This window comes from Lynx canadensis, chromosome F2, assembly GCF_007474595.2.
Source record: "Lynx canadensis isolate LIC74 chromosome F2, mLynCan4.pri.v2, whole genome shotgun sequence".
Lineage (NCBI taxonomy): Eukaryota > Metazoa > Chordata > Mammalia > Carnivora > Felidae > Lynx > Lynx canadensis.
The window spans coordinates 22,306,479-22,450,657 of NC_044320.2; the positions used below are offsets into that span (position 1 = coordinate 22,306,479).

General features: G+C 38.1%; 2 protein-coding genes across 2 annotated transcripts; one reads left to right on the top strand and one right to left on the bottom strand.

Moving 5' to 3' along the window:
- Nucleotides 1–2,944: 2,944 nt before the first annotated feature.
- On the bottom strand, nucleotides 2,945–8,481 carry UTP23 (UTP23 small subunit processome component). The gene is made up of 3 exons (XM_030304270.1): nucleotides 8,216–8,481; nucleotides 4,299–4,473; nucleotides 2,945–3,386 (listed from the first exon to the last, which is right to left on the bottom strand). Exons 1-3 carry the CDS (start codon nucleotides 8,401–8,403, stop codon nucleotides 3,006–3,008), a joined length of 744 nt encoding a protein of 247 aa, XP_030160130.1. The 5' UTR covers nucleotides 8,404–8,481; the 3' UTR covers nucleotides 2,945–3,005.
- An 11,051-nt stretch (nucleotides 8,482–19,532) lies between these two features.
- On the top strand, nucleotides 19,533–118,370 carry EIF3H (eukaryotic translation initiation factor 3 subunit H). Its single transcript, XM_030303927.1, has 8 exons — nucleotides 19,533–19,703; nucleotides 42,128–42,284; nucleotides 103,324–103,491; nucleotides 105,056–105,155; nucleotides 106,379–106,528; nucleotides 114,247–114,367; nucleotides 116,615–116,747; nucleotides 118,151–118,370. The coding sequence occupies exons 1-8, from the start codon at nucleotides 19,572–19,574 to the stop codon at nucleotides 118,246–118,248; spliced, it is 1,059 nt and encodes a 352-aa protein (XP_030159787.1). The 5' UTR covers nucleotides 19,533–19,571; the 3' UTR covers nucleotides 118,249–118,370.
- The last annotated feature ends 25,809 nt before the right edge of the window (nucleotides 118,371–144,179 follow it).

Genomic DNA, 144,179 nt, shown 5'->3' on the forward strand with positions numbered 1-144,179 from the left:
GTTTATTAACCCGGAAGCTCTCCAAACCCTGTCCTTGTGGGGTTTTATTAGAGGCTTTATTACATGAGCACGATTGATAGAATCAGCCGCCATTCTCCTCTCTCTCCCCTCCCCAAAGGTTGGGGGTGGGGTGGAGACTTAAAGTTCCAACCTTCCCATCACAGGATTGGCTCCAAAGGTAACGAGATGCCATTCTTAGATGTTTTCCAAAACCATCTCATTAACATAAAAGACACCTTTAAGCTCTCATTACTTAGGAAGTTCCAACGGTTTTTGGGAGCTGTGAGTCCGGAACCGTGAATAAAAAAACAAATATATATGTACTTATTATTAATAACAATATCACATTAAGCTTTGTTAAAAAGAGAAATACCTAATAGTTATGCATTTTAGCATATTGAAAATATCATCATTTCACCTGCTTTATCACTTTGCCTACATTTGACCCAGTAATCCTATCATTGTTGACGAATTTTTTTCTTCTTCACAGGAACTATACAGCTATATTCACTTTTTCCCAGTATCTTTGCCTTCTTTTTAAAAAATGTTCCTGTTAAGAAAAAACAGAAACATGAAAGGACAACCCAAGCACTAAGCTGGCTTGCCTACCCCCGTGTGTTGTTCCTACTGTAGTTAAGGCTAGAACTTCACTGTCGATCCAGAAAAGCATCTCTGAATTCAACTGAGAATAGTATTTCTGTAGAAAAATTTAAATGGTCTCATATTCAAGAGCAGGTATTTTAGTCATTAACAAGAATTTATTCATGATGTACTTCATACCTGATCATGACACTCTAACGATACAGATTAAGAACCGCTACTCAGAGGTGTCACAGGCAGCACAAAGACGGGCTAATGGGCGGATCCCACCTTTTCCATATTATACTTCAAGATCTCGGCACAGAAACACTGTAATTTTGGTCTGATGGATGATTAAAACACTTGAGAAAAGGACTGAAAAAGATGACTTGGTTATTCAATTCCTAATAGAATCGGCCCTTAAAACATTTTATAAACAAAATATAAAATGTATTTACTACATAATCTGTTATTTTAAATTCTGGTGACCCTTTAGACACCTTTTTAAAAAAAAATGTTTAATGTGTACTTTTGAGAGAGAGACAGAGTGTGAGTGGGGGAGGAACAGAGGGAGAGGGAGACAGAATCTGAAGCAGCCTCCAGGCTCTGAGCTGTCAGCACAGAGCCCGATGCGGGGCTCGAACTCACAAAATGTAAGATCATGACCTACGCTGAAGTCGGATGCTTAGCGACTGAGCCACCCAGGCACCCCTAGACACGTTTTAAAGAAGATATTCATAGTCCATCTTAAAGAGAGTGTTATTTTGGATTTTTTACTCTTGAATTTAATATTTGCTTTAAAAGAAAATCACCCTCCCTGTTGGACAAATGAAACTCAAATCTGTTTGCTTGCCCTAGGGCCTTATAAACAATTAAGAGACTCCAGGGGAATTAAGTGAAATGATCTTCAATCAAGAATTATCTTACTAGGGTGCCTGGCCGGCTCAGCTGGAAGAGCACACAACTCTTAATCTTGGGGTCATCAGTTGGAGCCCCCACGTTGGCTTAAAAAAATTTAAATTCTTTTTTTTTTTTCAACGTTTATTTATTTTCGGGACAGAGAGAGACAGAGCATGAACAGGGGAGGGGCAGAGAGAGAGGGAGACACAGAATCGGAAACAGGCTCCAGGCTCTGAGCCATCAGGCTCTGAGCCATCAGCCCAGAGCCCGACGCGGGGCTCGAACTCGCGGACGGCGAGATCGTGACCTGGCTGAAGTCGGACTCTTAACCGACTGCGCCACCCAGGCGCCCCTTAAAAAAATTTAAAGGAAGAATTATATTGCTAGATTAACACAACAAATATGAGGGTAAACACCTGTGGAGCCTCACAAACTGTACTTCCCACACACTCCATGCTTCACTACAGAAAAAAGAAAACTGAGAGGAAAATAAAGAATCTAAGAAACAAATAACAAAGTAAATTTCTGGATAAAGGCAAGAAATGTCTGGATGACAGCTGAGAAACATACTTTGAAAACTTTTCCACATTGGAGGACAGAGGGCTGTAGAATTATCTCCAGGGGTGAGGAATTACCTGGTATTATATAGAAAATTGTAAGTTCTGAGGCACCTGGGTTAAGCATCCAACCTTGGCTCAGGTCATGATTCGAGCAACGTGTCATGCTCTGTGCTGACAGCTCAGAGCCTGGAACCTGCTTCAGATTCTGTGTCTCCCTCTCTCTCTGCCCCTCCCCCACTCATGCGCACATGCTCTCTCTCTCTCAAAAATAAATAAACATTAAAAAAAGAAGAAAATTCTAAGTTCCTTTAACACAGTTATTAGAGAATGTGGCAAGACCCAGTCAGATGCTAAAAGAAAATGAGGACATTATAAACTTTGGAATAACAACATAGTGTAAGAAATTCAATCATAGCATGCTACTTGGGTCAGTGGTGAACAAAGTTTATAGTCATAATAAAAAATACTTTGAGATGTATAAAGATTGAAATATTAATATATTAGAAAAATGAAGGAGTAATACAAGTAAGCAAAATTTCCACTTTCTAGTAGAAAGTCAAATAATGGATGGACCAAAAGACAGTACCATATTCATACTATTTGAGAATATAAATTCTACAACCACGACATGAATGAGGAATGTTCCACTGTAAATGTGAAAAGGGACGCCCACTTTGTCACAAGCCTTTTGTACGATTTGACTTTTTTACATGATTTGCATATCCTGGGGGTACGGGGCCAATGGTGAGATAGAAAAAAGACAAGATTTTTACATTGAAGAACAATCTCCAAAATGCCTAAACCCATCCACTCTGAGTTGTTGTTTTTCCGAATAATTTTAGGCAAAGGTCTATGAGTCAATATTTATTCACAAAAATAATAGTCTTTTATTGTAAGTACTTCCACAGTTTTAAAAAGAAATTTATTTTTCACATTTAAATGTCTTTAAAAGTATTCAAAGGATTATCATTCTGCATTCTGCTTTTCAGAAAGTACTTTTGAGGCAGATCTATTCCGGATTCTTTTTCTTTTTCTCTTCTTTTCAGAGGCAGATGATTTTGTATCCTGTGCTCTTTTCTTTTTCTTCAAACAGCTAAGAGGATTGGGGCCACTTACTTTCTTGTGTTTTTTCTTTCTCCTCTGTTCAGGGTTTTTCACTAAACCCTTTTCTTCTTTGAGTTGCTTGATACTTTGTTTCTCGTGCACTGAGACAAGCTGACCTGACTCTACTGCTTTAACAAAAGCAATTGTTTTGGGAGAAGGTTTGTCCAAGACAATAGTGTTCTGAATAATAAACATGAGAGGGACTCCGGGCTTTTTCTTCACTTTCATAGACAAATTCTGATCCTATTAAAAAGAAAAATAGCACTATTCAGTTCAAATATGTCAATTAAATAAGATGCCTTAAGTGGAAAAAATAGAAGAGATCACAAGTTTTACTTTTCAAATTGGTATGTTTCACTAATAGAGTAAATTTTATGATTAAAAAAAAGGAAGATAAACAAGAAATCTGAGCACAAAGAGATAAGTGGCAACAATGTGACACTGGATCTATCAAGATTCTACCACCAGGAATTACAAACTGTCACAAAGGTAAGAATGTTAGGCAATGCCTAACTTTCTACTCTAAGATATGCTTCAAAAAGGGTCAAGAATGTTCAGAGGTTGAAGGGATAGAAATAAAATAAGAATTCATGGACTCAGATTCTAGATTCAGCTCTGCATCTAATTTAGTGATTTTATAATTCTAAAAGAATACGTAACCAAATCTGTATGTATGTGAACTTCTTCATTAATATCAACCCTGAAAGTCTCTCCTTCCCCTTCTGGTCTTTAAAAGCCAGAAACAGTTCTATACTGGTGGTACAATTTCAAATAATGTAAAACACGACTTTTTGAGAACTAGTATAAAATACAGGAACATGCAAAAACACTGATGAACACAGAATGTAAAATATTTGTTCCACTTCTCTTCAAGAATGCTGACGCATATCATCACATCTTTTTGTCAATAACTATTAAAAAAATACTTCAGTAATTAAGAAGAAAAATCAATATGCTTAAGGTTCTCTCCTCAAATTCTCTAATGGCATGACAACTGCTTTTATTGACTGCAAATCAACTTAAAAGCCTGTATTTTAAAAAGTTGAAACATTCTATCAAACCACTTCCATCTAATTTTTTCTGATTATAAGCAGCTCCATATGAAATAGAAACAGAAATGATTAAAATTGACTCTAATTTTAAAAGCAGTATCACCTGTGTTGCCACAAAATAATGATGAGGATTTCCCTCTTCAACCATGGAGAGCAGACATTCTGATCCACTCACTGGATTCTTGAAATGGGGACAATTTCGGACTTGGCATTTTTGTGCAATCAGTTTTGCCCCATATAAGTCTTTTCCCAATGTTTCTAACTCTTTTAACACACACCTGAAAAAAAAATGTTATTAGCAGCTCACAATTACAACATACATTTCAGTGTTCACATAAGTATAGAAAAAGTCAAGTTTTTACGAAATTTAAACTATACCATCACGATCTGAATGTGTTATGTGTTGGCCCCAAACATATGGTAGCCGTATCACTCTTTAAAAACCTGGAAAATATGTGGGGCACCTGGGTGGCTCAGTTGGTTAAGTGTCTGACTCTTGATTTTGGCTCAGGTCATGATCTCACAGTATATCCGGGGTGTGGGCGTAGGAGTGGGGTGACAGCGCGCGGGGCCTGCTTGGGATTCTCTCTCTCTCTCTATACCTCTCCCCCCACTCTTTCTCAAAATAAATCAACATTTAAAAAATAAATAAAAACCTGGAAAACACAAAGACCAAGTTGAAGGAAAAACAGTTAAATCTACTGAGCATTTATTATGTGTCAGGCAGCATGCTAATTGCTCTTTACATAAATTCTTGCTTCAATCTCAAAACAGCCCTATCAGGCACCTAATTTGAAAGTTATCCTTATTTTAGAGTACCTCACTCTGAGAGATTCCAAGTAACATGCTGAAACACAGCTCATAAGTGGTAGAGTCGAAATGTGAATCCAAGTAGTTGACAACACATACCTTGCCCCAACCTTAGCGCTAGATGCTTCTACTTCAAGTACAAATTGGTACACCTTTAAATGATTCTCAGTACAGAGAAGTAAAAATTTAAGTCATCGGTTTAATAACAATCACAACTTCCTTTTTCTCTCTGCGTTTTCATATTAATATAAGCCAATGTTTTTTAAAATGTCAGCTATAAACTACCCATATCAAAATGACACAGTGATAACAAATTCTATTAATTTCTACTCCTTTTCACATCCCCATTTCTGCACCTCTTGAGGAGTCAAATGTCAGCATTTTAATAAGCTCTCCAGGCATTTCTTCTATCACACTAAAGAAAAAATAAAATAAAAAATTATGAAAACTACTTAGTCAAAGATTTCTGAAACTCCAGGCAGCCCTTGCCACTCTACCTTGCTTCACTCCCTTTATCATCCATTTAGTTTTGTTTAAGACAAGAGATTTTGCTTTCTATTCATCAGTTTTGAACTTTTTGGAGTCTCAGGCCCAAACTCCCATGTATTTACTGGATATTTCCTACGGATGTACACCATCTTTTCAAATTCGTGTCTAAAATCATGAAGATTTAGATCACAAAGCTCCTGGGTGTAAGTCAGAAATCCTAACTGACCTTTTCTTCCTCACCCATAACCCTACCCCATCGGCTGTTGGTATCTGTCTCAGGAATGCCTCTTTGTAGAGCCCTTGGGCTCCAGCCTTTCTTCTCTGAAGTTTAGGCTCCCATTATTTCTCGATTGGACAACCACAAAACGAGTCTGCCGGTCTTCACCCTCTTGCTTCTCCAACTCAGCCCTCACACTGTTACAATCAGCTTCTCTAAAAGACAGTTATCAGGTCTGATAGCATTTATCTCTTCATGATGCACACCAAGAACCGACACAATACTATGCTTTAAAATAAGCATAGTAGGGGCGCCGGGGTGGCTCAGTTGGTTAAGCGGCTGACTTCGGCTCAGGTCATGATCTCGCGGTCCGTGAGTTCGAGCCCCGCGTCAGGCTCTATGCTCACCGCTCAGAGCCTGGAGCCTGTTTCGGATTCTGTGCCTCCCTCTCTCTCTGACGCTCCCCCGTTCATGCTCTCTCTCTCTCTGTCTCAAAAATAAATAAACGTTAAAAAAAATTTTTTTAAATAAAATAAGCATAGTATATATGTATATATATTATATATAGTATATATATCTTATATATTATATATAGTATCTTTTATATAGTATATAATATATATATAGCATATATATATATATATAAAATAAGGTGGGAGGGTGGCTAAGGGAAACAAGATTGGCCATTTCAAGAATTCCCAGAGCTGGGTGACACACAATTATACTAGTCTACTGTTGTGTATGAATAAAATATTCTGGAAGTTAAAATAAATTCTTTAGGGAAAAAATGCTACAGAACATAATTCCATATAGTACTTGCCAGACTTTTTTGTTACAGCACCATGTTAAAAATGTTGGCATTTCTATGGCACAGGGATTAAGGGACAGGTGGTATGTAGCCAGGAGGGATGAACTCAGGGGCACAAGCTAACTAAGGACTTGTCTGGCAGTGCTGAAGGCTAGGGGTAACAAATTGTGGGGTACCTACAACCATTGTGAGGCACTACTTGACTATGGAAAGCAGTTCATGGAGCGGTATTATGTGCGAAAAGCAAGCCAGTAATATTGTATTCCCAGTAGAGCCCATTCCTTTGTGTGCATGTGCAGGTCTAAAGAACTGGATGGATGGTACAGCACGTTAACAGTGGTCACGGGGTGGTATTACGGGTCATTTACATTTTCTTATTTTACTCTGTTTTAAAATATAATTTATTGCCAAGTTGGTTTCCACACAACACCCAGTGCTTATCCCAACCAGTGCCCTCCCCCATGCCCATCTCCCACTCTTTTTTTTTTTACTTTTTTAAAGTAAATAATCTACAACGGAACAACAAAACCCTTAAGTTTTTTTTTTTTTATTTTTTTTAACGTTTTATTTATTTTTGAGACAGAGAGAGACAGAGCATGAACGGGGAAGGGGCAGAGAGAGAGAGGAAGACACAGAATCGGAAGCAGGCTCCAGGCTCTGAGCCATCAGCCCAGAGCCCGACGCGGGGCTGGAACTCACGGACCGCGAGATCGTGACCCGAGCTGAAGTCGGACGCTTAACCGAAAGAGCCACCCAGGCGCCCCAAAACCCTTAAGTTTCTTAATAGTTCCTGTCGTAGGTTCGATTTCCCTTCCTCCCAGCGTCATTTCCAATTACACCCTGTGCTCTCATCTCTTTTTCGGGCATTTTACAACTCCATTTCTTCATTTAGGAGGTCTTTATCTCTTGTCCGTCACCCAAACTAGTCCTTCCCCTCAGAACTGAAAGGTGTCTGGGCTCAAAAGTGACCTCCTCTATGAAACCTTCCATGATTCCATCTCCCCACCCCCACCCCCGGGAGGTTCCCAGGCTGAGGAAGTCACAACACACACGAGTCAAAACGCGCCCGGAAGGTTGGCCGTTTGTCCTGTTCACCAAGTTATCCTCAGTGGCTACAGCCGGGCCTGGCATGGGGCTGGTACTTAATAAAGACAGTTCAATAAATAAATGACCATGGGCAAGGCTCTTAGCCTCGAGCTGTGAATTATCTTTCTGGGATTCGGAGATGTTAGCTAGCAGGGCAGCTGTGACGCTTGAAAATTTTTCATTTCCACTAGAAACAGCTATGCGAATAAGAGCAACCACTTGAAGCGGGTAGATTTTGGATACCAGCAAGTGCTCTCCACACGTCTGATCCTTAAAGCAACCTTATTAGTTCACGGTCTTTTCCTTACAGATGAGAAATCCCAGGCTCGCAGAGATTAACTTGCCGGAAGCCACAAAGCTGGCAGGACTGGGACCAAGACTCGAAGCCAGATCGCACTACATAAAGCACGGGTCTCATTCGCCGGGCCAACCACACCAAGATTCGCAGTGCACTGTAGTTTCTACCTACGTGGTAGACACTCGCCTGACCTCCTCAGTGCCTCCACTTCACTGTCAACTCCTCGTGGGTGGAGCGTTTTGCACGTCGTGGCCTCGTCTCTACCACACCCGCAGGATCCCCAGTCCTCCTCCCCGGACCCGCCGGGCCCACCTGGTGGTGCACAGCTGCGTCTCCCCCATGAGGTAGCGGGGCAGCTGCTCCCGCAGCTGGATCCGGCCGCGCAGCGCCGCCTGACAGAAGGTACCGTCCAGCAGGATCTGGTACGGCTCGCGGACGCCGAAGTTATTGCGGAAGAAGCCGAGATGCTTCTTGGCGTGTTTCTGCCTCGTGATCTTCATGCCTGGCTTACCGGGACCGAGACCAGGGCACCAGAAGCCCGTAGGAAACGCTTACCCTACAGCCCGCTCCTCCCGGAAATAATGCACCCTTTGCCCCCGGAAGTAAACGCCCCCACTTCTTGGGCACGCCCACTGGTTGCGCCTCGCTCAGACGAGCGCGCGCTTCGCTCCTGGTGCCCGCGCTTTAAGATGCGCGCCCTCCCGGCAATGCGTAAGCTTACTGCGTTATCGTGCGTGCAGTCAGCCTCTCAGAGATAGGCAGTGTGATGATAATCAACGATAATGTTGAAGCTTACTATGCTGCAGGCAGTATTCTAAGTAATTTACCATATATTATGCCCTTTAATGTTGATAATTTTCAAGTGGGGAAAGGAAAGGGATTGGAGTATACTGGACAACTATGGGCAGGTTTGTACTAGTTGCCCTCCCTCAAAGAAGTTAGGCACGTTTGCTAAGGGCACGTGGTTCTATAGTGTTAGAACTGTCACTGGAAGCCAGGACTGAAGTTAAAAGCCGCCTGTAGTTCAAATGATCTTGCTACCCACCAGTACCCATCCATCTCCGCCCCACCCCCCCAAGGAACTACTGTCACTGAGAGCCAACTTATGAAAGAAGATAGCCTAACCCTTAGTTAATCAAGAGTTAATCAGAAAATTTTGTTCCCTAGCAGCTAATCGCCAAGCATCCACTTCAATTCAGAGCAAGCTAATCAGAGAATGGGGAGAATAGAATTTTGCATTTTTGTCCCAGGTCCTCGAATCTGTCCCAGATCTAGTTCTGGCTAACTATCGAGAGAAAGAAACAACACAGAAAATTGATGTACAAAGTGATGTAGATGTATTATTTGCATTGGGGTTTTTATTTGAAGATATAAGTTTATGGAATTGGAACTAAGAATTTCTATAATGTGTGCCCTGTCCTGATTCCCAGCACATCACTTAGATGGCTGCTTTTATTTCACTGAAAATTAATTTAGGAATTGGAAGCTATAAAATGTTATTATGGGATTGGATGCATGGTTCTTAAGTATAATTGCTCACTGCTTTCCAGGTTGATTCCTCTTTATCTCTGTATGCCAACTCCTTACCCCAGCTATACTCCCACCACAGAAATTATACCACCCCAGCCTTGCAAAAACAATTAAAATATTTTTAAAAAATAGATTGACAGATTTATCTACCACCACCATTCCATTGGATCATATTTCACTTATGATAATTAATAAAGGGAAACCTCACTATAATGGAGATGGGAGCTGGGTAGAGGGAGCTCTCACACCCCACTACTCTTATTCAATAACAGACCCCACAAAGAAGAGACAGACCTTGTAGATGGATACCACTTTACTACCCCAGCAGTAGGAAAGAAGACTTTTCTTATCCAATCCCACCAACAGCCCAGCCAATGAGATACAGTCACAACTTAGCCAATGAGAAGCCACTATACTTCAGGTTTTCAGTTTACTCCAGTGGACGTTTTGTTTATATCAGCCTTCCCAACCTCTAGATTACATCTATAAAAGAGCAGTACCTCTTCTTTGTTCCCCAGACTTGCCTATGGTTTTGGTGTATCTCACTTGTCTGGTACTGTAATTGTTTGCTATTGCTGAATAAAACCATGCTTTTTTCTTGGTGAAATAACGGGCTTAAAGTAACTGGTTTGATTTTTAAGGTTAACTAATGAGAAAAATGTGGTGCAGGACTAGGGCTTTGAGTCCGAGTTGTTTTTTGTGTTTTTTTTTTATTTTTTCAATTTTTTTTTAACTTACTAAACTATAGCCTAATTATTTTTCAAACTCTATGTGTATGACAGTGCCATTTGCATACTGGATCCTTATTTCACAAACATGAAGACGGTTTACAATGGTGATTAGCAAGTTTAAAACAGAGTTTTCTACTATAGCAGTGTTTCTCAAAACATAATCCTGGGATATGCAGAAAAGGCTCTTAGGATGCTTGTTTGAAATGCCCATTTCTGATTCTGAACAAGTATTGAAGGATAGGGATACTATTCAAAAAGGAATTGCCTTTAATTACAATCTTTCCAAGTCATTATTATGCATATTAATGTTCCTGAAGGTTGGTTTGCAGTAGAGCATCACTGTTCATCCAATAGGACATTTTCAGTAGGTCGTTCACCGAACACTTTCTGGTCTGAGGGTCAATGACCTAATATTAGAACATCAATATTTGGGCATAACCTAGGCACAAGACAAATATTGCCGTTATTTGTTGAACTAGTAAAGATTCTTAAATTATCTTATATCATCTTAAATTATTCTTATAATATCTTTGCTAAAAATTTTAATAGCCATTGAAAATAATTTTGACCTTATGGTGCTGGAACAATAACGTCTCAGCATTGCTGGCTGCTAGCTCTTTTCTTAGGTCACTTTACTGGACATTTTCCATGCCAAATAGCCATTCAGCTCAGGTAGGGAATTAATTTGTTTTTCTTTATTTATTTCATGCTCTTCATATTCTTTATTATGTCTGGATCAAATATAATTTATAGTGCGATTTGTTGTACATGATTTTGAAGCTTTTTCTTCATGAAATTTTGATGAAGCCAAGTTGACAGAATGATTTATTTTTGCAAGGTGTGACTAATTCCCAAACAAGACTTTTTCATGAAAGATTCATGGCCTAAATGGAATTAAATAGGTAAACATTAAATACAATTCATAAAGGTTATTTTGTTTAATTTCATAAATGTTAGTATTCCAGATAATTCACAGAGATTTCTATTGTGAAATTATTCTGCCTTACAATCATATTTAAATATTTATAAACATTTGTTAACACCCACTAGTTCAAAAAGAATACAATATTCTAACATTATGTAGCTAACGTGTGCTCTAAATAGGTAATTTCCCTAAATAAATCATTTAAAACAACTTAGGTAAACTGGTTTGTATTGAGGGCCTACTAAGTCCTTCAGTAGGATCCCCTATGATAGACTCCATCCTGGACTTGCTTACTGTGAATTTTCATACATGGCAGGCAGGCAGGCAGTGTTTTGAAGGTTGGATCCAGAGGCCTCTCCTCCTTTTAAAACATTTTTTATGTTTTTCAAAGTACAAAAATGCCTTTTATAACAAGTGCAACAATGGAACAACACAAAGATATTCATCCCTTCTCTCCTTGCTCAGATAACGCACTAACAACCTGCTGTCCTTCAGCCATTTCCCATATTCATATACTTTATACATCATTTGCATACATACATGGAGAGATTTTTGCTACTTATGTTATTCAAAAATGGCATCACATTTTGTCACTTCTATACATTTTGCGTTTCTCACCCAACAATCCTTGTGGAAATTCTTCCTGCCTCTACACCCCAAGTCAATTGGCATAGTTCTCATTTATTATTTTTAATGGCTGACTGACATTCCCCACAAAATCATCACATATAACATGATGTGGCACAGACTGTGAATCGTCACTCAATATCTCTTCTCTCTCTCTCTCTCTCTCTCTCTCTCTCTTTTTTTAGTAATAGAAATTTGATTTTATTCTGGACATTAATGTGCCCATGGAAAAGAATCTATTTCCCAGCCTTCTGTGTAGCTAAGTATAGTCATATGGTTAAGTTCTAGCCAAGGCTACATAAGTATAAATGTTACAAAGACCTTCTGGGAAGGCTGTTTAAAAGACACCAACTTGGCTCAGCAATTGGCACTTTTGTTTTTTTCCACTTTCTTCCTTCCTACTCTCTGGAATTTGGATGTGATGAATGGAACACTAGACGCCTATTTTAGTCCATGAGGTAACCTGGAGGATGGAGGCTATGTGCTAAGCTGGAAAGCAGATAAAGGAAGGAATCTGTGTCATTTCCAAATCTAGACTTTCTATGTCTGGACTTGTTTTACATGAGAAGAAAAACAAACTTTTACCTTGGTTTAAAAAATATTATTTTAAGTTTTTTCCCCACTTTTGAGACTTTATTTATTTTAAAGCAGCAGTAGGATTACAACAAAATTAAAAAGAAGATACAGAGATTCCCCATATACCTCCAGCCTCTACACATATACAGCCTCCCTCATTACCAACACCACTCACCAGAATGTTTTTGTTGTTGTTGTTGTTTGGTTGGTTGGTTGGTTTTTTTACCTGAGGGTGAACCTACAATGGCACATTCAGTTTCTTTTATATGCAGCCGAACCCACTCCTAACTGATAGAGTTAAAACTACTTGCCAGAATTTTCTTTTGACAGATGTCTTTGATGAAACTTTGATGTTGCTTGGTGTTTGCCAATACAATTACCCTTTCTTTGAACAGGTTCAAAACCTCAGTTTCATATTTTTTGTAAAAGGTAGACTCTTTTTCCAAAGTAAAATAAATTAAATCCTTTCTACTTGCTATAAAAGCTATCTTGACATTTGTTTCTTTTGAAAGTATAAACAATTTGATTTGAACTGGATATGTCAGTGGGATGAATCTCCTGTTGAATAAAATTAGTTAAATATGAAGAACCCCAACTGCTTGGGCAAGAAATACCAAGGAAATGTTAATGTCAACGTACTTGTCAATGAAAGCAAGCAAGCAGGATTTCTGTCTGTTGGCCCAGCTAGTACCAGTGAGCTCTCCCTCCAGGGTAAATGACAATAAAGAAACTGTCTCTTAGGAAAAAGTTTCAAGGGATTTCTGTTTGTCAAGGATATTTTTAAACCAGACAGTAATCAGGAAGTATCCACCATTGGTTATCAGATAGCCATAAAATTAGACTAGCAAATTTGCTTGCTATAATAAATAGTCTCTTTGAATGAAATCATACAGAGAACACATATTGCCATGTGAATTAAATTGAAAGGAATTTTCAACTTTTAACCGTTAACAGATCTGAATAGTGCTCTACATTGGGATGTTACTATAAAATGTTTAATGATTGTAATGAAAGTGGTAAAACCAAAAACTGGTAGAGAGGAGGAAAAGTTAAAAAGTGGCAGCAATGTGCAAACTGTTTTACTTTGATGCATAACAAACTGCCATTTGAAATTTAATTAAATCATAACTGAAAGTGGTAGAGAAGTTTGTATCGTACAGGGTCTTTCATTTTAACTTATCAAAGCATTTTAGATTAATGAATCCTTGTAAAATTACTCTAGGTAAACAAATATTATTACTGTTACTTAAAGGAGTTTAAAGATCAAAAATTACGTCAGATTATGGCATTAAAAGGATTTTCTAGGGGCGCCTGGGTGGCGCAGTCGGTTGAGCGTCCGACTTCAGCCAGGTCACGATCTCGCGGTCCGTGAGTTCGAGCCCCGCGTCGGGCTCTGGGCTGATGGCTCAGAGCCTGGAGCCTGTTTCACATTCTGTGTCTCCCTCTCTCTCTGTTCATGCTCTGTCTCTCTCTGTCCCAAAATAAATAATAAACGTTCATGCTCCCCCGTTCATGCTCTGTCTCTCTCTGTCCCAAAATAAATAATAAACGTTGAAAAAAAAAATTAAAAAAAAATAAATAAATAAAAGGATTTTCTAAAAACACGATTTATTTACATTAAACAAAATGCTGAAGACAACCATTTTGCTCATGCTTTGGTATATATTTTTAAGCAGCAGGAGGACTTCACAGCAGAAATTGAACTACTGGTGGCAAGAAATTAAACAGACTTTCAATAATGCAGTAGAATATTATTTCAAAGTCTCATATTTATAATTAAATCACATCAATACAAGGTATTAATTACATGATATTATACAAAGTAAAAGTCACTCTTAGAATCCGTGCAAATGTTTTCAATACTAGATCACTTTGTTTTAATATTAGTTGGTAATTCATAAATCAAAATACTGAGATGAGAAAGTCAAATGTTGTTTCTAAAATTATTATTCTAGCAAACATACAGAAAATGCCCACATGCTGGGTCTTATGTATAAATGAATATTATTTTCTTTTTATTGGCTCTCTCTTTACCCTTTCTATTGTTCCTTTCATAGTACTGAACAAATCACTTAGCTCTTCAAACAATAGGCTCACAGTTTCATTCCACATGTACACAGAAGGAAGCATATGATTTAAATTGATTCCAATAAGACTAAAGAGAAAGACCTTTTTTGGGGGGCGCCTGGTTGCCTCAGTCAGTTGAGTGTCCAACTTCGGCTCAGGTCATGCTCTCAGGGTTGGTGAGTTTGAGCCCCGCGTCAGGCTCTGTGCTAATAGCTCAGGGTGTAGAGCCTGTTTTGGATTCTGTGTCTCCCTCTCTCTCTGCTCCTCCCCTGCTCGTGCTCTGTCTCTCTCTCCCCAAAATATAAACATTAAAAAGAGAGAGAGAGAGAGAGAGAGAAATTTCTACCCCCTTGGTTGGGGAGAGGTTTTCTTTTTCTTGCAATAAACATTAAAAAAAATGAAGTGCATTGTGTCCATTGCTACTGGCAGCAGTTTTGAGTTTATAGGTAGCCAGTCTGTGGACACAACTAAAACATGTCAGAAGCCAGAGTCAAGAGAATCATAATGACATGGAACTGGAGACTCTATGCTACTTTATTTGGAATATGTACTCCCAGCCTAGACATTTACTTACATGATAAAGTACATTTCCTTCTTGTTTAAAATAATTAAATTGTTTTTTGGTGTGTACTTGTTTTTTGTTACCTGCAGCCCCAAGTGACCTAACTGAGGTTTATTTGTTAAATCCAGGCCCCCCAAAAATGTATTTTAAAAGAAAAATGACACGGGCACCTGACTGGCTCAGTCGGTGGAGCATGTGACTCTTGGTCTCAGAGTTGTGAATTTGAGCCCCATGTAGGGTGTAGAGCTTACTTTAAAAAATAAATAAATAAAAGGAAAAATGATAGCATTACCTGTATAATACCTTGCTTTAAAGAAATTTAAGATGTTCTGCATATGTTCTTATTTTATCCTGGACAACACCATGAAGAGGCTGGGATGTGGAAGTACCTGTTGCTATTAGCTGCTTTCAACATCTCCCAAAGGCATCTTCTCCACTCTAGTTAAATATTAAGCAAAGTGTTTTGTGTTTTAAGCCCGATGATTTTCTCTGGCCTAATGAATATTTGTGGACTTCTAAACAGTATACTAGCTTAATCCAGAACTTTAGTTTTTCCCTATTTATTTATAATATTTATATGTTGTTTTTTATATAATATATGATATAAATATATTTTTATATTATATACTTTATATAATATATAATACAAATATATTATCATGTTTATATTATAATATAAATATTGTAATATTTATATGTTGTCTTTTCTGGCTTTGCTTACATCTAATTTTTGTATTGTAGACCTGGCTTGTTAATTATAATGGCACCATATAGTCTCTTGTGGAGGGGTAGAAACTTCCCTTTCCTCCCATTTCTGTAGAATAGGGAGTTTCTGATCCCTTCCTCATGAGTGTCGTTGGAGGGTAGGCCCCTCTGTTTCTCTCCATTCTGTTACTTGTGACTCCTGAAAGAAGGAAGGGCTAATGTGATATTTTTGGAGATCTCATAACCATCACATGATCACATCTTCTTCCCAAGGGAAAAAAGATCTCTGTGCTTCTTTCCTAGAAAATAATGTATACAGAAGAGGTAAGAACATACATTCTTTACAGAATTCTTGGCTGAAAGCTTTGCCTGAAATTTTCCTTGCTTCTTTGTTTCTAATGGACACTAGAAGAGGACAACCCCTGAGCTGTGCATCATGAATATACAGTTACTTCTGAGAGGGGCAGTAAATAGAAAGATCAGATTACTTTCTACCCTCTTCCTTCACACCAAAGCTAGAACAAAAGCTAGGTTGGTCCTATAGAGGTTATCTGTGAGCCCCGAGCTGGCGCAGACACAGAGCCCGCTCTCTGCCTATCTACTCCGTGACCAAGGGCACTGCTCAACTCAGAACCCAAGACTTGTCAGATGATCAAAGGAAGCTTCTTTCCATAGAGGTCTGGAAGCAGGCACCAACTGAATAGGAATATATTTACATTTTAAAAAATGTTTTGGCTCCTCTGTATACCAAATAGGAATAAAGTGTCATTTAAAAAAATCCTTTGACTCATCTTTGGTGTCTTGACTGTCATTTCACACATTGAAAGGGATTTAAGAAAGCCTTTGCCAAGTGAGGGAAAGCAGCTCCAACACTGGCTGGTTCTGAGGCACGGACTGGTCACAGTCTGACATTCACTGGGCTGTGTTTTCCTAGTGGGTAGAGTTACTATGCCACAAAGGCAGAACCAGTCAGACTGTTTATTTTTTCATTTTTTCATTCAGGTATGACAGGCTATTCTTTGCTTCCTGTCCCTAGGTGGTAGTCACCCATGGGCACAGTCCACAGCTTGCTTTGGAAGGCCCTCACCATCCTCTCTCTTTTTGCTTCTGACTAAATTTGAAATATTTCCAGCAAATATAGAAGTATGCTAAAAACTTTAGTTCCTTTGACAGAAAGAATGAAGAACGTATTGCTAGGGATGCAGGGTAAATTTATTTTCTCTGGTAAATGAATAGCCACAATAACTTAATACTCACAATATCAAACTGCTTTTGGCAAGGTGTGGGCAGAAACACAACTTAATGATTGCGACCAACCTTCTTTGGGTGATCAGTACAGAATATCCTGTGTTCTGCTGCAATCTGTTATTTAATATTTTCTTCAGGCTTTAGGTTTATTTTGCTCTTATTTTTCTAGTATCTTGAGGAGGGAGCTTTCGTTATCGATTTGAGATATTTCCTCTTTCAGAATGTATGCATTTAGCTATAAACTTTTCTCTGAGCACTGATGTAGCTGTGTCTCACAGATTTTGACATTTTACATTTTCGTATTCATTCAGTTCAATGTGTGTGTGTTTTTAAAGTTCCCTCAAGACTTCCTCTTTGATCCATGGGTTATTAGAAGCGTGTTGTTTAGTTTCCAAGTACTGTATTTGGAAAATTTTCTGTTACCTTTTTGTTTTGACTTCTAGTTTGAATCCATTGTGGTTGGAAAACATACTCTGTGTGATTTCAATTCTTTTAAATTTTTCAAGTTTTGTTCATGGTTCAGGATATGGTTTATATGTTCCATGGGCATTTGGAAAGAACAAAATGAATGTGTATTCTGTTGTTGGGTGGAATGTTTTATAAATGTCGATTAGATCCTGTTGATGGTATTGCTGAGTTCCTTTATATTCTAGCTAGTTTTCTCTAGTTTTTCCATCAATTGTTGAGAGAGGGGACTTGATGTCTCTAAGTATGAGTGTGTATTTGTCTATTTGTCCTTTGAGTTCTAGGAATTTTTTTCTTTATGTAACCTCAGCTTTGTTGCTAGGGAATACACAATTAGAATTGCTATGTGTTATTGGTGATTGGCCATTTTATCATTATATGTCTCCTTCTGTCTCTGGTTATTTTCTTTGCTCCAAATTCTCCTTTATTTGATTTTAATATAGTCACTCCTGTTTTCTTTTGCTTAATGTTTGAGTGATATATTTTTTCCATCATTTTACTTTCAATATGCCTATATCATTATATTTGAAATGAGTTTCTTTTAGACAGTCTATAGTTGGGTGGACTGTGGTGGGTTTGTACTATATCAACTTAGCTAAGCTGGAATCATACTTTTTAGAATTCCCTTTTCTGTATAGTTCTGAGCTAGGGTTGGCTGTAGGGGTGTGAGGGAAACAGAGAAGTCAGAGATGACTCCAAGGCTTTTGGTCTAATCAACTGGAAGAATCGAGCTGTCGTTAAATCAGATGGGGAAGACCAAGGAGGGGAGGCAGTGTTTGGAGCTGTGGGTAAGTTAAGTTGCAGGTGCATGTTGAACATATAGTGGAGGTGTTGCATAGGCAGATGTGCATGCTGGTGTTGACTTCAGTTGAGAGATCTAGGGAAAAAAATTTTGGGAATCATCAGTTCTGCATAGACATCTATGGAATGAGTAAACATTTGAAAAATAAGCAATAGGCAAAGTTTGAAGCATAGAATGTCTTAAATTCCTTATATAAAATGATTTTTGACAGCTGTCTATTGTTTTAAAGACTTGAGTTCTATATTTCAGAGAACTATGTTATAGGTCAACATGATTTTTAAAAAAATTTTTTTTAACGTTTTTATTTATTTTTGAGACAGGGAGAGACAGAGCATGAACAGGGGAGGGTCAAAGAGAGGGAGACACAGAATCTGAAACAGGCTCCAGGCTCTGAGCGGTTAGCACAGAGCCCGACACGGGGCTCAAACTCACGGACTGCGAGATCATGACCTGAGCTGAAGTCGGCCGCTTAACCGACTAAGCCACCCTGGCGCCCCTAGGTCAACATGATTTTTAAGGAGTATGTTCTACATCATCCTGGAACACTGTACATAAAAATAACTTATTTGTACATTACTCATGTAAATCCTGTATGATTTACATAGCAGCAAAGGGCTATCAGTTCTGATAATTCTGATCAAAGTTCCCATGTTTTAATTAATTTCTGCATAATCTAAGTGGTTAGAGACTGCTATCTAAAATTACATAAGACAAATAGCAATACCAGCTTGCCACTAATTAACAGAATGACGTTGGACAAATCATGTCTCAGCTTCCAAGCACGCGTGATGGGACTTAGTACAGCTCTTCATAGTTTTCAAGATCGGGAGTGGGGATTAATAAAAATGAAAAGTGAGGGGCGCCTGGGTGGCTCAGTCGGTTAGGCGTCCGACTTCAGCTCAGGTAATGATCTCGCGGTCTGTGAGTTCCAGCCCCGCATCGGGCTTTGTGCTGACAGCTCAGAGCCTGGAGCCTGTTTCAGATTCTGTGTCTCCCTCGCTCTCTGCCCCTCACCTGCTCATGCTCTGTCTCTCTCTGTCTCAAAAATAAATAAAAACATTAAAAAAAAAAAAAAAGAAAAATGATTAGGCGAGACGCTACATAAAATGTGAAATAAAATGCTGTTATGATCAACTTACTTGACTAATGGACACTGACTAAACATAAGGTGCAAAATATTCTAAAAAGTCTACTTCTGTCTTACAGCATTCAAAGAGAAAGAAAAAGCCTCAAACACATAGCGCACATGCGCACAGGATTACTTCGGCGAAGGAGGTGAGGCTGGAAAAGGAAAAGGGAGGCGGAGCCCCACTCCAGTTTTTCCTCTCAGCTCCGCCCCTCGAGCCCCGGACTGTGCATGACGTCACGTAAAGCTCGTACTTCCGCTTCCGGTCACTCACGTTTCTCTTTTTTCCTGTCTGTCTGGAAAGATGGCGTCCCGCAAGGAAGGCACCGGCTCCGCCGCCGCTTCTTCCAGCTCCACCACCGGCCCGGCGGGGAAAGGCAAAAGCAAAGGCGGGTCCGGAGATTCGGCCGTGAAACAAGTGCAGATAGATGGCTTGGTGAGTGGGGTTCCGTTTCCCCAGGCCCACGTGGGCAGCTCAGTTCTTAGTCCAGTCCTGCCCGACGTGCTGCTTGGCAGCCTCGCCACTGGGCCTGGTGAGAGTGGGACAAGGTTTTCCCCTTGGACCTTTCTCTTTCGTCTTTACATTTTGTTGGGAGGCGCGACAGCTTTCTCTGCCATCCATCGGGGGAGTTGAGGTCTGAGGTAGGGAATAGAAACTAGGGGTGAGTGTGACAGATCTTTGAGGTCTTGAGATGCTTGGATTTGGAGAAGGACTCTTCGGGGAGACAAATAGGTGAAGGAGGTGTCCAGAAGGATCTAGGGCTAGATCCTTCTGGATCTAAGTCCAGAAGGGCTTTTGGAAGATAAAGTAAACTCCATTGCTTCCCTGCTGGGACCTGACATCTGTAACTTGCTAAGTGGAGATTTACTTTGTAGACACTTCTGAGTTTGTGGCTCAGCGTTTACCTGAAACCATGCAGTGGGAATGAACATCTTTTGTGTTGGCGTCTCCTTTCTTTATCTGTGAATGTTGGAGTTCCTCAGGATTTGGGTTGAGGCATCATTCTATCAGGTCTATGCCTGAGATAGTGTAACAAAGTAGGTAATAGCACACTGCTGGAGCCAGACTGCTTGGGTTTGAGTCTTACCTCCAAAATTAGCTGAATAATATTGGCCAAGTTAACCTCTTTATACTTATTTTCCTCATTTTAGTTGTTTTGAGGATTAAAATTGGCCGAAAAATGTGTCAATAACTAGAACAGTCTCTGGGACATTGTAAGTTACCATTTCATCGTAGTTGCTTAATTATTACCTGTGTTACAAAAAGTTACAGAAGTAGACACTCCTTAAGTTCCTTTCTTGTGGCTTTAAATATTACTTGTATTCTGATTTATAATTTTTGCCAGACTTGGTTTTTGAATGCCACGCTTGAATACCTTACTGCCTGCTTGACATCGCTATTTGGCTATTTTATAGGCATCTCAAATTTAACTTGTCCAAAATAAGATTATTGCTATCTCCCGTTCCTTACCCTCTCCCCCTCCTTGGTCTTACCTCAGTCTCTCCCATATTAGTAAATGGGATTACCATCTACCCATTTGAACAAATCGGAAAACTTCGGCATTAACCTATATTTGTTCTCCCCCCAACCGCCAGCATTCAGTCTCAGCACGTCCTGTTGGTTCCATCTCCAAAATATATCAAATTCATTTGCTTCTCATCTATATGCCATCAACCACATTCACCTGCAATAAAATACAGACTTCTTACCACATCCTTCAAGGTCCTGCTATTCTTGTGTCTTTCTCCAAGCTCCCCTCATTCTTTTTTCTAGGCTGCATTCACAGTGACATTTTAGTTCATTGTTTTCTCTTCCTGAAATACTTCAAGTATTTCTTCCTACTTGGTGGCTTCTTTTGTTCCTTTAGGTTGTTGACTTAAATGCCCCTTTTTAAGAAAGGTCTTACCTACCAACCCTGTCAAATGTTCCCTCCGCATCATCCTCCATCACACCACTCTGTTTCATAGCATTTTCCACTGCCTGTAACTGTCTTGTTTGCTTTCTTGTCTCCCCCACAGAAATGTAAGCTACTGAGGGCAGGCTAGGGACTGTGTTTATGTGGTATATTCTCAATACAGAACCTTTTAACCAACATAGACAGGATGAATGAATGAATGAATACAATATTTCATTTTATTCTTATACTATTCCTAGTTCATGTTCTGATACCTTTTACAGATTATTTTAGTGGTATCTCGAGTTGTTCTCCTAGTCCTCTTCAGTCCATCTTTCGTACTTTCATTAAAACATTCACTTAATGTGAAAGTTTAGATCTTGTTAGCTTCCTTCCTGAAATGTTTTCAGTGATGTTGCCCTTGCTTTGTGTTCAGGTTAATTTTCCAAGCCTCTTAGTAAGTGTACATTCCAGCCACACAGGACTATGATTGACCTCATGTTTAATCACATTTGTTCTTGGCATTTTGTTAATGGACAAGACCAATTTTTCTTCTTGTATTGAACCCTTCCTTCCCTTCCTTTGCTCCTGTTTCATCAAATCTTCTGTATCTTTAATATTACCTTCCCCTTAACATGTAAATGTTGTCAGGACTCTCCTGTATTAAAATGCTCAGTTCTGTCTCTTTTTCATTTAACAGTCTGGGCTCCATTCTTAGTCCCCACTTTTTTCCCTCTTGAAGTCAATGGTTAAAGAATTGTCTATAGTTGTATTTTTCCATTTTTGCTTCAACTCACTGTTGTTAGAATCTCTATTACTACTAATTCCCTGATTCAGTTTTCAGAAAAATCATTGATAGCATTAGCAAAGAACTATAAAAAATATCAAAATATATCATACGTGAAAAATAGTGCTTATAATACACAATTTAAATAATCACAAAATAAACATCCAGTTACCTGCCATTCAATGTGAGAAATAGGACATTACGAAAATCCTTGAAGCCTATTCCCTTATTTCATCCTTTCCTCCCATCCCTTCTTTGCATCCTGTAATCACTATTGTGAACTTTGTTTCAGTGATTGTGTTTTCTTTATAGCTTCACCATAGAGTATTCCTAAATAATCTGTTTAGTTTTGCCTGTGTATATTAATAAAATGAATGAAATATGAATTAAATCATAGTACATGTTCTCCCATGTCCTGAGTCATATATATGTATATCTCACATTGTTTTTGAGATTAGTCCATTCTAGACTAAGTGACAGTAATTCATTTCCATTACTATAGAACATCTCATTGTATGAATGTGATGTAATTGTCCTCATCTGACTGATAATGGACAGTTATAGATGGCTTATCTTCCTTGTGTGAAATGATATCTCTCAAGAATCTTTTAATCATCCGTTCCATTAGACTTGTCAATTTGACTTTTACTGTACCCTGCACAGAGTTGGTGCTAAGTGAATCCTCCGGGAATGGAAGAGTGGATTTTTATTGCAGTCAGGTGATCTCATTGTTCCTAGAAAAGATCAAACTAATTGTTCCTGTTGAACTTTTCCTGTAAAAGCTACCTTGTTCCCCCAGACCAGTTTGAATCTTTCCATGGGCCAGCAAGACCAGTGGAATTGGGCTTACCTGGTACCTTGTTAGAAATGCAGAAATACAGTATTTCAGAATCTCAGGGCCCCTTCTTGATCTACTGTATAGAATCTTAATGTTTGAAAAGTATTGTTCTGGTTCACATTGATCTCTTCCTTTATCTGAACTTTTTATGACAGTTTGTATCTCTCATCCTGGCACGTGAGCATAGACTGTTAATTGATAGTTTATTGTTTATTTTTCCTTTCTCACTGAGATGATCATTTGAAGGTAAAATTGTAAAATACTTGTACTTTTCATAGTTCTGGTGCGTAAAAGTGATTACCACTGAAATTTACTTCCTTCCAAATTTTGTTTTTCTGTTTTATGCAAAAAGTTACCTTATTTAAAGTTGTTGGCTACCTCATTTCTCTTTTATTGGAAGTAAGGTAGAGGATGTTACTAGTAAATGAAAAAGTAAGAGTTCTGTATCCTTTGTCATTCAGTTGTCAGCTCAGATATTACCTCACAGGTACTTTCTGACTACTCTAAAGAGGCTACATCAGTTCATTGACCCTTTTATTTGACTTTTAGGCCCTTGTTACTGTTGAAAGTCTCTTATTTATTTGTTGCTTGTTTGTCTTCTCACACTAAAAAAATACACTAAAATACCAGCTTCTGGAGAGCAGGACCAATGTCAGGCTTATTCACTGCAATATTTACAAGTGTCTAGAACAGTGACCGACCCATAGAAAGCACTCAGATATTGTGAGTGGATTAATACAGTTCTGTGGTATAAGAAATTTTCTTGAAAATGAATCATGAGGAAACTGGGTCAGTAAATACTTTGTAGAGATTAATGGTGTGTTGGTGAGAAACACGGGAGTGAGACCAGTGAACTTTATAAACTTGCCCATATTTCTTCCTCTTTTTAAGCATCAGTGTCTTACCTATAAGAAAAATCTCTAATGTTTTTTGAGCACCTGCTATTTACAAGACCCTGTGAAGGAAGGTTTGGTGAGACTATGTCTGATTCTCACAACAGCTTTAAGGGTTGATGTTGTCTGCCTTACTTACCTGGTGGTGATTCAGATCTAATGAGAAAATGTTGGTGGAAGTGCTATGTGAACTGAAATGAATAATTCAAATTTGTAAAGGGCTTGTACTGTGCTATGACATGTATGTCTGTATGTTGTGTGTGTGTGTGTGTGGGAGACTACATGAAGTTATAAAGACTAGATAACAGTTTGTTAAACTATGAAATGGAAGCTCTTGTCTAAAGTCCATGGCTCAAGTAAAACATAGTTTGACCCCCCAAAAATTGTGTGGCTCTTGGCTTCTTCTTTCAGTTTTCTGACTTCAGTAAAGAATAAATAAGTTGCTTTTTATGTATATATTTCAGCCAGATAACTTGAAAGTCTTTCAAGCACCAAAACGTTTACATTTTAGACATTTTAATTATAAATCTTTTTGCAGTGTATTACATAAATTTCTGACTCTTTAGTCAGAATAGTGAATGTGGCTTGTATCACTTAGCCATGTTTTGATGACTTAGTAGTATCATTAAAAACATAATTTATTGCCCCATACTGGACAGTAGTCCTCCAGAATCCCTATGGGTATTCACATGTGTTTATTTCTGTGATGTCCCCTGTTTTTGAATTTTAGGTGCCTTGAGTAATTTATCTTTCTAATTGGCTGCATTTTTTTTTTTTTTTTGGTTTTGTTTTTGTTGTTAAACTTGTATGGCTTTTACCCTTTTTATTTCCAGCTTCTCATTTGCTATGATGGAAAACCAGATAAGCAGTCTTGTTAGCATTATTTAAAAAAAAATTGTTTTTTTAACGTTTATTCATTTTTGAGAGACAGAGAGAAACAGAGCATGAGCGCGAAAGAGGCAGAGAAAGGGAGACACAGAATCTGAAACAGGCTCCAGGCTCTGAGCTGTCAGCACAGAGCCCGATGCGGGGCTCGAACTCACGAACTGTGAGATCCTGACTTGAGCTGAAGTTAGACGCTTAACTGACTGAGCCACCCAGGCGCCCCAGCATTATTTTTAAAGTGAGACCAAACACACACTCTGAATGAGATTAAATTAAGTGTGCAGTCTGACATTTTGACCACTTAGTTGTATTTTTGCTTTGGCAAGTAAGGTGTTCCTAATAGAAAGCAATAGCTTTTTATAGTAGATAAAAAATTTGACATACATTATTATATTTTAGGAACTCCAGGAGCTGATAGAACCAGGATTAGCTGGATTATACATATGATTTAGTCACTCATAGAAACTGAGTGGCTTTTCAAGAGCATACAGTGAATTTATTCTACAGCTTGGACCCATATCACAAATTGGCATCTTTGATGCATTTTGCTTTCCATTAGTACAACTACTTCATACGTTGTAAGGACTCAGTAGATGTTTGCTCTTATGTGCCAGGTACTATTTAAAGTACTTTAGGGGCGCCTGGGTGGCGCAGTCGGTTAAGCGTCCAACTTCAGCCAGGTCACGATCTCGCGGTCCGTGAGTTCGAGCCCCGCGTCGGGCTCTGGGCTGATGGCTCAGAGCCTGGAGCCTGTTTCCGACTCTGTTGTCTCCCTCTCTCTCTGCCCCTCCCCCGTTCATGCTCTGTCTCTCTCTGTCCCAAAAATAAATAAACGTTGAAAAAAAATTTTTTTTTAAAGTACTTTATATTACAGCATTGAAGCCCTGTAACAACTCTGATTTGGGAACCATTATTATCCCTGTTTTACAAATGAGGAAGCTCATATACATATAGATTATGTGACTTGATGAATGTCAGGATAAGGGGAAATAGAAATACAGTGTTCACAATATAATGAATCTAGTGTTCCTGCTCAAGCATCAGGAAGTGTATTTTCTAAAACTTGGGTCTCTTACAGACTTAAAACTTTAAAATGCACAAGAAAGCTAATATATTGGAATCTTTAGATTTAATAATCTGTCATATATATATATATATATATATATATACATTTTTAATGTTTACTTTTGAGATAAAGAGAGACAGAGCATGAGCAGGGGAGGGGCAGAGAGAGAAGGAGACACACAATCTAAAGCAGGCTCCAGGCTCTGAGCTGTCAGCGCAGAGCCCGACATGGGGCTCGAACCAACAAACCGTGAGATCATGACCTGAGCGGAAGTCCAAACGCTTAACCGGCTGAGCCACTCAGGCGCCCCAATAATCTGTCATATTTGAGGAGATAATTTGTAGCTAAAAGAAGTCACCTTAGTAAATATTCTTGTTTGGAAAAAGGCAGTCTTTAGCCAACCAGTCACACAGACTTAAGACGTTGGGGAATCAACACTGAAGAAAACAGGAGGAATGTTAAAGAGAATTGAGAGGAGTGTTGGTAGGTATTCCTAAGTAAGGTAGTTTACTTTCCTTAGGGTAGGCAGATCTAAGCCTGACTTCTCAGGATGCTTTTAAGATTTAGATAATCTTGCAGACATCCTGGACTTTTGTTCCTTTCCCTTCAGGTCCCAGGGCTTATTGAAATCCATGTTCTTTTTGAAAAAACTTTCTGACCATGATTTCTTAGCTTATGGCGTATACATTGGTGATAACAAGCTGTATTAATGTTGTTTCTTGTAGCTGCCTTGGGATAGTTTAAGGAGCCCAGCTTACATGGTATTTCTCATGGAGGTGATCCATGAGATCGCCTGATTTAATAACTGATTTAATAAATGAGCATCTGTGGGCCTTAATTTCTTCTTTAATATGAGGATAACACATGGCCTTCTTACTGTAATAAATAGCAGCTTAATATATATAATTTCCTATTGATGTTTAATTATTGCTAGTGACAGTTTTTGTAGTTGGTATTGATTTAAATAGTTGGTATTAGTTACAGTGGGATTCCAAACTCCATGTGTTACCAAGTAATGGAAGATAACAAAAGATTTTAACTTCAGTTGTAGCATATCTGGCCCAGATGAGATGGCATATGTTAACTCTTCAAATGCCTGTTTTGACATTAAAAGGCTGTGGGTGCACAATATTTACTGGTTTTTCATCTTTTGTTTTCTTGTCACCTTTGCTCCAGCTAGCCCCTATATAATTATAAATTCTGATCTTCAGCTTAATATCCGAGATTTCAAGAGCTTTGCTGAGCAACACCAGGTATTTTAAGTCTCGGCAACATTTTTCTGGGCTTTTAGCTCAGTCCTAGTCTTCATACTGGGGAGACAAGCCTCTACCAAGCATTAGGCTTTGGTGAGGGTCTTTGCCACTCTTATTTTGTGGTCAGATATTCTCACCTGTACTTTACCAAGTCTACCTTAGTTTCTTAAGATGAAAGCTTCTGACTTCAGCACTTAACATGAAAACTTGGTGGTATTTGTTTTTCTCTTGGACATTAGTTCATAAATGTTTTTTGTAAAATATCATTTAAATTATGGTACTTGGATATTATTTCCTTGGGCAAGATATAAGAACATATACTTAAGAGAAAATAGCCCTAGTTGTTCCCATAAAGGACTGTTATACTGTAAAATGGTTATATCCCGTAAAGATTAGATTTAATAGGAAAAGTACAGTGTAATGTACATCTCCATCTACATGGTGACAAACTGTATTTGTTTCAATAAAACTGAAAGGGCTGAAATGGAGACTGGCTTATGCCAGAGTGTAGTACCCTGTATTTTTGTTAACGTTGGTACCAAGCCCAAAAATAGAAGAGAAAAAATTGATTCAGTAAAATAGTGGTAATTCAGTGTTAACTTAGTCAAAATATAAAACTTTTACTGTTTGAGTCTGAATAGCCACTGTATTTTGGCATACAATTTTATTTTTTACCCCAAATAGTACCTAAACATCACAGGTATTCATTGTGTCCTGATGATAAATAAGAAATTTTTTTTCTCAGTACCTTCTATACTTCTATCCTTGTCCCCAACTAGCTTCATTTGATGTAAGTAGAAAATGTTTATCTATGGGACAATAGTAATGTGCTAAACTATGATTATTTTAACCAAAAACTGTATATATTCGTTGTAAGGGAAGTTTGGAGAAATTACACACAAAGAAAACCCAGAAAGAAAATTACTCAGTTTATAAGCTCATAATATGAGTATAGGTAGCACTGTTAGGATTTTGGGGTTTACTTTTCTAGTGTTTTTCCTGTGCTTTAATAAATACCTGGAGCTGAAGTTAATGGCTTGAAGGTTATGCATGATTTTAAAGCATGTTGCCAAATTATTCCAGAATAGTTGTATAGTACAGTTTCTTTTCCCATGTACAGAGTATTGGAGTGCTGCTTCTTGGCACTGTTACTAATGGAAAGTTAAGAGTTTTAAGATTTTAGTCTTTATTTTTAAAATTAAGTGTGCAAATTAAGTGTGCATGTTAGTATGCTAACATACTTGTTACTATGATTCAAGTCAATAAAATACTTCCTGTTGTCTGTTAGTGCCATCACCATCTGCCCAAGTCACCCAGGCTTCTGGTATCATCTTTGATTGCTCTGTAGGCTTTCCCTCGGATTCTCTTAAGATCACTCACTTACATAGTGAGTCTGTAACTGTGTTGTCTGCACTATTCATTTCTCACTTTCCTTTCTGAATTACTGCAAAACTCTCATGTGACAGGTCTTACAGAATCTATTTTGTACTTGGCCATCACACACAATGGTGCTGAGTAGGTAAAGGATAGTAATGCAAAAACCCTTTGGAAAATCCCCATTACAAAATAAAATCCAAGTTGATAGCCTGACTATTAAGATCTTCTTTACCTTTTGTTGTTAGCCTCCAAATGAGGGCTTGTAGTACTGTTTTCAAATTTGGTTTAAGAGTAGCCTTTAAAACAGTTAAAACCAAAATCTTTTCTTTTTGGATAGAAGAAAACCCCTGTTTTATATTTTGTGCAGAAATGCATAATCTTCAGTTCTGAGAGACCTCTTGAGAAAGAAGGTGAATAATCACCTTCTCCTGGTATCACTGTGGTGTATTTTTTATACTGGAAAACTGAAGTCCTTTTAATATATTAAGCATATTTAATTAAACAGCCATTTGGGTGCATATGGTATACAAATTAAAAGACAAAAAGAGTATGTAGTAAAAGAAGCTCTCACTTTTCATTCCTGTCTTCAACCACCCTCTTCGCAGAGGCAGTCACAGTTACTCTTTTTAGTGTTTCCTTCTCAACTTATTTTAGCCAGCACTGCCACCTGTTAAGGAAGCAGAAATAAACAGTAATCCAGGTGCCCCTAGATCACTTAAAGGCCTTCTAATTAAACTGTGGTTCCTGCTCCCCAGGATAACAAACGTAAATGTGTTAGGAAGTAGAGAACAGTTTTGAAATTTTTTGGTTTGTTTTGTATGTGAGAGGACATAAATTTATTCCAGCTTAGCTTTTTTATCACTCATTTTACTTTGGAAAAACTCCTTTCCAGCTACACGTGGGAAAATTTGCAGATCGGTTATGTATATTGAGTTGGTAAAGTATAAACTTAATGTTAAAAATAAAACCTCATCATTTAACATTTAATTGCGATTATACTTTTGTATGTTTGATTACATCATTGTACTTTTCTCATGAGTAATTTTTGTGAGGAGAGCAGTGTTACTCTGCTAAAATTCTTGAGACTGCTTTGCCCTTCTCCCCCTTTTCCCAAGTTATTAGATGATTTAACTTCAAAACTGTGGACCATCGATGAACATTAGATCCAAGAGAATAATAATGAAGTATGCTCTTTCAACTGAAATATTATAGAGCTGATATTGATTAAGTGTTTTGGAGCATTGCAACTAATCCCATATATATCAGGAGCAAAAAAAAAAAATTTTTTTTTTTTTTTTGCTATTGAAGTTACTTAAATTTCTTTCACATCAAAACTGAACAGCAGTGATTTAAATCCTATTTATTATTTGACTCAGCCAGTTATGAAATGGAACCCCTATCCCACTTGAGCCATAAAATGTGTTAAATTTAAGACTAATGCTGCTTTCTGCTTTTTGAATTTACATTTTGGCAGTAACTACCTTCTTTGTTCAGTGTTAGAAAAAAATGATCTAGGCTTAACCAAATAAGAAAACTGCCAAGTTCACAGGTCAGTCAGTGAAAGAAGCCAGAATTAAATGAAAGTCTAGTTATTGACTTTACAGAATATGCTAAGGGGAGATTCTGTGGCATTACAGTTTCTTTGAGACTAAAATTCTTCTATGGTACTAGCTGTTCTTTGACAGTGATTGATGTGAGAAATTCAGGCTGTGGACCTTACCTCCCAGAATTTACAAAACTGGAATAAAGCCAGCCTAGGAACGCCTGACCTCTTCTCCAAATGGCCAGCAACTGGTGCAGTTGGGCCTTGCCTTTCTATTTCAGACCTAAGAAACTCTTATGGAGGGGATCTAGTCCTTACTTTTAGCAGGATAGTGATTTTTTTTTTAATTAAAAATTTTTTTTAATGTTTATTATTTATTGAGAGTGAGAGAGAAATTGTGCATGGGGGGAGGGGCAGAGAGGGTGAGACACTGAATCCAAAGCAAGTTCCAGGCTCTGAGCTGTCAGCACAGAGCCCATGCGGTGCTCGAACCCACAAGTGGTAAGGTCATGGCCGGAGCCCAAGTTTGTTGCTTAACTGACTGAGCCACCCAGGTGCCCCACGGATAATGATGTTTTTAAGGGAACCTCTGTACATACATAAACACATGCATGCACCGTTTCTTTTTTTTAAATTTTTTTTAAATGTTTTTATTTATTTTTGAGACAGAGAGAGACAGAGCTTGAGCAGAGAAGGGGCAGAGAGAGAGGGAGACACAGAATCTGAAGCAGGCTCCAGGCTCTGAGCTGTCAGCACAGAGCCCGAAGCGGGGCTCGAACTCACACACTGCGAGAACAAGACCTGATCCGAAGTCGGATGCTCAACCAGCTGAGCCACCCAGGCGCCCCAACATGCACCGCTGTTTCAAAGAAGTCAATTTACTCTTACCTTCGCCTTTTTAAAGCAGATTTCAAAAAATCTTCTTTTGAAACCTTGTGGTATATACAGATAGCTCTAGATCAAGATGACTGATAAGTCAACAGAATTGGAACTTTGTTGTCAGGTAGTTGATTTTTAATGAGCTATATTTACATCTTACTAGACTGAAAGAAGATCTCAGGAATAAACTGAACAGTCTGGGGAAACCAGTGTCAGTGCCATGAAGATACCTTGCATGTTCTAGTCACTAAATATTTGTTGGATAGGTTGATGGATGAGTGAATGGGTTAGGTGAAATGTTTATTATAGTAGTTGAAGCAGTAGCTAACAAAAGTTTTACCAAGAATTTGCTAGGCCTCTGGGCTGGGTACTTTGGGTGTATTGTTTTTTAATCTTTGCAGCAGTGCTGTGAGATGGGCACTGACTGACTGACTTATCTCCCCAGGAGGTAGGTGATCCTATCTAGTTAACTTGCCTAAGGCCACAGAGCTGGCACTCAAACTTTGAGTTCTAGTGCCCCAGCCTCTCAACTATGCTGTATGATTTTTCTGTTTGTACAGACCAGAGGTTCACATTTGTGTATACATTGATAAGAATTAACTTTTAAGCTTTTACTAAAGTTTTCTCTCTCACTTGAACATTTGTTTTTGAAAGAAATAAAGGTTAGTCGTAGAGTTACTTTTTACAACAAATGGAAGACAGCAAATCAAGTGTGAATGTCGGGGCTTCAGCTGGGCACAGTCTCTGGATAATTTACTTTCTTTTGTCTTATAGAGCTTACGATTGAAAGTGGGTTCCTGCTGCTGAAATAGATTTGTTTTTACCCCTGTTAGAAATATATTGTTCAGAGTGGAATCAGAACTGAGAGAATAGTGGGTTGACGCCATCTAAGGGGTATGCCTGTTCTCTCCTATAGAAGCAGCATGGAGTGGTAGAGAAACTATGGGTTTGATAGCCACACAGTTTGGAGTTCCCATCTGTTGGAATACTGTCATGTTTTGAGAGACTTCATATCAGTGACATAAATTAAGAAGTGTTTGGTTATAAAGTCTGAATTTCCAGCTTCTGGAGTTAGGAGGAAATGGTCTATCTGCCTAATGTTACCTCCTCTGTAAACCCAGTGCTACCTAAAGTAAGGGTATGGTTTGTGAACTGTTTGTGGTTTGTGTGAGATAAGCACAGGATTGGGATTGTTTCGAAACTTGTATCGCAACATGATACTGTGATAGCCAGAGTTGCTGTGATAGCCAGAGTATGATCCTTGGGCTTGTATTTTCTGTGTCTTTCTTTAAAATGTCACTTTCCTTACAAGTTTTATTTTTTTACTACAGTATTGGTCTGTGAGGGACTGGAGGAAAATGAGTTCTTCACCACCGATTGCCTGAGAAGCCCTGTACAAACGATTTGCATACCTATTTTATTTAGCTAATAGCATCTTCCTATAACCAGAGTCTAATTTATTTAATAGTACTGTAGCTAAAATACTACTGTGATTATTAAATACCACTAGCTGTTTAAAAAGATGAACTAGTGGATTTAGTGTTTTCTTATTCTAGGTACACATAATAGAGTTTGCAGCCTGTGAACATTCCTTATGAACTTAACTTTATAAAGGAAGGTTAAACATGATGGTATAGTTCTAACAATTTAAAACTCCTTATGTCCCTAATTCTAACTGAACTTTAAACAGATCCTTTTGATGTCTACTCCAGGGACAGTGGGAAACATGCTGCTTTTCTTGGTGAAGCTTTATTGCTATTTGCTCAAAGTTTGAATTGATAGTTTGCTGATTTGTAATCGGTTTACATTAGACTTCTCTTAAACAGATCTGCTTGTTGAAAACCAGTCTGTATATCCAGAAGTTACTTCTTTCACCTTGATGGTGTGTGTATATGCATATTGTCCAGTCATTTGTGTATGTGAGTGCAATGGCATCTGTGAATAGAGTTGAAGTGTAACCATATCAGCAAGAGATTAGAATTTAACGTCAGCAGGTGCTCAGGCTTTATAGTGTGTATTTTTTCATCTTCTCCTTTCAAAGCCACTTATTCAGCCCAACCCCCTCCCTTTTTAACATACCTAAAAAAATATACTTAAATCAAGATGTGTCCATATTGTGTCAACTCAGTAGTACTGTCAAAAAGAAATTAGGTTTCTTTGGTGAGACTTCATGTAGTAAATTGCAGTGATTGCTGGGTTTTAAAGTCTTTTCAGTTAACTTTTTCTTTATTTGATGTTTTTTGAATTGAAAACAAATGCATGCTTATTATAAGTAAGTAAGCAGTAACAGAAATTCATGAGAAAAGATACGTCCCTCCACACCATTCTTGTTGATGCAAACATAAAAGCATAACTGCATGTATATAATACCTTTTTAATTAATTTTGAAAACTCTAACTCTTTGTGTGTCATGGGCATCTTTGGGAGTATGATGAATGCCACAGACCTTCCTTCCAGGAAAATGCCTTAAATATGTAGAAAATATCTCTTAAATACCTAATTAATCTCATTAAATTTCAAAATATTTTAAAATAGTGGGAAAATTTTAAATATTATACTTTTTTGGCTTCTAAAACAGTACAGTTTAATTCTTGATTGCCTGGGCTTATTGTAAACATGAGTTATTATAAACTTGAGTTTATATATAGTTATATAAAACTTATCTTATACATAATGCAGGGATATAGCAGTGGTTTTTAACCTAGCTCCTTATAAGCATTTCAGGGGATCTTTGAACTCTAAATTGAGAAAAAATTAGAGTAGTTGGTCATATGAATTGTTTCTTCATCAGACTTTTACAAATGTGTACAGGTTTCTAAAGTTAAGGTATTATTTATGCAGAATAAAATCCACTTATTTTAGGTGTATAGTGTGATGAACTTTTGTAGCTGTAAACAACTACATAGTCCCCACCACATCAAGGTGTAAAATAGTTGCTTCACCCTAAAGAGTGTGCCCTTCAGCAGTCAGTATCCTTCCCTTCACCTTGGCCTCAGGCGATTAACTACCTAGGGGTTTTGTTTTGCCTTTTCCAGAATTCCATAAAAATGAATCTTACAGTACATAGCATTTTGTTTGACTTCTTTCATTTCATATAATGTTTCTGAGATTCCTCTATTGTACTGATCTTTTGCTCTTTTGTTTTGCTGAGTAGTAGTACATAGAATGGATATATTGGAATTTGTTTATCTAAGTTTGGTGGGCTTTTGGGTTGCTTTCAGTTTTTAGCTGTTATGAGTAATGCTGTTATGAACAGTTGTGGACATATCTTTGTGTGGATGTGTTTTCATTTCTCTTGAATTCCTAGGAATAGGAATTTGGGTCATGTAGCAAGTAGTAAGTTTATATTTAACTATAAGATAACTGTAGTTACTGTTTTCTACCTTTCCACCAGTACTTTTTCATGGAGCTGTAACTGTTTGGAAAGGTCTTGGTTTCCACTTTCCTGACTTGGAAGTTCAGGACACCGTCTTACGATCCAGGACAGAGATTGGATTGCAATTCAGCTCCTAGCTCTTGGGTATTAGACCTAGGTCTGACGCACCTTTGGGCACTCCTGTGTTAACTCACAGGTTAATGCTCTGGTTGTTGATTTCTTTGTCTCACTTGGTTGGTTATTTAAACTTTTTTAGAAATATAGCATATTTAACATTTCTACATATCTTTCATGTACTCAAATTGGCATATTCAGGTTCTTCAAATTGGCATATTGCAAGGCCTAACAGTTCCAGATATAGTTCTTAAGTAGTTTACTTTTTGACCCTGAACTTTCTTAGAGTTGCTACCTTTGACAGAGGAATTTTGTGTGGTAGCTTCATAGACATAATTTTACCAGGTAAAGATCACCTGTGACACTGGTATTAGAAATATTGCTGATTAAAGTCTTGGTAATATTTCTTGAAAGGATTTTGTTAATATATTGTTTTGTAATTAACAAAAATTAATTGAAATTGCTCATCTTGAATTATGTAATGGTATCTTAAGACATAGCTGTTTGGGTTTATTATTTATATGCCAGTGCTTTTGGTAAAAACACGCAAGCGTACTACTACAGTGCTAGTGTTCATCCATCTCTAGGCCTTTTTGTTCTGCTGAAGTATGACTTGTGTGCTTCATGAAAAGTAAATATTAGCATTTCTGTTTAAACTATTATTTAAAATCCATAGCTCGCAAATATTGGCTTCACCCAAGCTCTCACTTGCTTGTTCTTCAGTTTTCTCTGCTCAGGTGTCATCTCAGAGAGGCCTGTCCTGGACCATGCTCTTTAAGGTTACCTACCTTTTACTCTCCTTTTTATTTTCTTCAGAGTGCAATTCACAATCTGTAATCACATTCACCTTAATGGTTGTTCTGGTTCTTAAAGTGGGGGAAGCCCCTACACTTTTATATAGAGGGCCTCTGAAGTCTAAACTATTTTCATAGTAATATTTAAACATTATTTGTCATTTTTACTCTCACTCTTGAATGAGTGTTTAATGGAAGTTTCTGGATGCTACATGATGTGTGATATTAAAGATTGAATGCAGAAGCAGATATGAGAATCTTGTTGTCTTTTATTAAACTAGACATTAATAGGATTCACAAGAAATGTGAAACAATGTTGTTCTTCTATCCTGATTAAAATTTCTTTTTGAAAATGTGAATGTTACACAGAAATGTGAAACTGTCATTTTTTATATCCCGATTGCTTTTATTTTGGAAAAGTTATTTTTCTAACAAATGTATTTTGTGATAGCATGTGATACATTTGTTATTGTTGTTTTTATTTATTATTATTTCCTAAAAATTTTTTAATGTTTATTTATTTCTGAGACAGAGACAGAGCATGAGTGGGGAAGGGGCAGAGAGAGAGGGAGACACAGAATCTGGAGCAGGCTACAGGCTCTGAGCTGTCAGCACAGCCTGATGTGGGGCTCGGAACTCATGAGCTGTGAGATCATGACTTGAGCCGAAGTTGGTCGCTCAACTGACTGAGCCACCCAGGCGCCCCTGTTATTGTTTTTAAGTGAATAAATTATTTTGAACATTTTTCATTTTGAATTTCTAATATGTAAATATCAACGTAAAAATTCTTTCGGGTCCTCAGTAATTTCTAAGAGTGTTAAAAGGAACTTTAGGATTAAAAACTTTTGAGATTTGCTATTCCAAAATATAAACCCTATCAAAGTAAATACTTTTTTATGTGTTTGATTTTAGTTTCATTTTCCCAGTTGGCCTGTCAGAGGTAACTGGCCTGTAGAAGTCATTCAGCACATACCTAGGTGAATGGATAAATGAGTGAATGAAAGAAGCCCAAAATAACAATTCTGGTGATTCTGTGCACAGCTTCCAAATCTGTCTGTAGTAACTGGTCTTTGCAGATATCATATTTGATAGAAAATTACTCTAATTCATCAGACAGCATAATCTTTATTTTGGTCAGATTTAAATTGTTCCCTGGTATGGAATTGAGTTTGGTAAGATTTTGATGGGTCTTAGAGATTGTGCTAAATGTTTCTTTTCAGGGAGGATGGAAGATTTTATCCATCATACTTACTACTCAGATTTTAGGTTTGTGGACTTCTGGTATAATTAATTTATTTGCATATTTTAGATTGTTCATATTTTATCCTATAATATTGAGAATACTTTGTTGTGTATAACATTTTGGGCAGAGTTAGGTTTTTATTTTTTTACAAAGCTAGACACTTTAAAAATTAGTATTGTGTTCATTAGAGATGATGAAGTAGTTTACTTTGCTCTTTCAAATTATCTTCACTGAATAATAAACAGTAGTAGAAAAAATGTTTCCTCTAGGGTAATTTCAGCAGACGAGACATCTGTTTACTATCTTGCAAGTTGAGATTCCTTTCTAAGATCCACCCAGCTTGAGAATGTGCAAACCTCAGAAAGCTGGGAGACCCATTCTAGGGAGAGTTGTCATATTCAGAGACCAGTACTTACTTCGCAGGGCAAATCAAGTAGGTTATTAAACACTTAGACCCAGAGTATGGCAAAGTTTGGGGGTGTAGAAGAATTTGGTAATTCTACTGGCCAATATGTTTCCATCCTTTAGGCTTAATTTGTAGGAAAATTTTTATTTACCCATGAATTTATAGGATAAACAAACCTGGTCAACAATAGCCCATAAGCAGGGTTTTTGTTTTTCGTTTTTTTTTTTTTTTAAGTTAGTTTATTTATTTTGAGAGAGATGGAGACGGTATGAGTGAGGGAGGGGCAGAGAGAGAGGGAGAGAGAATCCCAAGCAGGCTCCACTGCAGGCGACAGAGCCCTGTGTGGGGCCCAAACCCACAAACCTCCAGATCATGACCTGAGCTGAAACCTAGAGTCAGACTCTTAACCAACTGAGCCACCCAGGCGTCCCAGTTCATATGCAGTTTTAAGTATGGGGCATAGGTCTTAGAGAACACTTGATACTTCTCGCATGGATTGTTGGCATTACCTTCCTTCCTTCCCATCTCTGTGCTGTAGAGATTCTTCCAAGTAGGGCTTGAGTTCCTCTTATTGGGAGGATATTTCTCCTTTTTATATTTGTATTTATAATTTATATAATTTATGATTTATATGTATAAATATATATGTATTTATAAAATATATTTATATTTTATATTTATATTTCTGCTTTTATAAATAAAATGTTTACTTTTGGGTCTGTGTTTCTTAGTATTCTCACTGTTTATCAACACAGGGAGTCTTAAAACAGGAAAGGAAACTTTGTTTTAACCAGTTGTGTGCATTTCAGTCATCTGAGGAACTAAAAAGAGGAAGCCTGGCCCATACTTCCACATTAAAAGTTAGAATGAAGTAGGATGTTAGAATCACCTGGAGAATCTAAAACAAAACCATAAAGAAACAAAATCCCCACAAATCAATATATGAATCTCAGCCCAGATCAGTTAACTCAGAGGTTGGATTCAGGCATCAGCTTTTTGTGTCTGTGGTGGTTTTTGTTTTTGTTTTTGTTTTTGTTTTGTTTTGTTCTGTGTTTAATACTGACGGCTCTAACATGTAGCCAGGGTGAAGACTTCTCTTCATTTATTTAAAAAAAAAAAAAAAAAAACCTCACGGGCCATTTTGGTAAGCTAAGAACAAGTGATAATAGAGCTCTTGAGTATGTGGGGTCATTTGTGAACACTTACTAAACAAAATATAGGAGTATGTTTTTGTTTTGGAGAATATTAAGCTTTCATGTATCTGTTTTTAAAAGTAAGAGGAAGCATGACAAACAGGGTTAATTAAAAATATACCAGCACTGTTTTAGAGACAGAGGCATATGGTTTGATTGGAGTGCAAGGAAGTGAAAGGGGGATGAGCTTGACTGAAACAGGACTTTTGTGGTAGAACATTCCCATCTTGTGGCTTGTGAGAATAGTGCTGCTAAAGATTAGAAGCTGTATTGCATTCTAGCAACTAATGGCGGTTTCCTGTTGATGCTACTTCTAGTGATCAGGGCACAAAACATTTGACCTCTAACACCATTCTCTTAGAGTCTTTTTGCTGCCTGACCCTGTAACCTTACACTGAACTTTTCTACTTCTTGCACAAAACTCTGCTTCTGCAACCTAGTTACAGGGGCTTCCTCAAGAGCTGTTGCCCCTGCATTCTGTCTGTTTCAGCCTCGTTACTACAAAGTTACTCACTTATTATGAAGTAATTAAAAGTACCTTGAAATTCGAAATCCTATCTCCCCTCCCTGATTTAATAATTTTGTGTCAGAATATCTGTTTCCTCATCTGTCAAATAAATGAAGAAATATTACTGACTTCATAGAGTACTTTTAGGGATTGAGTCATTGCATGTAAGACACTGACTGGAGTGTTTGATAGAAGTGATTGATAAATGTTCAGCATTCAGTCCTTCAGCAGATCTTTTTGAGTTATCTTTTATGTGCCAGTACCTGTTTGGATGTTGAAGATGGGTGAATAAAACGTCTCTTCATTTTTATGAGAATATTTAAGAGGGGAGACCATGAGCAGAACATGGATTTTTGTGTTGTAAATACCAAAAATCTATGCAACATTTTTATTTAAACAGTAAATTCTTGTTATTTCTGTAGAATATCAAAAGCTTGTATGTAAATTTGTTACTTCTGATCAGGAATTTCCTTTTGACATCTCCTCTCAAGTTTGAATTGCAAGTCCATTACATTATTTTTTGAACTAAAGAATTGAGATTTTAGCATGTTATATAGGAAATAAGAGCATAAAATGTCAAAGTGAAAAATGAGTTAGCTTAGTTTTGATAAAAATGTTTTTTTTTTAATTTTTGAATGCTCTCTTTTATGAGATTATATTACAATGGCAAGATGACAGATACTAGAGTTGGAAATTACTTTAGTGATCACCAAGCCTTTCCTTAAGTCTTTTCATTTTGGATAACCTTAAATGTTAGAGAGAGTTCACCCTTAAAATTTAAGTCTTGTTTCCTGATACTGTCATCTGTGGCCCTTATTTTGCCTTCCAAAGTAAGACACATCCTCTAGTGCCTCACTGTTTAGAAAGTGCTCTTTGTGATTGTCCCTGCTGTGGAGAGAGATTTGAATTTATTGAAGTAGTTCTCATCACAGGGTTTTAAGCTTTCTCTCTTACAATACCCCTTCCTGTGTACACTTACTTATGTTGATCATCTTTAGCAGGTAGTTAAACCATGTGCTTCTCCTTTCTCTCAGTTGGAAACTATTACTGTAAATTTTCTCTCTGATCATATAGAGAAGTGAATAGAATAGGTCAGTGATGCTGAAAAGAGATGATAGTTTCTCTTAGTTGGAGCACTGTACTTCTGTTGATGCTGTATGAAGTTGCATTGACTCTTTGGCCAGGCATATCAAGCTGCTGTGCTGTTTGGTTACATTGCCCTCCTATCCCCCATCCCTTTATAGTTCATTATTATTAGCGTTAAGTCAGTGTTACAGTATAAGTTATTTTTGAACTGTGATAACTCATTTTCAATTATAATAATAATTTTTTCACATGCCAGTTTTATTTGTAAAAGGAAATAAGGTTGTTTTGGCTTGGCTTCTTTGTGAAACTGCTGGGTACTTGTCAGCAACACTCCTTTTTGCACACACGAGCACCAGCTGTTTAGGAATCAGCTCTGGAGTTTGTCCAAACATCTACATTAAGCTTTGCAGTCTTCTAGCATCTCTCATTTACTTTGATTTCAACAGTGATTCAGCGATCTCATTAATAGGATTAAGTATCTACAACCTAGGCAACCTAGACAAGTTGGTAGGTGTGTTTATAACTTTTTATTAGTTCTCTTTATCCCTTCTTGGTCATCTGTGTTTCTTTTTTAAGTGTGACAATAATTGTAGCCAAGAGGTAGTTGAATAGGAGTTAAATAGTTCTCCTTTTTTTTTTTGATTTTTAATGTTTATTTTTGAGAGAGAGAGAGCGTGCACATGAGCAGGGGAGGGGCAGAGAGAGACACACACACATAGAATCAGCTTCAGGCTCTGAGCTGTCAGTATAGCTGGGGCTCGAACCTAGGAACCATGAGATCATGACCTGAGCCGAAGTCAGATGCTTAACCAGCTGAGCCACCCAGGAGCCCCATAGTTCTGCTTTTTTTTTTTTTTTTTTTGACAAAAATCAATAATATTGATCATTTATTACATGTCAGACCCTGTGTGAAGTATTTACTATACATTATCTCATTCTTAATGGTGTCAGTATTGCTTTGGACAGCTCCATGTTGCAAATTAGAAATCAAAGACTTAGGAAGAATAAATAGCTTTTGCAACGTGACAGCCAGTAAGTGTTGGAGCTGGAACTCCTACCCATACCTGCACGACTCTCAAAGCTCATTTTGTGCCTTTTAAGTAGAGAGGTCTTTTCTAAAGGAATGTGTAAAATTGTGCACTTTCTTCATTTCATACTCTTGAAGGTCTTAATCAGTTGAGGTTCTTCCACATTAAATTCTTTTCCCTCCTAGGGCGCCTGGGTGTCTCATTCGGTTGAGCATCTGACTTCGGCTCAGGTCATGATCTCACGGTTTGTGAGTTCGAGCCCCACGTTGGGCTCTGTGCTGACAGCTCAGAGCCTGGAGCCTGCTTCGGATTCTGTGTCTCCCTCTCTGTGTGCCCCTCCTCCACTTGTGCTCTGTCTCTATCTCTCAAAAATGAATAAATGTAAAAAAAAAAAAATAATAATAAAAAAAACCTCTTCTCGCTCCTGCTTGCGATCCTTAAGAGGTCTGGATCTTGTTGATATAGTACCTTTATGGGGTCTGTTCATCACAAAGTCTATGACTAATCCATTGTTTTAATTACTGAATTATTGCTATGAACATAAGTCTCCTTGTGATTAAAGTTAAAATACACAGCTTTGGAGTTTGACTTGGTTTAAATCTTGGCTCTTCCACTTCCTGGATGTGTGACCTTTAGCTATTTCTATTTTTGTATTCTTATTTGTAAAGTGATTATAGTCCTTTCTCCTAACATAATTGTGGGAATTACTTTCTAGGAGTTATTATTAATGATTACTGATACTGTGAACCTTTAAATTAATTGCCTGTCTAACCTTGCATTGTTACCTCTTTATCTTTATGGAAATGTTAAAGGAGAGAGTAATGCAAGAGCCAGTATTCTATTAGAGGTTATTTGGTATATCCTTCTGGTTGAGGAAAATTAGGTAGTGTTGGAGTCTGGGTTCTCTTTGATTTTTCTGTTACCAAACAGATCCTTCTTGGATACATGTTCCCATTGTTGCTTCCCTTGACTTAATGAGATGTTTTGTTCAGGAACCATCTTGAGAATTTAAGAAATTGTCAAGGGAATGGCCTGCTTTCAGGTTTTCAGGTAATTGAGGACTTTATCTCTATGTTATTGATGGTTTTATCATCTGTATCAGGAAATTATCCTCCTGTTAACAAAAGTTAATAGGATCACTTCCTCTATAATGACCTTGAATTGAGGTGATACTGTTTAAAGCTGCTCCTGGATTCCAGACCTTTCGGAGCCATGACCTGAAGTCAAAAGTGGACATTTTGGACATGTCTTCAGACTCCAGGAGTTTCAGGTGTATGTATGTTTAGATTATGTGAGCTTATTATTTGTGTCAGAGTAAGAATTGATTTGTAAGAAAATTGGTTCTATTATATAATTCTGTGTTTTTTGCAAACCTACTTGTATGGTTCATTTTTTTTTACCTTGAAATAAAGGAAATAAAAACTGTAAGGATGATTTTTGAAAAAAGTTTTTTAATGTTTTTTAATTTTTGAGACAGAGAGAGACAGAGCATGGACAGGGGAGGGGCAGAGAGAGGGAGACACAGAGTCTGAAGCAGGCTCCAGGCTCTGAGCTAGCAGCACCGAGCCCGATGCGGGGTTAGAACTCACGGACTGTGAGATCATGACCTGAGCCGAAGTCGGATGCTTAACCGACTAAGCCACCCAGGTGCTCCTGTAAGGATGATTTTTCAGCTCACTTCTGTATTTTCTTATAGGTGGTATTAAAAATAATCAAACATTATCAAGAAGAAGGACAAGGAACTGAAGTGGTTCAGGGAGTGCTTTTGGGCTTGGTTGTAGAAGATCGTCTTGAAATTACCAACTGCTTTCCTTTTCCTCAACACACAGAAGATGATGCTGACTTTGATGAAGGTAAGGGTACTCATTTCAAAAATCTTTGCAGTGCACACAAATGATTTTTAACACATTTCTCATCATAACCTTTCATTATCTCTTACTGGGAGTCTATCAGGCCAGTCTAGTTCACTTGATTTCAGAGTTTCTTGAAAAAATTAGGCAAATTTGGGGCACCTGGGTGGCTCAGTCGGTTAAGCATTCAACTTCTGCTCAGGTCATGATCTCATGGTTCGAGCCCCGAATTGGTCTCTGTGCTGACAGCTCGGAGCCTGGAGCCTGCTTCGGATTCTGTGTCTCCCTCTCCCTCTGCCCGTCCCCCACTCATGCTTTTTCTCACTCAAAAATAAATAAACATTAACAGATTATGCAAATTCTTTGAAATGAGGATTTATATCAAAAGATTCATTAGTTCGGCCTTATTTGTAATTTGAGATTCCGATTTTAGTAATTTGGGTAGAAACTGTGTTGTTGTTAAACTTTCCCATTATGAAATCAGCTTGCAAATAACTTACATCGTGAAGGGCAAGGATCATCATTATGTGTCCAGTATCCATTTTCTTCTGTAGTATTTTGATTTAATGTTTGAGAAGATGAACTTAGCTATCTATTTCAGAAAGAAGATACTCCTTAAGCATTTCAGGAGTTTTTTGGGTTTTTTTTGGTGCTACAGGTATAATAGCTTTGTTAGCAAAAGCCAGTAGTAGATAAAACTTACACCAAAGGCCAAGGTCAATAACCTGAAAGATTAAAAAAAAAATCTAGTTGAAAGTAATTTCTCACTTGTCTCAACACTCAGGGATCATTTTCTACATAACTTTTTTTTATTATGGTAAGAACAAGTAGTAAAATTTACCATTTTGAGTATATAGAGTGTTAACTATGCGCAGGTGTCATGGAACAGATCTGTAGAACTTTTTCATCTTGGAAAAACTAAAACTCTATATTTGTTGACCAATTGCTCTTTACCCCTTTGCCAGCCTCTGGCAACCATCCTTCTGCTTTCTGTTTCTGAGAGTTTGACTTCTTTATATCTCATATAAGTGAAATTGGCAGTATTTGGCTTTTGGCTTTTTTGAGACTGATTTATCTCACATAACTTAATGTTCTCCAGGTTCGTGCATGTTATAGCATATGACAGGATATCATTTTTTAAGGCTGAGTAATATTCTATTGTATGTAATACCACTTTTTCCTTATCCATTCAACTGTTGATAAATAGATTGTTTCTGCGTCTTGACTTTTTTGAATAATGCTCAGCTATCTCTTCAGGGTCTTGTTTTCAGTTCTCTTGGATATATTCCCAGAAGTGGGATTTGGTGGATCATATATTAATTCTATATTTAATTTTTTGAGGAACTTCCATACTGCCTTTTAAGTGGTGACACCAGTTTACATTCTCCACCAATAGTTTGCAGGGGTTGCAACGTCTTCACATTCTCACCAACATTTGTTATTTTCTGGTTATTTATTTTTTTGATAGTGATAGCAACTGTACTAACAGATGTGAGGTGATATTGTGGTTTTGATTTTCATTTCCTTTATAGCGATGTTGAGTATCTTTTATATGCTTATTGTCTGTATGTATTCTTTGAAGAAATGTCTATTAAGGTATGTTGTCCATTTTTAAGGATTGTTGTTCAGTTGAAGAAGTTCTTTGTATATTCTGGATATTAACCCCTTATCATATGTATGATTTGCAGACATTTTCTTCCATATCATAGGTTACTTTTTACTTTTTCACTCCATTGATTTGTTTCCTTTGCTGAAGCTTTTTAGTTTGATGTAATCCATATTGTCTGTTTTTGCTTTTGTTGCTGGCACTTTTGGTATAACATCCAAGAGATTATTGTCAAGACCAATGTTAGGAAGCTCCTTCCTTATATTTTCTTCTAGGAATTTTATGCTAGTACCATTCTGCTTTGATTACTGTTGCTTTGTAATATGTTTTGAAATCAAGATGTGTGAGGCATCCAGCTTTGTTTTTCTTTCTCAAGATTTTGGCTATGTAAGGTCCTTTGAAATTTCATATGAATTTTAGTATTTTTTTTTCCTATTTCCATAAAAATACCATTGGGATTTTGGTAGGGATTACATTGAATCTGTAGGTCAGTTTGAGTAGTACATTTTAACAATATTAAATCTTCCTAGCTATGAATAAATGCCTTTCCATTTATTTGTATTGTCTTAACTTTCTTCCAACTGTTTTATAGTTATCAGTGTACAAGTTATTCCCAATTGTTTTTATTCATTTTGATGCTGTTGTGAAATTTTTAAAAAATTTCCTTTTTGTCATTTTTTTCTATGTAACTTTAAACTGATGACTTTTTACTTGGATAAAATGTTATGTAACATTTCATATACTCATGGTACCTTGAAGATATTAATAGACACCAAATATAACCTTGCTAAGGTTAGTACCTTGATATTGCAATTTGGTCGACAAAAATCCTTTTTTTCATTAAAGTAATACCTTTAGAAACCAACCAAGGCTATTTTATTCTAGGCACTTGAGTATTTGTGCAGTATGTGTCTTTTTTTTTTTTTTTTTTTTTTTTTTTTTAAAGCTGACTGAGCTTTCCGTGTTTCATCTGAACTACTATAAAATACTGGATTACGGTTGGAGATTCTCTGCAGTAGTAGATATCTCAGTTCCTCTCTTTACCAGCATATCTGGAGGGTGCTTAATTACATTGCAGTCATAACTTTTTATTTTTAATTATGTTTATTTATTTAGAGAGAGAGAGAGAGAATGCACGTGCATGCAAACTCCAGGGAGGGGCAGAGAGAGAGGAGGGAGAGAATCCCAAGCAGACTCTGAGTTGTCATTATGGAGCCCGATTTGGGGCTTGAACCCATGAACCATGAGATCATGGCCTGAATTAAGATCAAGAGTTGGATGTTTAACTAACTGAGTCACCCAGGCTCTCCTACAGTAATAACTCTTTTAGAGCTGGAAGACCGGGGGAGAAGACAAAAGGATTGTTAACATAGTTTTTTTTGGTTTGCAAGTGAGGAGTCTGAGAGGTTCACTTGAAGTGACATACTCGAGTTACTGTGTTAGTGGCACAATTGGGAATAGAATCCATTCCTGCAGAGTTTATATTGTCACATAGTTTTCTCAGGTAATTTATTTTGTCTTATAAAATTCTCAGTTTTATGTGCAAGGAATAATCAGTGCAATTATGGTAGATGAACAAAGCAAAATATGTTATTAATTTTAGATCTTGATCATTGGATGCTGACTTCTCTTATGGGCTTTCAGGTAATTGACCAATATGCTATTTCATTAATATGTGCTTTAAGAAGCTCATTAAAAGTTATGTTAACAACCTGGAGATAAGAAATTTCAATTTAGCGTCAAATAATAAAAAATTTGTTGGGAATTGTGTGCTGTGTACTGTATGTACATTGCTTGTAATTAGTTGTTACTCTGCACATTTGAAGGTTTTATCAGTCTCATTTTCTAAATTAGGAAACTGATGCTCAGTAAGACAAAGAACTTGTCCAAAATCATTTAACTGGGAATTTATAGAATAGGGATTGAAATCATTGGCTGTCTGGTTCCAAGTTTCATGATTTTCCTGCTATATGTTGTTGCTTTTGGACACTTAGTGAAGTGGAAGCCAGTGATTAAAAGGGTGTAGAGTGGGGAGCATCATTACTTTATGTCTGAAATCTGCTTTTTGGATAAAACAATTAAATTTGTTTTTCTTGATTTATCTTTAGAAGCTGGTAGGATTTGCCATTTTTCTTATATGTATGAAAAGTCTTAAGATAATACTTTATATTTCTGCCTAGCCTTGTATAGGCAGTCTTGAATTTTAGGTTCTCTCACATAATTCATTTAATTATCTGAATACGCATTAGTATGTAGTCACCATTAGATTTTTATCATACCTAGATACAAGCTAAGTTTTTTCATTATATGGATGTGTCTTGGAATAGAATTGTCCTGAGTATTGATTATTTTAAATCTTTAAATCTTTCTAAACATCCATTGTTTTGCTTCTGTTGTTGTTATTTTTTGCCTACTAAAACTAATATCTAGGGAAAGATCTTTTCTTCTGCCCTTCACCCTTTGGAAGTAAAGTACTCACAAAATATTTCATAATTTTAATGGTTACATATTTTGAGTTGCTTAGGTGTTTGTTTCTGTGTTTTTATTTGGTGCCTTATGTAAAGTGGAGAGTTTTAATCTGTGGTCTAATGTGAAATGTTTTAAATTAGGGGCTGGCAAGCTACAATCTGTGGGCCTGCTTTTGCATGTAAAGTTTTATTGGAACACTGCCATGCCCATTCATTTATGTATTTTCTTCTGTGGCTGTGTTCCTGCTACAGTGGCGTAGTTGTGACAGAGACCATATGGGCACCAAACCTGAATTTTTTTTTAAACTGTTTGGCCCCTTAAGAAAGTCTGACCACTTCCTTCATACACACACACACACACATACAAATATATATTCATTCATATTGTGTGTATATATGTACATATACACACACATGTGCATCATATATGAATATATAGTCGCATATATTCATACATATGTATATGTATACATATATACACACATACATATACACACATACTTTTTTTGTTATTTTTTTCTGTCATAAGGTTAAAGAATAAGGTAGTAAATAGTACTCTCTTTCCATCATAAATAGATGACTTTTTTTTGTTGCTTATTCCTTCTAGATACTGCTCTTAACATTGACTCTTAAGTCTAGAATGTATTATGAGCACTGTAATAAAAACGTTGATGGGGTGCCTGGGTGGCTCAGTTGGTTAGGTGGCTGACTTCAGCTCAGGTCATGATCTCATGGTTCATGGGTTCAAGCCCCGTGTCGGGCTCTGTGCTGACAGCTCGGAGCCTGGAGCCTGCTTTGGAATCTGTGACTCCCCACCTCTCTCTGTCCCCTTCCCAGCTCATGCTCTGTCTCTCAAAAAATAAATAAACGTTAAAAAAATTAAACAAACAAACGTTGATATTATTAGGTATTTGTTTGTGCATCTGGAAAGTATCAGAAAATGTAGTGTTTCCTTTATTTTAACGCAGAGTACTCCCCCCGCCATACCGAGCTCTTGGTGTTTAGGGGAACTGTGTATAGATACTGGGAAGAAAGACATTCAGTTCACGGTTGTAGACTTGTGAATCAGGTACAGGTTTCCACGAAAGTGGAGTGTTTCTGTGAAACCTTTGTCACAAAACGAAGAAGCAGTTACCATTAATTTATATGGAAAAAATTTTGAGCATTCCCAGACCCCAAAAATAACTTCTCTTAGGCTTTTCTGATACCTGTATCAGAAAAGGCTTTTCTGATCTGTATCCTTGCTAATGGATACACAGAATAAATGAAGATGAAGCACAGATGCTCACACAGTTCTAAGCCATGGCGACTTGGTGCTTGGGGAGGATTGGCGGGGCCACTCTCACTGCTTGCCTTGTATGCTGCCTCTAACAGTTCACTGCGAAACAAATACTGAAAGTTGTTTTCACTTTTCGCCATTTTTTGTAAAAGTGGAAATTCTCTTTGGATTTCTTTCATTCAGTCTTTTGTAAAAGTGAAGTGGTGTACTGTCTGGAACTGTGAACTTCCAAAAGCAGGGTATGCCGGTATTATGGAAAGGTAATGAATGGTATGAGGCCAGAAAACTTGGGTGGGAACCTCAGCTCTGTAGAGATCTGTGTGACGCTGAGTGACTTTAGTTCTGAACTAGTTTTTTCCTGACTGTGTACTATCTTTTAGCACATATTAATTGCTCACTTATTGAGTACTAGAAACATAGCTGAAGGATAATTTCTTTATGAGATTATGAGATTAATGCCACCTTGGATTATGTTAAAGTAGCATGATTCAAAACCAAGAAAACTTGTGGCATGAAGTTTTTCTTTTTTGTTTCTTTCCATGAATTCACCTTCTTTTTTTCACATGTGATAACTTTTCCTTTAAGTGGCTTAAATCTTGATATACTTTTATATTACAGGATTAACTTTCTAGTTAAAAGTGAGGTAACTCACTCTCACCAGAGAACATAAGCTTTTTAAAAATTGAGTGGAAAGGCTCATATTAAAATTCCCATTAGGGGGCACTATTATCAAGCTTAGGAGAACTGGAGACTAATTTGTTTTCTTAGACAAGCAACCCGAGGCTTGCTAAAAGGGAAAAATATTTTCATCTGATAAGATTCAGATACTGTTTTATACAACCGAATTCCTTAAATATGTTATAAAGTGCACTGAATTAAACACAGATCCAATAACTCACTGTCTTGTTTTTCAGCCGACTAAATCAGTTTAATATTGCAGGTGATATAAGAAGCTTACTTTTTTTCTGCTTCAGAGCCAAATCCATAATTTTCATATTTGGAGTGGACAGATTTTTTATTTTGCTCTCTTTAAGTCCAAAGGATGATCCTTGGACTTCAAATAAGTTTCTTTCAAAAGCGAAGCATGAAGACTGTGTTGTACTACTAAAATGCAGTTAGGGGAATGAAATGATGCCTAATTTACTCAGATAGTATGAACATGTGCAGCCTGCATAATTTCTGAAGTAATTCCACACGTTGACGTGATATTATATACACACAGATAGCTTATGGCTTTTTTGTTCATTTTCAGGTACTTGAAAATTATTTTTTATTACTCATGTTTGGTGTTAGAGCAAGAAATATTGCTTTAGACTGTTACACATAATTATTTTGTTATCATTAGCCTCCAAAAGAAAAGCGATGGTGTAGAGTATTAAACAGACTTTTCAAAGGCTAAATAGGAATTGGCAAAAATGTAATTACAGTAAAATGCATTGGGAATAATTTTTCACTGCATAGGTAATATTTTTGTACCACTGGGTTCAGAGAGAGTAGGTTTTGTCTAACTACATTATTTGCAACACTTTCCACATAACTAAACCATAGTTTGCATTGGAGAAAATCTCTGTTTAATCACTTGCTTCCTGAACTCTCACCTTCCTTCTCTTTCTTCTTAGTTTGCCTGTAGCCCATACCCAGGGCAAAACTGCTTGAAACGTCCTCCATAATTACTGTTTTGGCTTTGTATTGCTTTTGAGTTCAGGGAAGAGTTGAGTCAGGGTAGAAAAAAACTTTCATCTTTTTTTTTTTTCTTTTTTAAATAAGATGGGGACATTGTGTGACAAGACTGATATTTATTATTTTGTATTATCTTCTGTCTGTGTGAATAATCAGTGATCATTGTGATCTGTTCGACAGATTCATTTTTTAAGAAACCCTATTTCTTTTACTGCATTTTTCCTAAGGAGCTTTCCTTGGTGCAGATCTGGGAAATATATACAGACAGTTTTGGAGGGTGTTTTGAAACTTATTGGAGAAGTAGGAGCATGTTTACTTTGTGACCTCAAATCATTAAGAGGTATAAAATGTTTCAAATATCTCAGGAAAAAAATTAGTTCTTAGTAATTCATTTCAGCATTTATTGAGCAAATTACATTGAATGGTTGGTGGAAAAGGTCCAAAGATAGGAAATCCTGGTTACTGCTTTGAAAGATTTTAAGTGGGAGAGAAATATGTAAAGAATTGTGAAACAGAATTGATGAGTCTAGAGTGAGGAACGACAAAAAGTGATGGGAACACTCAGATATGAGCTACTAATTCCTTTTGGGGGATGACTTAACAGGAGAGGTGAAGTTTGATTTTGTAGATGGGTGTTGCTTGTATTTTAAGTAATTTTTAAGGAAGTTAATGTCTTGTGAATTTGTTCTAATTATTGACATTTCTGGGCCCTCATAAATAACACAAGCATCTCTAGAAATAAAGAACAAATTATTTAGTAGGTATTCAGCTTGGCATCTTTATTGTTCAGTGACAGTTATGTTGCTTGACAATATTTTTCAAATTTTGTTGCTGATTCTATATCCAGGTATAGAAGCTGTTTTTGACATCTAGACTCTTCTGATACATAAAGGATGCCTGATGATAATTTCGTGCCATGTTTATAGAAATCTGGGACCCATGCTGCACTTAGCTCTGTTTAAAATAATAAATGTTTAAATATGCTATTTAATGAATTTTAAATATTTAATAAAAACATTTCATGTATGTTTCATTTTAAATGAAACTAGGTATAGGTAGGTAACTAGAGAGAATCTATACACTGAATTATGATATAATTCTCCTGGGTACTCATCTCTTTGTTGTTATTCATGGTAGTATTTTGAAAATGTTAAACCATTCACATTTAATGGCTTATCACTGAATCTTCAGGGCAATGAACTTTAGGTTATTGCTTGCTTAAATTATTTTGATTGCTCAGAAAGCCTATGGTTTGTGATTTGAAACTAACTTGAGAATCTTACTTTATAGGTTTAGTCTTTGGTTTACTAAAGTGATTAGAATATGAGCCATACAATCCAGATATGAAGCCTCAATTCCAGTGTTTTTATGCCCTTTTTGTTCTTTTCGTTTGGATATTTCAAGATATTAAATATAAGAGGATAAAGTCTAGCTTCATTTTAAAAGTTTGACGAAATTTTGTTCATTTGTTTAATGTTTCGAAATTTAGGTTTTTTTCCCTTTTAAATGAGTTGAGGAACTCTTACGTATGGAAGGATATATACTATTGAAAATGTGGTCAAGGTAAAAGATTTTTCTGCTTAAAGAAATTAAAGTGCTTTACACTATACCCTCCCTTGGTCCCTAAAGTGTAAGTGCTATGGTTTGGAAAGGAGCCAAGTAAAACGTGTTCAAATTTTGTGCAGACTTAAAGTAATACTTTAAGATTTGAAAATTACAGGTGGATACAGTACTTAAATAGTATTTAAAATTCCTAAGTTTCCCAAGTCTAAAAGTGTAATCCTTAAATTACTATTCCCAGTGGTTTACATTTTAATTAAATAAGAATTGTCTTACTTTTGAACCCAGCAACTTTAGGTATAGATATTTGAATTTATTACTGAACTTTAAGGTAGTAACCATTAAAAATGAACTGTTTGGGCACTAATTAAAATGTCAAAAATCTACAGTTACAGTGTGTAACCAAAGATCCTTGCTCTTTCTATTTTTCCAAAAATTATCCTAAGCAACACAGTTCAGGCTTGCTTCCTATCTTGCCCAGAAGTGCTAACTAGCTTCTGGCCCCAATTAAATATATTATGCCTGATTTGCAAGTTTTATAGAATGATAGATTAATTATAATTAGATTTGATGTTTTGGTGCTAATGCTGAGTTTTCCAAACTGCCCTTTATATCAGAAGAGTGGTATCGTCATCATGCCGTGCTCTGTTTTACGTTTATCTGTGTAGGTGAAATTTTCATAATTTTCATACACCTTGAAACTTTTACTCTTCATGACTTACATTATTACCACTTTCAGAGTGGTGTTTTCCTACCTTTATCTATTCCCACCTTGAGGGTTATTTGCTGCTGCTTTTTTTTTTAAAGTAGTAATTTTCACTGAGTGCATTTTAGATGCTTTCTGATATATTTGAAAACAAAGGTAATCTTTATTTTGGCGTAAGTAACCATAATAGTATAAGTTTATAATGCAACCCTACATTTCCCCACTACCCTCACTCCCAGACACATTCACCCTTTGTTTTCTCTAATGTGGAACCTACAGACATTTTATTATACCGTATAGACAACCTTTCTTCCCTGCTTGATTGGTGAGAAGATCACAAAATTATTCCCGTGGTCTTTGCAGAAATATATCTGTCAAATGCCTGTTTTGTAGAATTGGACAGTGCTGACCTCAAAGAGGAAGTTTTTGATGGCAGGACCCCTCCACTAGCAGCAGTGGCTGTGGGAGTCCGGCAGCACAGAGGCGTAGGTGGGGCTCTTTGGGCTTGCAGCAGCCTGCCGAGGAGAACCCAGCAGGCAGCAGCAGCCGCGTCCGCAAGCCCCTGGGGCTTCCAGGCTCCTCTGCTCTCACTTTACCTTCTCCTTTATATGTCTTTATCCCTTTGTTATTCATTCATCAAATCAGTATTGTGTTGGGAACTATGTGCCAGGCAGGTCCGCTGGCTGTTGTGTACTTCTGCTAAGGATGTTTTCTGAAGTGATCATTGTTTAAAGAATTTAACTATTCTAAGCAGTATGTTTGACTTGAAGCATGGGAAGATTTGTTAGCACGTTATTTTAGGGAATTGGATTATTAGTATAAAGTCTAGATTATGTTACTATTCAGGTGAAAGTATCCAGAAGATATTTTTGTGTAGTTGGAGAATGACTTGGGTTTACAAGTATGTATCTGCAAATCTGTACATCTCCAAGTTTGCAACTCAGAGATTCTGTTGCTTTGTTACAGTAATTTTGTTCCTAAAAATGTATAAGTCATCATGTATTTTTTACTTTCATAGTGGAAATATATATATATTTTAAATCTCAGTAGTGACTCCCAAGATTTTAGATGAAAGTTTTTCTGTCAATAATTTTAATCTATAAATAAATGTATGTGGTTTTAAAAGTCTGTTACCGAGACTCCTTTGGTAATGTGAGTTACTTCTCCTTAGTTTTAAAATTTCTTCTTCTCCTATCACTCCCATCACCACTCCTGTGCTGAAAATATAGTAAGTTAAGACAAAACACTAAAAAAATTTAGTACTAGAAGAGAGTGAAAGGCTTTATGAAGAGAATTAACCATTTTCTGTGATGATCACAGGAGGAATGGGATGGTGTGGACATAATGTGAAATATTAAGATCGCTGTAAGCCGTATCTGGGTTGTTTCTGTGCTCCTTTAGGAGATATTTGACATAACAGTGAGACTATGTTGTTTTGTCAGAATCCAGGCTTGAATTTCTTTCGAATTGTCTGTTTGTCCTGTTAGGAGCCTGGTAAAAAATTATGTAGCCAGTTTCACATATGTGGAAATGATGTGTGCACACATAAATACCATTATAGTCTTAGTTGAGAGAATTCCTAAAATCATTTATAGACAGATCTTGCAAACTTTTTTTCTTTGTTTGGGGATAAAAGGGGATAAAAAGAAGGACATTTAGACTGAGTTCTGGCTAAAGTTTTGGTAAAGTTCTGGCTTACTACTAATTGAAGTCATGGGTCTCTCTAGCCTCAGTTTTCCCATTTGCAGAGTGGATCACAACAGGAACTTTTGTAATTCTTTTAACAGATGAGAAACTGAGACTCAGACCCAACTCTAAAATTAGTGGCAAATTCAGAACTAGAAACCCCAAAATGAAATGTGTAACCCGCTGCAATTTGGGAGTGTTGTCAGTAATCTGAGTATTTTGTCAAAATTACTATGAATGAATAATATAGGTGCCTGCAGTTGTGACTTGTAAGCATGATGTATTTACTTAAAAGTTTACTTCTTGGTGTTATCAGTTAATGTTAATACTACTGGAATCAAATGAATGTTGAATTTAACACTGAACATCAGAGTTTCCCAAGTTTGTGTTCGTATACTCAGTATTAAATAAAAATAAAGGGCAATTCTAATCTTCAGGTCAACAGAAAGTTAATGGTGGTTTGATATATCCACTCAGCTCGGACACTGGAAACCCATTTAAATAGTGAAAGTACAACTTCTAATATTTTGCTACATGGAATGAAGAAAGTAAGTATAGATTAATCTGGGTAGATTAAGGGACGCAAATGTGTTCTTATGAAATGCCACTGAATGCAGTTACAAACAATAGGTTGAATAGATAGTTTAATTTGACTTAGGAAATCAGTGTTGACTGACACAGGAAAACTTTCTAGAATACATTGCTTCTTTGCAGATGACTTAAACAGACAGGAGTGATAAAGACTGTCATGTGAATTTCCTTCTTTACTGAGTACACAGCATTGTTAAGTGGTATATTGTGCGATGTTTCCAATCTGCTGTAACTGCCATCTGCACAAGCGGAATGAAAGACAAGAGAACATGGAAAGGAAATGGATCAGTTAGTTGTAAGGAATCTGTGTGAACGCTGGGTGCCACTCATGAAACACTGAGCAGTTAGTGGTTTTCCTTTGTAACCAGTGCAACTAGCTGTCTGTAAACTGGAGTTGTGCACCACGTGCAGCTCTCACAGTTCACCTTTTGGATGTCCTGGTGTGCACCTGTGGTTGAGAGCAACTAGGAAATCCAGGGACTGTAACTGTGCTCATGCTACCCTTTTCTTATTCTTTATCTTTGGATGTAATCTTTTTGCTGCTTTGGTGTTTGGTACCACTGTTGAGGTAGATGTAATAATCCTAGAATGTTTACTGTACCTAAATGGAATTTTTTTAGAAACAAATTATGCTATAAGACATGTTTCCTGAGAAACATTTAAGTACTTTTGAAAAAAGTAAGACCTATAGATAAGAAAACAGCTTCAAAATCTTACAAGTTATAAGCAACAGAGAACCATGTGAATGATGGAGAGGTTTTGTATGGGTGAGAGGAACTGACTGGTAGATCTAACCTGTGTGCCTATGTAAGTGGATAAATCTCTTATTTGAATCTGAGGTTTATAACTTGTAAACAGTTCTTTTTATGTCTGTATGGTTACCTTTTTGATGTAAACATGTGAGCTCTTATAGTTAGTTATGAGTCATCTGGTACCTACTTAGGAATTAACATATACTTATATAGATGACTAATAATACAAAGCCACCGTGGTTTCTGTGGTTCTGTGGAACCAACCATGGTTCCAGTTCTAAAACATTTAAAATGAGACTGCTGTCTCTTTTTAAATTTTTTTGGACAAAGAGTTGTCTTATCAGAAAACTGCAGTAACTTAAGCAGATCCATAACTGGGGGGGATTAATAACAGAAAGTTTTTGTTGACACCAGGAAGTAGATTAAATAGTGCAATTGTGGTAATGAGTACCATATATGATAAGCCTGAGCCACCTGGGTTTTATTAGGCTGCTTGATACTTTGATCACAATATTATTTCAAGGCTTGTCTATTTAAATTGCTAAGGTTTCTTGTCATCTTTGTTATTTAGACCATAATTTCTTTCACTGTGAAGAGATTTTTTTTTTTTTTTTTAAAGAAAGACTACTCAAGCCAAAATTGTAGGGAAGTGCAAGTTCAACAGCTAAGCAAGCTATAGAATGAGAAAACCTGTTAAACATAAGATTAAAAGCTTAAAAGTATAGCAGTTGAATATCAGGTTCATCTGACCTTGCTTTTCTTTAGCTTTTTGCTTGGATCATAATTACACTTTTGTTTATCATATATGGTAGTGGAGTATTATAAGGACATTTGGCATAATTCAATTAATTATTGTTTGGTATAAATATGTGCATTTAAAATACATGTTTCATGCTTTGAGAATGTGGTACTGCTATCGGTTTTCCTTAGATGATAGTAAGTGGTTTTGATGAACATCTTTGAGAATTTATGGAAAGATTTTAACTACTTCACCCAAATGAATGAATTATATAATAATCACAGAATTTAATTTGTTTGATAAATTATCTTGTTTTGTCTTTGAACTTGAAATTTTAAACTTTATAGTCTGATACAGATGAAAGAAATTTTTCGTCATCACAATCAACAGACTTTCCATCTACTAATTTTCTTTACCATAGAAATAGTCTTTCATAGGTATTTAGTGGTATCTTTCTTTTGTATTTAAGCAAATATTTTGGCTTGGGAAAATAAATACTCATTTTGACTAGTAAAGGGAAAGGACAGGGATGATACAGTAATTTAAGATATTGTTGTTCTTAGCTTCATATAGAATAATAATTATTAAGTACCATTTTGGAAATTTACATTTAAAATGCTTTATACGTGTATTCATTAATTTTCACTGTTTGCTTTTTGAATACTCTTAAAACTGTTGTAATTTGGCTTGAAGTTTCCATGTCCCAGTGTAACTTTTAAGCCTGGCTAAGGGCACTTAAGAATATAGTGGTCTTCTTTTAATATATCTGATTTGCCTTTGGCAGTGAAAGGAGTATATGGAAGTGGCAATTAACAGCCTTTTTCTTTTCCTTGATAAGACAAAGGAGCAAAGTATTAAAAATAGGAAAAAGATGTGAACGTAGGAAGAGTTGCTTACCAGGAGTTTGTAACATTCTTATTTTTGGAAAATAAGGGAGGTACTTGTAAGTTTTAAGGATATGTGACTCATTGATTTGGGAAAGGTGAACTCATATAAGAAGCAGAGAGGCAGGAACAGGCATGTGATAACAGGCTTAGAAAAATGAGAAGGTCTGTCAATTAGAGCAAAAACTTATTTCAGGGCAATAGTATGAAATAATAGATAGGGTCAGATTATGAAAGACTGAATGCCTGAAAAAGAAGCATAGACATGAAGCAGCTGTTACTCATTCTAGGTTCCCCAGCAGAGGTATGATAGTATAAAATCAATATTTTATGGCTTGAGGCAGGAAAAACAGATGGATAATGAGGGTTTGAATGAAATATGGGCAGTAGCAGTAAGAATGGAAAAGTGAATACTAAAGAGATGGAAGAAATGGCAAATGATTGAGATCAAGGGTATATACACATTTTGAGGATTTGACTTCAGGTACCAAATAACTTTAATATCTGACATATTCTAGAACTAAATTTCTTATCGTCATCCCTTTCCTTCTTGCATAGTTTGTAAAAAGCACTAGTTCTGTGATAATGGTACGTTTGACAGAGCAGATGGGTATAGTAAATGTAAGCCATTGTTAGCCAGCAGGGGGATTTCTGCTCTTATTATAATTATTATTGCTATATTTAACATTACTAAAATATTAAATAAGATTTTTCAATTGAGAGAGTTGTTTGGTCCATTTTGAAAGTACATACATTGTTTGGAGTATAGTCAGTGTGAGATAAATGTGAAATGATAATTTTAGTTCTGTCTTAATGTAACCTTAACCAACATGAGTTTGCTCTTTAGTGAGTCACAGGTAAAAACTACACCAGGTGGAGTTGTCGCACAAAGGAAACTTTATTTGCGTCAAATAAGGAGATCACGGGGAATAACTTTCAAAGTCATGACTCCCTGAGCAAGGGTGAATGGGTTCGTTTTATTTAGGATTAGGATGAATATTTAGATAGAGAATCCTTGCCATCATATGTAGAGATGGGCATGAGGCTGCGCCTGCGCCATAAGGAAACGTGCCTATACGTATATTGTGTGTTATGTAGGAAAGGCTTATGCTCCTCCTCAGGCAGAGATTTTAGTATTAGATGAGGTAAAGGTAGTTGTCTGTCATTCTAGAAGTCACTTCGTGGTCCATCTCTGCAGGTGTGAATTAGGGTTTTACCCTCAAACTGGTCCGGGTGGTCTGGGCCAACTGGTGGGAGGTCGTTTTAGGGCGGTCGCTATCACTTGAGGTGTGGGTTTGGTTTCCATTTGTCTGAATTAAGAAATTAGCTGGAAAGGAAAGCTTAAGGAAAAATCTGGGACAAAGGTCACTTTGTTAAAGCAGGTGGGCAGTAAAGGTCAGGTCTAGGAGTCTAGCTGGTGACATTGAGAGGATTGATCTTTTTTATTATAAAGATCCAATGGACAACTAAGATCTACTAAGATCAACTAAAAATAGAAATAAAGTAAATCTACTTCACTCTTTAAACAGAACAGTTCATTCATGGGATGGGATTCCTTAGACAGTTGCGCTCTGACTTAATGATAGCTTTGTAACTTGTTGGGTTCATTCATTTAACAGATATTTACTGGGTGCTAGCTATCTCAGGAGCTTTGCCAGATATTGAGGAATAAAAAAAATGAACAAGTGGAGGAGAAAGATATTAGACAGTCTAATTACAAATAATTACAAGTTGTGCTAAGTACCATGGAAGGAATAAACAGATGCTTTAATGGGTGGTGTGCCACCTTAAACGGGCCTCTGCAAAGAGTCTCTGATATGGAGGTAAATTCAACTGAAGGATAAAGTATATTCAGTTGAGGTGAAGGATAAGAAGGAGCTAGCCGGGTGAAGAGCCTGGAGTAGAGGAAAGCCAAGTGCAAAGGCCACACCTGAGGTGGGAGTGAGCTTAGCATTGTCCAGCAACTCTCCAAAAGCTAGTGTGCCTGAATAAATCCTGCTAAATGAGAAGCAAGGGGCTATGTCATTGAGAGCCTTTTAGGAGTTTGGGTTTTATTAATTAAGCAGCAAGAGGCTATTGAATTGAAGATTCTTAAGTATATGCAGTAATCTAGTTGAATTGATGATTGTCATATTCTTTGTAATTCTGTGACCTAATCAAGACTTTCAGTACTGCGTTTGAAATATTTGTGGAAACATAGCTTTGTGACTGGATTCATTAGTGATAGTGTTTATTCCAAGAAAGTTTATCCATGGCTACTAGATAACCTTCACAAACATAAAATACAAAGTTAGTCTGCAGTCTTTATGTTTTATTAAAATTTGCATTTTGGAATAGTTTTCGATATACTAGAAAGTTTCAAAGATAGTGCAAAGAGCTCCTCTGTAGCCCTCAACCAGGCTTCCCTAAGGTTATCATCTTACATTACTGTGGCACATTAATCTAATTAAGAAACCAAGATACGTAAGATACATTACTGTTAACTAAACTCCAGATTTTATCCAGATTTCACCAGTTTTTTCCCTTTAGTCATGTCCTGTTAGTACCCTCTGGTCTGTGACCATTTCTCAATCTTTCTTTGTTTTTCATGATCTGGGTAGCTTTGAGGCATACCCTGCAAGTGTTCTGTAGAACGTCCCTCAGTTTGAGTTTGTTGCGTATGTTTTTATGGCTAGACTAGAGTTACAGGTTTTGAGGGAAAACCCCACAGCGATTAAGTGCCCTTCTCATTACATTCTGTTAGAGGGGAGAAGGATACCCACCCGACACCACTGGTGATGCTAACTTTGATCTCGTGGTAAGGTGGTATTTGACATCTTTTTTGAATTATACTGTCTTGGAAATCTGTATAACTTAAGGAATAATCAAAACACAAATGTTTTGGTTGAAAAATCAGAGTTTCTCTCTTGGAAGAAATAGCTTGAATAATTTTCCTCCTTATAGTGTATTGCTAATAGTTTAATATTTAAACAACATGGGTGAATGTTATATGTTATGTGCCTTACTATGTAATTTTTCACAGGGATCAGATGAAAATTTTGCTTGTATACTATACCATCTTGGACATACTGTTGGGTATCTAACTTCGTACAGGTGGGTTAGGATCTTTCTCTGAATCTGAATTAGATGTTGGAGAACATTCCTTGTATCTTATCAGCACTTCCATATCAGGAATAGTTGATAGCAGCAATTAACAGTTCCCATTTCTCATGCTACAGAGTGTTATTGGCATAGTTTGTTTCCACTGTACGCTGCCTTTTATACAAACAAATGCAAACTCTCCGGTTTGCATTTGGGGTAAATATACCTAGACGCTGTCCTAGAGTACACTACCAATGTGAGAGGTACACATGGCATACAATATGAGAAAGTAAGAGATGAAGAAAAAAATGCTTGAAATAGTTTGCTTAAAAATAGCCTTAAATAGCTTCATGTTTCTTTCTTGGATATTTAAAACATTTCAACTTTTTAAATTCTTAAAAGTTAAAAAAATAGGAAAGGATATATTGAAGTTTTAGGGACATCCTTTGGTTTCCTTTTATGCGGTTCTTAAACTTTTATTTGGTCTCTCTTCATATTTGTTGATTAACCTTACTCTTCAATGTATGGAATAAGACAGCAACTGTACATCCAAATTTTATTTGTTAGTAAAGCAGAAATTTTTTATTAGCTATCAGTAAGAACATAACAGTAAGGAACTTTCTTTTCCCTCTTTTTAACCGGGAAAGCAACAGGCTTGAAAGGTGGTGGTGGGGAGGCGGTAATCTTTGAATGTTGTCATCGTCGTCATCGTTACCGTTATTGTACATGTCAGCCACATTGTAATTCCTCACATTTATTGAGCACTTGTCATGTGCTAAGCATTGTGTCGGGCACTTGGCATTCCTTCATTTAATCCCTGTGGCTGCTTTATGAAGTAAGTACTGTGCGGTTGTTCCCAGGCAATACATGGTGGCTGGTATAGGGAAAGATTTCAGAAGAGGAAGAGTCCTCAGCACTAGTTTGAACAGTGGGATGAAGCTCGTGCTTGAAGATAGGTGACTTCTGCTTCTCTCTCTGACCTTATTTCCTGGCACTACCTTTCACCCTCCCCCCGTTAAGCCAGCTGTACTAAACCACTCCTTTCTCACCCAAACCAAATATCTATCTTGTTGCCGGATAATCCATTATCCTGTTTTGTCCATTGTCTTTACCACCCTAGCTGATTAACTTCTTGTATTTCAGGACTCAGTTTAGACATTTTCCTCAGATCCCATACATATCCCTGAGACAGAACCTGGCTGCATATTCTCATAGGTCATATGTTTATTCCCTGTAAAACTTACTAGACTTTCGTGTATTTAAGCCTCTTACTTGGAAATGATTTCAGTTGCAAAGGGTTCTTGTATACCCTTCATCAGTTTCCCTTAATATTAACATCTTATATAACCATGGTGTATTTATCAAAACTAAAAATTGATACAGATTTTATTTAGATTTCTTCAGTTTTCCTCCTCGTGTTTTCTGTTCTAGGATTCGACCCAGGATACTATGTGCTATAGTTGTCCTGTCTCTTTAGTCTCCTCCAATCTGTATCTTTTCCTTGTTTTTCCTGACTTTGACATTTTTGAAAAGTACTCTTAGCTGTTCTGTCTGTTGTCTGTCATTTTGAGTTTGTCTGATGTTTTCTCATGATCAGATTAAGATTTTGAATTTTGAGGAAGAATACATGTGAAGTTCCTTTTTCATCTTATCATAATAGGGGGTACATTAACTCCACATGTCTTAGTACTGATGAGATTAACCTTGGTTATTTGGTTTAGGTGGTGACTGTCAGGTTTCTCCACTGACAATAGTGTTTCCCCTAGAATGAATCCTAAGTCCAGTCCATACTCAAGAGGAGGGGAGTTCCACCCCCCAATCGGAGGAGTATCAGAGAATTTCTGGAGTATGTGAAAAGCACCCCAGTAATTAACAAATATTATGAGGACTGTCACACTATATCTTAATTATCTTTTCAGTTACTATTATTTTTACCGATCTGGCTGCTCATCAATGTATTGTTTCCCTTGAAGGTAGAACAGTGGCATGTGGTAAATAGTAAAATCTTTGTTGGATGGCTAGAACTGACACAGGGAGTTTGTGAATTGCTTACAAAGCTGAAGTAGTTAAGCTTGATCATGTAAGTAGTGAGCGGAGCAGTTTAACAGTATTTGAATGATGTGATAAAAAAATTCGTTCTCATTTCCTTTATTTTAATTTTGTTTGTGATTAGGGAATGTATTCTTCCCTAATTTTAACGTATTTAGAAAAAGGTATTTTTTCTTCTTAGCTTTGAAGGAATACTGATTAGAGTAAAGCAATTTAACAAAATAAATTTAGACCAGAAGTCTTATTTTATGATTAAAGGTACCAGTTGAATGTTTTCACCATACCCTATGTTTAGAAGGGTGGACTTAACTTGGGAAAGCATATAATTCTAAGTAAATTAGCAGTGATAGAAAAATCCCTTCCCATTTCTCAAAAAAGGTGTTTAGAAGTACCAATGTTATGTTTAACCTAGCTTTTGCATTCAAAATGGACTCTGAACCCTAAACATGCTAAATTTAACTTCCATATTGGATGGAAGTTAACTTCCATATTGGATAGTTTTACTTATGGATGCCTTTCTAGGTTCCTTTCAAACTGTCTAAATCTTTGTGTGTTTTTTTTTCCTTCTGGTTTCAAAAAGAATGTTGGTCGATCCACTAGAAACCAGAACAGTAAGCCATGCTTGCATTTGACCATTGGCGTTTTTGCTAAATGGTAAAGAATGAAGAGGATTCTTTAAGAGTAACTTGAAAGCGTTAGGAGATTGACAGTTGGCTTTAATCTTTTGTTATAGCTGCTGTTGCCACTACCCCACCAGGATGAGTGTTCTCTTTTCTCTAGGAAGTTAAGCAGTTCTTGCTCCAGGGCCAGATTATCAATGGCTGTTTAAGATTGTTAAAATCTGAGCCTTCGTGGCTCAGTTGGATGAGCATTAAGTGAGGACTCTTGATTTGGGCTCAGGTCAAGATTCCAGGGTTCTGGGATGGAGCCCCACCTCGGACTCCACGCTGAGCATATGGAGCCTGTTTAAGATCCTCTTCCCTGCTTGGCACGTGTGTGCACTCTTTTTCTAAAATTAAAAAAAAAAAATTCTTCTACTTCATTATTGCCATTAGAAAAAAAATCTACATGTCATTTGCAATTGACTCAAGGTCCTTACCTTTATTTATTTATTTATTTTTTCAACGTTTTTATTTATTTTTGGGACAGAGAGAGACAGAGCATGAACGGGGGAGGGGCAGAGAGAGAGGGAGACACAGAATCGGAAACAGGCTCCAGGCTCTGAGCCATCAGCCCAGAGCCCGACGCGGGGCTCGAACTCACGGACCGCGAGATCGTGACCTGGCTGAAGTCAGACGCCCAACCGACTGAGCCACCCAGGCGCCCCAAGGTCCTTACCTTTAAAAGAGAATGAATAATCAGCACCTGTGTGTTCATTTAAATTAGCAGTTTTTGTGAAAAATAAGGAAAAAGTTTGTGGAATTTAGAGGCATCAAATATCCAGTGTTACTGATGACAAAAGTTGGGAAATAGAACTGTGAAGTGGGTGGAAATGTAAATCGGTGTCATCAAATCATGATTTTTGTAATCCATAAAATGATACAGTTGGATGACTTAAGAATGGGGGACCTATAACTCATTTATATAACATATAAATGTGTGTATGTAAAATTTATATCTAAATTCTTAATAGCCATACCTCTGTTACTGATAACAAAAATGTCTTCTATCAGTGCAAAAAATCTTAAAACAATGAAATTTAGGGGAAAACAGCATTAAAGAGGTAGGAATTAACATGAGAGATTAGGATTTCTCAAAATTGGGGAGGGGGAAGAGGTAGGTGGTGGGGAGCCTTTTGGAAATAGAGGCTGTTGCATGACCAAAGGCACTAAGAGATGCAGGATATGTACAAGTTAGTGCTTCAGTTTCTTCACTCGTAAAACGAAGACAGTCGATACCTATTAGTTGTGATCATTTTGTTCAACACTTTGGCCTTTATAACATTGAGAGTGGGCAACTATGAAGGCTTTGAGTATTATGACAATGTTCATATCTGTTTTAAGAAAAAATATTAGAGTACAGGAAGATCAGTCAGAGTATTGGTAATGAGAATGAAGAGAAGGGATAGATATGAGAAATTTGATGTCTTCTGAGTTAAAAGGGGTAGTTTGTATTAGTGACTAATAGCTAACTTGATTTACAGGCTAGGCTTATGAGGATCTGGAATATTGTGGCTTAAACTTATTTTGAATGAAATGTGTATAGTTTAGTTCTTTGAATAATCAGCCTTGTCAAGTTTATTTTATATCAGAGTGATCAGTTTATTAAAGCTGTGGTAAAAATAGCTGCTATTATAGTTATTTGGTGTGTGAAATCATAGCTGCCTAGGTAGACATGATTGTGGCCCTCTGGTGGAGAGGTCAAGAAATAGGCTCTCCTGTTAAACAGACTGCATTTGAATCTGATCAGATCGAGTGTGATACCGTTTGCCATTCATGGTTGTTCTGGGGATTAAGTGAGAATGTGTGAGGGGCACCTGGCTGGCTCAGTCAGAAGAACATGTGACTCTTGATCTTAGGGTTCGTGAGTTGGAGCCCGACATGGGATGTGGAGATTACTTAAATAACAAAATTAAAAAAAAAGGATGCATGTAAAACATTAAGGTGCGGTACTTGGTTCCTGGTAAACAGTCAATGAGCAGTAGATATTGCTGTTACTTTTCACAATTGTGGGTACATTCGGGGCATGATTTTGGGTTCACTGTATGAAATACGTAGTATTTGTCTTCCACCATAATTTAATTTAATCAGTTGAGATTCTGCTTATCAAATTTCAAGATCAAACCTTATTGAGTAATTTGCATTGTATAACATATAATACAAAGTAACCAGGGCAAGTTGAAATTTAGATTTTTAAACAGTATGATATTTAATAGGAACAAATAAAGGCTTAGACCCTAAGGGAAGAAACATAACTATTACTAATTCAGTGCGAGGAGGACAGGCTTCCCTAGAGGTTTCTGGTAAAGGGGGGTAAAAAAGTTTGTAACATAATGCAATGTGTACCTTTGTAGTGGCTTTACACCTTTTGTAGTGGCTTTTTAATAGGGACAATGGCTTGAGTACAGATGGGGAAGGTTGTGCCAGTTTAATTCACAGGCTCACTGGTGGAGTGAACTCCACTTTGTTCCCAGTGTGTGGGAAGATATTTATTGGTAGTAGAACAAAAGAGAACGGGGGGCAAATCTGTCAGCATTGGGGATGGCTGGTGAAGGCAACAAGTCTTCAGTATCCTGTATATTTGCAAAGAGGCCTGCATTTTTAAAAAATAAACTTTTCTAAAAATCTCTCCTTTCTTTTAAAAAAGTTTAATCTAGGCCCAGTATTTCCCTTGGGGTGATCTACAACCTGTTGGAAAAGCCATAGTGAGACTACTGCTTCTGTGCCCTTACTATATGAATGTGTAATAATATAGGGAGGGTTGGTGTCCTAGCCTTTTTTGTTTGACTGCATGTACAATCTTAAGTATTTTGTTTTGTTTGATTCTTTAAAAATTTTTTTTGGTCTCTGTGCTTTTCATTCTGTTTTTAGAGGGAGGCTGTTCTTTCTATATGTTTTTTAGTAAGATTTACATACCTCACAAATTACTTTGATTTTTGTTTCTCAAGAAGACTAAACATGATACAGGGATTAAATATTTGAGTATATAATAGTAATTCAATATCATTCAAACAACAACAATACACTGAATTGTAAATATTCTGAAGCCCTAGTTTTGGAACCCTATATTTGAGACAGCAGTAACAAATTATTTCAGAAATAATTTCTGTAGTGCTTTGGAATCTAATCCTTGATGTAGTCATGAACTGTGCTTATTTTCTGTTAAATCTGAATCAGTATTCCTAATTATCAATTATAGTAGAACTAGCAAACTTTGAATAGTGTCAGGCAAGAACCATTTACTAGTATTTGGCTGAAGGTAAGGAGGGATATTTGGACACTTTGTCAGCATCCTATTTAAAAACTTTTCAATTTAATCATGTGTACTCATGGCTTCCTTTTTTATTCAGTGGGTTATTAGATGTTACTATCATTATTTATTTTGATGTTCATTTTATCACCGGTTTGATCAGCAGGATCCCGCTCAAGGTAGCTGTGGCCTTTTGCAATGTCTCCATCAACTATTTGAGCATCATTCCCTTGCTCTATGATATAACATGGTATTCCAGACTCATTTTGTACTTTCCCTGTCACAACTTTGAATTCAGTCAGTCTTTATTCTCCTTGAGAAGAATGGTATTTAGGTGAGAACGGGGCCCTGAGTGTGCTCATTGCTGCTGGAGTATCACTACTTTTATGCTGATGGAGTTAGGGAACGTATGTATTTAAGTACACAAGTAATGTACAGATCAACACATTTAGATCTATACTTCTGTATTTATCTATATTGAAAACTATGAGTTCACACTGAAATGGCCCAACTCTAGTGTACTAATTTATACTCGTTTTCTCCCTTTCCATATTTGTAATCCCTTCTCTGATAGTAAAAAATTGGCCTATGTTATTCTTAATACATTTACTTACCTGGTTAATTTCTCCTTTATGTAACTAATCTATCTCTGTTGTCATACCTTTTCCTGTGCAGATGTCCTCACCTTGCTCAGACTCTCACTGCACACACCATCTCCATCCCCCACACTCGTGACACCTTCCTCACTTCCATTGGGCTCTGATACTGTATGCTAGATCACCCTTCTGTGGGGTTTCCTGATCGGATGGGGCCACCAAATGTGGGGTGACCCAGTTGGGTAGAGGCCGGCAGTGCGGGCTGTGAAAGAATTCACTCAAAGCAGAGCAAAGGAGATAGAAATTTATTGAACACACTGTCAGGAGACCGTGGGCAGGATAGCAAAGCAAAAACTGTCTGCCACAAAGCAGTGGTGGGGGGCTCTAGCTAAAGGGGGAAGGTGAGGAGGTATGGGGACGTATAGAATTTTTCTTTTTTGGTACCTGTGTCTGGGTGTAGGTAACCCATTCCTCGGCTAGGGCTTGTGGATATTTTGAGGTGGGTCACTTATTGCCTGTTTGTATTCAGTCAGGGGTGTTGGGGGGGGTGTCACCGTGGACCCTCTACCTTACTCAGGTTTCCATTGTTCAAAGTTGGTTGCCTAAAAGTGGCCTCTGTACCATCTATGAGTTGCCTTGCCCTTCCTTTCCCTGCTCAGAAGTTGACTTTTTATGCTGTGTTTTCTACCATTTTCTACCCTCCTCACTTTACTGAGTCCCTCACACTCCATGTTAGCCATCCTCTTGTGGGGCTGCTTTTTTTACCCTGTTTAGGCTTGGACACCCTCTTCACCTGCTTGGGCTGTAACACTCTGCCTAGGGCTATTGCACACCCCTCTGCCCCCAAGGTGTGGACTTTTTATTTAGAAAAAATGTACTGTGCACAGGTAAGCACAAAAATTTATGAGGTTGATCCTACCTTTTAAGGCCTTTGCATTAGATGGGATTTTCTTAGTGTTTAAAGATAGTGTGGCCATGATCGCGGGATGAATAGAGGAAGTATGGAGAGAAACTTTTATTTTCTCATTCCCTGTTACTATGTTGGAATACACCTCCATGAGTTAGTTTTAGCTCATACTTCTTTATTTGAATGACTAAGCTGTCTGCATCACATAGTATATTTCATCTGAACATAGTTTAGTTTTCAGAAAACTTTTAGGGAGAGGTAATAGAACTTTTAGGGAGAGGTAAGAATAATTTACATATAGGCCAAAGATTTCAGTATAATAAAACAAAAAATAAAATCATGAAAGAACTAAGGAAAACATGAGTGAATTATTTAATATGCATTCTAAGATTAGATAAGGTCTTCCTGTGTATGACACAGAACCCAGAAGGCATAAAATTGATAATTCAAAAAAGCAAAAATTAAAACATCTGTATGGCAAAGTAAAAATATTTATAGTTCAGCACTGACAAAAAGCTAATTTCTAAATTAAGTATAAATCACTTTTACAAATCAGATGGGTGGGGAGAAAGAAAACATGTAGATCCCTGGAAACAATGGGCCAAAGATGGTTCAGACAGTTCACAGGAAAAGATTGCAAATAGCTTAACCTTATTTGTAATGTAAGAGATGCAATTTAAAATTACAGCGAAATGCCACTGTTCACCCTTCAGATTTCCAAAGATTAAAAAGTTTTGTAGCACACTGAGTTTGACAAGACTATGTAGGAAAACAGGCACACTTACATTGCTGATGTGGGTGTAAATTGACTGTATGAAGAGAAATTTGGCGGTGCAAGTTTTTCCCTCGTCTCAAAGTAGAGTGTTATATGAAACCTTTTGTAAGCCTAAATGATATGAAGGGAAAAAGTAATTACCATTAATTTATATGGAAAAACCTCTGAGTGTTCCCATACCCAAAAAGTAATCTCTTAGGCTGTTTTGATACCTTAGGACACATCTTGCCAATGGATGCATAAAATCACGATATAGCCTAGATGCTCACACAGTTTAGAGCTAGGGCAGCTTGATGCTGAGGTGCTCCATATAGGTCCTGAGGAAGGAGCTTGGAGGTCCCACTCCTGCTGCTTGGAGTGCTTGCTGCAAAACAAATTCTGAGCGGTTTTTACTTTTTGCCTTTTTTCTGTAGAAGTGACAGTCTTCTTCAAATTTCTTTTAGTAGGTCTTTTGTAAAAGTGAAGTGGTATAACATGAACTTTTGAAAAGTGGGGAATACCAGTATCAAAAATGGAAATATTTGCTCACAGTTCTTTACCTTGAAATTTCCCTTAAAGGAATTTGGTTTACCTATTCCCTTACACATATGTGAAATGATTACGTAAAAGAATATTTCATTATAGAAATGTGTAATATCAAAAGACTGAAAAATACTTTGTGTCCACCAGTAGGAGAATATTTAAAAATATTAGTTAAAATATTTGACATCCATTCAGTGGGATGTACAGAAGTAGGAAAAGCTTTATGAACAGGTGTAGAAAAAGTTTCTGAGACTTTTTTTTTTTTTAAGAGAGACAGAAAGCGTGTGTGCATGCAGGAGTGTGGGAGAAAGGGGGTAGAGGGAGAGGGCTTGATCTCATGACTGTCAGAATGTGACCTGAGCTGAAATCAAGAGTTGGACACTTAACCATAAACTGAGCCACCCTGAGACATATTTTTAAAGGAATAGTTTGGAAGTCTCTTTTTGGTGGTATGCCACCATTTGTATTGAAAATATATGAATTTAGTATCCTTATGAGTAATAGGCTTGTATAAACATAGACTGCCCCTTTAAGGATATATACATTGGAAAGAAGGTGAAGTTCGAATGAGGGGCATAGGAGCATGAGGAGGACCTAACTTTTCACTTTGTACGTACTGAATTTTGAAAGATAGGCATGTGTTACTTAGGGGAAAACTACAGAATTAATATAGTGGGCAAATAATTTTACGTTGACTTATTCTGATGTTGATGCTTGCATGCTGTTTCCTTGGTAAGTTATTGCCTAGTGTCTATCTTAAGTGTAGATGACTTTGCATTTGTTGGTTGAACCTCTTTATTTTTTTGAATCTGTGTCTTGGGAGGAGGTTTAATAGATAAAACAAATTTATGTAAAAAAATAAATAATTCTTCCATCATGGGTTCAAGGTGATTTAGTGAATTCTCATAGCAGGCTGCCCAGTTTAGTATTCAGCATCCACTTATCAATGCTGCAATGTGATTCTCTGCTCATTGTCATGTTGTGGATGATACCATTTGAAAAGCATTACAACTTTGTTTCTTTCTAGAAAAATGGCTCTAAAATAGTCACCCCTTACTCTTTAGGGAGCCTGTTCTATTAAGCCATCACTTATAATTATGAACAGTTACTGAAGTTTGCTGATATAAATGATGTTAATGTATTTACATTTAGTTTTCCACAAACTAAACATTCACTATATTTTTAGATATACTTTACCTCTATTTGGTTATGTACCATAACCAAATTTGTTATTTTGACTTCCCAATAAATTCTTGCATCATTATTACTGATGCCAAAAACTTACCTAGCTTTCAGGATACATAACATTTTGGTTTAATTGCATGCTTTTCTGGGCATGAACTTTGAATATTTAAAGATTTGGGCCTTAAGGAATCTTCTTTACAAAGTTGGTTATGTTGGCATATACATTAATTTCACTTTATTCCCAAGTAGAAAGAGGTAAGAAGGAATTATGGTGTTGATGTAAGGGTAACATTAATTTAAGCTTTATACCAGATAGAAGAATTTGGTATTTATTAAGAAGAGATGGTAGAAACCAGTTGAAGACTTGCTACTCTCTCAGTGTCTCTTAAATTTGATATTGAACTATTTTATTTTAATACTTTACCTCAATAAATTTATTAAATACATTATTATAAACAGTATTTCTAAGTAAATGTCCATCACAATATAAAATGAAAATGCAGTGAGAGTGTCAGGAAAAAAGTTTCTTTTCTGAAGAACAGATTGTATTTTTTCCTGAGTGCTCCTTAATTGTGTTTAATTCTTACTGTTGTACTGAAACATTCTGTAAATGTTTTGCCTAAGTTGGAGTTAGGCTAAATGTTAAAACAATATTTTTTTTGGTCAAAGGTAATAAGCTAGGTGGTCTTTTGTATGAATCATTAAATTGGTCTTTACTGATGGTTTAAAAAATATATATATATGTATATGTGTGTGTGTGTGTGTGTGTGTGTGTATGTGGTCTTAAAATACATATTTGTACTTTTGTAAATTTCATGGTATTTTTTAAAAAAAAATTTTTTTTTTCAACGTTTATTTATTTTTGGGACAGAGAGAGACAGAGCATGAACGGGGGAGGGGCAGAGAGAGAGGGAGACACAGAATCGGAAACAGGCTCCAGGCTCTGAGCCATCAGCCCAGAGCCCGACGTGGGGCTCGAACTCACGGACCGCGAGATCGTGACCTGGCTGAAGTCGGACGCTTAACCGACTGCGCCACCCAGGCGCCCCTAAATTTCATGGTATTTTAAAATGTACTGAGAATTTGCTGATAAGGAATCTCGGGTAAGTCTTTATGAAGTGAATGATTCGTTTCCCTCAGTTTCTTAGTTTATTTCATGTTATTGAAATCAGTTGAACTTTCATTAGATTTTTTTTTTTAACTTTTATTAGATTTAAGGAGCCTTTCAGAGTGCTTGCAAAATTGTGTGTAAATGTTTCTATTCTTATCATTGTAGTCTGTTAGATATAGTTTACTCCAGTAGGTAAAATACATGGTGCTAGAGTGGGATCCCAGGGAGGATTCATAGGAGGTTGTTAGTCTAGAAAGCAAGATCTTATCCACCAGTGTAAAACAGTGAGCACTGGGAAGAGGAAATTCATATTCGTGATTTCACTAGTTATGAATAAACTTCTCATCCAAAAGGAATATTATAGAAATTATTGTTTGTTCTTATATCAGATGAAATAGACTTTAATACTGTAATAAAAGAAGGACACTAAATAATCACAAAGGGAACATTCCAACCAGAAGATAACAGTTGTAACAAAGGAATAAATCCAAATCAGCCAGGAGGAAGTCAAACTTTAACTCTTTGCAGATGGCATGATACTCTATATGGAAAACCCAAAAGATTCCACCAAAAAACTGCTAGAACTGATCCATGAATTCAGCAAAGTCACAGGGTGTAAAATCAATGCAAAGAAATCGGTTGCATTCCTATTCACTAGTAATGAAGCAACAGAAAGAGAAATCAAGGAATCGATCCCATTTACAATTACACCAAAACCCATAAAATACTTAGGAATAAACATAACTAAAGATGTGAAAAATGTATACGCTGAAAACTATAGAAAGCTTATGAAAGAAATTGAAGAATACACAAAGAAATGGGAAAATATTCCGTGCTCCTGGATTGGAAGAACAAACACTGTTAAAATGTCAATATTACCCAAAGCAATCTACATATTCAGTGCAACATCTATCAAAATAAAACCAGCATTCTTCACAGAGCTAGAACAAACAATCCCAAAATTTGCATGGAACCAGAAAAGAACCCGAACAGCCAAAGCAATCTTGAAAAAGAAAACCGAAGCTGGAGGCATCACACTCCCGGACTTGAAGACATATTACAAAGTTGTAATCATCAAGACAGTTATGGTACGGGCACAAAAACAGACACTCAGATCAATGGAACAGAATAGAGAACCCAGAAATGGACCCACAAACTTACGGTCAACTAATCTTTGACAAAGCAGGAAAGAATATCCAATGGAATAGAGTCCTTCAGCAAATGGTGCTGGGGAAACTGGACAGCGACATATGGAAAAATGAACCGGGACCACTTTCTTACATCAAGCACAAAAATAAACTCAAAATGGATGAAAGACTTAAGACAGGACGCTATCAAAATCCTCGAGGAGAAAGCAGGCAAAAATCTCTTTGATCTTGGCCGCAGCAACTTCTTACTCAACATGTCTCCAGAGGCAAAGGAAACAAAAGCAAAAATGAACTATTGGGTCCTCATCAAAATAAAAAGCTTCTGCACAGTGAAGGAAACAATCAGCAAAACTGAAAGGCAACCAACGAAATGGGAGAAGATATTCGCCAATGACATACAGGATAAAGGGTTAGTATCCAAAATCTATAAAGAACTTATCAAACTCAACACCCAAAAAACAAATAATCCAGTGAAGAAATGGGCAAAAGACATGAATAGACACTTCTCCAAAGAAGACATCCAGATGGTGAACAGACACACGAAAAAATGCTTAACATCACTCATCATCAGGGAAATACAAATCAAAACCACAATGAGATACCACCTCACACCTGTCAGAATGGCTAACATTAATAACTCAGGCAACAACAGATGTGGGCGAGGATGCGGAGAAAGAGGATCTCTTTTGCATTGTTGGTGGGAATGCAAGCTGGTGCAGCCACTCTGGAAAACAGTATGGAGGTTCCTCAAAAAATTAAAAATAGAACTACCCTATGACCCAGCCATTGCACTACTAGGTATTTATCCAAGGGATATAGGTGTGCTGTTTCGAAGGGGCACATGCACCCCAATGTTTATAGCAACACTGTCAACAATAGCCGAAGTTTGGAAAGAGCCCGGTTGTCTGTTGATGGATGAATGGATAAAGAAGATGTGATATATATACACATACACACACACACAATGGAGTAGTATTTGGCAATCAAAAAGAATGAAATCTTGCCATTTGCAACTACACGGATGGAACTATGCTAAACGAAATTAGAGAAAGACAAATATCATATGACTTCATTCATATGAGGAATTTAAGATGCAAAACAGATGAACAAAAGGGAAAGGAAGCAAAAAATAATATAAAACAGGGAGGAGGACAAAACATAAAAGACTCTTAAATATAGAGAACAAACACAGGGTTATTGGAGAGGTTTGGGAGGGGGGGATGGTCTAAATGGGTAAGGGGCATTAAGTAATCTACTCCTGAAATCATTGTTGCACCATATGCTAACTTGGATGTAAATTGAACAATAAATAATAATAAAAAGAATATAATAGTTGTAAATAATTATGCACCCAACATGGGAGCACACAGATACAAAAAAGCAGTTAGTAACAAACATGAAATAATTGACAGTAATACAATGCTGGTAGGGAACTTTATCCGTGGGTAGCAGAAAATCAGGAAACAGTGGCTTTGAATGACACATGGAGCAGATGATCTAGCAGAACATTCCCTCCTAAAACAGTAGAATACTCCCTCTTTTCAAGTGCACATGGAACATTCTCCAGAATAGACCACTTATTAGGCCACAGAATTAGTTTCAACATTTGACTGGAACACTATGAAACTAGAAATCAACCACAAGAAAAAATCTGGAAGATCACAAATATATGGAGTTAAATAACATGCTATTAAACAGTGAATGGGTCAACCAAGAAATCAGAGTGGATATCAAATATATGGAGACAAATGAAAATGAAAAATAATGGTCCAAAATCTGTGGGATGCAGCAAAAGTGGTTCTAAGAGGGAAGTTCATACAATACAGGCCTACCTCGAAAAGCAAGAAAAATCTCAAATAAAGAATCTAACCTTACACCTAAAGGAGCTAGAAAGAGAAGAACAAACAAAACCCCAAACCAGGAGAAGGAAGGAAATAATAAAGATTCAAGCAGAAATAAATGAAATAGAAACTTTAAAAATATGGATGAAACCAGGAGATGTTACTTGGGAAAGATCAACAAAATTGATAAACTTTTAGCCAGACTCAAAAAAAAAAAAAAAAAAAAAAGAGAAAAGAAAAAAGAAAAAAAAAAAGTCAGGGTGCCTGGGTGGCTCAGTCAGTTAAGCATCCTACTTTGGCTCATGTCATGATCTCGCGTTTTGTGAGTTCGAGCCCCGTGTTGGGCTCTGTGCTGACAGCTTAGAGCCTGGAGCCTGCTTCGAATTCTGTGTGTCTTGCTCTCTCTGCCCCTCCCATGCTCATGCTCTCTCTGTTTTTTAATAATAAACATAAAAAAAAAAGAAAAAAGAGACTCAAACCAAACTAGAAATGAGAGAAGAGAAATAATAAACAACACCAAAGAAATACAAAGGTTTATAGAAAATATTATGAAAAATTTACATGGCAGCAAATTGGACAACCAAGAAGAAATGGATAAATTCCTAGAAACCTACAGCCTCCCAAAACTGGAGGAGGAAGAAATAGAAAATTTGAATGGACCAGTTACCAGCAGTGAACTTGAATCAATAGTCAAAAAACCCCAACAGAAGTCCAGGACCAGACAGCTTCTTAGGTAAATTCTAAAAATTTGAAGAAGAGTTAATACCTATTATTCTCAAACAATTTCAGAAAATAGAAGAGGAAAGAAGCCTTCCAAATTTATTCTGTGAGGCCAATATTACCTTGATACCAGAATCTGATAAAGACACTACACAAAAGGAGAACTACAGGTCCATCTCTCTGATGAACAACATATATGCAAAAATCCTCAATAAAATGTTAGCAATCTGAATCCAACAATACATTAAAAACATTATTCACCATGATCAAGTGGGATTTCTTCCTAGGATGCAAGGTGGTTCAATATTTGCAAATCAGTGAATGTTACACATCACATCAACAGGAGAAAGGATAAAAAAACCATATGATCATTTCAAGAGATGCAGAAAAAGCATTTGACAGAAGTACAACATCCACTCGTGACAAAAACCCTCAACAAAGTAGGTTTAGAGGGAACATCCTTCAACATAAAAAGGCCAACATAGGAAAAACGCATAGCTGACATCATACTCAATGGGGAAAAGCTCAGGAACAAGACAAAGATCACTCTTCTTCAGTAAGTTTGCAGGCTACAAAATCAATACACAGAAATCCATTGCCTTTCTATACACTAATAATGAAACATCAGAAGGAAATTAGGAAAACTATCCCATTAACAATTGCACCAAAAATAATAAAATACGGAGGAGTAAACTGCACCAAGGAGGTGAAAAGACCTGTACTCTGAAAAGTATAAAACTTTGATGAAGGAAATTGAAGATACAAATAAATGGAAAGATGCTCATGGATTGGAAGAATTAATGTTGTTAAAATGTCTATACTGCCCCTATCAAAGCAGTCTACAGATTTAATGCAATCCCTATCAAAATACCAGTAGCATTTTTCACAGAACTGGAACAATCTTAATTAAACTTTGTGTCGACCCACGAAAGACCCCAAATAGCCAAAGCAGTCTTGTAAAAAAAGAACAAAAGTGGATGTGTCATAATCACAGATTTGAAGTTATACTACAAAACTGCAGAAGTCAAAACAGTATGATACTGGTACAAAAATAGACACATAGATCTATGGAACGGAATAGAGAGCCCAGAAATAAACCCACAGATATATGGCCAATTAATTTTCAACAAAGCAGGAAACAATATGCAATCTGGAAAAGACAGTTTCTTCAACAAAAGGTGTTGGGAAAACTGGACTACATGCAAAAGAATGAAACTGGACCACTTTATTACACCATACACAAAAATACACTCAAAATGGATTAGGGACCTAAATATGAGACTTGGAATCATCAAAATCCTGGAAGAGAGCACAGGCAGTAATTTCTCTGACATTGGCCATAGCGGCATTTTTTCTAGATATGTCTCTTAAGGCAAGGGAAACAAGCAAAAATCAACTATTGACTACATCAAAATAAAAAACTTTCATACAGTGAAGGAAACTGTCAGTAAAACTAAAAGCCTACAGAATGGGAGAAGACATTTGCAAATGACGTATCTGATAAAAGGTTAGCATCCCAAATATATAAAGTACTTAAACAACTTGACACCCAAAAAAGCAAGTAATTCAGTTGAAAAATGGGCAGAAGACATGAGCAGACATTTCTCCAAAGAAGACATCCAGATGCTCAACAGACACATGAAAAGATGCTCAGCATCAGTAATCATCAGAGAAATGCAAATCAAAACCACACTGAGCTATTACCTAACACCTTTCAGAATGGCTAAAATTAAAAAACAAAAGAAACAAGGGTTGATGAGGACATGGAGGAAAAGGAACCCTTCCTTGAGCACTGTTGGTGGGAATGCAAGCTGGTTGGTACAGCCACTGTGGAAAACAGTATGGAGATTCCTCAAAAAGTTAAAAATAGTACTACCCTGTAATCCAGTAATTGCACTACTGCGTATGTACCCACAAAATACAAAAATTAATTCAAAGAGATACATACACCCCTATATTTATTGCAGCATTATTTACAATAGACAAATTCTGAAGCAGCCCAGTGTCCATCAATAATAGATGAATAAAGAAGGGGTGTTTTATATACATACATATATATATGTGTGCGTGTGTGTGTATGTATATGTATATGTATACGTTACTGAGCCATATAGATGAATGAACTCTTGCCATTTGCAACAACATGGATGGATCTAGAGAGTATAATGTTAACTAAAATAGGGCAGTCAGAGTAAGACAAATACCACAAGCTTTTACTCATGGAATTTAAGAAAAACAACTGAAGAAAAAAGATTAAAAAAAAAAAAGATACAAACCAAAAAACAGACTCTTAATTATAGAGAACAGACTGTTGGTTACCAGAGAGAGGGGAGGTAGATGAGGGATGGGTGAAATAGGTGGAGATTGAGAGTATACTTGCTTAATGAGCAGAGTAATGTATAAAATTATTGAATCACTGTATTGTGCACCTGAAGCTAATATAACACTGTATGTTAACTGTACTGGATTTAAAATAAAAGAAAAAAGTGTACTGTGCCTAATCTATTGAACCGTAAATTTCAAAATAGAAACTGTATACACCTCCCCACTTTTAAGATGGGTATTTCTTTTGTAATCTTTTGATTTATTACGTTTTATGTTTCGGAGAGCCTGGGTGGCTCAGTTGGTTGAGCATCTGACTTTGCCACAGGTTGTGATCTCATGTTTTGTGAGATTTGTGAGTTGAGCCCCACATCAGGCTTGCTGCTGTCAGCCCAGAGCCTGCTTCAGATCCTCTGTCCCCCTCTATCTCTGCCTCTTCCCTGCTTGCACTCTCTCTAAAAAAAAATCAACATTAAAAAATTAAAAAAAAAAAAGTTTTAGTAGGTAGGGCTTCCTAGTAGTAGTGTTTTGAGGGAAAATTTAAACAGTTGAAGAATATAATGTGGTAGTCAGGAAATGAAAGTTTAGTACATGTAGAGCAACCAAAAGAAAGTAATGTAAGAGAGTACATACACTTGGAGTATCCTCACGTGTTTTAAACACACCTTCCCCCTACTGAAAACTAGGTTGGCAGAGAATGGGGAGTGAGTCAGAACTGAAAGGTGACATTTGGTCTTGAACCAGAGTCCATATTAGTGGCATTTCATTAAATGTATAGTATATATGTATATCATGGATAAAATGTGCAGATGGGTTGTTATTTATAAATGGAAAATGAAAGTTCTTATATTTCCTGAATTAGTTTAACCAAACGTTTGAACTCATTAGGAGTGTCCCATCAAACTTCTTAATGTAGTAAACTGTGTTTGCATCAGGGCTATTTTTCTTTGATCTAACAATGTTGGGAAACGGGCTGCCTGGATGGCTCAGTCAGTTAAGCATTGATTCTTTATTTTGGCTCAGGTCATGATCTCTTGGTTCGTGAGATTGAGCCCTGCATCAGGGTCTGTACTTGACAGCACGGAGCCTGCTTGGGATTCTCTCTTTCTTCCTCCCTCTCTGACCCTTCCCCACTTGTGCTCTTGCTCACAGGCTTTCCTTCTTTCTCTCTCTCAAAATAAATAAGTAAACTTAAAACAAAAAAAAAAAAGAATGCTGGGAAACAAAAAGTTTACCTGAATAATATGCATTGGGGTTGAATATATTCTCAGAGACACAACACTAATTTTGATGAAACCTGCTATGGACTTAGCCGTGATACATATTCATATTGTTTTCACATTTATTTGCTTCTCAGAGCCTTTAATGTGTTGAGAATAATGGACTTTGCATTCACTTGCTTCATGTAACAAATATACTTAATGAAAGTTTATTAAGTATATAATGAAAAGAAAATATACTTTTCTACCTGTGTTTTCACATTCTTTAAGATGAATGCAGAGAGCAGAACTAATCTTTGAGTATTTGCTTATCTAATTATATTAGACAGTTTTCTTCTATACATTGAAAATTTGAAGAAAAGTAGGTAATGATTAAATCCCAATGTAAATCAGTCTAGATAATGGTAGTTAGGATGAGAGTAATGTTTCAGCAGTCTGGAAGAGTTAATAAATCTAGTACTTCCTTTCCTGGGCTTATTAAATGTCTGCTACACAACCTTCAATAAGTTACTTCAGCTTAGAACTTCTTTTCAAAATTCTTGTGCACACCCCCCCCCATATTTCCAACAAGTGCTATTATTGGTGAGGTTGAGGGATGAAGGAAGAGAGGAGCTGTTTTTCTTTTTGATTGTTTAATTCAGAAATTTATAGTAATTTAAAAATATAATTAGGGTTATTCCATCATCTGCATTATTACCTCTAAACAGATGAGGCTAGAAAAATTGTTTTTGGCTATATTAATGGATTTTACTCATTTTTAAAAACAACTTTTTTGGAGTATGATTCCTGTACCATACCATTCACCTATTTAAAGTGTACAATTCATTGTTTTTTTAGTATATCCACAGATGCGTGCAGCCATCACGACAGTTTTAGAACATTTTCATCACCTCACAAAGAAACCTTGTACCATTAGCTGTCACCTCCCTATCCCCAACCTTTCATCTCTAGCCTTAAGCAAACATTCATTTACTTTCTGTTTCTATATGTGTCCCTGTTTTGTACATTTCATATGAATGGAATCATATTTTGTGTGGTCTTTTGTGATTGACTTCTTTCACTTAGCATGTTTTCAGGGTTCATCCCCATTGTATCATGTATTAGTACTTCAGTCTTTTTTTTTTTTTTTTTTTTTGCTATACATATTTTTAAATTGTAAAATGTACCTATGACAGAACTTGTCATTTAAACCATTTTTACATTTTTTAATGTTTATTTTTGAGAGAGAGACACACACACAGCGCGAGTGAGGGAGGAGCAGAGAGAGAGGGAGGCACAGAATCTGAAGCAGCCTCCAGGCTCTCAGCTGTCAGCACAGAGCCTGATGCTGCGCTCAAACCCACGAGCTGTGAGATAGTGACCTGAGCTGGAGTCTGATGCTTAACCCACTGAACCATCCAGGTGCCCCTGGGTGGCCTGTACATTTAAACAATTTTTAAATGTACAATTAAGTGACATTAATTATAGTCATTATATTGTACGGCCATTACCACTATTTATAAAACTTTGTCATCACTCCAGACAGAAACTACCTACTAAGCAATAACTTCTCATTCCTTTTCCCTGCAGCCCCTGATAACCTTTAGTCTACTTTCTGTCTATATGAATTTGACTTTTCTGGCCACCTTCTATAAGTAGAATCATACAGTATTTGTCCATTTGTGTCTGGCTTTCAGCATCTTCAGCATTTTTCATGTTCATATTGTAGCCTGTATCAGAACTTCATTCTTTGTTATGGCTGAGTAATATTCCACATTTGTTTAATTATTAGTGGATGCACATTGGGCTGTTATGCTGCTATAAAAATTTGTATACAAGTTTCTGTGTGGACATTATGTAGTAATTTCTGTTGGGTATATACTTAGGAGGGAATTGCTGGGTTGTATGGTAACCATGTATAATCAATTGAGGAAGTATCAGACTTTTCTAAAGTGACTGGACCATTTACACATTATTATTTTTAAATCAAGGTATTCATTAATTTTGAGCTATTTGCCTCATTAAAATAATATTACTTCCCATATCCTATTTAACAGCATGTTTGTTGGATAATATATTTACAGAAGGACATAAAATAAATGTGGTTTGATGAATGATTATAAAGCCATCATTCACATAACCACGACTTTGGTCAAGAAATAGAACATGGATTGCACACCAGATCTCCCTTAGTGTTATGGCCTGATTACATCTTCCTTGTGTTTTCCCCTAAGTAACTAGTATTCTGACTAATAGTTTTGCCAACTATGTTTATATGCATTATGCATTCAGTTTTGTTTGATTTTGAACTTTATAAATGTAATGACAGTGTGCATTTTCTTTGTCTTCTTATACTCAGCATTATGTTTGTGAGGTTCATCCTCTGCAGTTTATTCATTTTCCACTGCTGTCTTTTATTGTATGTTGTCAGAGCTAGTACTTGAGCATATTCGGAAGTATCTCACTACTATGTCTAATACGTTTGTGGTGAGTTTGACAGTAGTTGCTTGTTATAAAGTTTTTGGAACTTCCCCCCGTTATTCAAATGTTTCTTTAGTTTTTCCCAATGATATGAATATCATAGAGATAAAAGTGAGGGAAATAGGGAGTTACATTGGACTGGCTAAATATGGTATTTATCTTTATTTTTTATTGCTCTGCACGGACAGTAACATTTTGTTGTGTTGCATTTAAGCTGTGGTCAGGTTGTGTCTCTTGGCCTTTTGAAGTACTTTATTTTTAACTATCCTTAACTTGTAAGAATATGTGGGTAGTAGTTAGACCTGATTCACTGTAGATTAGCATCTTGGGCAGTGTAGGTTTCGTATTTGAATGAATGATTGCTTTTGTGACCAAATTTCTATTATAACTTTAAAAGGAATCATGAAATACATAAATAACTTAGTGACCCTCATTGTTAGAAGTTTTTAAAAATTTAGGTGGTTTTCAATAGATTTGAAAGTTATTCCAGAAATGAAAGCAGCCATGGGAAAAACAGTTTGGAAATGATGTAGTTTTAAAACCCTATAAAAGTACTCCAGATTAAACAAATGTCTCCTGGCCCTCCTAACGTGAAAAAAAATAAATAAATAAGAGCCAAGTAGAAAACACTTCATAAAGCCTGTTAAATGGCTGTATTAATTTTTCTTGAATTCCTCTATTTGTCTTTAGATGATATAATAACAAAATAATGTAATTATAAATTGTAGCAGTTGTGTATTTGAAAACTTGCTGATTGCACTGTTGATTTGTGGATTTTATGATACCAGTTAGTGATTTGTGTCTCTTGCTAGAGCTCCAAGGTTAGGGCAGGCAAGATGTAGATTTGTAGTTCTTTTATTGTATGTAAACGTTGTTGATTCTTACTAGTTAAAATTGTTTTGGGATAATTCTTTAATACAGTATACAACCTAAAATGCTTTTTGGAATTGATATTTTGTCAATGGGACACTTACTTTTTGCATGAGCCCCCCTTAAAGGTAACATGTGAAGTTGTTGAATGTATTCCATTTTTCATGTTAACTGCTCAGTCTGTCCACATACCTAACTTCAGGCCTTCCTTATCATGTCTGGCCTGAATTATTGCAGTAGCCTCATAATAGATTTCTTTGTCCAAGGCTTTTCTTTTCCTTTTTAGTCCATCTTCCACTCCAAAATGATGTTTTAAAACAGAAGTCCGAGAGTGTGTCACTATCCCCTGCCGCCTGCCCCCCGCCCTTTAAAACCCTTCTCTGGCACCTTCTTGCCTGCACGGCAATAAAGTCCAAGTCTCTCCCTGGCCTGTGGCCCTTTGAGATTCGTCTCAGGCCTATGTTTCTGCCTTATTTTCTGTTCTTTTCTGCACATTAGATGCTATGAGATTGTTTATAGAGTTCCCCCCAAATTCTGTATTTTTCACACTTCTCTCCCTTTGCATAGTGGTTTTTTCAGGCCAGAATACTGCTTTCACTTTTTCTGCCTGTGAAGCTCTTGCCCATCCTTCAGAAACCAGAACAGGTTTTGAACCTCTGTAAAGCCTTTTCTCATGCCCATCTTCCCATAGTCTCTTGTGCATTAATTCTGCACTCTGTGTTTCTATTGAATTTGTCACGGGTGTCATTGATGTGGCTTTCTTACCTACTGTGAACTGCTTGAAGGCAAGGCCTGTGTCTCAGCTCAAGGCTGGCTGTCAGCTTTTACCATAATGCCTAGAAATAGAGATGGGTGCTCAGAAAATACTGGTGGAAATCATCTGGAATTGGAGTTGGAACTCACTCTAATGATTTTGATTATCTTTTTCACATTCTCCTGTTTTTAATGTAGCACGGGTGATTTGAGCCCATTTGGTCACTCATCTTTATTTTCTAGGATATGTAGATTATTCTTTCTGATTAGTAGGTAGTCAAGATGTGCACAGAACCACCACACCATAAACAAAATTCACTCCACAGGGCTTACTTATCATTGACTTTGAACTTGGTGTAAAATCACTTCCTGATGTCATGATAAATGTTTTATATTTTAAGTAATGTGGTATTAATCCAGAATATGGAACCCAAAATAAGTTTCATAAGTCACACTTGTAAACTATCCCCTAAGGCTTTTGTGATTAGTTCTTTAGTCCAGTAGTTAAGCGTCAGAAATGGATGTTAAGTATTCATTCCCTTCATTGATGACTTCCTGTGTTTAATAGTAGGATTAGTCTGTAATTGTATTCTCTTTTCTACTGTCGGTAAAGTTTATTATATTAAAATGCTGGGTAAAATGCAGTGTCTCTTTCATGGGTACTAATGGAAGTAGCTGATAGTGTGAGGTGATGGAAACATTTTATTTCTAAACACTTTTCAGTTTGCAGTTGATTTCTATTACTCTAGGGGACTGATCCTTCACAGCTGTTAGAAAATGTAAGTGGGTTCCTCTCCTGCTGTGCAGATCTTTCCTTGTTTGGGAACCTTTGATGGCACAGTAGGGGCTTTTAAAAGCGTCACAAATGTAAGACAATTTATACTGTAGTAACCATAGAATTTTGTTGTTGCTTTTTATGGCAGAAAATTGAAAGTTAAAAGTAAATGGAGGAGAAAGCTGCTGAGCATGGTGTGCTTGTGAAAGCAGCCTTTTTTGAGTTAATAATGTCATCTCTTCTGATTATCTGGACTTTTTAGTTTTCCTTTCCTGCTTCTTCTACTCCAGATTCTCTTATTGGTGAATTGAAAATAAACGCAGGATAGATTGATGAATCACAGACAAGAATTAGCACACATCCTGTCTTGATTAATGCCTAGGTTAATGTACTGGGGGAGGATGTAATCAGCATTCGCACAGTAGAAGGAGTGTATTGAATAGGTATGTGTTTTGAACTGAAGTGTGTACTTATTACAGAAATACTTCTCCACGTACTCTGCGAGGTCTGGTTGTTAGCACATTGCTGAGAAAAAGAAAGCACTGTGGCTGAAGAAGGTGCTTCTTTATTTAGTACCTTTTTATTCTCATTTATGCCTTTACTACTTAACATGGAGATTAGAGCTATCACATCGGAATACTAACCTTAGCAACAGATGTGATCCTGAAGCACGTTATACATTTTACCAGATGTTCCATTTCTCTTTAGGGCAAACTTCTGGTTAGTTTCTTGTATCAAAAACACTGTAAGGAATCAGAATTTAAAGTTTATTTTAGACATACTCTGGTTGTTTATAAATAAGAGAAACAAAAGGCACAGTCTTTTATAACCTGAAAGACTGGGTGATTTGCATAACATCAAGTAAGTTGTGCTGGAGCTACATTTTGTAACTATTTTTCTAGTTGATATTGCGTCTGCTTTCTTTATGGAAAAGTTTGGGAAATATGTATATTTCAAGAAGTACCTCTTGTGAAACAAATAGTAAATTAGTATTCTTTGTTGATTGTGCTGCATGTATTTATGATTTGCATATTCCTTCAAAAGAACATTTGAAGCAGATAGGAGTTCTTGCTAATTTGACAATTTAAACAATTTATAATTGAACAAATTGTGGATATTCTTAATCATAACATCTGCAGGATGTTGATTTATAAACACAGTAAAATGCTGTGTTGTTTTCATGCTATGCATACTTCCTGTAGTGTATGCTTACAGTTCAAAAGAATTATTTTCTTATCTATTTCCTTCAATCTTTGAATTTTAGCACTAGTCATAATTTTGAGTCTAGAAAAGATTTTGTGATATTCCACATTTCTGTGTTTTTCCTTCCCATCAATAATGGTCTAGCAGTTTTATGTAACATTAAGGAGTGCTGTTTTATAAAAATAGCAGTAGCATCTAAGGAGAAACGTTATCATCTTGTTTGGAAAGATAGGAATAAAATAGCCGCAGAGTAATTTTAAAATGTGTATTAACTGAGAAAAGGGAAGAACCACACTGTCTTTTCTTTTGGAAATTTTGCTTTGTGTTCATTGTACATCTTCACTTTAGGGGGAAATTCAGCAAGAATAGTTTTAAAGTAGATGTATTATTTCAGAAGATACACACTCTGTTCTTTCACTTGGAATCAAATATTTTGGAAAAAGCCCTCATGGCTGCAAGACTTCCATCTGGTGAGAACTTGATCCTTTCCTCCCAGTTTTATCTTGGCTCTCTCCAGTGGTTGTAGCATAAGAGCTTCTCTTTGAGATTAAAACAGAACAAAGGTAGGCTTTTTGTTAATAATCAAATGAAAGTTTATAGATTTGTGATTAGTTCTTTGTCCAGATAGGAAGTTATTAGAGACCAGCCATACTTGACATGTTTAAACTCTATTTTACAGTTGTACTTACACTAGTGGACAATTGCTTATACTTTCCTTGTCTATAAAATGGGAATAATAACAGTATCCACGTCATAGAACTGTTGGGAGGATTATCACAAAAAAATGTGAAGTATGTAAGCTACCAAAAAATACGGGCTATTACTAGTCATCTTGTGGCTTAAAAAAAATAAATACAGATAGCTAAAATTAGAAACAGTCCTGCATGGTTATATAAATCACTCAGTGCAGGTATGATCTTAGCATTTATAAAACAGCAACTTCACTATAGCCAGAGATTATGTTTCTGCTTTTGTCCAATTTTTGGTATTGTTTTCTTATAGCCTTTTCTGTGAATATTGATGTCAGTCATTTTCTAATTAAAAATTGTATGATTTAAATAAACATTTTTAGATTATGTCTTCCATTCCTGTCCACACACACCATTGCCAAATTGAGAAAGTTAAGTAGAAATTGTTATGGGCTAACAAATTTTATATGTTGTTTGTGTCCTCTAAATTTTATTTGTTGAAGCCCTAACCCCCAATCTGATGGTATTTGGAGATACAAGCTTTGGGAGGTAACTAGAGTCAAATGAAATCCTGAGGCTAGGATCACAGTCTGATATGATTCAAGTCCTTACAAGAAGAGATATTGGAGAACTTGTGCACTCATTCTCTCCACCATGTGAGGACACAGGGAGAAGTAGGGCAAGCCAGGAAGAAGGCTCTTACCGGGAACTGAAAGAGCTGACACTTTGATCCTTGGACTTCTCAGCCTCCAGATCTGTGAGAAAATAAATTTCTATTGTTTAAGCCGTCTGGTGTGTGGTATTTTGTTATGGCTGCCCAAGCAAAGTAATATATAAAGAAGTGAAGCTCAAAATTGGAGTAAACAGGGATGAAGTAGGCTAATCTCTCGTACTAAGGAGATAGAAAGGGCATTGGGACAATGAAAGGGCATTCTGTTTACTGTTTGGGGTATGGCTCTATCTGCTTTTATTTCTGATAGAGCAGATGTCTACTGATGTTTTTGTTTTATGATGCCATCTTTAAAAGTTATTGTTTAGTAGATGGTAGGTACTGTGAGATCTTTTGACCTTAAATATTCATGCAAGTTTAATTTCTCTGGACAGGCATTTAATGTACTAGTCATAATTCAGTGTCACATGATTATCGTCTGAACAGGTCTCTTTGGAAAAGTTCATGCATCACACCTATAGCAAACAACATATCATATCATTTCATTTTTGTAGATCCTTGATCAGGTTGTTGAATAGAAGTAATAGGCGATTGGAAGGTTAAGATTTTCTTCCCAAGAAATCATATATCTCCTGCTCAAGTGCCTTCATACCGCTCTGCAAATCATTAGTAGATTCCATTTTAATTTTGTAGAGAAGGTAAATTTATTAGGTACAAACACTTAGAATATTTTTTACCTTTTACATATTGTGAGTAATTTAACCAGAGTATGCACCTTCTACTTTCTTGAAATGTGACCTGCGAAATGTTTTGTGAGGGCATTTGACGTGTGCTGCCTCTGGAGACAAGAATTTTTTTTTTTTTAATTTTTTTTAATGTTTATTTTTGAGAGAGAGAGAGACAGAGACAGAGACAGAGCATGAGTAGGGGAGGAACAGAGAGAGAGGGAGACACAGAATCTCAAGCAGGCTCCAGGCTCTGAGCTGTTAGCACGGAGCTTGATGTGGGGCTTGAACCCACAAACTGTGAGATCATGACCTGAGCTGAAGTCAGATGCTCAACTGACTGAACCACCCAGGTGTCCCAACAGGAATTCATCTTTTTAAGGAGTTTTTGTTGTCTGGTTTTGAGAAGTCCTTGCAGAAACTGTCTCAAACATTGCCTAATCTATATAAAAGTAAAGCAGGAGAGAGATGCTTGGAAAGAAAGACATGGTGGTATTGAAATCAAATAAAGTGGCTATTTGCTAATTACTGTTACTAACTTTTTACAGCTTCAAATGAGACACTGTTCACTTAAATTATGCTTTTGACCTCTGTGTTTCAACCTGATTGCTAAACTTCCTTTTCCCAGTGAAATGCTTGAGAAGCACTCTTCTCATCTTTCCAGTACTTTCTTACTCAACAACCTTTGACTGATTTTAATTTTGCATTTTGCTGAGAGCTTAGTGTAGCTTGATCCCTTCAGTGTAATGGACAGTTCTGTAGTAAATGGACCCTACTTTATGCTCTTTGATCTGAATATAGCCTTTGACGTTATGAATTTCTGTTTTCTGGATCCTCTGCTGCAGTTCCATAGGAACATCTGGTTTACCTCTTGAAATGCTTCTGTTACTGAACTCCTCAAATTCTTGTATCTCTTTTGCTTTTTCTCTCCCTATCTTATCTGTATCTTTAAACTTAACTATCGCTTTTGTGAGCATGTGAATTTTGTTATGAATTGAAGAACAGAATGTACTCTGTTTGAACTTTTAGCTCTTGCTAATGTCTTTCTTTTTTAAATGTTTTTTTGAATTATAAAATTTATGGAATAATTTTTTAGAGAATTTGGAAAACAGGAAAAGGTATTCTTCTTGTATCTCTAATAGTGATTGTTAATGATTTGGTATATGTCCTTCAACTTAGAATATTTTTTAAAATTTAAAGAGCTTAAAAATTTTAATTTTAGCGTTTTTACCTTTTGTGTCTGTTTTACATTATAGCACATATAGTGATCTTGAATGATCTTCATTGTTGTTAAAGCTCTACTGTGAAAACTCTTAAAGGCATGAAGGTATCACAGTTAAATCTTCCTTTCACCAGAAATATTAAGTAGTTTCTAATTTTTGATGGCCACTTAATAGCGTAACTTTTTTTGTTTTTCAAAATTTGAATTATCTTACCACTGATTTCTAGCAGAGGAATCAGTTACAGGGCGTAAATATTTTTATGGCATATTGAAAAGAATGTGAGTTTGTTACCTGGGAAAGGCAGCTTTGAGTCCTGGTGGTTACCTTTTTTATGAACAAGTTACTCCTGGGACAAATGGAAACATTAATACCTACCTTAATATGAAATATGGGGGGTATCTGATTTAATGATTGAAATTTAATAGGTGCTCAGTAAGTAATTAGGAATTACCATGAGACAACTATTATTAATGTGACTGCCTGAAAGTAGGTTTTATTGACTTTTTTTTTTAATTTTTTTTTTTTTAACATTTATTTTTGAGACAGAGAGAGACAGAGCATGAACGGGGGAGGGGCAGAGAGAGAGGGAGACACAGAATCGGAAGCAGGCTCCAGGCTCTGAGCCATCAGCCCAGAGCCCGACGCAGGGCTCGAACTCACGGACCGCAAGATCGTGACCTGAGCTGAAGTCGGACGTTCAACCGACTGAGCCACCCAGGCGCCCCAGACTTCTTTTTTTTTCTTAATTAGAGAAAGGGAGCGTGCAAGTGGGAGAGAGGGCAGAGGGAGGGATAGAGAGAACCCTAAGCAGGCTCCCCACTCAGTGCAGAGCCCAACATGGGGTTTGATCCCACAACCCTGGAATCATGACCTGAGCTGAAATCAAGAGTCCGATGCTCAACCACGTGAGCCACCCAGGTGCCCCGTACTGACTTCTTGTGTCATTTTCCCCTTTTCCTCGAAGTTTTTGGTCATTCATAAAACTTTTTCAAGTGGTGGCATCATGTCATCAAAACATTAGTGTGTATAAAAGTATATGGTGACTTTTTTTTTTTTTTTTGGTAAATCGATAGTTTTTCCAGGACAGATTTGAAATAATACTTTCCAAAGAATTATTTCCAAAAATAATGTATTTTGTAACTAAAAATGGTCAATTCCCAACTGCCAGAGCTTCATTGATAGTACTGCTTTTTGTTTTTTAATGTTTATTTTTTTACTTTTTTTGAGAGAGAGCAAGTGGAGGAGGGACACAGAGACTCCAAAGTGGGCTCAGTGAGGTCAGCGACATGGAGCTCAAACTCACAAACCATGAGATCATGACCTGAGCTGAAATCTGGAGTCAGATGTTTAACTGGCTAAGCCACCCAGGCGCCCCACTTTCTTACTCTTTTTAAAGCACAACCAAGCAGATGTCACACTATTAAGGGAACCTTGTAAAACAGCTGCAAAGGTACTGGTAAACACTGTGTTTGGGGAGAATGCAGGGTAGCTATGTTGTTTCTTTTACAAAATGACTGTTAAATAATACTGCCTAATATCGATTAGGCATTTACTGTTAAATGTGCATGCTACTATATATTCAGCCTCACAGTTGATTGCAATTGATGTGCAAAGAAGCATTCCTTCTTAGCCTGTATACTGTTCTTATATAAAAGAGAAGTGGTAGGTAATTTTCTTCTTCATTATGGAAAACCCATGGTTAAACAGGAGAGAGTTTTTATTTAACAGTTATTTTGTGAACTGTAATATAGACAGGAAAAAGTGTGTTAGGATCAGTACTAGTAGAGTATAGTTGTGTTTTCATCAGGAAAAGGGTGTTGCTACCACAGTGTCCACCCACACACTTCTTTATTTACAGGAAGACGCTTCATTGGTTTTAGAATTTTTCTTCCATGCCCTCCTTTTTGGTACCTGAACATCTATGAAAGTGGGTTGCAGTTTTTGACTCCATGGTGTCTTATTATTAAAATTGCCAGCCCTCTTTCCTTCTTTTTTTATACTCAGAATTTTAGACTTCATGAAATAATGTTACTTCCTTTCTAATTTTAATTTGGTACAGAGGAAAATAGTGAAAATAATAAAATTAAAATTTCAATCTGAGTGTTTACCTTCAGAATATGCTGAATGAAAAAATCTCACCATGCTTTTCTAGTACTGCCTATGAGGAGAAAGATGTCTGCATGAATCTTTGACATTAGAGAAGAGATTACATTTTTATGCCTTCTTTATGACACAGTCAATGCCAATGAAAGCTATTGCCATTCCTTCAAATAATTTGCTAAAGTGGCGTGTTTTAGCTAAACATGTAGTATTCCAAGTAGCTTTACAGTGTTAGTTGTGAGTAAAATCACAATTTTTAACATTGAGATTGTGATAGTGGGATGAGTAAAGTGTTCCTACTTTACTAAGCCTTGATAATTGTAATTTGTTTGAGGAAGAAGTTGATGAGATTGCTGTGCATATTTTAAAAACTGAGTCTAAATATGGCAGTAGGTTATAAATAGCTGCAGAGCTTAGTAACATCAAGGGTTAGAATCTAGTTCCCAGAATTTCCCTAGTTGAAGTAGTTAATTTTTAGGTGTAATGTGTTCCTCGGACAGAGGTTTATATATGTATGAATAAGTGCAGGCCTAGATGCAGGATCATCTGACAGTAACAAAATGCTTGTTGCTTTATCTTATGACCCTGCATAGGGTCTGCACAGGGGGCTTCTAATTTAGTAGAACTAGAACAGGAAGAGCAGCCCCTTAGAACACAGCCTATGACCCACGTCACCCTCCATCTGTACATTGTGTGTTAAAGCCCTGGAGATCATGTACATCATCTGTGTCATAGATAACGTAGCAGTTTTATTACGGTTTTAATTTTAATTTTATTAAACTTTTATTTGTATTATGAAAAGTAGGGTAACAGCTTTTTTAAAACTTGAAATGGGTGGTGTCTGTGAGTGCCAGATGTCTGTTAAATGATCTGCAGATGATACAAATTTGAGGGACACACTTCGTTGTCTGAAGTAAAATAAGGTTTGGGGGAGAAAGTCTCATGACTTTTCAAACCTCCTCCTTCTTCGGGGTTAGTCTGAGGCCTTTTTTTCTGTGTGGGGAACCCACATAGACTCATTAGTCTAGAACTCTTGTCCCTTCTTGAGCTGTGATCCTTGTTACTGTACTGCCCTTACTCTCTGACCACACTTGTTGTTAGGTTTCTAGTCCATAATTTTTAGCGAAACTGACATTTTCATTTATCTCTGTAGAATATTCATACCTACAAGCACAATAGAGATTAATGATTCCAATTTCAAAACTTAGCAAAGAAACATGTAAAATTTTATTCGTGGAAGATTTTTATCTGGTCCTCACTAAAACTCTTTATTATAATTACCATGTTATAAGCATTAAACCAAATCATTTTTTCATTTGAGGTAAAGTCTAGATGATTTTAAAACTCTATTTTTAAGGGCAGTTTGGTTGTTTGGATGCTTTCCTCTGCTTTATATTATTATATTTAATGGCAGAGCCAAAATAGCAATTCAGGTCTCCTGTTTTCTCAGCCAGTGACTATTCTTTTGCACTGCATTCTTTGGCAAGGTAGGAAGCCAGGTCTTTGACTCCCAAACTTGATTTCCTGGTTGTTATTAACAGAGATAGTTTGTTCATTTAAAAAATGCAGAGAACTGTATAGGATTGCCCAGATTCTTCCTTTAGGGATCATTTCAGCATTTGTGTATGCTCAGGAACGCCGACTGTCATCCTGTGTGTCTTACCTGCTCTTCTCCACTAGAATGTCAGCTGCAAGAACCTCTTTCTGTCTTCCTCTCCCAGTGCTGGACAGCACCTAAAAGTCTGGTATATTATAGATTGGAATAAATTGTGTGACTATGTCAAAGAATGAATGCATGAATTCACGGTTTAAGATTTTTCTCCCCCAAAATATGAGGAGGAAGCATCTGTAAGCCATTTGTAATGCCTTTATCTAACGGAGTATTGTAATCTTCTCTGTGAGGTGGGGGGAAATACATACATCCTTTGGGGATAAAGGAGAGTTTGTTGTTGAGGTGATGCTACCTGGTTTGAAAATGCTTTCAAACATTGCAAATACTCTGATTAAACTCAGCTTTTAAAGCAGATACTGTTTGGTTTGCTTTTGGCACAATTTCAAAAGCCCTGGCATAAGCTGCTGGCTCAGTATCTATGGACATTGCTGTGAGGGACAACCTTTTTTTTTTTTTTTTTTTTTATGGGGTGGGAGAAATAATCTGAAATAAGTTCAGGGAAAGTAAAACAAAGATAGCCCTTCCCTAGATAGTTATTTATGCTTCCCTAGATATTTATTTATATATAGTTAGGCAGTTTATTTCTATCAGTGTAGCCCACAGAGGTTAATTCTATTTCAGACATCTGGCAGGATCCTTCCTGCCAATGGCAGAAGAGAATTATTTGGTCTGCTTTGTAGCCTTCTAGTATCTTTCTGTAGTAATTTTCTTGCCTTTCAATGACTTTTTACTCCCCCCTACACATGGTATTTCATCTTTCTTTCTAATCCAAGAGGCTGTCCATAGGAACACATCTTTAGGAGCTTCAGATTACATAGTGACAGCTGATTAGACATGTCTCAGTAATGGCTTCTAGAGATCTCTGTAAAAACTGTAAAAGATAACAGGGTTACTGAGTTGCTTGAGGATGGTGTTACTCTGTGTCTTTAGAGCTGTGTACCTCCAAGGTGCATTTGTAACATAGCAGAATACGACTTGTGCTAAGTGTATTTTTATATTTTTGGTAAAGACCAGCCTTTCCCCAAAATGTGTATTCTTCTCAAATAGAGAAGGGATCTCTCTCTATTAGAATCACAACTCCCTCCTTGCCTTTACAACAGTCTTAGCTTACAATCCCCATTCATTATCACCTTGTGGATAAGGGCATATGTTTTCTCCTACCCGCTTTGGGGATTACTAGTCTTGGACACAGAGTAGTTTAGGTGAAGCCTCCATCCAGCTTTCCTCATGACCGACTTCCTGGTCTTGGTAGGATAGGGTAAGAGTGACATTCTGTTGTGTATCTTAGTGAAAGCTGGGGTTTCCTCGCTGGTCCTTGGGCCTGTCATTCTTGCTCTTCCTGATAGTGTTGTTACCTTTAGTGATCTCAGCGCTGTCCTGCTACTCTTTGGCTATCCCTAAAGTGAATTGATTATTGCTTCACACCTTGTCTCTCCTCCTGTCCACCTCCCCTCTCCCCTCTCCCCATATACATGCAGAGGAATGAATCCCTAAATGGGACCACATTGGCTTGTTCTCTACTGCGTCTCAGTACTTGTTACTCTCTTTTCCCTCTTGATCCCCTTTGAGAATTTGGTGAAGGCTTTAGACCGTCTCTGCCCAAAAGTGCAGATGCATGTGGTTTTGGGATAAGGAGATTTTAAGGGGAAAGGTAACATGGCCTTGTTAAAAACAAGCCACAGGTTTTCTAAACCTCAGATTTATTGTGGCTGCTATAAGGATTTTCTGCTTGATGATTTTCTCAGCATAGAACTCTGTATTCCTTATCCTATAAAAATAAGTTTGGACAAAGCAGAGCAAGTAGGGTAAGAGGCGGGGGACAAAAAAGGGGGTGAATGGACAGTATGGTTATAAGTACTTCTGTTTCTCTGTTTTAAGTAATATATAGGAAATTATTTTCCCTTCCTAACCTTTCCTTTAAGTCTGGTCATTTGCCATTCTTGCCAGCTGTCCTGTCTTTAGTTTATAGTTATTCTTAAAAGATCGTGTCTCTTTGACTTTCTTCTTACAGCATCTTTAATACTATTTTCTCATCTAAATTGTCCTGATGTTTGAAGGTAAAAGAAACTGTCTTTGGACAGATGAGGCTGCTAGAGTGGATCCAGTAGGGGCATGTTGTAAAGCTGTTCGCTGTATCTGATTGAATTCAGCTATTTTCCTTTGGGGTGGCAGTTTTCCCAGTAACCTTTATCTAGTCTCCGTATAAGCTGGCATTACTGCCTACTCCTCCCCATCCCGACCCTCATCCTCAGTGTTGTTTTTAAAGTCACCCGTTGGGAGGGGACAGGGAGTTGATTTCCTTTCTTTGGAAGAGTTATAAATGGAATCAGGAGAAAGAAACTTTTGTAGTACAATGCAATTATAGTGTTACATGCATAGTAATAATAGGACACCCAAGATTACCTTTTCTTGAAATCTAATTTCTGTAGCTTGTCTCTCTCTTTATTGAAACTGTTCTTTATTGTACTGAATATAATTAGCTTATAGTTACAGTATGTAAGAAGTATTTTTTTTTATTTTGTCATCCTTTTTCATGCTAGATTGGTTTTTGATCATATTCCTATTTGGACAGAAGAATTCGGTTTCATGAAATGGATGTTACAGATTCATAGACTTTCTTTTTTGTAGTCATACAACCTCTAATCCCCTTCTCTGTTCTGATTCCCCCCTATTCCCATATGGAGATGGGCACGGAGAGTTTATACAACACTTGGTGACCAAGTTAATCAAATCCAGTTTTCCAAAAACTTGGACATTGATCGAGATAAATGCCATACGTGACTTCTGGATTCTAAGTTGCATTTCTGAAGAACAGGTGATGGTAAAGACCTATTGAGTTTTTCTTGAGATTATTTAGTACACAGAGCTCTTGCTGTAAATGAGTTCATTTAATTCTCTTTTAACTACTTTCTGAAGTAGGTAGTGTTTTTCTTCTCATTTTATAACAGAGGAGACCTAGGCCAAAATAATTTTGCTGTAGATTACACAACTAATAACGTGATGAAGATGGTATCTTGGCTTGGGCTGCCATAACAAAACACAGTAGACTGGGTGGTTTAAACAACAGGAATTTAGTTCTCACAGTTTTGGAGACTAGAAGTCCAAGATTAAGGTGCCAGCAGGGTTGGCACTTTTCACTGTGTCTTTACATGGCCCAAAGTACTCAGTACTGCCTGTGGATGGAGAGAGAGAAAGAGTGAGAGTGCGCGTGAGCACATAGAAGCAGGCTCTGCGATATCTCTTCTTATGTGGTGTCTAAAGGGCACTAATCTGATCGTGAAGACCCTACTCTCATGGCCTCAACTGAATCTAATTACTTTCCAAAGGCCTCATCTCTAAATACCGTAACATTTGGGGTTAGGGCTTTAACATAAGAATTGGGGTGGGTCATAATCAGTCCATAGCAGATGGTATTCAGACCAGATTGGCTACTTCAGATTCTGATAGCCTGGTACCCTGTTCTGTTCCCTGCTCCCAGGAGTGCTGGTATCTAGGTTATTTGGTGACCATGGCAAATGCCAGCAAGTTAGTATCAGTAGAACATTCTATTGATATGTATGTACACACTTCTTTAAGATTATATTTATTGCACAATTCTTTTGCCAAAAATCATGGAAAACAAGGGCAAGCATAGGTAAGAAAACAAGTCATACACAGTATCACTCCCTGGAGAACTATTGCCATTACCATTTTAGCATATTTCTTTCTAGTCTTTCTCCTTACAAAGAGGGAGCAACCCAGGTTGTTTACATATTGGCATTTATATGGTTTATAGTTTTATATATCTGCTTTTTTTAGTAGCATCTCATGAGCATTTTCCCATGCCATTTAGAGATTTTTTAGAAGCATTCTAAATGCCTTGGGGAAAATAAATTTGAGACCAGTTCAGAACGTAGATAGATGACTGTGAGTTGAGTGTGGAAGATGACTCAAAGTGCCCCATATAGGGAGGAAACATGCAAGTAGTAGGGTTTGAGGGCGGGATGGATAAAGCCAGTGTATCCCTTTATAGTGTGTAGAATCTACGGGCCTTTCCCCTGAAAATGCTCAGTAAGCACAGAGCCATGTGGATGGAAGGTAAATTTTTTAAATTGCCATCATCATATGGTTGGAAGTGGAAATCACCATTTTCCAGCTGGGGAAATTAAAGCTCAGAGAGATGAATGTATTAACTACCACCAACTTGTTGGGCAGCCATATTGAAGAGGCCACTTTTTAGAAGATGGTGTCACTATAACTTGTTGAGGCTCCCAGCACAGGTGGTTCTCAGCAAATGGTTTCAGAACGAACAGTTTTGTTTGTACACTGCAAATAGTACCTCCCCAAATTTTTCTCTATTTTGAATATTTACTGCTTACTGCTAATGCATCTCATTCTAATTTTTGAGCAACTGGAGTTTGAATTGATAGGGGATGAAATTTTTAATTCATTTTGGCAGCCCTTCTTTTTTTTGATAACTTGTACAGACTATTTTGTGTGTTATAAAAAACACTCATGAGGCCATTCTTTCTTTGTTTTACCTTAAAAATGTAGATTTATAGGAAAGGTAAACCAAGTGTGATTATTCTATTATGGAAATGTCTCCTGTTTCTCAAAAAATTACATAGGAATTTTGCTTTGAAACCTTACATGAAAACTTTATATTAGGGTTAAGTACTAGAGAAAGTCTTAACCTACTATGAGATCTGATGTTTTTCTCCCTTTGGATAATATAAATAACCATGTTTGCCTTGTTGCTTTGATTGTCAGGATTCTCAGAGCCAAATTTGTGTATTTTAATAAAAATATCTATGGCTTGCTTTATTTTGTTCAGGTCTCTGCCTCACCTGCAATTTCTTCTTTCTATATTCTAATTTATACTTTGCCTAGTCCCGATTTACTGATGATTTTTTTGTGTTTTAAAGCAGGCTACTTCCTGTCCTTTGTGATCCATAGTAAGATATATATATAATTTCCTAATAATTGTGACCTTTCTAGTACATTAACAGCAATCATGTTTTTGAAATATTCCATTTTTTTTCCCTGAATACGTTGAGGACTTAACTTTGGGCTGGCATTAAAGTAGTGCCTGATGTATTGCTGTAAATATGACAGAGGTGTTCCCTGTCCTTATGAAAAAGCCTGTAACCTAGAATGAAATACATGATTTTCTAAGTCTCCTTTGATCTTCTAACATATCATGCTCTTAATTGTAGAAGAGGTAGCATTGGCCAATAGGCTGTTCTTCAAGAGAGAATTCTTCATGGTGATGGATGAGAAGGTCTATAGCCTTTGGTCCTGTCGAGGTGAATTCACTTTGTATAAATAGATCTTAGATGACATACAGTGAACTTGTGCTCTCTATTACCTGCTTACCTGCATGTGTTTTCATGACCAAGGGCATGCATATATATATTTCCATGCATACATGTATGTGTATATATGCATGTATATGTATATATGTGTGTGTGTGTGTGTGTGTATATGTGTATATATAAATTCTCATAACCTCAAAGAAATAGGATCTCTTGGCTGTGTTTCATGATTTGGTTAGGAGGGTAACTATATGAAATTGTTACAGGATGTACATGTTATTTTCTGTAAAGAGTCCAGTTTATTTCATAAAAGACTTTTTGAGACATATTAAAACCTCAAAAAACCTGATTTCCCCTAATTTTCAGAGCTCTTACTAGTTTTTTTTATTTTTTTTATTTTTTTTTTTCAACGTTTTTTATTTATTTTTGGGACAGAGAGAGACAGAGCATGAACAGGGGAGGGGCAGAGAGAGAGGGAGACACAGAATCGGAAACAGGCTCCAGGCTCCGAGCCATCAGCCCAGAGCCTGACGCGGGGCTCAAACTCACGGACCACGAGATCGTGACCTGGCTGAAGTCGGACGCTTAACCGACTGCGCCACCCAGGCGCCCCAGAGCTCTTACTAGTTTTAAAAGAGTCACCCCCCCCCCCATCACTTCCCTTATCTTCAGGTTGGCATTTAGAAGGAATTATTGGTCAGAATTCATAAATACTCTAAAGAAGAAATTAAACCACCCAAGGCAAATGAACTATTTAAAAAACATTTCTGTAAGATTATAAAGAAAGGCAGTATTTTTCTTATTTCTTTTAAAAATAAAACAGATTAGTTTTTAAGTAGAGTAGAATATATATCAGGCACTTAATGTGAAAAACGAACTGTTACCAAAATCCTTAAGCATTCACAGGGGTGGCCTTAATAACAGATGTTTTAACTGAAAAAAAAAAAGAATTAATATATGATACAGACTTGGGTGAAGAGAATATGGAAGTTTTAAGACACATGTACCCCATAGTTCTCTCCACCCAAAGTCGACTCTTATTTAAGTCTTTTTTCAAATGCACATTCTGTTTGCTTAAATCTGCATCTGCTACTGGCTTCGAACACTTCCTGCAACGTATGTGCAGCTTGGCAGAAAGTCTGATATGCAGAGGAAAGCACAGAGTAGTTGGTCTTATTAAATACTGAGGTAAATACCTTCAGAGTTCATAGCTTGTCGGTGCTTACTGGTGTCCCATGGTGCTGCTGGGAAAGAGGCTTATAATTATTTTCTTAAAAGTCCTACTTAGGTTAGCCCTCATGCTAAAACAGATAGGAAGTTTTGATGTGTTCCACTTCCCTGTCATGTTTGTTGAAATCATTGAGCTCTGCTGTACAGAGTTGTGGGCTTTTTTTGCTTGCTTGCTTTAAAGCCATTTGTATCTCTTGATTGAGCTTAGTAGTTTTCTTTGCTGCCAAGAGCATGTGCTGCATCTGGTCTGTGTCCCCCTACTTGTGCTGTGTGAGTCATCTTTGATCCAAGCCACCTCTTAGTTACAAAGTAGCATTGGCATAAGTTTCAAATAGTGACATAGAATGCAGTGTTTTTAGGAGTTTGATTACGTATTTGTGATAACTACAGGCTTTGACATTTAAAAACCTTTGAGGGTAGTTTTATCACTTAACATCTTACTGGTATTGCTAAATTATTGGTTGATTTAGTGGTCAGACATGTATGAACTGTGTTTTCTCAAAACCTAGAAATTGAGTATTTCTGTTGTGTTTTGTGTGTTGTGCTTTATTGGCTCAGAAATAATTTACACTTTATGAATAAGAAGAGATGAAATTCTGTAAGTGGGTGGTTGCCTGGGCTTTGGAGTCGCAGAGTCTGAAGTCAGATTGAGTCCTGCCACTTTATAGTTTTTCTAAGAGGATTTCAGTAATGGTGATTAGCTCATTAGAGTTCCTGTGAGGAATATGGTCAGAGAACATATGTGGACCACTTAGTGGGAAGTCTGACATAATAAGTGCTCACTAAGTGCTAGTTTCTCTCCTGGGGTTTAGCTCTGCCCTTTCCCTCCAGCCTATATATATGGATATTTTTAATATAATTCTATAACAATATATTTTAAAATAATTTGGATTCATTCGATATAGTATTAAGTCACTAAATGAGACAGTACGTCCATTAAGTTGTCTTTAATTTCTAAAGTTTAAATTAGGTTATTTTGTCTTTTCAAAGTTAATAAGACATCTATAAAACACTTTTTTTCCCCTTAATCTGACAGACATTAAACTATGCTACCTACAGATTTAACTTTCTGCTTTCAGTCATCCCAACTAGCCAACTATGGTAGTTCTTTGTTCTTGTTTTTCACCAAGAAGTTATCTTTTAATAGGGTTCACTTCAAATAATAAAATAAAAAAAAATGATTTTAAAGACAAGGGTGAGGAATTGAAGGGGAAAGAATGCTGGCTACTTATTCTACTGAACTAAAAAGCTTCTAATCCATTCATTGTCCTTCTCAATGATCTTCAGGAGAACTCATATCTCAAGCTTGTTTGTTGTTTGCCAGCGCAACTCCAGATATAGCATTTAAATATAAAACAACATATTATTTTCAGTGTTTATACTCGGAGATAAAAACAAGAGAAAGCCTAACAAATGTGGTGGATTTTTGAAAGGAATAGTTATTGGGCAGCCTGCCTCAGTTAAGATAGTTTTAGCTCTAGGCAATTTAAAATCGACTGTTTTGCAAAGAGGATATCTGGAAAAAGTGAATATGAATATCCTGGTGCCAGACTTTGAACAGTTATTCAGTATTGTAAACCAGGCTCTCCTTTGCTTGGGAGAGGCTTAACCAATTAAGACAATTGTAAAGATTGAAGAGACTATAAAACTTCAGCTCATTTTGATAATCCTTCCAAATTTTGTAGCACTACCTCAACTGCATTTTACGTATAGCTTTTGTATTAGTAATGGGAGTTGGCTTAATGGTAGCTATCAGTTTGTTTTTGAAATTCATTTGCTGTGCTCTGTATCTCCTCATTCTGTAAAGTGTTTGCTTTTTAAGCTAAGAATGCTTAAACTTTTCACTATACAATTCTAAGCTTTTTGTTGGATATTACCGTGATTTAAAAATAGTCCCCCCCCTCCAAAGCAGTTTTCCTCTTTCTATTCATCTTTGGGAACTACCCGAGGAATATTTGGTTATATTAACTCAGAAGTGAGTATCATTGGATCAAATTGCTACTTGGGCTTCTTTCTATTAAATAAGAGAATTTTAGAACAAAAGTGAGAGCGTGCTTAACCCTGGACCAATTCTACAAAGATGCCTTTAAATGCTTGTTTCTTATTTCATTGACCTGCATTAACTCTGCAGTAAGGAGTTTGTGGTATCAAGGAGCCTTATTTTTTTTCTTTTCCTTCTCTTTTTTTCCTTTTGTTTCTTTTGTTGTGATTCTCTTTGTTCTGAGGTGTGAGGCACTCCTTAAATAGGAGTGAACTTTATCTCTGCCTGGGCACATCTTGTATGCTCTCCTGGTAAAACTCCAGCCCAGTAAAGTGAGTCCAGCTGGGCACAAGAAGGCAAACATAGTTCTACCTCCCACTCACCCAGAGTCTGTGGGCTGGAACAAGGCATCATCACAGCCACTTCCCGAAAGCATGAGCTTCCTCCCCTTCCCTGTTACCTTTGTGTTGTAGCTACATTGGGTCTCTTGCGTGTGCCTTAAGCACCCACCTTGTTATGACTCCCTAGAGAAACTAGCATAGCCACAAAAGCAACCATGGCATTCACCTGGAAGGTTAGCATCTGCCGGGACCATTCTTTACTTCCTGTGTAGAATTCCCTCGCACGTCACCTTTTCACGATTTTTTCCCTCGTGTCTTTCGTAGTCCAGAGGGGTGAAAGGTGTGAGCTGGTGTGGCAGCTCAGATCAGTTGAGTGGTGGTAGCTTCCAGGAGCATGGTTTTGAGACCATTTAAAGGACGGTCTGCTTGCATTTCTTATCCCTACTTAAGTTTACCAGGATACTTCTGCAGGGTTTGGTTTTGTGCTTTTTGAAAATGTGGGTGGGAGGAAGAGGAAAGGAAACACTGCGTGGGTGAAGGGAGATAAGAGTCACGCGTCTGTGTCAACATTAGAGGGAGGACACAGATCTAAAAGTCTGCAGAGAAAGCAATTCACTTGGCTGGCTGTGAGTTTTTTCTTGTTCCTCAGCTTGTATATAATAGAAAAAATGTCACTTAAACATTCTTTCTATTGAATCCAATGTACCTCTTTGTGTACTGCAGGCTCATGTGAGTAGTCCTGGTGAGGACTAGGCCTCAGTGTACCCAGCTTTACTTGGAAGCCCCAGCACCACCCCTGTGTTCATCTTTTCACGGATCCCTCGCAGTCCTTTTAGATCTTTCTTTCTGGGTGTGACGCCTCCAGGAGGACATTCTTTAAGTTGTGGTTTTTAATTTTTAAAGTTGGGGTAGTAAGTCCAAACCAAAATAGAGACTATCCAGAAATTTCACACAGAATAGGCCCAGAATATATTTTTTGTATAATAGTGAAATTCCGGTGCCTTGTAGATTTTGAACAGCAGTTTTATCAACTTACCTGTCTTGTTCATACCCCTTACATTTTAATATTTATTTGCCATATTTAGGTCATGTGAAAACGCTTATGACTTTAAAAATACGTTTTTATTAGGGGCGCCTGGGTGGCTCAGTTGATTAAGTATACAACTCTTGATTTTGGTCCAGGTCACGATCTCAGGGTTCGTGAGTTTGAGCCCCTCATTGGGATCCACGCTGATGGTGCGAAGTCAGCTTGTGATTCTCTCTCCCTTTCTCTCTGCCCCTTCAATGCGTGCACTCTTTCTCAGTCTCAAAATAAATAAATACTTGTAAAAAAATAAGTTTTTATTAGAGCTTTGCAAAATCTTGTGTGTCATGATTTTCTAAGCTATAGAATGGCAAAGTGGAAGTGGTCTCCTCACCCACCAACTCTTTCTACCCCTGCCCCAAGTTCTACCAGCATGGAAGCTGTCTCTCCTTCTCAGTTCTCAGAATTAAATACATTGGAGCAGTGTTAACTCTGCAGGGCTACAAGCCGCCTATTCCTCAGTCTCTTCGTAGCTAAAAGGAACACTTATTTTCATTTTTGTCCAAGGGGCTTAAAGTAGGTAAGATTCCAGATGAAGAAAGAATTTGGAGGCTTGCTACTGTTCATAGAGGTTTTTTTTTTTTTTTTTTTACCTCCTGCATCCTGAAAATACTATTATAAAAGCTATTGTATTCAGGCTATTTGGGGAGAGAGTAAGATTATAGACTGCTTTTCAGAGAAATTCATTTTTAAGTATTAGTGCATGCTGTAGGCTATGCTTTAGTCTATAGAAAAATTATTACTTATAATTAGCATATTCAGTGAACAATGTGGAGTCACAACATTTTCACTGTGATGAGCTCTTAGATCTTTCTGGAGATGGGAAAGTTAAGCATCAGAAAAAAGTCATCACCTGGATGGCAGGACTGCCCATGGGAAAAATCGAAGCACTGGTATGAGAACCTAGATCTCAAGATTCCAAGTCTTTTCTTTTTTTCTACTGTTGCCAATTGAATCTAATTTCTCCTTATATTATAGCTAAATTGTACATTGACCGATATTTTGGAAGTACTGACTTAAAGAAATCATCCTATCCAGTCATGTGTTGACAATTGTCAATTGCTTGTTAGTCTCTCCCCATCTTCTCCTTGTCCCTTTAAAATGAATGGTAAATTTAGTCTGGCTCCTATTTTGTTTGTGATATTAGAACTTTTAACTGTGATTAAATCTCATTTGCCAAGTTAGTGATTTTAATTTAAAAGAGGGAATTTTAAAGCAGAGAGAGACCATAGCAGTGATTCTATGCCATATTTATGTGTTTGATATGAATCTGTTAAACTAGCTGGGAAGGAAGTCTGTTATGTGCCAGAGATACAAAAATTTAAGATAAAAGATAAATTGATATAAGATTGTCATATTTATCTCATACTTCTTCTTGAGGCCATCATATTGTATGTAAAAAGAAAAACTAAAAAACATATAATTCTTGAATAATTACAAGTTGACAGCCATATTTTATCATGAGAAATAGAACTTTCCTTGAAATTAAGCAGATTTGTAATTTCTTTGCCTAGTAACAAATGTTGGAAAGTAAGATTGTGCCCATCTGAGGAAGGTTCTTTTGTATTTTATGATCCTGAATCCTGTTTGCTTTATAAAACCATAGTGCTATAACCAAGGAAATGACAAACATATAACTTTACATTTGCTAAAACCTGATTAAGAGTTTTAAAAATGAAATGATTAGATTCTGAGTTAAGCAAATATATATATTCCACATAGTTGTGCATTCATTATAATAGAAATAGCCTGGATGGTAGGTTGACTATAAAATTTTCTCCTGTATTACCTATTTGCTATTCATTTTTGGGCTATATTGCTTTTAAAGGTTTTAATCTTTTATTTATTATATTCTCAGTTTGCACCTATTTTTCTAATAATACTGCTTTAAGTTAATAATGCACATTATAGTTATTAATTTGAAGGGAGTAAAAGTCTTTCAACCTTTTCATTCTACACATGGTGATTAACTTATAACTCTAATGAAAAATTAATATCTATTAACACAAAAGAACACACAAGAAAAGAGTTCTTTTTAAAATTTAGCATATGCAGCAGGGGGCACCAAATGAAGGCAAAAATGAATTCTTATATTTTAAATCAGCTACAGCTTGTATTCTGTTCGTATTTAAATAATGTGGTAGTTAATTGTTTCCCCATTCATTTTCCTGATGATCTTAACTTCTCAGTTCTAAAATCTGTGTTGAAGAAGACATTGATAACTATTCTCACTTACTAATTCAAATGAAATTTCTTAAAACCAACCAGTATAGCAAATACACAAATTGTTTTCTTAAACATTGACTATTTTTAAGAGTTTTGAGAAGGGAGTGGAAACCACATTTAACGAATAATTTCATTTTTAGAACAAGGCATTATTATTGTGTTTTTAGTAACTTTTCTACAACATGTTATTTCATCAATGAAAAAAAGAAAGCTTCGGGGATTTGAAATGATTTGAAAGCTTAAATTCATTTTCTTTATATGTGAACTGAATGAATTTTAAATCTGGAAACCTGTTCCCTGTAGCTAATAAGTTGTTGTGTAACAACTCATTTCCAAAAAGGCTTGTTTTTAATATTTGTGGCGTCATTAAATAGATTTTCTTTTACCCCCTCCTCTCTATATCGTCTAGTCCAATATCAGATGGAAATGATGCGCAGCCTTCGCCATGTCAACATCGATCATCTCCACGTGGGCTGGTATCAGTCCACATACTATGGCTCGTTCGTCACCCGAGCACTCCTGGATTCTCAGTTCAGTTACCAGCATGCCATTGAGGAATCTGTCGTTCTCATTTACGGTTAGTAGGAGTTTCCTTTATTATTCTTTTCTTCCCTTAATGTTATTACTACTATTTTTGCTTTCTGTCTTTTTGCCTCTAAGAGCAGCCTGGCAGGCCTTCTCAAGTAAATACCAACCCTGTTTCTGCAGCAGCCTCAGCAGCAGCTAAGTCTAGACAGGGTTTCCTTCTCTCTGTTTATTTTTCTTGCTATCAGAGCCCTGATGTGTACATTTTGGAATGCTGGAGTAGCTGCTTCATTTTTATTCCTCCGTCTCCCCTCCCTCATTTGAAGGGGCTGGTGGAACTCGACCAGATGTCTAACAAACCCCAATTGCTAGAGTGTCTGGCTCTGTACGTGACTGACCAATCCTAACACAGTGTGCCAAGTTTTTTTTTATACCTCTGACAGCAGCGTACAAAACCTGGACTGTTTCTTAGCACAAAGATTTTTTTCTTTTCGGCCTATTTAATGGTGTTTCCTCAAGCTCTCCAGACCAGATGTTCTGTGCTGTATCAGAACTGTAGGCAATTTAACAGCTTTATAGCCTTCCCCCTCCCCAAACACTCACAGTTTGCCATATCTGGCAGACTTGCATATAGTTTCCAGCTGAGAAGTAAATGTAACGTCCTGAGTATCTGTCAGAAAAAATACTAATGAATACGATCAATCTTATGAGCTGCCCCAAAATTGTTTCAGTATGTTAACAATTGGATTACAGTAAAGAACAAGTTGTTAAAGTGTACTTATATTGGCTGGAAACATTGCATCATCAGACCTTGATGAATTTTCCACTTGTTTCAATCTATTTTGGTTTTCATTTTATCACCTATTGCTAAAAGTTTCACTGTGTTAAGTTTCAGACAACATGAATGTTAACACAGGTTTTAGGCGAATATTGGCGTGCCGGAGCCGTTATCATGCAGCAAGTGCTAAGCTCCCTTACTCAGGGAGTATTTAAGCAGCTAGTTTTTGACAAAATTAGTTTCTCTGAAACTAAAAAGACACTTCTTTTTAGTGATAGCACTTTTTTGTTGTTTTGTTTTTAGAATCTGTTTTACTAAACTTGGGCAGTGATTCTTAGGATGGATACATTACGTTTGCATGGTTATTCATTTAAATTAGTCGACCGAACTGCACAAGTGCATGCAGTGTATTTTCATATTTAATATTCATTAGTATTTTTCTTGTCATACGGGATGGATGTAAGGTATAGAACATATGAGATGTTTTCATCAAGAATACTTGTTCAAGTATTCTTCTTGAAAAGTTCAACTTTTCATCAAGAATACTTGTTCAAGCTGAGGAATAGATATGAGAATCGCTTCGTTTTGAATCCTTTATTTTTACTTCAGGGAGGAAGTTCCTCTCCCCCCCAATTACAAGTAGGACGATAGGGTTCCTACATTTTCACTTAACTATTTGCTGGTTCCAATCTGCTTCATGATGCGTTCTGATCATTTATTTTGATCTTCATTTTGCAAAGATTGTATGATAAGTGACAATGTGCCTAGAACCAGTGTCATTCAAGCACTGGTAGTAACAAAATTTCTAGTAAATTTCTTTCTCTTTTCCTTATTTGAGATCCCATAAAAACTGCCCAAGGGTCTCTCTCGCTGAAAGCGTACCGACTGACTCCTAAACTGATGGAAGTTTGTAAAGAGAAGGATTTTTCTCCTGAAGCGTAAGTGTTTGGGGGCCTGTGAGGCATATGGTAAAACATTGGCTGTTTTTTCTTTTAAGGTTTTAGTTTGCCACATTTATTGAATCCATGGTGGTGGTGGCGTGGTAATGCTTCTGCCGTGTGGACGGTAGACGTCTTTTGCATGGCCGAGTGCCACTTGATCTCTCCCTTTCCATGTTTAAACTGTTCTGTATGGAATGTCTCGTCTGTTCTCACTATGGGTGAATTCATTTGGAGTGGGAATTAATTAGCTACTGGATTTGAGGGAATAAATGATTAATAAAGGGAGGTTAAATGAGTGACCGGCGGCTGTCAGAGTATGAGCTCTGTGTCAGGAGGACTGTGCGATGTAGGTCTTACTTTGTGAACTCCTGTTTTGTGGGGCTGGGGGCTGGGGGTTGGGGGTGGGGAAGATACAAACAGTTTAAGGTATCCATAAGGAATGTGGGTTTTTGGAAATTTTATGGTTGATGGTATGAACAGAATTAATTAGTAGAGCTGTTTTATGATCTTACATAATGGCATTGGAATATTTACATTAAAATTAAAAAAATTCAGAATTCTTTCATTTCCTGTTAATTATGGGAATTTTGATTTCTTATTAAAGTTAGTAGCTTTAACTTCATTTAGTACAGGTAGTTTTTTTTTGCTGGTTTCCTAATAGCTTCTAAAGAAATTAAGGCAAAAAATGTTAAAAGCTAACTCATGAACAATTCCTGGGAGTGGTGGTTATAACTAAATTATGAGAAATGGCATTTTTGCTGTGTTCTGAACCATTGTATATAGGATATCCTGAGAGTGTTCTGCTAGTGGTGAATTTAGTTGTTCAGTAGGCTTTTAAAATGAACTTTCCAGCAACTAGAGTATTTCCCTTTTCTAGGGAAATGTTTTAGATATAGATTATATAGCTTTACTTCCCATGGCATTTACATTTTAGTATCAATGAAATTTTGAAGATACTTGATTACGGAGAAAAAATAGTTTATTTTGCCATGAATCTTGTTTTCTGAGCTTTATAACTCAAACTTGGATCGTTTTCAGTGTTAACTCAAATCATTCGACTTATGCTGGACTCTGTGAAACTCGTTTCTCTCCTTTTTTAAAAGAGTGCTAATGAAACAGAGATCCTGGAGAGGGCCTGTAATTAGGGAAAATGTATGAAATAGTCAATTTAACACTTACTTCTGACCACCAGATTAAAGTATTTTTAACATGCTTCACAGATTGAAAAAGGGAAATATCACCTTTGAGCACATGTTTGAAGAAGTGCCGATTGTAATTAAAAATTCACATCTGATCAACGTCCTAATGTGGGAGCTTGAGAAGAAGTCAGCTGTAGCAGATAAACATGAATTGCTCAGTCTTGCTAGCAGGTAAGTGGCCCTGTCTCATGAAAAGTCCCTTTTTATCACTTTCTGCAGAAGATTCTTTCACTCAGAATTTAATCCATGAATCAAGAAAAAAATTACCCAAGCACACTTTGAGGTTCTTAAGACATAACAACATGTAGTATTTATGCAGCCCTGCTAAGATCCCAGGAAAAAGGCCAAACTGATCAAATGAAAGTGTTTGAATACTAATAATTCCTATTATAAGAATGCTCTGATGCCTTTGCTGTATCATTTTTGCTTTGATATGGTAAATGCTCATGGGAGAGGAGTTTGTTTGTCTGTTTGTTTCTTTTGGGGCTTAGCTTTATTTATTGTACAGTGTCCTTAGAGGCTTATGGTATTATGTCTGGATATTTAATAATACTCAGGAGAAAAACAAAAATGCTTATTTGTTTTACTGGTGGCACTTGCCCTTGTTCAGATACAGACTGTATTAGTAGTGAATTTCCAGTGTGGATTTTCAACTAAAATTAGAATTTTCCAAACATGACCCTGGCTTTTGCTGTCCTAGACAGTGGTGACATCATCTCCTCCATTGTGACTCCTTTAGCTATCTAGTTGCTAGGTATTTATTGTGTTGGTAAAGTACTCACTGAGGTGTTCCAAACACATTATTTCCTTTATGGAATTAATGTTTCTTTTCCTATCATTTATTGCTCTTAACAGAAATATAAGCGGAATCATCTATGTAGCTCCTCTTAAATGCCCTTTAAGCTTGATGTTGGTGATTGTTTTGTGGTGGGAGGGTGCTAGCAGCAGACCTGTAGAAATTAAATAGACCGAGTAGGTACTCAATCAGTATGTATTTGTTGAATGACCACGAAGTGTGTTTTCTTAAGCACACAGTTTGGAACCGAAGCTCAGTTATTTGTCATATTTCTATAATCCCCGGTAGAAGCTTGCACAAAAGAACATACAGACCTTGTACTTCTTTGTTATAAGACGAGTGGGATAAACCCGGGAGGACCAGAGAGCCCAGTATTCTCCATGCTCTGGAATGGATAGGACTGTGGTTGAACGGCCACTTCTATTGGATGAATCCATCATAGAGGCCACTAGAAAGCCTGTACAGAGGAAGGAGATGGAAACTGCGTGGTAAACGGAGTGTACAGCCAGCTTACAAGGCTAATTTGGCGCTAAAGAGTTACTGTGGACTGCAAACATATATTCATAATAGTCCTTTAATTTGTCTCTTTTAGAAGGTCATACTTTTCTTTATTACTTTTACAAACACATTCAGCACACCTGTATTTAAAGCATTGCGCCAAGAACATTCTTTAGCATGCAAGGTTACAATTTGATACATTAAGTATATATGTAGTTACACAATAATTTTAAATTTATTATGTGAAAGCGTTTGCTCATATAATTTATGCCTTCACCCTTTTTCAAGCTTATTGAGCATACAAAACAAATATAGCCCTTTTGTGCTTTAACATTACCAGTGAGTTGGTCTGTAATGCCTGTTTATCCAGAACAGCATTTATAATAGCCAAGAAAATGCTCCCGGTTTGCCATAGCAACTGAGTTCTAGACAAATATTTTATTATAGTTTTATCTTCTGTATTTTATGTGAAATAGAAAGAGAGGTCCTTTTCTTTAAATGTGAAATTATTTAAAAGGTAAATTTGTGTTCCTGTTGGAAGGGAGAAAAATGAAGCAACCCTGAGCAGTACCTGTTCCAATGGACTGTTACATTCACCCAAACTGATAATACTGTTTTAACAGACTGAACTATAACCTTTGTACATCTCAAATTTTAATTTCTTTTTTTTTTAATGTTTTTATTTGTTTTTGAGACAGAGAGAGACAGAGCATGAGCAAGGGAGGGGCAGACAGAGAAGGAGACTCAGAATCCAAAGCAGGCTCCAGGCTCCTAGCTATTAGCACAGAGCCTGATGCGCGGGGCTCGAAATCATGAACCATGAGATCATGACCTGAGCTGAAGTGGGACGCTTAACCGACTGAGCCACCCAGGCGCCCCTCAGATTTTAATTTCTAACATTAATAGCATGCTGATGATAATCAGGTCAGTCGCCATGAAATTTTTTCTAAGAAACCACATCAGAAATCATGCTCTAGCAGCTCCTCAAACATTTTGCGTGGTCTTGCTTTTCACAACCCATATGTGGATACCACTTCTTTGGTTTACCTGATAAATTGGTTCTAGGCTGTGAATAAAACATACTGCATTTCCTTTCATTTAAAACAATTATAATTTTTAATTTTAATTTTATTGGATGGAAGTTTTGGTAATGGCTGCCTCATAACAGCCTTCATTAATTTTTAAAAATGTGTTACACAAGCCTTCAGCTTTTCACACTTGAAAAAGTAATTATGTTATTTCCTCTTTAAAAAAGTAAACGAAGGTGGGCATTATACATTAAGGATAAAGATAAATTGATACTACAGCCAGAGCAGACTACAGCATATCTCTGCATGTGTTGGTTCACATCTGTTTAAGTGAGCTGTTTTCAGTTCTTTGTTTACCTTGACAATAAAAGAAAAGGCTATATTATTGAATTTCCTAATAATACCTCCCTGGTTCAGTATTCTAGTTGAACTGGTACTGAAGAAATCCCTGTACAGTTGCTCTTGGTAATGGACCTGATTTCCTGTGAATGTTATCTGTGAAATAGTTAGATATTATTTTAATTCCTTTTGCCCTTCAAGACCTGTTGTGCAGACTTTTGAGTATTTCTTATTGGATATATTTCTGAAGAACATTGTAGTAATATAAATGATATGAAATGTTGAGAGGCCACAGATCTGTGCTTGTGTTCTTTCACGAATTACATATACTTAATACGTAACATTAGTGCTTTATATTAAAGACCTTTTGGGGTAGAGAGGGCGAGTCTATTCCAGTAGAATTGCTTGAATCAGTGTAGTCATTCTTCAAGATTTAAGGTGTGGGAACAAATAATAGATCTCTCTTCATATGGCAATAACTCTCCCTTATGGTTTTCTCCAGTGTCATTACCCTTCCCACCATCACCCAGTTAATAGGGTTTGTGGTGATCTTTTCTCTTCTCTGAATTCCTTTTGCACTTAGCGTATAAATGACTTTTTAAACAACTATTTGCAAAGTTGATTGTAGCATTTCTTGTATTTGTTCTAGCTCTTTGGGCCTCAGTTCTTTCATTGGTGAAAATGGAAGGGTCAGTGCCCTCTTCCTGAGGGCTGTCCCATCCCTGTCCCTCCTGCCTTCTGGGGATCTGACTCCATTCTTCAGTTGCTCTGTGTGTTGTTTTCTGTTATTTATTTATTGACTTGTTTTTCCCATTAAAAAAAAAAAATGACAATGTTCAAGTCCTCAGAAAAACGGAAAGAGTTAAATCTGATGAACACACATAAACTTTTCACCTGGATTTACCAGTGGTATATCCTCCCACATTTGCACCTGCTCTCTTTTTATCTATGTACATAAATGCATGGCTTGTTGTTCGATTTTTGTTTTTTTGTTTTCCTGAACCATTTGAAAGAATTGCTGGCAGGGCACCTGGGTGGCTCAGTCAGCTGAGCGTCGGACTTTGGCTCAGGCCATGATCTCACAGCTTGTGGGTTTGAGCCCCACATCAGGCTCTGTGCTCACAGCTCAGAGCCTGGAGTCTGCTTCAGATTCTGTGTCTCCCTCTCTCTCTCTGCCCCTCCCCTGCTCACACTCTGTCTCTCTCAAAAAAAATAAACATTAAAAAAAATTTTTTAAATAAAGAATTGCTGGCATGACTTTTAACCTCTAAATATTTGAACATACATCTCCTAAAAAGGACATTTAAACTTGTTTAAGTCTCCATCATTTTTTTTTTTTTTAATTAAAAAAAAAAATTTTTTTTTTTTTTTTTTAACATTTATTCATTTTTGAAAGACAGAGAGTATGAGCGGGGCAGGGACAGACAGAGAGGGAGACGCAGAATCTGAAGCAGGCTCCAGTCTCTGAGCTGTCAGCACAGAGCCCGACTCCGGGCTGGAACCCAAAAACTGTGAGATCATGACCTGAGCCGAAGTTGGACGCTTAACCGACTGCGCCACCCAGGCGCCCCTAGGTCTCCATTATCTTAAGAAACAAAATTACAGGGGCGCCTGGGTGGCGCAGTCGGTTAAGCGTCCGACTTCAGCCAGGTCACGATCTCGCGGTCCGTGAGTTCGAGCCCCGCGTCGGGCTCTGGGCTGATGGCTCAGAGCCTGGAGCCTGTTTCCGATTCTGTGTCTCCCTCTCTCTCTGCCCCTCCCCCGTTCATGCGCTGTCTCTCTCTGTCCCAAAAATAAAATAAACGTTGAAAAAAAAATTAAAAAAAAAGAAACAAAATTACAAAAAGAATGCTTTTTGACGTCATACCACTATTATCCATTTCCTTTCACCTGTTGCTTCATACTCACTTGTTTTTATAGTCATACTTAGTGTTCCATCTGTTCTTTGTTGTCAGAGCTCTCACTGAAGTCACAGAGGACTTCATCACTGTATTACTGGAGATTGTGGACACTTAAGTATTTTGTATGTTGATGTCCCCTTCTTCCTGAAATACTTTCTTTGGAGCCTCTGAAACTACAACTGTTCTAGGTTACTTCTCATTCTCCACAGTGAGCCCTCTTTGCTCATCCCTAAATTTCAGTGTTCTTCAGGGTCTGTCTTCCCCTTTGTGCACTCCTGGGGTGATTTCATTTTATTTCTGCGTCTTTTGCTACCTTAGGCCAGGGCCTCATTATTTCTATTCCTGATTACTTTCGCAGTCTCTTAACTTCCTGCAAAACTTCCTATTCCTCTTTCATTGTAGTAATCTTGCTAAATGCAAATTGTACTCTCGTATTACTCCTTTGCTTAACTTTCTGGCTGGTTCCCCATTGGCCTTAGAATAGAATCCAAACGTACAGTCCTTGCTTCCAAGACTGTGCTATGACCCTTGTCTGCCTCTTAGTTTCACTGCTCTCTTTTCCCAATCTTGCCCTCAGTGCAGTTCTTCAAAGGCATCATGCTTTTCATGCCAGAATGTCTGAACATGTTGCCTGTGCCCAGTATCTTCAATGTCCCTTCCTGCCTTCCTTGTCTCCAACTCCTCTTCAAAAATTCAAAATTCAATTGTCACATTATCTGGAAAGTCTCATCTCCTCCTACCAGACTATCTTGTATGCTTCTGTTACATCCCTGTGTTGGTGTTTATCTGTTTACATTCCTGTCTTCTCACTAGGATGGGTGGAGAGCAACAATGTCTTTTACAGTTCAATACACAGCATCTGACAGGGTGACTGGCAAAATATGTATGTACTCAATAGTGTGTATTGAAAGAGTACATTTAGATGACAGAGTATTGTTAAATTTTAATCTTGACTGTATTTGGAACACAGTGTGACTGTATAATCAGTGGATGTGGACTAAGTACTCGGAGGAAAAAATGAATTAATTACTCACCTTGACCATTGGCCTAGACATTTAATTAGAGGTGACTTAGAATCAAGCTGTTAAGTAATTAGAAGAAAACAGAAACAAATACTTATCTTGTTTCCAAAGAATAAGAAATATTTTAAAGTTAAAAATGATTCAGGAAATTAAAATGGGCTAAGATAAATATGAAATAAAATTTAATTTGATAAAAACACTTTTGCAAAAAAGTGAAACATTTGAATGTTTTGAAAAAGCGTCATTAGGTCAACTGGGCTAAGGTTATGTAGGTAGTTCCAGACCTGGGATTAGAAGGTAAATTTATTTACACACACACACACACACACACACACACACACACACACACAGACACCAGTTCTGTGTTCTTTCATTTAGGAAAGAGCCAAAACTTGGTAAAAAGAATTCAATATATCATGGCTTTTGCTATATTCGCCATGTTGTGCAAACATTTACTACTAATTCCAAATCATGTTCATCACCCCAAATAGTATCCATTAAGCAGTCATGTCACCCCTCCTTTTCCCATGCTCTGGCAGCCACTCATTATTTTCTGTCTCTATGGATTTCTTTATTCTGTACATTTCATGTAAATGGAACCATATAGCGAGAGGCCTTTTGTATCTAGGTTCTTTTACATGGTATATTGTTTTTAAGGTTTATGCATGTATCTGGACTTCATTCATTTTATGGCTCAATAGTATTCCATTGTATGGACATACCACAACTTATCCATTCATGTTTTGATAGACATTTGGTTTTTTTCCCACCTTTTGGCTTTTATGAATAATACAACTATTAACATACGTGCACAGTCTTCTGTGTGAGCCTATGTTTTTAGTTCTCTTGAATAAATATACCTATGAGTGGAATTGCTGGGTCATATGGTAACTTTTAACTCTTTGAGGAACCACCAAACTGTTTCCCATAGCAGCTGTACCACTTTACCTTCCCACCACAGTCTATGGGTGTTCTAGTTTCTCTACATCTTTGTCAACACACCACAATAGACTCTTTAACCAATCTCCTGGTTTGTACCCTCCAGTCTGTTCTCTGCATAGCAGCCAGAGTGGTCATTTTAAGATTTAAGGCAAAATATATCACAAACATGAACAACTCAAGGGCATCATTTAATTGGTGTTGAGGGGTCTCATTCACTTTAACTGTCATTAGTGTTTTGTGGTGCAGCTGATCACTTCCTGTGTGGGCTTGTCTGACCTCTGTGTTCCAGCCATGGCTGAGACCTCCTCTTTTTGTTGGCCTCTTTCTTGTGTATCACAGGCATTCAGCACTGATGCTGTCTTCTCCAGGAAGACTTTTGTTTGGCTGATTCCTTCTGATCATTTGCTTTCAGCCTGTCATCTCCTCAAAGGGATAGTGCAACCATACTATCCAAAGTGTCTCTACCTTCCCTTCCCCGCTTCCCCACACCTAATCATTTGTAGGCTCAGTGAAGATAGAGACCGTGAATGTCTCATTCATCATTGTCTCTATTTGCTAACACTGAAGTCGGAACATAATAGATGCTTAGTAAATACTTGTTTGAAATGAATGAGTGAATACTATTTGTTAACTAGTTATTTTTAAAGTACGTGTATGCAGTAGTAGGCTTTACCATGGTAGGAGTTAGTTGCAGGCAGAAAATCAGTGAACATGGTGGTCATTTTACAAATCATGAGCATCATTTTCTAAGATGATTTTGGTAAATTAGCTGCAGTAGAAATTTCTGGAGAGGAAAAGAAGTGTGAATGACTGTACTACACATTCTAGGGAGGGCAAGGGGAAAGGAGCCCTCTTTCTTTCCTCATGTAGCTTTACAGAATAAATGCTATTCTTTTAGAACCTGCTAGATAGAGAAATCATGTACCAGAAGTCTTAGTGTGTTTGCATGGTTCTTCCTTTCCATGCGTCCTGATTTAAATGCTCTGGAACACAGTTGGGAAGGGGGTGGTGCTAAGGGAAAAGGTGCAGGAGTGCTGAGCTTAGGTTAAACTAGGTTGTTCAGGAAATAAACATTATAGATATCCTGCTAGATATGTTTAACAGCTTCTACTCTGATATATGTATGCTCTGACAGTAAGAAACTGAGCTATTTCAGGTGCTCTGGTGGTTACAGTGTGAGTTCAATATGAAAAGTTTAATAACAAGCTGATTCACATTCTTTCCTGGACCCTTGTTATGTGTATGTGTGCTCTCATTCTTTTAGCAAATAGCAGCGCAGTTTAATATCTCAGAAGTGTTTAGAGCAGTGGCAGAGCTATAACTTTAAAGTATGACATGCCAGTATATTTACTTTACATTTCAGCAATCATTTGGGGAAGAATCTACAGTTGCTGATGGACAGAGTGGATGAAATGAGCCAAGATATAGTTAAATATAACACATACATGAGGAACACGAGTAAACAGCAGCAGCAGAAACATCAGGTTGGTGTTATGGAAAAATTCAACAGACATGGAATTCATTCCTAAGTATGGTGCTTTAAGAGTTATATTCGGGTGCCTGGGTGGCGCAGTCGGTTAAGCGTCCGACTTCAGCCAGGTCACGATCTCGCGGTCCGTGAGTTCGAGCCCCGCGTCGGGCTCTGGGCTGATGGCTCAGAGCCTGGAGCCTGTTTCCAATTCTGTGTTTCCCTCTCTCTCTGCCCCTCCCCCGTTCATGCTCTGTCTCTCTCTGTCCCAAAAATAAAATAAAAACGTTGAAAAAAAAAAAAGAGTTATATTCAAAACTATCGAAATTATATTTGATAACGCATTGACTATTAGCTGGTAACTATATCATATTTAAAAGGGTTATTCTTTATATAGTATGTTCCTCACATATTGTTTCTAAGTTGTACTTAAAAATACCTGTCTTAAAGAATGCTGGTGTATTAAGCTCAGATTGTGATGACAGTGTTATGCAAATAAGAGATACATTTATTGAGAAAATCAGAGGCAGAAGAGATTCTGGAGTGTCACAGCTCATTTCTTTACTAACTATAATTGGTTTGGTAGTGGCTCATTGCAGCATAGTTAGCAATCTTCAGTTCATTTGAAAAACTGAGCAATTGTGATTAAGAGCAAGCAATTTTGATAGGAAATAATAGACCAACCGCTGTGAAATAGATAGTATAATACAGATAAAAACCCTAGAACTACCTGAATATTCTCACATGCACATACACACTGCTATGGCCATTTAGCCTTTTCTTTATTAGTGTTGCTTGAAGGCCACATGATTCTCACAGTTCCTGGAATATTGTTTTTAGGACTGTATTGTTCTGAGGAGTTCTTATAGCACTTGATTCATAGATAAGTTGATTCCAGAATGTTCATCTGTGAAAGTGTTTGTATGTGACTACTGTGTTTTCATTAAAATGCACTTGAAACTAGGTGTTGTTAACTGTGTAATTCTCAGCACAAGTATAACTAAGGGGTTCTGAGAATATTACACTCAAACTTTTTTTTAATATCAGTTGTTCATATATAGTGAAATTTAAGTACTTTGTTTCTATTGTACTTAGAATTTTAAAAACACATACAAATCTATAAAGTATATACCTTTTAAAAGAAAAGATGATGGGTAGTAAAAATGGCGATGGTGAAACACTTATAAAGGGTAGCAGGGGATGACAACAGCAGAAAAGACCTAGCATCATTCTGTCCTCCTGCTGCTGCTTTCTGTAGGTGAAGGTTGCAGCCTGCAGTATCAAATTGTGAGACCGTTGATTCTGGAAACCAGTCTTACAGATATTTTTTACAATTCTAATATGTCTTAAAACTTTGCACTTGATGCTTATTTGTACCACCACCACCATTCATAACCCTTTTTAGATTTGTCTGACTTCTCTCAAATCCCCTAATGAGTATAGAAATCTTTGCAAAGGAAGGTACTCCCCCTTTTTAAGAATCCAACGACCTAAACTTTTTACTGGCCCACCTTGGTTTCTCATTACCTAACATTTTAAGGGCTACGTGTGGGATATTTTCCCTCTGCTGTTGTAAGCAACCCACAAGTGTTACCTCTTGATTATAATTTGCTCTGTGAGTTTGTAGTTAAGCCATACCTTTAGATGTATCTTCACCTTCTCTTCAGAGAATCACAGGAATCTTCGTTTGGAAAGTTTCTGAAGCGTTATCTAAGCTAATATTCATTCTTAGCTATAGGGCTAAAAGCACAGCTGATCAGTAGAAGTGCTTACTACTGTAATAATAGCAGTGATGATGTTACAGTATTAACATCATCAGCATTATTGTTGTTTTGGTCAGTAGGGGTAAAGTTGAAAAAATTCCCCAATGTGATAGTTGATTCCTTTACTTAACTACAGTTAAGATAAATGTTACTTGTAACGCCGTCATTTACCCTATTGTCATAAATGGTAAAATCACTCCCCTTCACTCACCAATTATGAACTGCTTTATCTTTAAGCTCCCGGTTTCCTACATAACCAGTTTGCTTTTTGCATATCATTATAGACTCTCAGAGCGACACTTGAGTTTCCAACAAAGGCATTTTCTTTATCGCCATATTCATTAGCTTCTTAGAAGCAGGAGTTACCATGGGTTACCATTTTTAAAACTGAAGTTTGAATTCAGAGCAATGGAGTTTTGCTGATCGCGTAATTGACAATGGGTCTCTTTTTCTCCTCAGGTAGGGACAAATAACCAAATAATTTCTCCTCTGAATTTTAGTATCAGCAGCGTCGCCAGCAGGAGAACATGCAACGCCAGAGTCGAGGGGAGCCCCCACTGCCTGAGGAGGATCTGTCCAAGCTCTTCAAGCCACCCCAGCCGCCAGCCAGGATGGATTCTCTGCTCATTGCAGGTACTGTCAGCTGGTGCAAAACATGGCTACTCTTCTCTCTTCCTTAGGAAGCAGGAGACAAGGAAAGATCTATAAACAGAAAAATACATCATAAAAGCTAGTGTATTTAAAATGGTTGAATGATGAATTTGAATCTATATACTCTCTGAAACTTATGAACATGTCAGTCTTTGTTATTTCTAAGTTTCTTTCTGCACTTCACTCCTTGTTTAAGCATTTTTTGAGATGGCATTATAAACTTTCTAAAGTGGAAAGGTTTTATTTGAGTCATCTTTCATAGAAACCAAGAAAAAAATGTTTACCTTCTCATAATGCAGAAGATCATTTAACTCGAGCTGCTTACTTTTCATGTTCCAGTCCAGCACTGAGCCCATGTCTGTTTGTGGGTGTTTGAATTGAAAAGGATTTCCCTTAACTTTGACTGCTATTGTAGCAACGTGAATGCAATTCTGGATGTACTTTGTGTGGATGTACTTACCATTTAACACTGCCTTTCAGTGGTTGGTGGAGTCTTGTGTCCTTTGCTAGGACTTGATTGTGCTCTTATTTAGCCATGATAACCTGATTTCTGTGTAAATGCTGTTAATTACTGTTTGATTCGATCAGCTAGTTGCCTGTGAGAGATGTATTTGAGTAAAAATCCTACTCAAAAGATGATCTTCCACAATTTATTAATTCTGTTGGTACATTTTCAGTGTGGGGGGAAATTCCAAATTCCTTAAGATTTTCTAGAATACATATAAGTTAAATTTGGGAAACTGGGACACGTTTTCCTTACTTAAGGTCCAATTCAAGCAGAGTTGTATTTATTATATTTTCAAAACACATTGCACAAATGTTGCATTAGGTTAGATCATTAATTCTAAGACTTAAAGAGCAGTGATGTATTTCTTTCTTCACATGGACTCTCTGCTTCTGCTCTATCTTGGGTTAGAAGAGGAAGAAACCCTTAGTATTCCAGAGCACAGACTGAAAACTACTGTACTTGTTCATATCTGGGTCAGGTAGGTCCATTTAGTTTGCAGTTCTGTGATTTGGTATCTGGATCTCTTTGTGCCTGGCTAAGGAGAGCCAGTGCTGTTTTCTCACTTGTCTTAGTACAACGTGCGTCTGATCAACATAGTCGGTACCTTTTGATTGATAGCTAATATGTACTTAACTGCTGTTTTTCTTCATTCTCCGTGCAACCAGGAGTGGAAGATAGCCTGTTTTCAAAAGAACTTACATTCTTCATTATAAGGATATGGACAAATGGAATTGATTCTTATAAACTCTTGATTCAGAACAAAACAAAACAAAACTCTGATGATCCTGCATTCTGATTTTCTTGCTTGACTAGTGTTTTAGGTCATTATAATTTATGGAACATTGTGACTCTCTTTCTCACTTTCCCAAATGCACAGGCCAGATTAACACTTACTGCCAGAACATCAAGGAGTTCACTGCCCAAAATTTAGGCAAACTCTTCATGGCCCAGGCTCTTCAGGAATACAACAACTGAGAAAAGGAAGTTTCCAGAAAAGGAGTTAACGTGGACTCTTGAGATCACATTGGGGCACTTCTTGGAAGAAATACACTTGCATATTGAAGTCTTTCCAGCTAATAATAAAATAATAAAACAACCTTGACTGCCTGCTCATTTGATTTTAGACATGTCTAGCCTTTTATTTTTGTTTTGCTTATGCTGTTTGTCTCCAAAAGATAAAACAGATTTGATCAGAAGCTTCATCAGGCTCAGACCTGCAGGCTCCGTCACCTTTTCTACTACCTCTGAGGTGCCACATTTCAACATAGAGTCCAGTGCTGCTTGTCCCAACTCCTGACCCAGAGGCCCTGGCACACTGTGAATTCTTGTACTTCATTCTACCAAATTGGTGCCCCTGGAAGGCCAGGCCTTGTGTGCTTGCCCAGGCAGCCCTCATCCCCAGGCCTCAAACTGCTGGGCGTGCTTCTTATTGGTCTGTCGTTTCGTTTCCACAGGTGATGGTCTGCCAGTACCATTAATGCCAGGTCATTAATTGGCCACTAGAATTAAGGGAAAAAAAATCACCAAAGGAACCGTATTTTGTATGAAAAAGAAATTCATTCTGTGTATTTATTTTTTATTTAGGACTTCATGTTTATCTTTCCATACCATGAAGTATAATTCTGCTGACATGGTGTTTTATAAGTGGGGAAAGAAGAATTGGAAGAACAGTACTCCATGGGGGGAGAGGGGCTTTTAATCTCAGATTTGAAAGATAATCAGAAATCCTGCCGTGTGTAACACCAACATCCGTGAGGGGTACAACTGGCGGAAGTGTGCCTGTGAGTCCCTAGTGATTTTCATCCTGAAGACATGGCCCATAGGAAGATGATCAGAGAGAACGGGTTAGGGATAAGGAGAGTTGAGAAGTCTTTTTTTTTTTTTCCCTGGCAGCATTGTTCTGGAGGTACTGCTGAGGCTCTGGGAGCAGGCAGCTGGATGGAAACCTGACCTTTTTCCCTCTGGGGTGTACTTAAACAAGTTGCTTAGCCTCCATGTGCTTCACTTTCCTCATCCAAACAAGATGTGAAAAGGGGACAGGCATATTGCCCTGTGGGCGGGTGTGAATATTGAAGAAATTTACCGAAGATTCGGGTGAAGTGCACAGAATGTTCAGTGGTTGGTACGTAGTGGAGGCTCAGTATGGACTGTGATGACGGATGTACTCTCAAGTTCTCTGTTTGGGATGTTGGGTTCTTAGCAGGCCCTTGCTTTTAAAAAGCTGTGGCCCTTGAACATTCTAGAATTCAGGTACTTGCTCACATGAATTAATTTTTCTAGGATAAATTCCTAGAAGTGGACCTGCTGGTCAAAGATTATGTAAAATTCTAAGGCTTTTTAACTGTATTGCCAAATTACCTTCAAGCAGTTTGCACTCCTACCCATGCTGCTGCCTGATTGGAGTCAACCCCTACTTGAGTGTGGTCATATTAGATAGAGGAGAGGTATTGATAAACAAAACTGGTCCTGGTCTCTGTCCTTGTGGATTGTATACTCTGTTGGTTTATTTCCTTGCATTCGAGTTGCCTAGATTTGGAATTCTATTGTGAGTTAAACAAAGCACCCTTGAAGTAGCAAAGAGCAAACTAAAAGGAAAGTCCTTTCAAACATAAACTTAATTACATGGTGTAAGATTAATGTAACAGGATTCAATTATATTCTTTAAAGGTGTGGTTATTTCTTACATTCCATATGATTATTTCGATACACATAACTGAGAGTAACACATAACTCAGAGAAACACACTTAATGGAAGATTTCAGTAGTTTTCGGGTTAGGAATTACTGTAGTGGGAAAAACTGTTTAGGGAAACATGTCAATGGAAATTAAATCTGCACAGTATGTAGTGTTAAGGAAGAGCTTCTGTTCAGCATTTGATTTGAGTGCTATATTCTGACATTTTTCAGGAACAAATACGTATGGTTCATCTTCTATAAATATTTGCAGTTTCTTCACGTTGAAATGAGAAAAGCTCATAAACTGAGTACCGGGTCTAATAAATCATTCACTTACCCAAGAACAAAAAGACAGAAAAAGCTAGCATGTTAATCTAATGGAAAATTAAATGTGACAAATCAAAAAAGTAAAATATACCTGAATTTGACCCCATAATCATTGATAATGCTTTGTAAGGTTCAAGTAGATGTAGGACTATTTTTAATTGAAAATACCTGAGAGAATGAGTCTTTAGCCTACCCCAGATACCTTGTTTTTTAAAATACTGAGGTAAACGAAAATAACCTTTTCCTCCATTTTTGGAAGCTTGGCAATTCGGATGTGGTTATCTAATGTTAATTTAATTATTTTTTTTAATTTCAAATTTTAGTGTTTTCTAAAATGTTTCTATGTTGTTCACACTGTGTTTTTGTAACACAGTCTTTGGAAAACCTAATTGAAACCTTCACTTTCAAACCATACTGGCATTGAATGCTGGAGTGGATGTTGGAGTGTTGTGAGAGAATTATTTGAATTTTAAACTCCATTTTATAGCGAACATTTTCTCATTCATATTAGATGTATACCATTTATTAATTTTTTCCCTTAATCTCATTGGGCGTCTTTTTCTATGATCTATCATAGAAATGGGGCAAGGGTGTTTAAAGAGAAAATACTAAACTGGGGTCAAGCCAGATGGTTGTAGGGCTTATTTTAGCAAATGACTCAAGCGCCCATCTGTAGAAAACATGATCAAGTCGTCAGTGCCTTGGACAGTACTTTGGTCCTTCTCAGCAGAGGATTCCTTCTGTTGTGACAGTGGTTAGTAGATAAGTAGGGGAAGAATGAAGATCCTGAGCCTCTTAAATTAATGTTTACAAAGATGAGAGAAAAGCAGTGGGTGGTTTCTGCATCCCATAGTCTAAGACTGCGCAGTGGGAAAGTTAGAAGTGGCTTACTGTGTGGTGACTTCCAAATTAGAATCTGAACCTCTTTGCATGGATTGGAACAGGGATATTCCAGATTCTTGAGACAGGGAGGGAGAGACTGGGGAGCCAGAGCTACCAGGAAATTACAGTTTGCTGGAGCAGACAGCTGTGGCCTGATACCGTTGACTTGAGCTTTCTTTTTACATAGGAAAAAAAAAAAGCCTGGTTGGCCTTACAGTAGAATACATACATAATGGCTATACCAAAAGTTCAGTAGTGATTTTAGGGATAAAAATCCTGCAAGCAGAAATGGTTTCCAAGAGCCACCGCTACCAGTTTGGGGAGTTTGGGCCAATCCATAGGGGTTTGAGCTGTCCTAGACAATTCTTTGATTACCTGTATTCTTATTCTCAGAGGCTGTTAAGCCCTCGCATCTGCTGTCACATGATCAGTTTATTAGCGTCACAATTTGATTCAGTACAACTGATAATATCATTTGGATTTTCTTACAACTGTGGGTTAGGCAACCCATTTTCAATTCTTTGATTGAATTGATGGCAAGCAGTCTACTAAAGATAGGATGTAGCCTCAGAGTCTTACTAATTTAAATATCTCCTGGAACATTCGTGAATTGAGGGGATAGTAGATGGGGTACTGAATCCATCCTTACAGTAGGGCTTGCTGGAAGCCCTTTTCAGTAGGTTGCAGATACATACTTAGTTTTCTTTCTAAGTGTATCTTCTCCTTCAGGAAAAAAAAACAAAACTATAAGAAAATTCTCATCCACTGGTGTTATACTATGAAAAAAGGTAAAAATGATGTTCTCTTCTTTTAATCCCCAAATTACTGTTTCTACATTTGGACAAAAGTGAAGGACTCTAGCACTTGTTCATCAGACTCGTAACAATACAGGGTGGCCTGTTTCTCCCTATTTAAAGTTTAGTTGATTGCAGTAGGAAAATATTGCTTCTGGCATTTGTGTCAACCGCAAGACATAAACTCAGGTGTCACTTCTATTTCCTTCAGTAATATTTTTTTTCATTGACCCCTTTCCAGGGCACAGCCATTTCTGGCACCTTCCATCTTCCTTTGTGAACATGGAGGCAAAGGATTTGTTTAACTTTTCAGCAGTGTTTACCGCTTCTGACGGTAAATGGTCCTTGCCTTTTCTTCTTGGACTGTAGTCTCTGTTGCCAATGTTTTACTTTGTATGTATTGGAAACAGCTCTTATTTTGTCAGATCCCCCGAGTAATCTTTCCCCACCTTTGTTTATCTTGTCATTTGGCTTTCACTTGCTTAACTCATTCCTAGATTCAATCTGCCTGTGATTTGTTAGTTTTGATTCTTGCCCTTCTCCAGTTTGAGGTTTTTAAATTGCATTTTATTTTTTAAAATAGTCACAAAGATTTTAATTTTTCCTTGATCTGATCATGTATCTCTGAATGTTATAATCCTCCAATCAGGCAGGCAAGTGTCCCTGTAACCTCATCTCCTACATCACAATGGTGAGGGTCTATTTTTCTCTTTGATGCGTGCAGCTCCCATTATTGGTAATGAAAGGTCTTCATGTGCATTAAGGGGAAACTAGACCTCTAATGAGATACAGAGAGGAATTGCAGCTGATGATTTCCACTTCTAGCCCACTGTACTATAACAGAAATGCACTCTCAGGAGGCAATGGGCCAAAGAAATACAAAATGCATGTGCTGCCTACGTAGAATATCTAGTCTGGTCTTAATGGACGGGTGGTATTGTTTTGGTGTTTAGTCCATATTTGCCGAGGGGGACCTTTATTATGGAGGCAAAAGACTCAGATACTTGAAGAAAGTGAATAGACTAATTACAGTGCATTTGAAATAGCTTTTAAGGATGATCTCTTACATTAATATATTATTTTACAGTCCACAAAGTACTTGTATATTTTCTCATTTAGCATGGGAAAGGAGGACGCATTATGAAGCCAATGTGCTTGGTACTGAGAATCTGAAAATACTAAGGGACTGAGAAACATAATATAATTCCTGCCTAAAGATGATAAAACCAAACCGAAAAGGTGACTGACTAAAGCAGACCAGCTCCTAGGTGGCAAGTGCTTGGCACAACTTGCCTTCTCAACACAGCTCAAGGAAAGTAGTTCTCATTTCAACATGGGTTCCCCTCTGTGGTGAACCACTCCCCTCCCTCCCCTCACCACTTTCAGGGAACTGTTTCACTCTCTACTGTGGTAATTCACCACACCCCCTAAATTTATAGGCTCCCAGTGTCCATGTTTGTAATTGAACCCTTTCTGATTATGTACAAGACAATGAGAATCAGGGGTTCCAGTGTCCATTCAGGCTCATTTCTCGAGTAGAGCATATCTAACCTCTTGTAACCATTTGTGTTATAAGGCTGAGTAGCAGAGCAGAGTGTAGGGGAAGAAGCCGAGAGGAGCAAAAATGAAAGCATGCTTCCATGTCCATAACACTTGGGTTTTCTGTTTGCAGTCCCTTTCTGTCCCTGTTTGCATTCCTGCCCTTGGGTCTCAAAAAGCATATTTGAATCTTCTTACTAACACTGCTTTTTGTTTCTTCAGCACCTTAGAGTTGGTTTCTGTTGCTTTCAACCTCAAAAATACCTAACCCAAGTCATGTATATGCCAAGGCTTGTTTGCCATTAGGCCTAACCGATTTGAGAAGACACAACCTTAAGAGGTAACAGGAGAATAAAAGTAACTTGGCAAATACATTAATAGAATTTTAGAGCAGGAGGGCACCTAGCCTGATGTCACGGCCACCACAAACCTCCCATCCAGAGATGTAGAAACAGGCTCCAAGAGCTTTCAGTATTGTTTCCAAAATAGCCTAGATTGTTGACTCCTTTTTAGTGTTATTCTATGTGTCAGTATTTTTTCTTTCTTGATTTGATATTTGTATGTGTTGCAAAACGATCACCACAGTAAGTCTAGTTAACAGAGTATTTTTCTTGTGATGAAGACTTTGAAGATCCACTCTTCAGCATCTTTGGAATATGCAATATAGTCTGAACGATAGCCACCCTGCTGCACATTACGTCCCCATGACTAATAACTGGAAGTTTATAACTTTAGTTATTAACATTAACATTTAGTTTATAACATTTTTGCTCACCCTGCAACCCCCGTCAGCATTTCCTAAAGAGCTCAAATGCCGCCCAGTATACACTGAATCTTTCTGGTAGGCAGATGCTCTCTGATGGCACCATGGAGTTGAGGTGCGTTTTCTACAACATTTGGAGCACAAAGGTTGCACATTCTCAAGAAGGAACAAAGAGTTAAGGGCTAATTAAAAACCTCTTGGATATCTGGGTCATCTTGACTGTTCCATCTGGGAAGTGGATGGAAGAGGTGAGTTTTTGCTTCTTTGCTGGAGATTGGTGGTGTCAGCAGGTGGTGGGGTATTCTGAATTTGGTCCGAGATGAAAACATTTCAGGCAAGTGAAACTAAGCTAGATTCTTTTGACAGTAAAGTTACTTCTTTAGAGATGCAGATGTCAGTTTTATTAAAGTACAAAGCAGCATTGCAAAAAAAAAAAAAAAATAGTTGAGGGTGTGTGTGTGTATGTGTTTTTAACAGCTACTCTTAACACTTTGGAAAAGTATAACTCACCTTTGCCTCTGCCTTCTAAACTTGAGATAGAATGCTGTGTAGAGTCCATTCCCTCCCACTCCCAAACTTAGAGAAGGAGGGAAGCAAGAGCAATTTGTTAGGAACAAAGACATTTGCATCTGTGATGTTCACGTCATCCTCTTCATGCTTCTGTGAATTCACAAATGTACAGAAATTCAGAAATCATCTCTGGTAGGGGAGGAAGAAAGGAAAGGTGTTGATTTTGTTTTTTGACGAAGCCCTGATGTGGCAAATCTCAGATGACAATCTCTCATCTTGTTTCAACGGACTGTGGCAACCGTGGGGCGCTCTTCTGAAAGTGATTAGAGCTTGGCCATGCAAATCCTCCACAGATTCTGAATAAATTCAGTGTTAGCAGTAGATCATTGCTCCCGATTTAAAGTGCACTTGGACAAAAAGATGATTTTCTGATGTTTTCTAGTACTAGATGCTTGCCTCTCATTACCTTTCAGAAAAGTCAACCGACCTACCAGCCAACCAGTAAGAGTGGCATTTTTCCTTAAAGAGAACTGAGTGCCACTTACCCTGTTGGTTTAGCACTTTTGAGTCTCTGTGTCGAACTCGCAACTGGGTTTTAGCTCTGCAAATGGAGAATCGTTGTGGGATGAAAGAATCATAAACTTAACACTTTCGAAAGGGTGTTCATTCAGCAGATAAATGTGCCAAGTACTGTGTTCAATACTGGGAATGAAAGTGCACTAAGCCCTGACCCTCAAGGGTCTTAACCCAAGGGCAGTGGTTCTCTAAGTGTGGCCCCTGGGGTAGAATCACACTGAGCTTGTTGGAAATGCAGATTCTCTGGCCTCGACCCAGACACACCGAGTTAGGAGCTTCTTGGTTGGTGCCTCACAACCTGCGCTTTAACAGCCACCCTGGGTGATTCGGGTGCTTGCTGGTTTGTTCTGGAATAGTGGTTCCTGGATCTGGCTCTGTGTCATTAATGCCTGGAGAGTTTTTGAAAAGTTAGATCGTGAAATAAGGCCCGGGAATCTTTTGTTTTTCTGTTTTTATTTTTTAAGTTGCCAGAGATGATTTTGGGAAGACATCGCAATCAAGTGACGACTTTTATTAGAAATTAGGAGTAATAGGTCGTGGAGAAGGAAAGGAATTCCAAACAGAGCCAAAAGAACCCAGGCTTGCTGAGGAGGAAGCAAAGGCTGGATGGAGTCACAGGTCCAGGGACTTGTGTGCCATGCCGGGGCGGTGGGGGGTGAGAGGGAGTCTCTGGCTCCCAGCAGTGCAGACCAGGTGTGCAGGGAGCCTGATACAATAGCGGGGCTTTGTTTACCCAACTGTGATTGCAGCAGCCACCTGCAAGCCGCGGTGTCATGTACTACAACAGAAAGGACAGCAAGAGTGAGCCACTTCACAGCGTTGCACCGAACAAAGCCTTAGTGACATGAAATCTGTGTTGAATCTCGGCAGCAGGATGGAGAGGAATTGTGACAATCTGCCTCCTACCTTCACCCTCAGCTTCCCCTAACTAGGGTCAAGGAGCCGGATTTTTTAAAAAGGAAAAAAAGAAAAGGTTCAAATATGTATTGTTATTATTTCTTCTTTAGCAAAAATGTAATTGTTAAACACAAGACCTGTAATTTATGGCGGAAAGTATATTGATGTTGGAATAAAATCACCACACTGTTCTCTGCCTTTGTATTCAGTCGAAATCACATGCAATTCTGTTTGAACTGATATCTCCAAAGTAGGACCCATTTAATCTTTGAAGAAGTTTCTTGTGCATTGAGCACCATTGGTAGTGTTAGACCAGAGCATGCAAAATGTTCGGCATTCAGAGAAGGGGTTTCTTGAGCACCTTTACAAAATTGGCAGGGAGAAGTGCATTTTTAGCAAACTGCAAGATCTCAGCCTGAGATTCAGAGTAGAGGCTGCATGGACCGCCTGGGGGAAGCCATATCCGCATACCTGGAGGCAATCGAAACAAATCATTGGAGACATTAAAAATAGAGTTCTCTTTCTTACTGCCAATATTCCCTTTCTTCCTCTCTACTTCAATTTTTTTTTTTGGTAGTGTTTTCTGAAATGCTTTTTTTAAAGAAGCATATAGAAATTTAGATTTAATTTGTTACAGCTTGCATTTAAAACTCTGGAAAAATGAGAAATAATTGGAAGATAACAGTAGCAGCTGCCTAACCAGTTGTTTCAAAATATGGCAATAAAATATTAAACTTGAGACTTGCTATTTTTGTGCATGGATGTCTGTCATTGGTTATGATAGATTTCTAACCTCCCTACCAAGTTAATATTTTAGGAGGGGCTAGAGGAGGATGCTTATGACAAGTTGTGGACTTAAATATTATTCCTGGAGAAAATTTGTAATAAATGAGGCCCTGACTGTAAACTTTACATATACTAGCAATTATTCTCTTTAAAAGGGGGGAGGGGGGCGGTGCGGGGAGGGAAAACAGCCAAGCACATTGCTTAATTGACCTGGACTTAAAAAAAAAAAAAAAAAAAAAGGCAGCCTCAGATTTTGGATACTACTATTGGAAAAGAGCCTGCGACTGATTTGGCACATAAATCCTAAGAACTTTGACTTAGAGGGAGAGTGAGCAGTTCTGATGGGAGACGCAGTTTATTTGCATTACAAATGGGAGGTATGGGATGCTTAACGTGTATTAAATGAACATCCAGTGCCATGTAAGGATGGAGTTTCATTATTTCTGTAAATGGAATTAGCCTGCAGCAGCAGCATGGACTATTCAGGTTATTTTAGCGAAAATGGAGTTTCATTTGCCCGTGGAGCAAGGTACAGTGAGTCTCAAATTGGGCATTCCCAGAGCACTTGTGTGGCCGTTTGGAGGCGACAGGAGATGGTGGCAGTCAGGGAAACGGGGGACTGCAGTGCCTGTGAAGTGTTGCAACCTCTCAGGTGGGGATGGAGGGACTGGAGTGTTTCCCAAATGGGTCCCAAGGAAGACTAGTTTTGTGGGATATTTATAGGTGCTACTTGGGGTGGGGAAGAACCCCAAAAACTTTCCTGACCATATAACCTCGGGAAAAGTTTGCTTTAACAGCATTAAATTGGGTTCCTCAAGATTTGCACAACCTTTAATACCTAAAGCGAAGTATAAAGTTTTAAGCAGCAGTGGCTGCCCTACAGCTACAGCTGGGTAGCATCTGAGTACCTTCACTTAACTGTGTCGATATTTTCATATCTTTAAAATAGAAATTTCTAGGATTTGACCTACAATAAATGGCAATTTTATATGGTTCAGCCTAATTCCATTAGCATACCATGTGTGTATAATAATGTCCACCTTATATGATTGTGGGGAGAATTTAATAAGGTGACGTGTGTAAAATTTTCTGCACTCAAAGTAGGAAGCTGGTGGTTGTGTAGACTATGTGACCCAAACAATGACCAACAAGCCCTTGTCTCTAGCAGTAGCTCCTGGACGGTTATGGGATTCCAGGGAGTGTGGCTAAAGAGCTGGGGTCAGCAAGCTTTTTTCTACAAAGAGCCACGTAGTAAATACTTACGGCTTTGTGGATCATAAGGTCTCTAGCAAGTATTCCGCTCTGCTGTTCCAGTGGAAAAACAGCCACAGACAGTATGTAAGTAAATGGGTGTGGCTTGTGTTCCACTAAAACTTTATTTATAAGACTCTGGCAAAGGTCTGTATTTGGCCCATGGGCTGTAGTTTTTGACTTACTTTAGACGAAGGAAAACAGTGAGTTGTAAAGATAAGACTGACTTGGGTATTTGGAGACCTCGGTTTTGTTTCCAGATCTGCTACTGCCTGTGAAGTTGACTTTTTTGAGTCTTACCTGGTTTATCAAGTGGCTTTGTATTTTGTGCTCTGATAGAGTTATAAACTAAGAATAGCATGGAAGGAGATGCCATAAAGGCAGTTTGAAACTTACGCAACCATACAGCATTTTTCTAAGGCTATTATCTGTTCATTTATTCATCTGTTCAATAAGCTCTTTTTTAGTATCCTCTGTGGATCAGTACTTACATGTTTGTGAATAAGACAGATATTGCCCGTGTCCATGTGAAGCATATATTCTTCTTGGGTATTTATTTTTGGAACATTGTTAGGATTTAAGTGCTATAAGAATTGTTGATTATTCACCTTTTACGGAAAACCCTTTGCCCTGAGAAGAATAGAGCAAGGTAAATGAGAAGGTGAGTTCTTCAAATATAATGTTAGTCCAGAGAAGAGATTGACTTTTCCCAAGATACTAACTGAATAGGACTTAGGATGAAGTCAGGCTTAGTTGGTATTTGAGCTTTAGCTACAGTCTTGTGTATACGAATACTATATTCTGTTTATACAGCAGACTCTGCCTCTAGCCACAGATGTTTCCGGCACCTGGTTAATTTATCCAGGAAAGGCCAATGCTCATTAAGGCTCCCAAGTCCCAGAGCTAAGTTTTATGGGTGGGGAAACTGAGGTACTGAAATTGGTTATGGGATTGGCTCAGATCACAACTAGCTGGATGTAGGACTCTGGCCAACACAACTGGCAGGTCCTAGGAATGAGACCAAGGTCTCCCTCCCTGGGACTCCCTGACTTTCAAGAATGGCTGAGGCTTCTCAGACCCCCGTCTCCAATTAGGCTTATGAAATATTAGAGGGACTCAAGTGGAGACCCTGCCGGGAGAGAAAACCTGTTTTGACAAAGGAGAGGCTTGAATCAGGAAACCAGATGTGGCTTCAGGGCCAGAGAGCTCTGGCAGCATCCAAGCTGTGAGTCCTAGGCTGCAGTCTGTCAGGGACGTGCAGGACATGTGCAAACAGGGGCTCTCTTCTTCCTTTCGCTAGCTGCTTTCTAATGTCCCCTGAGTGGCCCATATCGAGGTTGCCTCTCGGTGGAGACCTATCCTGGAAGCAAAGTGGATTCCTGCCTAGATGGCTGTGATGTCATCTGCCACTTTAAGTTTTACTGAGCACGTGCAGAGGTGGAGCAAGATGTCTCACTCTTTCACCCAGTCGTGGTGGTGGTCAAGCCTGAGGGCGAACTAGAACCTCCCAAAGTGGCCCTGGGGGTTGGGAGGTTGGGAGTGTTAGGCATCGTTTGAATGAGCTTATTTAATACTAGAGTTTACTTTTATACCTTGGATGTGATAAAAAGAGAATCTGTTGGTTTTGTAGTTTGCCCATCTTGGCATTTGTCTAAGTGAACTACCAAATGGGAAGCTCATTCACATTTTCTTGGCCACTTGGGGTAAGCAGTCATTCTAAAAATTGTTGGGAAGACTGGGAGATTTTAATGTTTATTAAGGAAAAAGAAGGAGACAAAAATAGACTCTTCTCTAGTTGCCTGGCTGAGACGAGCAGCCCAGAGCTGGGGATTCTGGACACAGTCACAGCAATAATGTGAAGACTGAAAATAATAAAGTGCTCTGTCTTTGAAAGGGGACCGTCCAGCTTTCATCAGTGACAAGACTGGTTAGTGAGTAGGCTTTGCATTGTGCTTGGAAAGCCAACTGACTTGGGTTGGCCAGACCTGGTGAGAGCTGCAAATGTCAGAGCAGACCTGCTGCTGGGACCTAAGGTCCCCGAAGCTTAACTCTAGCAAGTAAATAAGTCATAGATGTTCCTGGGTGGTGTGAGGTCCAAGAGGCAGGGCCTCACCAGCTCTACATGTCAAGGTCACACTTAGCATCTGGCGCTGTTTAAAGGTTGTTTTGACTTTCTTTGAAAGGTTAGAAGGAGGTGCAAAACTCCTATTTACATACAATAGTTTTAAGCCATCAAGACTTAGGGTTTTTTGTCACCACAGCAAAACTTAAACTGTCCTGACTTACTAAGCTTCAATATCCTCATCTTAGAATGGAGTAAGATTAACCTCATACAGATATTGTGAGAATTCAATAAATTAATGCTTATAAATTATATAGCCAATGCCTTACATGTACAAGGTACTCCATAAAAAGTAGCCATGTTGATACTGATGTTGCAGTGTTGAGAACAGTTTTTCCTTCAGCCATTGGCATGGTTACTTAAAATACAAAGGCTCTGAGGAATGGGGCATTGATACTGATTCTGTAGGGTATGTTCTTGGAGTTGATTTTCCAGAAGTTGAGTTAGATTTGCTCTGCTTCATCCACACTCTCTTGCATGTCTGCAAGCATATATTCATTTTCTGCATATTAATTGAGTACCTCTTCCACACCAGGCCTTGTGACAGGCCCAGGAGAAGCAGTGGGGAATAAGTGGAAATTACTGCCCATATCAGCCTGAGTCCTCTGGGTCCTCAGGGAAGCAGATGCCCTTTGGGAGAAAAAGCGGAGGGACCTGGGGCGGAGGGAGGCAGAGAGAACCTTCAGATGGCCCCACGAAGGAGAGAGAGTAGGGAGGAACATAGGTAGTGAGAGTCTCAGACAGCAGCCCTGTTCTAAGAAAGTTTTGGCCTGTGGGAGGAGCCCCACATCTGGCAGGAATGATCTGCATTCAGTGCTTATCCTAGGTTAGTGGCTGGGAATAGCCTATGGGAAGCAAGGACTTAGCACATCACTTTGGTGGGTTAAGGGCACAGCAGCTGGCACCAGTTGTCACTTACACCCAGGCCCCGCCCTGGGCAGCAGGAGACCTGAGTGGCAAATTTTTAGGGCCACCACACTGCCTTCATGGAGTTTACAGTTTGGAGCGGGAGATAGGTATTAAATAATCACGTAAACAATGAATGACTTGCAGTTGTGATTAGAGCCATGGAAGGGAACTACAGGAGGCCACAAGATGGTATCACATAGAGCCTGCCATTGTGAAAGGTTGGGAAGCCATCCTGGAGGAAGGGATTTCTTGGGGCTGATGTTAGAAAGACAAGCAGGGTTGGGCCAGGTGAAGAGAGGCTGGAGGCATATTCCAGAGAGAATGAGAGGCAGGAGCATTCCAGGGAGAAACAGAGAGATCGTAGAGTTGATGTCTAGCAAATTGTCATAGAAATTCTGGGGGATTGGGACACCTGGGTGGCTCAGTTGGTTAAGCATCCAACTCTTGATCTTGGCTCAGGTCATGATCACACGGTTCGTGAGATCAAGCCCCACTTTGGCCTCTGTGCTTACAGTACAGAGTCTGCTTGGGATTCTCTGTCTTCCTCTCTATTCTTCCCCTGCTCGTGCGTTCTCTCTCTCTCTCTCTCTCTCTCTCTCTCTCTCTCTCTCTCTCTTTCTATCTAAAATAAACATTAAAAAAAATCTGGGGCCTTAAAAAAGGATCATTTCTATTCTTTCCTAATGTTCTTTCCTTTGGGATTCAATTGTATTTTTTTCTGGGATGAAGAACTGGCCCCTTCCCCACCATGCATACATTCTTAAGAAGACCCAACAGACTCTTTACATCAAGTTTCAAAGAAGTCAGGGTTTATCTACTTCTTGGAGGATTGGGAATACTGGCTTTATTGATAAAGAGTTTATCAGGCCATTGATACCAAGACATCTCAATGTTGAGGAGAGGTCCCAATCATCTCCACTGTATTGGAAAATGATGAAATGCTAAAACAGGTTATAAAATTAGTCCTGTGAGTGCATCTCAAGTGCACAATATGTCATTTGAATGTTTGGAGATGGACAGCAAGAGTCTAAACATGAGGTTGATGGGACACCCCACACTGCCTCCTAGCCATAGGCTCTACTGAAATTTCTGTGTGTGGGTGGCTCTGTGCAGGTCATGGAGATGACAGAGGATGGCTTGTGTGCACCAACACAGATTCATGCAGGTCGATGTTGAGTGAGACGGGCCAGGAGAGATCTAGATCTCCTGACTTTTCTATGAGCCTTTCCCTGAAATCCATCACTTTTCTTAAACACTAGAAACCTTAACTGACTTCTAAAATAGGCTAGTGTCCTTAAAACCTGTTTCCCTTCACCTGACTGCCCCAGCTGGACCCTCTGACCTGGATAATCAAGGACACCTGTCATAAGAGTGTCTCTGATGATTCCAGGCTTTTCAGGACAGGAGACGTATCTTGAGTGCTGACATTGTTTCCATTTAGCTTCCGTGCCCCTGTTGGAGACTTTGTCTTTTCCACCTCTGCCTTAAATATATTACCACCATGTATAACTCTCAGCACCCTTCTCATGGGAGAATAACATTTTTAATATTACTTAAATCGGCTCTGTGTGATGAAGCATTCAATTCGGTTTTCTGCCAGTCTGTGCACCTGAAGAATGATTCTTATTAGATTACAATCTGTCTTAGGCTGTATTAACGTCTAGTGTTTTATCTGCTTTCTCTCATGAGAGGAATCCTCCCTCCCACACTCCCTCCATAGCTCGTTTCCAAGTCTGTGCATTTCACTGTGCATCTGCTCTTGCTTTACCCAGGCCTGAGTAGCCGCTGACAGTGATTGGCAGAAAAGGGTTTCCAAGAATATTTTAAAAGAAAAAAGAATGAAAGGGAAGAGGGAAGAAAGGAAGAAAAGCAAACCAAGTAAGAGAGAGAGGGAGAGAGAGAGAGAGAAGTTTGCTGAAGAATGACAAAGAACAAATAGGCCTCCTCTTGCTGTATATGATTGATTGTGCAGACCAAGATGCTGGCCTTTTGAGTTACAGCTACCAGCTGGCACTCGCTGCATCACCCATATGACACCCTTATTTGGAACAGATAAATTCTGTATTCAAAGTGCTGACTGGGGTGTTTCTGGCTTGCATTTTCTCAGCGCCTACTTGCCTTAGAAGAACAAAAGTCCGGGGTTTGTAAGGGGAAGGAGGGTGAGTGTGGGGCCATCGTGGTTTCTGTGGCTCACCCCACCATGTAAATGGTGGTTTAGATAGGGTCTCGATCCAGAGAGGGTAGGTGGGCCACCTCTTACCTCCGTTCACTTTGTTGTCTCTTTTCCCCTTCCTACTACCATTCCTTCTGGAAGGCAAGTCTTAGGTAGTGTCTCTGCACCAATAGAGAAACCATATGGAAAATGTAAGCCCCACAGAATAATTCTCTAGGTGGTGCAGGTAGATGCCTTTTATGGCATGATCTTTCTGAAATGGAGCCCTCAAAATAACCCTCCCACTGCTGAAGATGTTCTGTCAACTCCCTACTGCCCTCTGGATATGCCCCACTTTGAGCTCTGACTTTGCTCCCCTGCAATTTGGTAGGCAAGGAACTTTGAGAACTGGCCCCTGAGATACCCTTCAGCATCTTGTGCCGCTTCCCTCAGGCACACCTTCTGCACCATATGAGGTAGCAAGCAGGGTCCAATCAGGAAAATAGTAACTCTGTGAGTGCTCACAACAGAAGGGATTGAATGCAGGGAATTAGCCAGGTAAAGGGGGGCTGAGAAGACAATAGGCATTGATGTGGCTGTCAGATTAGCAAACAGAAAGGCATAGGTGTAGAGACAAAGGCCACAAATGGGGCCTTGGTCACCTGGCAGAGGCAGGGATCATGTAGGCCTTCCCTGCAGAAGTCATTGATGAGACAGAGCTGCCTAAGTCAGAGAATGAGAGAGAGAAATATTCTGGATTTTTCTTTCTCCTTCTTTCCTGTTTTGGTTAGCTCAGGCTGCCATAACAGAATACCACAGACTGGGTAGCTTAAACAACAGACATTTATTTCTCACAGTCCCGGAGGCTGGATGTCCAAGATCACCTGGCCTTTCCCCTGTGCATGGAGAGAGAGAGAGAGAGAGAGAGAGAGAGAGAGCGAGCTCTTGGTGTCTCTTCCTCCTATGAGATCACCAGTTCTTTCAAATTAAGGTCCTGCCCTTTTGATCTCAGTTAACCCTAATCACCTTTTTAAAGGCTCTGTCTCCGGATACAATCACACTGGGGGTTAGGGCTTCAATATCTGAATTTTGATGGGAAACACTTCAGTCCATAACACTTCCTATCCCCTACCAGGACCTCCCATTGGTCAAAGCGGTGGTTGACATGGGAACCTGGGAAATGCAGCCTCCAGGGGTCAGGGCCTGTGTGATAAAGACAAAGCATAGGGTCAGTGTTGGGTTGAGTTGCATTGGGTGTGTGTGTACGTGAGTGGTGTTCATGTGCTCAAAATTGGGCTTCGAGTAGAAGGGGAGTGGAGAAATGGATGGTGGTTGGGCAACCAAAAGTGTCCAACCTCAGAGTGATACTGAATCTCAGTTTCTGGAACTGTGTTTCTTGCATGTTCATGTTTCCTCTGCCTGGAACCCTCCCCACCCCCTTTTTTGCTTTACAACCACTTTGCCTGGCTGACTTCTCACCAATGCCATTACATCTGTAGGTTATGTTCTTAACTGCCAGGCACTGTTCTAGGCTCTGGTAACATAAAGCCAGTCCAGTGTCCACCTTCATGGAACTTACAATCTGGTTGGGGGGAAGTGAGGGGCGAAAATAAAGAAATGAGCAAATAATAGTACTTCAGATGGGGATATAAGAAGTGGAGAAAAATAAATCAAGGTGGGGAAGACTGGGAATGCCAGACGAATCGGTGGTGTACCTGTATTTTATGCTACATTGGCCAAGAAGTCCTGAGAAATAAGTAGTGTCTAAGCAAAGAATTTAAGGACAGGAGTCCTGAGGGTTGCTAAATACCTAATAATGGCCCCCCAGATATGTCTACATCCTAATTTCTGCAATCTGTGACTATTTCCTTACATGATAAAGGGACTTTGCAGGTGTGATTATATTAAAGATTTGCAATGGGCAAATTACTTTGGATTCTCTTAGTGGGCCCAAGGCATCACAAGGATGCTTATAAGAGGGAGATAAAAAGGTCAGAGTCAGTAGTAGGAGATATTATGACCAAAGTAAGACGTTGTTGCAATGATGTGAGGATGGGCATATAGGTGGCCCTTCTAGGAGTTGGTAAAGCAACAGTGGGAAGCCCGTACACAGGAATGGGAAGAATGTTCCAGACAGAGGGGTAGCAGGTGCAAGTGTCCTCTGGTAGGAGGTTCCTGGTATGTTGATTCTATCTTATGATCAGCACTTTTTGCCTCTCCACTCTCCCGACACCCAGGCCTTACCTCACTATTAAAATTGCTGGTTGGTTTGTGTTTCTCCCCCTCTGACTATAAACCCCTTGAAAACAGGGACCTAGAGTTTTTCATTGCTTTGTCCCCAGTGCTGGCACAAAGTGAATACTTAAAAAAAAAATGCTTTATTTTAGAAGTTGAAGACTCTTCAGGAAATTCCATGTGTGTGTACAAACCCATGGGACCACATGATGGCCTGTAGAGTGGTTTCTTGGGTATTTACGTACCCACTGTCATCTGGATCGTGGACTGGGCAAAGAAAGATACATGATGGGGGTACACAGACTGACTGTCCTCATGGGTTTGAGAGTACTGAGCCGAGGTAATGACATGGCTTCCCTCGTCATCTATGACGTGGTCACAGGCCTGTTCTTTGTGTGAGGGTATTTATTAGTGAGGGTCGCCCGTTAACAGTGATGGGGATCAAGAGATCACTGTTGTGGCTGGGGGACACCTAGGCCTTAAGGTCACCACCTCATTAAAGATTTTGCTGCTTAGTTCCTGTGTAATCCTTTCTGAGCCCAGCTGCCATGGTAACTGGGACGTTATCAAAGTCTGCAGGGCTGAGGATGTACTCTCCTGCCGCGCATCTCTCCCGGGTGGTTTCTGGCTCTCGTCTGCCTCCCAGCTCAAGCACAAGCCTTACCAGCTGGGGAGAGGCGTTTTCATCAGAGCCCTTGGAAGTTGTTCAGGGGGGGTCATATGCTGATTTTCAGGCCGTCTGCTCACCAGCGTCTTCATTATTTCACACTCCAAATACTTGAAACTGCCGTTGGGTCACCCTCAGCTCCCTGCAATTAACCATTGGCTTTGAAAATCCAGCTGTGCTCAGCATTTCACTGATGATTACAGATGCAGGGAAGGAGGTCGAGGCTCTCAAGTAAGACAGTTGTTGCCAGAGGAGGGAGAAAGGGAAGGTGTCAGAAGGAAGATGAGTGTCTGGGTGTGCGTGCAGGGGTCTGCGAAGTGCTAGGAAAGAGAGAGGATACCTGAGAGAAAGCACACAGGGGAGAGGAAGATGGGGATGGTCTGTGCACTGGTCATTAGGATATGCCGGGAAGAAAGTGCTCACCAGGATGGGGAGGTGCTGTGAGAACCAGGGCGTGCACACACATGTGTGTGTGTTGGGGTTGCACTTAGAGATGGAGCAAGGTTGAGGGGATGTTTATGGAGTACCAGAGACAGAGCAAGGGCCTCTACCTCTGTTATCTCACTTAGACTTCACCTCAAATATACACGTGGCAGGCTTTATTACTCTCATTTGTATGACATGGGCGAATGAAGGCTAAGAAAGGCTACACCGCTTGCCAAAATGGCACAGGGCAAGGATGGCAAGGTCAGGATTCCAACCCAACTCAACCTGAATGCAGACCTTCGGCCCGCTCTAGGATTTATCAGACATTTAAAAACATCACAAATGTCAGTGATACTGTCCCATGGCAGGCGATGGATCTGCCCATTGGAGTTTCAGAGGCCTGAAGAGGCTAGGTCATGCCATAGTGACGAGTGACCCCAGCTTGGTGACTTATGAGCTAGCGGTTTATCTTGCAGTCATGCTGCATGTTCATTGTGGTTGGCATCACTCCATGACCCAGGCTGATGGCACAGCCTCGACCTTGAGAGTTGTGTTGTTTGTAATGTAAGAGAAGCAGAGCATGGTGAACTCTAAGCTGACTTTTCTGCTTGGAAGTGTCACACATCTCTTCTGCTCATGTTTGTCTGGCAAAAATCAATTTCCATGGCCAAGGCTGCTGCCAGTGGGGCACGGAAATAAATAGTCCTCCAAGAAGAGCATCAGATGCTTTTGAATATCAGTATGGTTGACCACAGGCAGCTAGCAGGTATCCATGAGGCTTACCACCCCGAGGACAGTTGTGGCCTGGGACATGGCACATGCATGGCTGGTGCCTTGTGGTCTGTACTGGGGCAGGAGTATGCAGTAGTGAGATTAGGAGCTGTGTCACTGTGGGGTTACCTAGTCTCCATGACCTTGACTCCTCATTGGTAAAATGAAGGCAATAGTATCTTACTCTCACAGTTGTTGAGGATCAAGGGAGATTATAGACATATGGCTGTACATATCCAGCAGTCAGTACATGTTATATCGTTTCCCTTCCTCCTGAGTCAGAGTTATACTTTCCTCGATTTTCAGGTCATATATTAAATTTGGATAAAACCATTGAGAGAAATGATATAATAACGAACCTGAGCTGTGTTCCATTAATTTTTTTTTTAAATAAGCACAATGTGAAAATAAGCTCTTATGTTTCTTCACTGCATCTTCCCTTAGTTATACGTCTGCTTATTTGGAATGCTATCAGCCAGACCAAAGTGTTTTCCAACAGAAAAGAATTGAGGATTATATATTTCTTTTGTACACAGGGTTATTTCACATGTGTTTTGGAGCAGATAGGGCGGAAGAATATTTAAGCTGTTATTGGGTGTGGTTGAAAACTACTGGCCCCAAGCAGAATAGTTATATATCAAAACTTCATTTGAAAATAAGTTAGATGAGGGTTTCCCAATATGGGCTCCACAAAATGCCAAGACCCGTTTACACGTATGGTGTGATATAGTAGAGGGTAAACACGGCCATAATTCTTTACTCCTCCCTGTATCATGTCCTTTGCAATGTGACTTTGCAGCTTCTGCCATCAAGAGATGAAATGTATTTTTCCCTGCTTTGAACTTGCACCGACCGGCCTTCTGCTTCGCTTTGTGGTCCCTAGAATGCAGAAGAAGTGATACTGTCCCAGTCTTGAGCTTATGTCTCAAGAGGCCTGTCACGCTTCCATGTGCTCTATGGAACCCTGTCCAGTCACTGGCACTAGCTTCCTAGGAGATGAGAGATCACATGGAGTAAAGAAAAGTTGTTCCCACTGAGGCCAGCCTAGATCAACCAGCCACCTGCCCACCTGGCAGGTAACCACAGGCCCATGAACAAACTCAAGTGAGATGGGAACCATCCATGTAGGCCTACCCAAATTATTGATGTGCAGAATCTCCAGCCAAATCAATTGTTATTATTTAAAAATGATGCTTCAGGGGATGCCTGGATGGGTCTGACTCTTGATTTTGGCTCAGGTCATGATCTTGCGGTTGGTTAGATCAAGCCCTGCATCTGGCCCTGTGCTGACAAGGCAGGGCTGCTTGGGATTCTCTCTCTCCCTCTCTCTCCCTGCCCCCATCTCCCTCTTTCTTTCTCTCAAAATAAATAAATAAATATTTGTCTAAAATGTCACTTTGGTGGGGCGCCTGGGTGGCTCAGTCAGTTAAGCATCCGACTTCAGCTCAGGTCATGATCTCACGGTTCGTGGGTTTAAGCCCTGCATCAGGCTCTGTGCTGAACTCTTGCTCAGAGCCTGGATCCTGCTTTAGATTCTGTGTCTCTTTCTCTCTCTGCCCCTGCCCACCTTGCACTCTGTCTCTCACTGTCTCTCAAAAATAAGTAAACATTAAAAAAAATTTTTTTTAATGTCACTTCGGGGCACTAGGATGTCTCAGTCGGTTGAACATCTGACTCTTGATTTTGGCTCAGGTCATGGTCCCAGGGTCATGGAATTGAGCCCCTCTTTGGGCTCTGTGCTGAGCACAGAGCTTGCTTAAGATTCTCTTTCTCTCCCTCTGCCCCTCTCCCCTCTCACTCTCTCTCTCTAAAATAAATAAAATGAAAAAAGAATTCTTAAAAAAATATACTAAAATTAAAATTAAGAAAATAAAAACATCACTTCAGGGATGATTTGATATGCATCAAAAATTAACTGGCATTCAAGGGAAGAGTTCCTTGGAGAAGTAAATGGGAAATATTGGATTAAACAAAGCAAAACCTATTTTGTTTCTATAACCCTTTTCGTGGGTTTTTATGCTACCCTATCATGAGAAGCTCCAGGATGTTTATGATTATATCTTCCATGGAAAAATCGATCTTCCCACCTTTTTCATGTATTAGGATTTCAGGAAATATTTTTGAGATTGTAGATTTGAACAAATATATTGGGTTCATAGAGTGCTTTTAATCTTTTTTATTGAGCTATCAACATTTAAAAATCAGGAATTAGACACTAATATTTGGAAGTGTAAGCTCTCTGCGGGAAGATATCATCTGTCATGTACAGTGCTACATCCCTAGTTTCTAAAATCTAGGACATAGTAGTTGCTCAGTAAATACTTAGCAAAATAAAGAGGGAGAGAAAAATGGGGCTGTGAACAAAGGTAAATAAAATCATTGGGGTTTTCTGGGAGGGGCTATATGCCACAGAACAGAATAAGCACCTTGAGTGCAGAACCAAGCTATTTTCAGAACTGGCTTATCAAACTGTTATCTCTGGACCTGAGGTCAGGTCCCGTGCTATGAAGTAGGTGCTGTGGACTCAGATTGTACCTAGGGCTGGTTGGTAGCTACTGCCATTAAATCATAAATTGCTAACTGGTGCAGATGTGTGTTATTTTTTTTCAACTTTACTGAAGTATAATTGACAAATATAATTGTAAGACATTTAAAGCATACATTGTGGTGATTTGATATACATATATATGGTAAAAGGATTCCCTCCATCTAGTTAATGAACACATCTATCATCTCACATATTTATATATTTTTTTCTAGATGTGTGTTATTTGATCTCCAAAATCCTTTTAAACCTTTGGACCTTGTCACAAGTATTTAAACATCAGGAGATGGCCCATAAGCATGTGGCTTCTCTTGAAATCTCAGAGGATGTGGCACCATCAGACCAGGAGACATTTCTGGCAGTGATGAGCTGGAGGTGAGCAGGAGCTACCTTCTTCGGTCAGGCACACATTTGCTTGCTTGCTACTGTCCTCATCTGTCCTGGTGCACTCTAATGTGTTTTGTTCCTAGCCTCTGCAGGACCACGGCAAATGTGATCCACCCAGGAGCTGCTAAAGTAGCAGGGTGATGATTTGTCTCCAGAAGGGAAGACTGTGCCTGGGTGGGTTAGCTGTCATCAGATCAGCATGGTCTGTCATACCTCAAAGGGGTCTGACATGTTCTGTTTCCCCAGGAGGCTGGTGGAGCCAGCCCAAGTGTGGGGCAGCGGGAGAGGCTGAGTGAGGCTCAAAACAACTAGCAGACGTGAGATATTTCCCAGAAACCTACTCCGTACCAAGCAAGGAGCTAGGGATATGAAGATGAGTAAGACACACAGAATCCCTCCCTCTAGGACTTCATTCAAGTCTATCTGGAAAGACAGAGCTAATTAGCACAGTTTTTAGAAGCTAAGGTAACTGCAAATAATAGCACACATTTCAGTGACACTCACCACTCACCAGCTCTGTTCTGAGCTCTCCACAGAGGGTAGCACATTTATTTCTTAAAACAACCCTGTGAGGTACACATTGTTATGTTATTGGGTCCAGAGGGCTGTGATGTTCTTTGGCTTAGTCGTCAGTATTTAAACTGAATCAAGCAGATGAGGAAACTGAGCCACAGAGGAGTGAAGTGACTCACCTATGGCCACACAGCTGGTCAGTCTCAAGGCTGGGACTCAGCCTAGGAGCTTGAGTGGTACAGTGTTTAGAGTCAACCATCCGTTCAGCCCAGCTCAGCCAAGACTTCTCAAGAGAGGCGGGGGTTGCACTTTGAAGGCGAAGGAGTTTGGCAGATGTACTAGCGACTGGAAGCCTTTGCAGGCAAGGATGTGAAACCGAAAGGAATTGAGGATTGGCGCTATCCAACAGTGGAGTCCGCAGCACCGTAGGTAATATGGTGATCGTTGTAAGTGGCCATTTCTCATGCTGCAGAGCTGATGGTGCGTGGACAGCATGTGATGGGGGGTTCAAGGTGGAGGCCTCTTTTCAACTGTCACTTCGGTGAGGACAATTTGAAGCAGAAATAAAGTCACAGGAGACAATGGGAACTTGTATATAAATTCCTGACTCGGAGGAGAGCCCCAGGATTCGCTTTCTTTTGCACTGGGGTGGAGAGTCCCAGCATGCCAAGAGGTTCATCCTGGCAGTTCAGTGGAGCTTCTTTCACAGAACCCATGGTTTCTGGATCTATCTGAGGTCATCTGTAAGCTCTCAGCACCGTGTCTAATACAGAGTAAACCCTCAGTCATTGCTCCTTCCTCCTTCTCCTCCATTATTTCTCTTCTTCCTCTTCTTTTCCTTTCCCTCCTCCTCCCTTTTTCTTTGTTCCTCCTGCTTCTCTTCTTTCTCCCTCCCACCCTTCTTTTTCTCCTTATTATCATTTATTCTTAGAATTTGGTAGACATGACCGTGTATCAGACCTCTTTGTGGTTTCTTCTCCGCTCTAAAGAGGGCATGTATCAGTCAGGGTCTCAGCAAGAAACAGATGACATAATCATATTGGGTAAATTGAGGAGTCTTTAAGAAAGGAGCTATTTATAAAGGCTTAGGAAGGGCTGGGGATACCACAAGGGCTATAGCAATGTCCGAACCTAGTAGCAGCAGGTGCCAGTAATGCCTCGAGACTCCAAAGGCCAGCGAGAGCGTATCAGTTGATTTTTTGCTGTGATAACGGACAACCTCAATATCTTAGTGGCTTATAGCAACAAATATGCCTTTCTTGTGCTTATTACCTGAGGGCTGTGAGCTGGCTGTGTTTCTGCTTGACTCTCCTGGGCTCAGCTGCGCTCAGTTGCGCTCAAGTGGGCTTAGCTACACATTCGTTCTTATTGGAGAACCCAGGCCTATGTTAGTCTCTTACTGAGACATGCTGTTCTCATGATGGAGGGCAGAATAAGAAGGGCAGAACCAAACAAGGCAAGAGCGCACAAAATGCTTCTGCTCTGAAGAGAGGGTCACAGCCGCTTACATGCCATTGACCAAAGCAAGCCAAATGACCAAGTCCAAAATCAGTGGGGTGGGGGTTATAATCTGCCTTGAGAGAGAAAATGGAAATCTGTGAACAAATGATACAAGAGGGAGGGAGTGGTTACTGGAGCTTGGAGACAGAGTTGTGAGGAGAGGTCTCCCTGGCAGGAGCTGCAACTTTGCGTCCAGAGTGCAGCCAGCCATGGAGCACAGAGGAGGGATTTGGGGGGAATAAATGCCTCAGGGCCAAGTCCTCCCTCTCTTCAACATCTGGCCAGTTCTCCCTGTGTCTATCCCCACCTGGAAGCCAAAGGCAAGAGAGCTTTTTCTGTGACTTTATAGGTCAGTTTCCTGGGACAGAGAGCAGGCTGAAAAATGTTATAGAGTGAAACTGGAGAGGGAAATGGAGGACAGTTTGCTTCCTACTCAATGGCATTATAAGCTGATTCATAATAGGGATACTAGCATCGCAGAAAATGTACCACAAGCATTTCTTAAAAAAAACCAGTGGCTCCTCATTCTTAAATAACTTAGAAGGAATTCCAGGCTGACGGTTCACAAAGTTAAAATGGGGGAAAAATTAAGATGGCAATAAATCTTCCTCAAGACCATGTTATAAATCTAGGGGAAAACCCTTTTGGATGACATAAGGCATAACCTTTAACAGCTAATAGTCTAGAAACTGTTTGCAACTGACCGTTCGGAGGCCCTAAGTGGTTTCCATTCCAACATTGTCATTTATCTTGTGATATTTACTTTACTGTGGTAAGTTGCAATGTTTTTTTCCCCCCTCAGAGAGTCTGTGATAAAATAAACTCACAAGAGCAAGATGAATGCCAACTTATTAACAAGCATCACTTAGAAGGGAATAAAGCTAAACTGGCCCAGCAAGAGATGTAAGAGTTTTGCATCCCTTAACATCAATCTGGAGGAGATACTCATCTATGCATTTGTGTGTTACAGCCATGTTGATGTAAGGGCTCCAAATTCTGAAATACTCTTGAGCAGGGTAGTGAATGAGGGCAAGGGATCTGTGCAGTGCCCTGCATCTTTCTGTTAACTTTTTTCCCCTCAAATTCTTTCCCACTTCTCCCAGGACATAGTACCATCATGCCCGCCACCCCACCCCTGCCCCCCCTGCCCCGGGGTCCATATACCCTGGACTCTAGGACCTGGACTTCCCCATCAGTCCTATTTTTTGTGTGTGAGAACAAAACCTAGAGTGTTGAAGCCACTGTTAATTTGGGCTTTCTTCTCACAGGTGGCCATACTAGTCCTAAATGATATAACCTTTCGTTGGTACACTGATGATTTTAACTTATACCTGGCCTACCCCAAGGTCTTTGTGAGGTCTGTGTGCTAAGTGCTTGGAGAAAGGTCTGACACAGGGTCCTAGGGGCTCAGAAAGGGGCAGATCTTATCTCTTCCTGAGGGGAGTAGAATCTCCTCAAGTTGGGTAGCATACCGATGCTCTAGTTTCAAGGTGAGCTAGTCACCCAGCAGTTTGGACTACAAAATGTATGTTGTACTCAGTTGGCTCTCTAGGAGGGCCCAGCCCAAAGACACCCCCAACACTACTTGCTGAGGGCTTGGCCACCTCCTAGTTCTCTCTTGGTCAAGGGCAGTGTATGGAAATGTGACTCTTCATCTGAGATATCACCATGCTGGGATG

Bases quoted from the DNA above. Each gene is read 5' to 3' on its own strand.
- EIF3H (XM_030303927.1), top strand. From the start codon at position 19,572: ATGGCGTCCCGCAAGGAAGGCACCGGCTCCGCCGCCGCTTCTTCCAGC. The intron at 42,285-103,323 runs GTAAGGGTACTC...TATATCGTCTAG, and splicing joins TGATGCTGACTTTGATGAAG to TCCAATATCAGATGGAAATG. The intron at 105,156-106,378 runs GTAAGTGTTTGG...CATGCTTCACAG, and splicing joins AAGGATTTTTCTCCTGAAGC to ATTGAAAAAGGGAAATATCA.
- UTP23 (XM_030304270.1), bottom strand. From the start codon at position 8,403: ATGAAGATCACGAGGCAGAAACACGCCAAGAAGCATCTCGGCTTCTTC. The intron at 4,474-8,215 runs GTGGGCCCGGCG...TTTTTTTTTCAG, and splicing joins ACGCAGCTGTGCACCACCAG to GTGTGTGTTAAAAGAGTTAG. The intron at 3,387-4,298 runs GTGATACTGCTT...TCTTTTTAATAG, and splicing joins ATTATTTTGTGGCAACACAG to GATCAGAATTTGTCTATGAA.